The 126127-nt window shown below is 38.9% G+C and overlaps 3 protein-coding genes and 2 long non-coding RNA genes across 10 annotated transcripts; 4 read left to right on the top strand and 1 right to left on the bottom strand.

The window, feature by feature from the left end:
• The first annotated feature begins 17261 nt into the window (after positions 1–17261).
• On the top strand, positions 17262–19516 carry LOC109202820 (uncharacterized). Its single transcript, XR_002062782.2, has 2 exons — positions 17262–19111; positions 19162–19516. It is a non-coding gene; the product is annotated as an uncharacterized LOC109202820 (long non-coding RNA).
• Positions 19104–35110, bottom strand: dnajc24 (DnaJ (Hsp40) homolog, subfamily C, member 24). Its single transcript, XM_005454238.4, has 4 exons — positions 34467–35110; positions 33172–33307; positions 21902–21970; positions 19104–20557 (listed from the first exon to the last, which is right to left on the bottom strand). The coding sequence occupies exons 1-4, from the start codon at positions 34566–34568 to the stop codon at positions 20343–20345; spliced, it is 522 nt and encodes a 173-aa protein (XP_005454295.1). The 5' UTR covers positions 34569–35110; the 3' UTR covers positions 19104–20342.
• On the top strand, positions 20564–21551 carry LOC112847570 (uncharacterized). The gene is made up of 2 exons (XR_003221179.1): positions 20564–21156; positions 21248–21551. It is a non-coding gene; the product is annotated as an uncharacterized LOC112847570 (long non-coding RNA).
• Positions 35111–62715: 27605 nt separating the features above from the next.
• Positions 62716–107198, top strand: ripor1 (RHO family interacting cell polarization regulator 1). Of its 4 annotated transcripts, none has more exons than XM_005454241.4 (24): positions 62716–63007; positions 83876–83999; positions 84338–84490; positions 84692–84770; positions 84861–84884; positions 85024–85077; positions 85700–85849; positions 86056–86119; positions 86319–86362; positions 90515–90640; positions 92150–92298; positions 92474–92591; positions 94964–95068; positions 95509–95663; positions 95777–96398; positions 96797–96930; positions 98276–98396; positions 99102–99237; positions 99664–99813; positions 99890–100048; positions 100869–101065; positions 101634–101717; positions 101868–101958; positions 102503–107198. In XM_005454241.4, the coding sequence occupies exons 2-24, from the start codon at positions 83902–83904 to the stop codon at positions 102598–102600; spliced, it is 3111 nt and encodes a 1036-aa protein (XP_005454298.1). In that variant the 5' UTR covers positions 62716–63007; positions 83876–83901; the 3' UTR covers positions 102601–107198. The 4 variants fall into 4 exon arrangements, with proteins under 4 accessions (XP_005454298.1, XP_005454299.1, XP_019216746.1 ...); XM_005454242.4 differs by having other exon boundaries at positions 62720–62847; XM_019361201.2 differs by lacking the exon at positions 62716–63007 and adding an exon at positions 63781–63895.
• A 682-nt stretch (positions 107199–107880) lies between these two features.
• ctcf (CCCTC-binding factor (zinc finger protein)) lies at positions 107881–124898 on the top strand. Of its 3 annotated transcripts, XM_005454243.4 has the most exons (17): positions 107881–108101; positions 110159–110307; positions 111373–111553; positions 111697–111833; positions 112026–112145; positions 112527–112706; positions 114676–114891; positions 114978–115140; positions 119108–119278; positions 119410–119543; positions 119625–119745; positions 120016–120165; positions 120266–120426; positions 121092–121274; positions 121393–121528; positions 121619–121861; positions 122106–124898. In XM_005454243.4, exons 2-17 carry the CDS (start codon positions 110278–110280, stop codon positions 122348–122350), a joined length of 2571 nt encoding a protein of 856 aa, XP_005454300.1. In that variant the 5' UTR covers positions 107881–108101; positions 110159–110277; the 3' UTR covers positions 122351–124898. The 3 variants fall into 3 exon arrangements, with proteins under 3 accessions (XP_005454300.1, XP_019216748.1, XP_005454301.1); XM_005454244.4 differs by lacking the exon at positions 110159–110307 and having other exon boundaries at positions 107882–108101; XM_019361203.2 differs by lacking the exons at positions 110159–110307; positions 111373–111553.
• The last annotated feature ends 1229 nt before the right edge of the window (positions 124899–126127 follow it).

Below are 126127 nucleotides of genomic sequence, written 5' to 3'. Positions count from 1 at the left end.
GAGTGATGGTTTTGCAGAGACATTCAAAATAAATAACGTAGTGCTGACAAAAAAAGCAAGTGTAAAGGAATTATGCTCATTTCAAAACACTTCAGTTCAGTAGTTGCATTTTAACATATAAGAAAGGGGTTGTACAGGATGATGCACAAATGGCCACAGTGTGGATTTGTGCAAAATAAAACAAGCTGTTTTTCACTTATGGATCTCATTCTAAATCACTACTTAAAAAGCCGTCACTTGATCCTGCTGTCTTAGCTGAGTATAGGTCAGTCTCCAACCGTTCTTTTATCTCAACAATTCTTGAAAAAGTAGTTAGAAAACAGCAAACAGGTCGTCTGCAGAGGAATGGTTTATTTGAATAGTCAGGCTTCAGAGCTCATCACAGTACAGAAATTAATCTCTGTCCTTGACCTGCTAGACCTCAGTGCAGTGTTTGATACTGTTGACCGTAACATTTTATTACAGTGATTAGAGCATTGTGTTGGTATTAAAGGTACCTACATCAGGCATTGGTTTGAATCATATCTATCCAATAGCTTTCACTTTGTTCAAGTAAATAGAGAATCCTCTTCACACACTAAGGTTAATTATGGGGTTTCACAGGGTTCTGTGCTACTTTACTAATGTAAAAGGCTTCATTTGATCCAAAATGCAGCAGTGAGAGTACGGACAGGGAAAGAGAGAGCATATTTCTCTTATACTGCCATCTACATTAGGTCCCTGAGAAATCCAGAATCAAATTTAAAATCCTGATCCTAATGTACAAGCTCTTAAGTAATTGGTCTCCATCTTATCTTAACCTCCTAGGGCCTGGCTTCCACAAATGTGGACATCACATTTTGGGTTTTCTAGACCAAAATACACAATTTTGCTCTACAAGGGCCTGATAACCACTTACGAGGGCATTATATTGCCACTGTTCTATCAAAATTTAAAACAAATGTCCTCATATGTGGATCTAATTTTTCTCAAAACCAAATATCAGGTAAAAAAAAAAAAATCAGGTAATTCTTTGTTTTTACATTCATCAGGTCCCAATCAGCCCAAATAGCAAAGAGAAATTAAAAATGCATGCTATGAAAGAGTTTGGTTCTTATGAGGTTAATGACCTTTTAGTACCACACCCCATTAGAGCACTTCGCTCTCAGACTGCAGGCTAACATGTGGTTTCTAGAGTATTTAAAAGTAGAATGCGAGGCAGAGCCTTCAGCTTTCAGGCTCCTCTTCTGTGGAACCAGCTTCCAGTTTACATTTGGGAGACAGACACTATCTCTACTTTTAAAATTAGGCTTAAAACTTTCGTTTTTGCAAAAGCAAATAGTTGGGGCTGGATCAGGTGACCCTGAATCCTCCCTTAGTTGAGCTGCAATGGGCTGCTAGGGGATTCCTATGATGCACTGAGTGTTTGTTCTCCACTCACAATTGTTTTTTACTCGCACCTCTCTGTTTATACACCTCTCTGCATTTAATTATTAGTTATTATGAATCTCTGGCTCTCTTCCACAGCATGTCTTTGTCCTGTCTCCCTCCCTTCACTCCCAACGGGCTGCAGCAGATGGCCAAATCTCCCTGTGCCCGGTTCTGTCTGAGGTTTCTTCCTGTTAAAAGGGAGTATTTCTTTCACACTGTCGCCAAAGTGCCTGCTCATAGGAGGTCGTCTGATAGTTGGGGTTTCTCTGTTATTACGGTGTTTTTTTTAGGCTCATTATCTTACAATATAAAGTGCCTTGAAGCAACTGTTGTTGTGCTTTGGTGCTATATAAATAAAATTAATTTGAATGTAAAATTTCAACCAACAAAAAAACTGTTTCTCAGGTTATACATAAAAACCTTTACCACACATATAGAGAGCCACTGAAAAGTATTTAGTATCTTATTTTTTGGCATTATCGTCACACATTTTTCTCAAATGTGGCTGATTTAAATAGTTTTAAATCAGCCACATTTAAAGGTTTTGAAGGACGAGTGGCCTGTTCAAGGTAATGTCAAAATATCTCAATCTCATATCAAGTCCAAACTTTGTCTTCTTTGGGTTTTGGATCATTGTCCTGCTGCACATCCTAAGTGTGCTTGAGCTTCACCAATAATCAGATGACCCCTACAACCAAACACTTGGCAACAGTGGGAAGGAAAAACTTTAAACTTCAAACCTCCGGCAGAGCCAGTCTCAGGGAGGGGCAGCCATCTGCTGCGACTGGTTTGGAGTGAAGGGAGGAAGATATCTTTGTGTAATATTAAAATGCATTTAATTAACTGAAATGTAAGTTTTCAAAAAATAAAGAAAATCTAGTCTACCTAAAACTAATATTGATATTTGTCACTCCTTTTTATTTTTTAAACTCTCACTTTTTAAAGTTTTCAGCACCAAATCAAATGTTTTATTCCTCTCCAGTCTCTGCGGACATACAAAACTACCTGCATGGATAGAAACTGGATAAACTGAGTGATATGTCTTTTGGTAATTTCAGTAAACCCACCTGTTTGGAAAACATTAACTGTACACTGCATAATACTTATACAAACCACAGAGTTCTACACCTAAAGGGGGGTTGGACTACACAGTGTGAATATTAAGCAGTTTTCATGTGTCACACTAACTCCTGAGTGGAATCTTCTGAAGGCCTTTGCTCTCAGTATTAGAAGCTTTTCTTTAGGACAACAGAAGGGTCGGGGATTTCTGCACATCAAATGTGGAGGTCAAACTGATCCATGTATCAAATAGAGCAGTTGGCCTAGGCCACACACTGCACACATTTAATCTGAGCCTGGCTCTCCTATTGGGACAGATAGCTCAGACAGCCAACACACAGCTGAACAGACTTACACAGGAACAGTGTTCCTTCTCTTCATGGGCTTTCCCTTTTCTTGCCATCTGCTATGGACAATCTCCTTACGCCACAATAGCAAGGAGGATCCCTTTATACCACAATGCCTTGCTGCAGCAGCATGGACAATCCTGTCCAGCTACAAAGCACGACATTCTCTGCTGCTCAGCTTCAATTAGCTTTGCTCTGATACATCTCAATACACCTATAATATGGCTTCAGTACAATTTAAATATGGCTCAAAACATCTCAATTCAAGCTCAGTGCTCCTCAATGCAGCTTCAGTACTCCATCCCTACGTCTTAATACGGCTCAGTACATCTCAATATGGCTGCAGAAGATCTAAATACACCCTCGGTGCAGGTCTATGAGGCCATTGAGCTGCTGAGATTCACTACCTGAAACCCACATTTTGGGCTCAGTTTGTTGTTGCTGTGGATGAATTAATGATAGAATGGAAAGAATTCCAGTTGGGATGATCAGTCAAGAGTTCAGCTTGACCCATAATGATGGGAGCTTAACGCTGACTTAACAAACTGAATGGTTGTCAGTGCTGCTAACTGAAGTATTTTGGCTGGCTGTGGACATCCTAAGAATGCCTGACACCATCCGTGGATCAGCAGTTACCCCAAATAGAGTGTGCCAATGTTTACTGTCCTCTCACAGGGTTTGAATAGAAGAATAAACATTTTGACTAAGCTTGTAACTATGAGGTGAAACTCATTTAAAGCAAAAGTACTTGTTTACATTTTGCAATCCGTATAATACAAGTGGAAGAAAATGGATGGATGGATGGATGGATGGATGGATGGATGGATGGATGGATGGATGGATGGCAAGCTCTTTTACTAACAGAAAGATTTAAATTTAAACCCCAGTTACAGACTTATTATAAAATATCAAATGTTTAATCCACTGAAAAGTGAATACACTAAAAAAGTGTAATCTGAAAATCAAATCAATATATTTAAATTGAAATGAAGTCATCAGTGCATTTGTTGCAGAGAACATAAATCTCTTCTTGTGTTTTGAGTTCAATAGTAGTAAAATTTGGTAGCTGCAGTGATACAGACTGAATACCAGTTGGAAAAAAGACAGATATGTTATGCAGCAATGACCTGCAGCTAGATTTATGTGGAGCTCTGATATCCAAGGAAAACATAAATGGTAAAAATAAGAAGAATGTAAAGTATTTATGTTTATATTTAAGTAGCTCTTAGTTTTTATATTATTCCATAGTCATTTTACTTCAAATGGCCAGGCTATTGGTTTTGAGACAGTAAGAAATGGAGCTGTTAATAATGAAAAATTCAATAATTATACCCCCATTGTCATCAGATTAGTTGTGCTGACAAGCTGAGCTGTTTTTTCTACACACACATAAATTGAGCAGGTGGAATGAAACATAACTTAAAAGTGCAGCTAGTGTTCATGTTTTCATGATTAAAAAACTTTTTTCTCATGTGAAAATCTTTCTATATGTGGTAAACACTTTTCTGTTCACAAAGAGACAATGAACCAAGACAATGAATCCACATTATCTTGATCATTTATTTTTGACAATTCCATGGAAAGGAAACTGTAGTGGTCTGTGTGTGGAAGACTGACTGCTGTGTCTCATAACATTCAGACCAAACCAGTTCAAACCAAACAGCTGACACAGGTGCATGCAGATACATACCAACAACCAGGAGCTCGCTCAGTGAGATCTCCAGACTTGTGTCAATAAAGCACATAAAGGTATGCAATTGTACTAATAAGCAAACAGTCACTTTTTAACTTTGTTAATATATTTCTCACCTGAACAGAAAAATAAACTTGCATTTCATCAAGGCAAGTGCGTGCACACACACACACACACACACACACACACACACACACACACACACACACACTCATATACACACAGCCGCACACACTTACAATTACACTTACGGCTTCATTATTGTGATGGAGACTTTATTAACAAAATGGAGCGGATTTATCCTGGAGAAGAGGATATGCAATAAAGATTAAAAATTCAAAAATCAGCAAATCCTTGGAAATTTTGGAGGTGTAGGAACTATATGCAGGAAGAGAAAAACAGCCTGTAAAAGCTTAACAAAATGAACACTGGTGTTACACAGGGGATGTCTGATGACGTTTTCAGCAGGGATGAACTGAAAAGTGGGCCAAGGTCAGTGTGCGTATTAATCATCAGTAAAGTAAGCACACTGGTGTTGTCTTTAAAAAGGTTTTGTGAATATGAAATATTCACTGAGCGAGACTATTCTGGAGGTCTTTAGACCAGATCTAAGACACCTCAATGGCCAGAGAGGTTTTTTACAGTCCAGACAGTGAAAAACAAAAGAATCCACACACATCCTCCTTATCCTATGTTGCAGGTGCAGAGCTGCAAAAATGGGACAAAGAATTAATGATTCACATGATTCGTTTCTATATGGGCATTCGTTACACAGCTTTTAAAAAATGCCTTACTGTGTCTCAGATCCACTGCATATGGGGCTCTAATGGTGACTTTAAAGAGGAAACAGCAGATTTAGAACAAAGACTTATAAGGTTATATAGGTTATATAGGCCCCTGAAAACATAGGTGTGCTATTAGAAATCAGGATCAGAAAAGTCCAGTTACCAACCATTTTAAGCAAATGAATCACAATGTGCCTTGTCTTAGTTGATTTGGGATTGAGCATGTAAAGCTTCTATAAAGAGGAGGGGACATCAATACTCCATTTTTCCTTTTTGGAACTTTATTGGATTTTTTGCTCTGGACACTTTGGCCCCAAAAAGTCTTAATAAAAAATGAATATTTGTCCTTTTCTCTAACTCTTTCAATATAATACAAGTTTAAGCTTTTCTGTATATTTCCCATGGATTCATGAGTTTTCACTTGAGGGTTATATTGTGTTTACTGCATCTAATAATGTAGGCACCACTTTAAGGGTTTTTCTTACACTTGATTACAGAAATACCTGATGGCAGTGTAAGAGCTTTCAAAGGCTTTTGATATTGTACATTGTGTATATACATTTTAATATTTGCACCACTGACAGATTTTTTTTTTCACGTATCTGTCATTTGTCCTGTATAAGATCTGATTTTCGATTTGATGTAACTGGTCATGTGATTATTCACAGGTGACACTGATGACACTGCTTGGTGTTTCAGTGTCTGATGAAGAGCGTGTGTGCTGGAAATCACTAGATGGAATAAATGAGGAATCTGGAGTTTCTTTTCTTTGTCACAATCTAGACAGCTCCATGCTTGCCTGGGTTAACTAGTCTGTAACCTCACTCTTACTAAGTCTTTCAAAACTCCACTATCAGTTTGTTTTTTGCACTGTGAAAGCTGGAGAAACATCTCGCCATTATCATCATGGAACCCACGACCAGTCCAGTCTTGGTGGACTCGACATATTCATTTATGAAATTCTGCTGTTCAAGATTTCAAAGTACATCACAGCTCTTCTCTCAGTTAAATCTGGAAATAGTCCATAAGCCTGTAATTACTTATTTTCCCACATATGCAATAAACTTCAGTTCAAATGGAAAGAACTCAAAGGTCTTCTCAAATAAGAGTCACTACACTCTTTGGAAATAAAAATAAAAAAACGTTCATGCTTCATGCAGCTGCTTTTAATGACTCCTCATTAATTTTGGTCTTTTTGTTTCTGTCAAGAAGCCTGATGGATTTAAATAACTGTTGGTTATTATTATAGATCACTGGATGGACTGCATTTACAAGATTTGTGGTTAACAAGAGAGACTTTCAAACAAATCACACTTTACATAAACTGACACCGATACCAGTTTTACAGAAATGAACAAACAATTACTCAGTTAAGTTGAAGCTGAAGAGGAGCTTGATTAAGAGGCGTCAGTGGTGTGAGAGTCATGTGAAAAGAAGGCAGGTACCCATTACGTACTAGTACTTACTGGCTCCTTTGGCAATATAAGAGGCTTTGATTGCTCTCTAGCTGTATGGATGCCAAACAATAAACAACTCTAGAGAGCATAAAGCAGTCTAATACAAATGTTGCTATGACTGTGGCTTACCCTAACTGGCTAAAGCAAGGGAGGGAGGTCCAGTAAGAGGCTTACACTGAAGACCTCAGTTCAATAGACAAAGAGGTGATGAAGACATCTAGCCCACCCCGGTCACTTACGGCTGACAGACAAGAAGATGTGGTAGGGCTTCAGCTGATTCTCAATAAAGACTGATCACAGCAGCACTACCACTTTCAAATCATGTGTGATTGTTAGTTAATGAGATCTCAGTGTCTTGGAAATCTGACATTTTTATACAATTTAACAAATGAATAATAGATAACAAATTGTAAAACATTTGCTTTTTTAGGCAATGCAACAGTTCTCATTCATTTTTTTGTTTTTCTTTTTTGTGGGTTGAAGAAGAGGTCGAGCAAGCTGTCCATTGGTCACATAATCACTGGTTTGATCCACAGACACTCCAGTTTACATGTTAAATTGCCCTTGAGCAAGACAGCAAACTCAGAAATCTCATAGAAAGTATAGAAATCTAGAAATCTAAAGTACTGGTGCTGAATCAGTACGACAGAAATTTATTTGAACATCACAAATAAATGGTTCCATGGGGGGGGAAATAAAACATTAATGAGTTTATCTTTTAGAAGGAGGTGAAAAAAATGTCAGAAAATTAACAAAAATAAAATAAAATTTTGCTGTACACATATAAAACAAAGCATAATCAAGAGCAAAATGTGTTTTAAAGTAAATTAAACACAAAAGTAGTTCAGAATCAGCATTATCAATGCTTCAGCTTTACGCTGATAAATTACACATTAGTGATACAGTGTCAGTGAGAGACGCTAGAGTTATGTGTCTGTCCATGTGTCTGTCATTTTGATACATGTAGTGTTTTGTGAGTTTTTGAGACTTCTACATTATCAGTATGATTTTTTTTCCCTCTAAATAAATTGCACAACACATTTTTAAGCAATTGTTTTTTTTTTTAAAAAAAGCGAGATGTAGCACATGTAGCAAATTAAAAATGTATGGAATTAAAAAATTAGTATATTTTTTTCAACAAATTTGTCTGATGGTTTATTAAATTCTCCATTTTTAACAAATTGGTATTTCCTGGGAATAATTTCATATTTCGGGCTTTAAGGGGGTATATATAAGCAACTGGATAAAAACATGACATCAGGATCATTTGATATATATATATGTATATATAACAAAATGATAGAGGGAAAGAGAGAGAGAGATTTTTTTTTTTAAGTATTTCCTGCAAGGCACCCATCATTGATTCAGCTGTTCAGAGCTTTCTAAATTAGTAGTCATTTAATTTAAAGAAAGAAAGAAAGAAAGAAAAAGGAATGACAGCCTTGCAAGACTGAGGAAAAGTCAGTGGGTCACATCATTAAGATTGATACTGTAGGAATAGTCTATTAGGATACTGAATCAAACTTTTCAGTAAATATGAAATTCTGCAGGGTTAATGAAAACTTGATCTTTATGGTTCTGTATCTGTACTAAATTTCATGGTAATCTGTGGAATAACTTTTGAGCTTTTAACAAAAGCCGAGAGTCTCATTTTTCTGGTCTTACAGAAGGAAGAGTAACACCAGCAAGGTGTTACAATTTTATTCAAGCAATGCAAAGCAGTAGGAATATAACCACATTAAGTATAATTTAATTAAATTTAATTATTTAATTAATTATATTTAAGCTTAAAACATATAATTTAAATATTTTTTTCTTCTTTTAGCACAGCAGCTTTCACGTCTGGAATTTCCAGAAATTGTGATAATATCGATTTCTGTCCTCTACACATATACAGATACAGAACTCACACAATCAGTCTCCCAAACAGTGTTTGTCATCGTTTAGCTGGTGACTACAGTTGTTTTGCTTTAGGCCCTGGGGACTAAACTGACACACAAAGGGAACCTGAAAGTCTCTGCTGTGTTTCAGCCAGCCAAACATATGTGTGCATGTGCTCAAACACACAAACGTCTGTGCGCACGCGAACACACACACACACATACACACACACACACGCACACAGAGGAAAACAACACCGTTTATGTGTGCTCCTTAGGGAATAGACATGATTCTTGACAGATAGCCCCACCCAGAGGTTTCTATAGCAACGGGCATGTCATAACAGTTCCCTCATTGGTGTCACAAAGCTACACATACACATATGCACAGACATAAACACACACGCACACACACACACAGTCATCATTATCATTACCATTATCTTGTCAATGGAGGCTTGACCAGCTCTTGAATCAAATGTTACCATGGGATTTCATAAATTAGATTTTACCTGCTGCTTTCATTTCCTCATTTCCTTTGAATGCAGCTAAAATATGTTTAAAAACTCTCAAAGGCAGAATGATTTAAGTTAAAAAGTACAATCATTTGCAATAATTTAAATTCTATGATTGTAATAGTACAAAGACAATATAGGAAATATTGTAATTTTTTTAATATTTAAAGAATATATATTTTCACAATCGGGACATAATTACCACCTTTGTGCACTTTTGTACTATGTTCCATTTTAGAAACACTTGTTCGAGATTACATGCCATAAGAGGCAAGCAAGACAGTTGAATTCTACTCTTGCAGCATTCCTTTTTCAAAATACTTTTAAAAGGAAATGTCCTATTTCCACAAGCTAATGTCACTGTAGCTCTAAAGTATGCTCTCTCGCAGTTAGTATATACTGGTTTTGTTTTGGTTATCACACTTGATTTAAATAACCAATTGTGAAGGGCTTTTATTTTGAATCCAAAATCAAACTGAATTGATATAAACTAAAACTAATTTACTTTTAGCTGCATATGTAATTATATAAATATAAATTATAGTTTCACACAGTTTTTTAGTAAGTTTATCATATTTCAATATTTCAGTTTCTGTATTGTTGCATATTACATTATTTGTTTTGTTTAGTGTTAGTGAAAAATTTGTTTGTTAATGCTAAAATCACATTAACTTAAAGATTGTTTAAAAAAAGATCTTACTTCATCTTACTGTAATGCAGAGTATATATGCATAATGCAAAATAATGTGGAGGCTTGCTTGACTGCACCACAGGGTACAGGGTAAGGCTTCGCAGACAGGCTGTAGATTTGTCAAAAAATGTGAGGTTATATAACTGATATAAGAGATAAAATGTGATTATGGATTACAATAAAACCAAATACAGAGTGTTTACAACAAGTTGCAAATCTCTGGTCACACCTAAAAACAGGAAGGCCGATTAGACTTTGCCCAGTTGTGGAAAAAAAATATTGGGAACCGATATTTTCAACCACATTCAAGTCTGGGCTCGGGCTTGGTTTTCTGTAGGTTGTGGCAACTTCACATGTTCTGGTTTGAATTCATGATTTGTTTTGTTCATTATCAGGTTTTTTCATTCCCCTCTTTGATCCCTGCCTGTGCCCCTATGTCTGTCTGGTCTCTATGTGGCTTATCTACGTGGTACCTGTCTAATTAAGCTTCATATGCCTTAGTTTTGGTCTCTATATTAGTCACTTCCTTTTTTATTTTGTTCGTCCCTCATCTCGTGTGGTTTGTCTTTGGTTTTGCTTCCCTTGTCTTGTTTTTCCTGGCTTTGTTCAGCTGTGTTCCCTGGTGTTTTCATGTTTATTTAAACCTTCACTTTTCTATTCTTGTCGCAATTTTCCTCATGTTGTGTGCTTAGTGTGTTTTTTAGTTCCCCAGACATATTCCTGGATAATTTGTGTCTTTATTTCCCCCCCCCCAGTTTACAGCATTAAAGTTGTCTTCTTTAGTTCATTCTCCTGTCTCACAAGTCCTGCATTTTGGTCCACTACCTGCCTGTCACACAGCAACATGTGATAGAAGATTAATTCCAGTATAGACCCAGTGGACTCTGCTTCGAGTGACTGGCAAGAGGCAGTTCCTTCTTTCCTGTAAAAAATGTTGCGGTAGGAGTTTAGGTTTGCCTTTGAGTGCAAGTCGCTCTATTTTGGAGCCTAGTTTGAGGGGGGCTCAAAGACACTGAGTCTCATCTTTGACTGCTCTTCCTGTACCCAACTCTTTACATAAGAGTGGGCAGGTTCAGTCTATCACCTGCCACTCACTCTCCAGCTTCTCTCTACCACTGCCGCCATAGTATTGCCTGCAAATGAAGGCCTCCTGTCAGCGGAGGAAGAATTTTTTGGCTGAGTACTGTGGCTTTACACCAGAGCAATCGTTTTTCCAGTTTCTGGGACTGAGTGCTGGTCAGTACTTCCGCTCCGACAACTCCACATCGACAACACTTTGCTGTCCTGCCTCAACAATGCATTGTGCCTGGGCTCAGCTGGATTATCTTAACCTCCTAAGACCCGAACTCTTTCATAGCATGCCTTTTTAATTTCTCTTTGCTATTTGGGCTGATTGGGACCTGATGAATGTAAAAACAAAGAATTACCAGATTGTTTTTTTTAACCTGGTTTTTGTTTCTGAGAAAAATGAGATCCACACATGAGTACATTCATTTTAAATTTTGATAGTTCTGTTTTCATAGTTTTGTATTGTTTTTTGTACTTAAATAAATAAAAAAAAAATACCACCACTTCCCATTGTTAGATAAAAGTAAACGGTCAATGTTTTTCGGTAATAGATAAAAGACAGGCAGTACAATGTTGGGTGTTTTAGTCTGGTCCTGTTTTGTTAAATAGTGGAAGAAGTCATTTTTAAGTGTGTGTGTGGTGGTCGGAACATTGTTTTTGCCTTTCTGTAAAAGTCACTGCACACTAATTCACAAGTATTTATAAAAGTACATGATGGAAAATATGGAATGTGATGAACAAATTCCCAAATCACACTTTGTAAACATAAGTTTGCTAAAGTAAATTATAAAATTGAATTTGCAATTATGTTGAAATATTTTACTGTTTACTCATTTGTTTTGTTTTTTAAATACCTTCCAAATTACTATCATTAATTACAGTTGAACTATTGAACATTATGGAAGAAAACTAAAGACATTTCTTCTCTGACATTTCTTTGACTGCTCTGTTCAAAATCCTTTTTTGGCCTGCAGAGAAAGAGAAGGAGTGACAAGAAGTGACAGGTCTGCTGTCCTCTGCGCTTCACTTCATTTATCAGCACACGCAGAAGCGCTGTTAATAACAGGACATTTGCTCTCAGCAATCAGGTCACATTTGAAAGGCTGCTCCTGTCAACGCTTTTATACTGTTTGAATGTCAGAACAGAATTCAACTTATGCTGAAGCGAGGCTTCCAGCTGTCCACAGAGCTGCTCAGCATGTAATGATGGACTCTCTCCTCTGCACTTGTCTGTCTTCTTCCTTTTCTTTTAACACTGTACAGGTTTGAGCAGGGGAATGGAGTTTATGTAGAGTACTGTGAAAGACTCGAGCCATCCCTCCTTTATTTCTATATTGCAAAAATAGGAAATGGGTCCATTGATTTATTTAAAGATGTGCAAACATACAATTAAATACAGCATATAAGACAAAAACAGAGTTTGTACAATTCTAACATGCTTGAAAGTCAATATTCATTAGGACCACCTTTATTCATCAGCACAGTCTGACGAATAAAGGTCTCAGTCTCTTAGAATTGTGTTCGTCTGCCCACATATGCTTTTACTGCCAGTGCAGTGTGTGTGTGTGTGTGTGTGTGTGTGTGTGTGTGTGTGTGTGTGTGTGTGGATATCAGATGTAAGGGAATTAAGGGCAGGAGCATTAGAGGTGGATTCAAACTGTTGTACCATGATGCAGATAGGAAGAGATTAGGGGTATTCTTGAAGGAAGAGTATAGATTGCACATTAATGAGCAGAGTAAAATATAACTTATAATTAGATCATCAATATGATTTCGTTTTTTCTTTTATAAAATCTATATGTCCTTTTAAGCTACAATCATTACAGAATATTTGACACTGGGATCATTTCCTACTGAAATCCAAGTTTTTTTTATTGTTTTCATGTTATCAGTGATAAAACTAAGTAGACACCAAAAATATATTTTATTTAGTCAAAATCATGTACCAGAGATTTTAGCCAAATAAGACTGATTTTTTTTCCTGTACATTTTCCTAGTTCACATTCTGTGGAAGGATTTCAATTAAAACACTTAAAGCACACAGAAAAACTGTGTAATGAATAATGAACAAAGAGCCACCACATTTAGCTGTGCTTTTTAGAATGTTATTTTCTGTTAAATTAATAACTTTATATTAAATGTTTTATATTATATTATATCATAAACAGCATACAATTTGAAAGATTAATCTAAAAAAAAGAAAGTAATCTGTTAATAAAGTACAACTGATAATTACATTTTCACTTAATGAGCTGAGATTCTAACTGCATATCGACAGATCACACTGATAATAAAAAGACAGCAGCGTTGTGGGGGGTGAGTGTAGAGACACGGGGGCAGGGGGCAGGCAGAGAGGGCAGACTAAACAAAGAGCACAGTGAAGTGAGTGGTGGCCTGAGGCCTTTTGGGGCCCTGTGAGCCAACAGAGCTTACTCACGCTAAACCAAGAATGAAGCAGCTTAACTTCAGCCAGGACCACTGCCCTCTATTCTGTGTACCTCGATCCAGTAGGCAGCCCCCCCTCTATGTCCAGTCCAAAAATGCCAAAACAAAGAGGGGTCGGTTGTGTTTTTGCTATTGCTTGTGCCGTTTGTGACTTGCTTTGTCTTTCTGTTCAATAATTTGATCCACAATAACGTATGCTGAAATGTATACGTAATTCAGTTAAATTTACTGTTGATATTCTTGGTCATCAGAGATAATTACCTTTCCTAATTAAAAACAAAAAATCAAGAAGGGCTTGATGTAAATGATACAAAATTATCTCCAGAATCTCCAAAATTTTTGGCAGGTGGATAAGAATGTTAATCTAAGCGGCAACAAGAAATCTAAGTGCAAGGATTGCCCTGTTTGAACGGAAGTTGTAATCCCAAACACCTTACTGTGGAAGAATGTTTGTGTAAACCAGATGTTGGACTACAAGTCGTAGAACGTGTCCATATGACTTGCTGAAGAGTCCATTGTTGTACCTGTTTGAATTCCTCCATCAGCTGAAGCAGAGATAACATATGACACCACTCACTCCTCTGTAGCAAGCCTGTCAACCAGCAAATGGCAGTGGCTGTGGTGGATAGGAGGTCAGTGAAAGAATTGTACTCCATCATGGATAATCTGTACCAACTTTGCACCACTTGCAGGACCGGCAATGGTACATTCTCTATGGATATGATCCTTTACTATCCAAGACATTTCCAAAAAAACACAAGCCCTTCCTAAATGGTCATAGTCATATTGTTGTAATTGCCCTTTGTTAAAAAAAAAAAGTAGGCAAATTACAATACCAGCCAATTAATTAGGTATGTCACACAAGCAGCAATTTGGACCTTCTTTTGCTTTTCCTCAGCCTTAATTCTTCCTACTATAGATTCAACAAAGTCCTGGTAACCCAGAGATTTTGGTTCCTATTAACATCACTTACTGGCTGCACATCCATGATGTAAATCTTCTGTTCGAACACAGCCCAAAGCTGGATCCAGATCTGGTGACTGATGCCACTTGAGTACAGTGAACTCATGATCATGCATCATCATGCATTATTCTGCTGAAAACAGCCATCAAAAGATGGGTACAACGTGGTCCTTAAAGGATGGACATGTCATGGTTCCAAAACTCATGGATATGAATGACTTCAACTTTCCAAAATAAGATACTTAAATATACTGGATTCTACATATACAGTATACGTAGTCTTCTTTGGTAGTAGTGGGGTCATATGCAATGCAGCTTACCCAATTTTTTCCACTATAAATAAATACACAAAAGAAGGATTCAAGGATTTGCACATTCTCAAAGGAACAGCATTACTAACATTTGTATTAAAACCACTGTCATATTTAAATGTATTAGGCTTTCAATTAGATTGTAATGAATTTTTAGTTAGAAATAATTTACAAAGAAGTCACTTAAGCTAAAATAAATTTAAAAAAATATCATATTATTGTTTGATTCTATTCTGATTATGCTCCACGTTTTTCATGAATCATTCCTTCCATCAAAAAGGACTTTTATTAGAAATACTCATGCTCTCTTGACAGGTTGATTGGCTTGTGTGTGTTCCAGTTTACATGATTCAGAAGACTCATATCACTGTAGCAGCGATTTTACTTTCAGTGAGGCATGCTGACGTTTTTAACTAGCTTCCCTGCATCAGTTGTGACTGCAGAGCACACGTTCACTAAAAATATTCTGTAAAAGAACATATTTGAGTTATATGTCGAAAAGGCTTCTATTGTTCCTTTGGACATAGGAAGGCCAAGTTGTGACTGAATCGGTAAACTGATCTGAGGTCAGTTTTCTGTAAAATATTACTGACATGATTGGAGTAAAATTAATAATGAAACAGATCCAAAATCTGCTCTATATAATTTCACTCTGAATTATAGTCCAAAAAAGTCCAACTTTATTCTAACCCTATTTTTTTTTTTACCATACATGTTAAAAAAGATAAGTTGAATTACATTTGGTTTAATTAAATGGATTTTAAGATTTTACAGTGTGATCAGAAAAAGGGGTCCTAACGGGGTGGGGTGTAGGGAGTTTTTGTCCAGAAAATGGTTAGAAAGTGATCTAAAGGGGCCTAATTGTAGGTGGTGAGCAGGTGAAATGGATTTTGTGTCCCAGCACATCTCAGCATGTCTCTGTGTCTGTCACATCAATATTCTACCAACCCTCAATTACACATCAGCTGTCAACTCCTCCTCCTGCCCACTCCCTCAACACACACAGACATATACACACCACTTCCCCCACCCACATAATCTCCCCTGCACTCTTGACTGTTACTGCTAGAGAGGAAAATAATTAGTGAAAAATTTAGACAATATGTGCCACTCCTTCTCATCTTCTTTTCTGTCAAATCTCAACTATTTGCCCCTCACCCCTCATTTTGAACTCCTATTTTTGAAAAATGCAAAGATGGACGGATGGATGAAAGATGATCATCACTCAGATCTCCTGTTAGATGTGACCTTTGCAGGTTGAGTGACCAAAGATATGAGAGTCATTACCAGTCGTTATCCCTTTGTGTGTCTGTCGCAGCCCTGCTGAGGGGAGAATAGCTCTGTCATTTAGGGTACTGGGTTCAACTGGAGGGTTAGGACCTCTATGCAGTCACAGGATTTTTTTTTTTTCTGAGTCACAGCATGCTTGTGTGTGTTGTGCACATGTGTCTGTGTTTTCTTTTATAGTTTTTCATAACCATATTATCAGCGTTTTGGCAATACTTAAGGTTGTTTGAGTGTGTACTTATTTACTTAATTTAATATATTAAATCATAAATGTATATGTATGACATCGGAGTGCCATTTGGACTGAAGAAGTATAGTTGGATCGCAACAAAGAGACGAAGGTAGTCAGAACTGAGGGGATTTTACTCCAGAAGGCAATACTGCAGACACTGACAGCTACATGGGAATCCCACAGCCAAATGGGAACCATGAAGAGGCCGCTAGGAAAGCTGCTACCACCAAATAGCTGCAGAGAGTGAGGCAAGTGCTGAGGAGTAAGCTGAATGGGAAGAACAAGACCCGGGCAATCAACACCTACACCCTGCCAGTTGTCAAGACACCCTGCTGGGATAATGAACTGCCCAACGGAGGAGATACAAACCACTGACATCAAGACAAGGAAGCTCCTTACCATGCATGGAGGGTTTCACCCCAAATCCAACACCCTGAGACTGTACACTAAGAGGAAGGAAGGAGGCAGAGGACTTGTCAGTGTAAGAACCACTGTCCAGGATGAAACAACAAAGATCCCCAAGTACATGAGGAAACAGGAAAATGGCCACTACTGATAGTGTGCTTAGTGAATACCTCAGGCAGCAGAAATCAGAGAAAGAAGAGAAGCAAGAAAAAGAACCATCATGGATGGACGGGCTCGTGCATGGCTTGTCCCGCTGGCAGATAAAAGAAGTGGCAGATGCCAAGAAATCCTACCAGTGGCTGGACAGAGCTGGACTGAAAGACAGCACAGAGGCACTAATCATGGCAGTACAGGCAAAAGTTTTAAGCACAAGATCCATAGAGACAGGGGTCTACCACACCAGGCAAAATCCCAGTTACAGGCTGTGAAAAGATGCCGCTGAATGACTGGAGCAGATCTCAGGAAAAACATGTGAAATCACTGTACAGAAGACCACAATCCTAGGAACAGCAAAGATAGTGCGCAGGACCATCAAGCTCCCAGGCCTCTGGTAGAGGACCTGCGCTTAAAGGATAAAGAACACAGCCCAGAAGATCACTGGCTGCTCTCTGCCCAGCCTGGAGGTCACTGCAAACTCTCGGTACCTCAGCAGAGCTGGCAATATCATCAAGGACCATTCTCACCCCAGCAATCAAGTGTTTGAACTATTACCATCAGGCCGACGGTACAGGTCACATAAAACCAGGACAAACAGATTCAGGGATAGCTTCTTTCCCAGAGCTATCACCGTAGTAAATAAACACAAAAACAATTGAAACTGCTTAGCTACACGATACTGTCACCGTCATTTATTATGCTGCTATCCATACTGTCATTATATTAATGCTGCTATCCTGTATATATCGTACTTACTAGTGTTTGTTTTATTGTACCTTTTATATTTTACATTTATATTTATTATTGTATTTTTGCACCAAGGGAGTGGCACTCCAATTTCGTTGTACCCTGTACAATGACAATAAAGGCTATTCTATTCTATTCTATTCTATTCTATTCTATAAAGACCGCCATGCAGGGAGAGTGGGGAATTATTATATATGTGTAAGTAAGTATATGTATATACATATTGTATAGGATTCAAAAATACACTTTACTAACTGCAGCAGAACAGACTGCTGCATAGTGCAGTGGTTAGGTGTTGACAGCAGCAGGGATTCAGTAAAGTATAAGACTAATGGGCGGAGCCAAACGTAAATAAACATGGGACAAGATCATGGACCATACACTATGTTTTTCAACTGTATGCTTTCTTGTGAATACAGTTGAATCCTTAACCAAGTTACACTTTGGCAAAAGATATAGTTTTGAAAAACACGGTGAGCTCTAAACTGAAATTTAAGCAGGAGGCATGTTGCTGTTTACTGTGTGCAGCGCATAATTCTTCTGATCTAAAACAGACTGCTTAAATAGTCTATTTCAGATGTTGTTTTCCAGCGGTACCATAGCAACATCTTGTGATGGGACCACAAAAGAAGGTCTGTTAGTTTCTGTGCTGTCTGATGCACTTGAAAAGAATTGGTTATGCTCTGCACCATCATGCCAGCCAATAGGCACGTTCAGACATGTAGCAAGGGCCACAGCAAGTATACAGACTCACTTCATTGTGTCTATGTAAAACCTCACAGGTAAACTCCCGAGGGGTTGAGACCTCATCCTCTACTTCTTTTGAGTCACATTACCTCGGAACAATTCCCATGATTCCATTACCGAGCTTCCAAATAACATTAATCTACAACACCAGTAAAAGCAGCATCACCTTTGTGATTCAACAACTGAGCAGCCCTGCTGTCCAGCATGTCATTTTATCCACCAGAGCTGAACATGACTTTCGACAGCATGGATTTTAAACCACATATAAGAATAACAGGAGGAAGAATATGATTTATAAAGACAATCTGTTGGTCAGTACATTAATAATGTCAGCAGCTGACAGAAGCTGTCATTTCAGAAACCAATGGCAGGCAGACTGAGCACTGACTAGTGAGATATATATATATATTCACTTACATATTTAATAATTAGGAATCACCCATTTTCTTTACTGAAGAAGGGATCAATTAATAGCTTCCTTTTGAATTAAATGATGCATCAAATGGCTTCTTTATTGGAAGCGTGACAAAGCAGGACCAAGAAAGCCTGGATAACCAACAATAATATTACTGATAATCACACCAATTATCTCTCCCTAGGGTTTTAGGTTTTGTTGAACCCAATAACTCAAAGAAAGTCTGGCACATTTGTATAAAAAATTTTATTGTAGAAAATTTGAGAATTTATAATGATTGCTATGAAATTTTAGAATCATCTATCAAATACTTTAAGATATTTTTTTTTAAATAATGGCAGCCACAAGTGCTCCCCCTCAGCCTCCCAGCAGATGTACCTATGGCAGGGGTGTCGAACTCCAGGCCTCGAGGGCCGGTGCCCTGCAGGTTTTATATATCACCCTGGGTCAACACACCTGAATCAAATGATTAGTTCGTTAACAAGACATCTTGAGGAGGTCCATCCATCCATCCATCCATTCGCTTGAGGTGGAGGTAATTTGAGGAGGTAATTTAGCCATTTCAATCAGCTGTGTTGGATCAAGGACATCTAAAACCTGCGGGACCTATGGTGACTTACTTGAGTTAAAGCATTCACACAATCGTTAGAAAACCTCTGTCCTTGAGTTCGAGTTCACAAGTTTCAAACTCATCCAAGATTTTTAGTATGCACCTAATGGTACCAATTTCAAAAATCCTACATCATCTTGTTCTTAAGTTACTGCATTCACAAACTTGGTTGGCCATACCGCCCGCCTCGCCACCAGGGAAGGATGACAATGTCCCATCAGGGTTTTACAGCTGAAGGGTGAAAACGTTGCAGTGAAATGGCACAATTAAATAAAATACAACTGTATACTGCACATCCAAATACTGTTTAAGGCGATACATATATACATATAAACAACAACAAACAACAACAAAAAAACAAAACAAAAAACAGGGTTTTTTTCTTTAATTGCTTATCTGTTTCATAACTACTTTGTTGTAGCATGAATGGCTGTGAGAGAGGTTTTAATAAGCAGGAAAAGCTGGCTATCAAGAACACAGTGGAATTATACTTTCCATAGATTTTCAACTGTATGGAATTACAGTTAAATTTCAAAATCCATGCCCCCTTTCACATTTTCCAAAGCTTTCCAGTGCTCCAGATTGGAGTCTTTGCTGGGTCGATTCTGGATCCCGGGCCGCGTGTTTGACACCCTTGCTGTAGGAGGTAGGCATAGTTTTATCAAAGTCTACCCTGAAGAGAAAACTTTAAGAGAAAATATTTTCTCCACAAGGTTAAAACCACTGAGTTTTCTTATCTCGTCTCTTTATCACTCACGCTGAACCTGCTCTTGTCAGAGGTCTCTTCCTGTTAAAAGGGAGTTCTTTCTTCAAGATCTGCTTACAGGTGATCATCGGATTGTTGTGGTAGAAGTTGTGCTTGCTATAATATTGTAGTATTGTATAAAATTGTTTAGTGTCGATTTCTCCAATTACATTTGAGATACCGAAAATAGGGGATTCCAAAATAAAGGTTTGTGGATAATGCAATACATTTAAGAGCTGAGTCTCAGCTTTAAGCCAGTATTGATCATATAATTGACTGGTGCACACTTGAAAGGAAAATGTCAACACTAATGATTATAAGAAAGGCTCAGAGTCACAGTTGGAAATTATAAAAAAAAAAAAAAAGTATTAATATTACTGACATTTTTGAGCCTTTTCATCAGTTGACCACGTCACATGCACACTGAGAGAACATGTATCACAGCAAACAATTGCTCCTTTGTGCTGTCCTTCCTCCGTTTCCTTTTCACCTTCATCTTGCTGCTTCCTCTGTGGCTCCTCCTCTAGTTCCTCCTCAGTGACACTGAATTCTCCTCCACAGCGACAGGAGTGTGTATATAGACCCTGATCTGAAAGAACATGCATTCAAAATTAGAGATGGAAGAAATTTACCAGCTGTAACCAAGTACATCTGGGACAGTACTCGTGAAAATATACAGACAGAGCAAGAAATGCTAAATAAAAATCAAGAAAACCAAAATAGTGCTGAGCCACCCTCACTTCCACTAAGCCAGAGTTCTTGTGTTTTTTTAAAGTGGTCTTAAGTAAAAATTCTTTCTGTAGTTTATTCAAAGTTTTCATTTGGACATTTTTAGTCCACTTATTGTAGCTGATTATTTTCAGGGAATTTTGTTGTTGTTGTTGTTGTTGTTGTTGTTGTTACGGTCGCTGACCTCTAGGGGCGCTCCCCATGTGAGAGAGCTTTTTCTCCTCCTGTGCTCCAGGTCTGCCTCATAAGCCGCAGCTGAGATGTGTTGCAGCTCGTCAGCCACTGCGTCTCAAAGTGCCACGCCTTTTTTCCTTCCCTTTTCCCTGGGCTGTGAGCTGCAGTGGTTTGGGCAGCAGGTTGTAGCTGTGTCAATTTATGAAACTTGGTGTAACATTGGTTTTTAATATTTGTGAGTAAAGGTGTGCCTTTACAGAGACAATTGTGAAACAGTGAAAGCAGGTAGGGGTTTTCTGACATTTTGTTACCACCATTTTTCTCATGTTTTGTGGCGAGACGTGGACCTCAGCCATTGTATTTTGTTTTCTTATAGATAGAGTGGTCTTCGTTTGTTTTTTGGCTAGACTGGGCTGTTGTGTTTGTCGTTTTGGCCTTGGAGACCCTGACGCAGAGCTTCCCTGGGTCTTATTTTGGGCCTAATTGGTTCGTTCGGAATTGTGAAATAAACAGTGTTTTAACGACGTCAACTTTGTGGCAGTTAATAATTTTCTTTTCACTTTGTGTTTACCCCCCCCCATCCACCCCAGACAATACTTTGTTTTTAAGTGGGGTGTAACAGTTGTCATTTACCACTAATCTATGAATAAGTCAAAAAAAACCCCACCTAACTCAAGTGATGAGACCGCCTTGTGTCGACACAGACAACAGACAATTTAGCAAAAATTTAATCTTAAATTGTAGCTTTAGGCACTTTGTTATTAGCAACTTGTTAAAAAAAAAAAAATCTTTCCAGTTTCTTTAGTAGAATCTATTTTAAAAAGGCCAAAGATGACACAGTTTCACAGGCATAAGATAGTATTTTTGCACTATGGTGGTTCATAAAGGTAAACACATAATTTACTTTAAATGGACTGATTTTTGTATAGAGCATTTCTGCTCTATGTGAGCACTCAAAGCGCTTTACTTGCACCTGCCACTCTAAATATGGTTTCTGGGGGCATGTTTAGCGTACATAATGTGTCATTACCATCATCCCAGGTCATGTCATCCACATAGACTGTGGAATCTATTGGCCAATCCTGTTTCAGTGTCCATGCTGCAGAAGTGACAATGCATCATTATTAGTAGCTGCAGTTCTAGAAAAAAACAAGCAATATTATTCAACATTTGCTATTAAAGTTATGTCAGATTCTGCTCTCAAAATGTAAATCAAAATGTACTAAAAATGTAAATCATTCTGAACTTTACAGTCTTTTTTCCTACTTAAAAACCCCCCAGAAAAGTTGAATTCATTCAGATAACATCTTACATATAAGAATAGGGTTTTTACAAGTCGAGTGCATTGGGATAGACAGATAGTAAAGACCATAATAGTGCATGGAATATCTTGATCACGTGAATAACATGATCAAGATATTCCATGCAAAATGACTGTAGGGTGGATAAATGAACTGAGTGACATACTGATAATGGAAGGATGGACAGACGGGTGAAAAGATGGATGTTCACACTTACTTTTTCTTTGTTTTTACAATTCACTGAGAAAACAGTCATTATCAAGTTATGCAGTTTGACAGTGATAATGACTCTGAACCATGCATAATTAGTGCTAAACTTTGATTAGCTTTTAATTAGCGTTACACTGTGTGAAGAATAATTGCTGCTATACTAGTCCGAATTTAAAATAGGATAAAGGATGAAGGAGAGATCAGTGCTTTCAGGAACATACATATAAAACACACCAGAGGTAAACAAATATCTTATTTCTCACAGTTTTGAAACCATCTATGGATATTTTATTTTTAACAACCCTTTGCCACACAGTGACTGCAGATGGCAGTGAATCCATACTCACCACGTGAGTAAGTTAACACCCTGGCTAGGCTACAGCCACACTGATACGACTTATTTTAAAACAAAATCACTTAAGTGAAAATTACGTCTAATCATGGGTTCCCTATTTGAGTCGCTGCCAGGGCCCAGAGCAGAGGTGGAGAACTTGATGGAGCTGTGTGTTGTGAGCTTGTGTGTGGCATAGGGCTGGGCGATATGACCCAAAATTCATATCTCGATATTTTTTAGCTGGATGGCGATATAAGATATATATCTCGATATTTTTTAGCTGGATGGCGATATAAGATATATATCTCGATATTCTTTAGCTGGATGGCGATATAAGATATATATCTCGATATTTTTTTAAAGCCATAAAGTAAGAACAAAAAGAGAGTTCTTAGTCAAAGCTGTGTCCCAGATGTCACACGGGCACTTTTATTAACATACAGCATAGATGTACATGAAAAAAACTACTCAAAAATAAATTATGAGCATTTATTGTGTGGATGCTTTAAGCATCCACACTATTGAGTTCCTCTTGGGACTTCCGTACACTTTTCGCCGTGGATCTACTTCCACAATTTTCAGCCGATTTTCACCGTTCAAATTTTAAACTATTCTGCTATTTCTGCTAATGATGGCTATGTCTTTTGGTATTTTATACTATTATACTTTTTTAAATATTAAGCTTAATTTGTCCCATTGAAATGAATGGAAAACTTCTGCAATTCTGCTAAAATTTGCTTGTTTTTGAAACTTAACTACTTTTTCCTACTTTCACGTAGAACAACCATTCAAATTTTAAAATGTTCACAAATTATTGGGCTATTCAGGAATAAATCAGCTTTTTCAAATCTTTTACCATTTTACTTTTATGCCTCTTAAAGTTTTCAGTTGCAAAATTGTGATTTTTCACAAAATACATGCGTTGTTATGGTTGCTATGCACTTGGCTTCCAGTGTGCCACTGAAGGTTTTGCAGTCTTCTCTTCATGTCCGAACAACTTCTTGCTACTTGCTCAATTGTCACTCAACTTCCACAAATTATACATCAAAACGTAGGTATTTTTGCTGGCTTTCCGAAAATGTCACTATCATTGTTGTGGGATTTATAGAATTTTGGCAAATCTCCTCAGACCAACACAAAGTCTGAAAACTCTCCATAGAAAGTCAATGGAGAGTTTGTTCAAAATCACCGCTGGATTTCTGTAATGAGAGGCATTTTCGAATCGCCATATCTCCTTAACGAAGCAAAGTTAAGACATAAGGCTTGTCCCAGTATATCTTCAGACACTCCTGACGCTCACAATTCAAGAATTTCTTTCTCACCTATTACCGTTCTGAAATGAGTTACACTTGTTTGAGGGTAGGAAATTCGTCCTTCGCTCAGATTTCTTCAGATTTCAAACTCTGGAAATGAACCACTTTTTTCTCTCGTCATATCTTTTTGATAGATTTCCACAAAGACCTGAAAATTTCCATGACTGTTCACCAAAGCCTGCTGTCTCTTACGGTGAAAGAATTATATCGATACTCCAAATAGATTTAGAGTTAGAAAGCGTTGTTTGAGGGCAGGTCAAGGCAGTTTTTGCTTCGCCTCTACTCAGTTATGGTGCATTACAAGTCAAATATCTTTAATAATTCATATTTTAATGATAAATTGTTAACACCTGAAGATTCCCCCATCGCTTCTGAACAAAACGGTGTAAGAATGACCGTTCTAGCCCCTACGGTTAGGAAATTATGGCCATTTGTTTGAGAGGAATCCTCACTATGAGAAATACACTGCAGAAATCCTGTGTCTCTCTGTGCTGCGTGCACCTGTTTTGGCGGGAAAAAGTGCACAGGCTCTCTGATTGGTGGATTTAAATTCAGCAGCTCCCAGGCTGCTTGACTGAGCTAGACACTTACTTCTCTCTCCCTGTGTGTGTGTGTGTGACAGAGAGAGGGAGGGAGAGAGAGAGAGAGAGAGAGAGAGCCTTTTTATGGGATGATCTCTGATTGTCAGATTTAAATTCAATATATTTAGACTGGTTGACTGAATTGGATCTTGTGTGTGTGTGTGTGTGTGTGTGTGTGTGACAGAGAGAGAGAGAGAGAGAGAGAGAGCCTTTTTATGGGATGATCTCTGATTGTAAGATTTAAATTCAATATGTTTAGACTGGTTGACTGAATTGGATCTTGTGTGTGTGTGTGTGTGTGAGTGTGTGTGTGTGTGTGTGTGTGTGTGACAGAGAGAGAGAGAGGGAGAGAGAGAGAGAGAGAGAGAGAGAAAGAAAGCCTTTTTATGGGATGATCTCATTGTAAGATTCAAATTCAATATATTTAGACTGGTTGACTGAATTGGATCGTGTGTGTGTGTGACAGAGAGAGAGAGAGAGAGAGAGAGAGAGAGAGAGAGAGAGCCTTTTTATGGGATGATCTCATTGTAAGATTTAAATTCAATATATTTAGACTGGCTGACTGAATTGGATCTTGTGTGTGTGTGTGTGTGTGTGTGTGTGTGTGTGTGTGTGTGAGACGATCTCATTGTAAGATTTAAATTCAATATATTTAGACTGGTTGACTGATTTGGATCTTGTGTGTGTGTGTGTGTGTGAGTGTGTGTGTGTGTGTGTGTGTGTGTGTGTGTGTGACAGAGAGAGAGAGAGAGAGAGAGAGAGAGCCTTTTCATGGGATGATCTCATTGTAAGATTTAAATTCAATATATTTAGACTGGTTGACTGAATTGGATCGTGTGTGCGTGTGTGTGTGTGTGTGTGTGTTTCCGTATGTGTCCATATTTGTGATTGTGTGGCTGTTATATATTTTTTTGCCGATTTTTTTTCATTTAACAAGTATATTTGAAGGACCCTTAGCATGTTCAGCATTTTTTCAGCTGTCCATTTTGCTTTTCCAATTTTTCTGTTTAAGTTATTACTATTGTGCTAAATCATAGCATTTCTGCTGTTTTTTAAGATTTTTGCTAAATTTAGTATTTCTGATTAATTATAGTTTTTCTACCAAATCATAGTACAGTATTTTTGCTTTTTATAGGATTTTTATAGGATATTTATATTGCTTAATATAGTATTTCTGCTTATTATAGGATTTGTACTTAATATAGTATTTCTGCTAAATGTAGTATTTATGCTTAATCATAGTATTTCTATATATTTCTGCCAGGTCCCCAGGCAGCCAATCCTCTGTGAGGACTGAGGCATTCAAATTTACATATCAGGGCCTGCACGGCTTCCCAGCCAGCCAATCATATCTGAGGTCTGCCCTTTCTTCTCTCGTCATATCTCAGCGACAGATGTACAAAGAGCAATGCAAATCACAGTCACAGTACACCAAAGTCCGCTGATTCACCCAGTACAAGAATTATGCTTCTAGTCCACCTAGTTTTTGAGTTACACGACGTTTTATAACTCCAAAAAAACGGCGTTTTTCGCCTCTCACCGCAATCTAATTCTGACTGCTCATCACCCTGTTTTCCAGGCGCTCGCTCTCTTTCCCAATTCTGCAAACATTTATGATTTTAGCAGCTTTTCTAATATGGACCTCAGATTCTTGTTAACACTCCATGGCACAAATACTGTTCCCTTTAGGCTCTGTGTATGTGTGTGTATCAATATTTCTCCCATTTTAAAGTATTACTCCTCCATAATTGTATTTCTGTTAAATCAAAGTACTTTTACTACATCTTAGTACTTCTGCTCAATCATAGTATTTCTGCTAAATCATAGTATTTTGCCAAATTATGGTTTTTGTGCCAAATCATAACATTTGTTTTATGTTATAGTATTACTACTAAGTGGAGGAATTTCTGTCATGTTACAGTATATGTGCTGATTACAGTATTTCTGCTAAATCATAGTATTTCTACTATATTATATTTTTCTTTCTAAATATAGCATTTCTGCTATATAATTTTATTTCTGCTATGTTATAGAATAGAATAGAATAGAATAGAATTCAACTTTATTGTCATTGCACATGTCACAGGTACAGGGCAACGAAATGCAGTTTGCATCCATCCAGAAGTGCTTTAGCCGCGATATAGATATATTACAATATATATTAGCAATAATATAGATGTGTAAGTATATTACAGAAATGGGTCTATTATGGTATGTTATAATGTACACGGTGTGAAGTATGTTATGAATATTCTATAACTATAAGTATGTACAGGCTGTAGTGAGTACAAGCTATGTACAGGCTATGAACAGGATATAAATATGAAATAAAAACTATACAGAAATCTGAGATATACAGTTATACAGAAATGTGAACTATGCAAGTTATAAACAGTTGTAGGATTGAAAAATTATCATATGTACAGAATGATATTCACACAGAACTATACAGTAGTGCAGTTAGGATAATTGTGATAGTGATAAAGTGCTAGTGGTTGTGGGTGTGTGTGTGTGTATGTTCAGTCCATGAGTTTAACGTGGGTCAGATGTCAGGAGGCAGAGTTCAGGAGTCTGACAGCTGTGGGGAAGAAGCTGTTCCGGTACCTGGTGGTCTTAGTCCTTATAATATTTGTGCTAAACCAGAGTATTTCTGCTGAAACATAGTATTTCTACCAAATGATAGTATTTCTGTCAAATTACAGTGTTTGTGCTAAAACATAGTACTTTTTTTAAAATTTCAATATTAATAGTATATTACAGTGTCTCTGGTAAATCGCAGCATTTCTGCTATGTTGTACTGTTTTTCTAAATCATAGTATTTCTGTAATGTTTAAGAATGTTTGGCTAAATATATTCTTTCTGTTATCTTATACTATTTCTCCTAAATTCTTGTATTTTTGAGAAGTTATCGTGTTTCTGGTAAGTTACAATATTTCTGTTAAGTTCTGCTATGCTATTGTATTTCAGCCAAGTATTATGATATTACAGTTCTGCTAAGTTACTAGATTTTAGCAAAGTTCCTTTGCTTCTGCAAAGCTTTTACAAATTCTGCAACTTTTCAGCTTTTTCAGCTAGTTTCAGCAGACAGCTTCAGCATTAAAGCATCCACACTGCATTTTCGCAGGAAATGCAAATTTTTCTAGTTGTGTGGATGCTTTAAGCATCCACACTATTGAGTTCCTGTTTGTTCTTCAAGTTGCTTCCGTACGTTTTTCGCCGTGGATCTACTTCCACAATTTTCAGCCGATTTTCACCGTTCAAATTTTAAACTATTCTGCTATTTCTGCTAATGATGGCTATATCTTTTGGTATTTTATACTATTATACTTTTTAAAATATTACGTTTTTTTCCTTTAATTTGTCCCATTGAAATGAATGGGAAACTTCCGCAATTCTGCTAAAACTTGCTTGTTTTTGAAACTAAACTACTTCATCATATTTTCACGTAGAACAACCATTCAAACTTTAAAATGTTCACAAATTATTGGGCTATTCAGGAATAAATCAGCTTTTTCAAATCTTTTACCGTTTTATTTTTATCCCTCTTAAAGTTTTGAGTTGCAAAATTGTGATTTTTCAGAAAATACATGCGTTGTTATGGTTGCTATGCACTTGGCTTCCAGTGTGCCACTGTGGGTTTCGCAGTCTTCTCTTCATGTCCGAACAACTTCTTGCTACTTGCTCAATTTTCACTCAACTTCCACAAATTATACATCAAAACGTAGGTATTTTTGCTGGCTTTCAGAAAATGTCACCATCATTGTTGTGAGATTTATAGAATTATGGCAAATCTCCTCAGACCAACACAAAGTCGGAAAACTCTCCATAGAAAGTCAATGGAGAGTTTGTTCAAAATCATCGCTTGATTTCTGTAATGAGAGGCATATTCGAATCGTCATATCTCCTTAACGAAGCAAAGTTAAAACATGAGGCTTGTCCCCGTATATCTTCAGACACTCCTGACGCTCACAATTCAAGAATTTTTTTCTCACCTATTACCGTTCTGAAATGAGTTAGACTTGTTTGAGGGTAGGAAATTCGTCCTTCGCTCAGATTTCTTCAGATTTCAACCTCTGGAAATGAGGCAATTTTTTCTCTCGTCATATCTTTTTGATGGATTTCCACAGAGACCTGAAAATTTCCATGACTGTTCACCAAAGCCTGCTGTCTCTTACGGTGAAAGAATGATATCGATACTCCAAATAGATTTAGAGTTAGAAAGCGCTGTTTGAGGGCAAGTCAAGGCAGATTTCGCTTGCCTCTACTCAGTTATGGTGAATTAGAAGTCAAATATCTTCAATAATTCATATTTTAATGATAAATTGTCAACACTTTAAGATTCCCCCATCTCTTCTGAACAAAACGGTGTAAGAATGACTGTTCTAGCCCCTACGGTTAGGAAATTATGGCCATTTGTTTGAGAGGAATCCTCACTATGAGAAATTCACTGCAGAAATCCTGTCTCTGTGCTCTGTGTGTGTAAAAACGGCTGCACCTGTTTTGGCGGGAAAAAGTACACAGCCTCTCTGATTGGTGGATTCAAATTTAGCAGCTCCCAGGCTGCTTGACTGACCTAGAAACTTGATTTTCTCTCCCTGTGTGTGTGTGTGTGTGTGTGTGTGTGTGTGTGTGTGTGTGTGAGACAGAGAGAGAGAGAGAGAGAGAGAGGGCGAGAGAGAGTTTTTATGGGAGCATCTTATTGTATGATTTAAATTCAATATATTTAGACTGGTTGACTGAATTTGATCCTGTGTGTATCTCTCTGTGCTTGTGGGACTTTTTGCAGCTGTCCATTTTGCTTTTCCAATTTTTCTATTAAAGTTATCACTATTGTGCTAAGTCATAGCATTTGTGCTGCTTTTCAGTATTTGTGCTAAATACAGCATTTCTGCTAAGTCATCCTATTTCTGCTATTTTATAAGATTTGTGCTAAATACAGCATTTCTGCTAAATCATACTATTTCTGCTATTTTATAAGATTTGTGCTAAATACAGCATTTGTGCTAAATCATACTATTTCTGCCATTTTATACTATTTGTGCTAAAACATAGTATTTCTACTAAACGCAGTATTTCTGGGTAATCATAGTATTTCTATGTATTCCTGCCAGCTCCTCAGGAAGCCAATCCTCTGTGAAGACTGTAATTTTCAAATTGACATATCAAGTCATGCACGGCTTCCCAGCCAGCCAATCATATCTGAGTCCTGGCACATTTAAATTTGCATATTGGGGCATTCATGGCTTCCCAGCCAGCCAATCATATCTGAGTCCTGGCACATTCAAATTTGCATATTGTTGCCTTCATGGCTTCCCAGCCAGCCAATCATATCTGAGTCCTGGCACATTCAAATTTGCATATTGGGACCTTCATGGCTTCTCAGCCAGCCAATCATATCTGAGTCCTGGCACATTCAAATTTGCATATTGTTGCCTTCATGGCTTCCCAGCCAGCCAATCATATCTGAGTCCTGGCACATTCAAATTTGCATATTGGGACCTTCATGGCTTCCCAGCCAGCCAATCATATCTGAGTCCTGGCACATTTAAATTTGCATATTGGGACCTTCGTGGCTTCTAAGCCCACCAATCATCTATGTCATATATCTCTAATATTTCATATTTTTATTTTAAATGGTCAGCATTTCAAGATTCCCCTATGTCTTCTGAATAAAATGGTCTAAGAATGACTGTTTTAGCCCCTACGGTTAGAAATTTATGGCTGTTTGTTTGAGGGGAATTCTCACTATGAGAAATAGACTGCAAAAATCCTGTCTCTCTCTGTGCTGCATGTGTAAAAGCCTGCACTTGGTGCACCAGTTTTGGCGGGAAAAAGCACACAGCCTCTCTGATTGGTGGATTCAAATTGAGAAGGTCACAGCTGTTTGACTGACCTAGAAACATGCTGTTAACAGCCCCTGTTCACTTTCTGCTGCTGCTGCTGCTGCTGCTGCTGCTGCTGTTGTGTGTGTGTGTGTGTGTGTGTGTGTGTGTGTGTGTGTGTGTGTGTGTGTGAGACAGAGAGAGAGAGAAAGGGAGGGCGAGAGAGAGTTTTTATGGGAGCATCTTATTGTATGATTTTAATTCAATATATTTAGACTGGTTGACTGAATTTGGTCCTGTGTGTGTCTCTCTGTGCATGTGTGTTTCAATATGTGTCCATATTTGTGATTGTGTGACTGTTATACTTTTTTTTGCTGATTTTCTTTTCATTTAACAATTACATTTGAGGGACCCTTAGCATGTTCAGGATTTTTTCAGCTGTCCATTTTGCTTTTCCAATTTTTCTATTTAAGTTATTACTATTGTGCTAAGTCATAGCATTTCTGCTGCTTTTCAGTATTTGTGCTAAATACAGCATTTCTGCTATTTTATAAGATTTGTGCTAAATATAGTATTTCTGCCAAATATAGTATTTCTGTCAAATTACAGCATTTCTGCTATGTTGTACTGTTTCTCTAAATCATAGTATTTCTGTAATGTTTAAGAATGTTTGGCTAAATATATTCTTTCTGTTATCTTATACTATTTCTCCTAAATTCTTGTATTTTTGAGAAGTTATCGTGTTTCTGGTAAGTTACAATATTTCTGCTAAGTTCTGCTATGCTATTGTATTTCTGCCAAGTATTATGTTTCCTCTAAGATATTGCAGTTCTGCTAAGTCACTACATTTTAGCAAAGTTCCTTTGCTTCTGCAAAGATTTTACAATTTCTGCAGCTTTTCAGCTTTTTCAGCTAGTTTCAGCAGAAAGCTTCAGCTTTAAAGCATCCACACTGCATTTTCGCAGGAAATGCAAATTTTTCTAGTTAAATAATGATGCTCTATAAATAAAAGAAAACTATGTTGTTTTGTGCATAACAAAGAGCTCACAATTGTGCAGTCAAAACGTAAACTAAAAGACGCTGAGCATAATAACAAAGACAGATTTCACAGCTGCTCTGTTCCCAACTTCTACTGCGTGACTGACAGCCTGGAGTTTGAAATCCGCTTCGTAACCGTGTCTCTGAACAGGAGCCATTTATGGTCCTTATACACACACAATACGGTAATATTACGTTGAAGCACAGTACGTATTACTCCGCGAGGCTCCTCGGTAGCCGTAATGCTCCGACAATCCATCAAGCGGTGCAGCTCCGTAGCTTACTAAAGTCGTACTAAAACATTTTTTGACAGATTGCTGAGCGCTGTGTATCACATAAAATCGGTTTGCGGTCATCAAGCACAACCAGAATTCATACATAAGGCGCGCAGTCAACTTTTGAGAAAATGAAAGGATTTTAGGCCGTGCAGCCCCTGTGGGCTGCATAGCATTTGCGTGGTTAGCTCGTTAACGCCGTCCAGCCCCACGCACGGGGGGATGCGCGGTAACTCGTTAACGGAGATTTGCCGTGTCCATCTTGTCACTGCCTGCAGGTGAAGCGATGGGGGAGGAGGGAGAGTTGTGTTCAGTGAAGGAGAGGCGAGGTCGAGTAACGTTGCGTAAAGACAAAAATGGACGAAAGAGAGGCAAACTTGCGGCTCCGCAACTATAATTATAACGTAACATAGACTATATCGATATAAAGGATATTGTCACATCTTATATCTCGTATAAAAATATATCGATATTTTTAAAAAACTCGATATATCGCCCAGCTCTAGTGTGGCAGGTGAAAAGCTCCCCAGAGCTTCGTCCACAGCATCTTTATCCCGTCTTCCTTCTCTCACCCCAAACTGGTCGTGGCAGATGGCCCCGCCCCTCCCTGAGCCTGGTTCTGCTGGAGGTTTCTTCCTGTTAAAAGGGAGTTTTCCCTTCCCACTGTCTCCAAAGCGCTTGCTCATATGATTGGTCATATGATTGTTGGGGTTTTCTCTGACTTTTTGTATTATTGTAGGGTCTGTCCCCCTACAATACAAAGTGCCTTGAGGTGACTGTTGTTGTGATTTGGCACAATATAAATAAAACTGAATTGAATTTGTCAAAAGGACAAAAACTATTGTAAATAAACATTCAGGCATCCCATGTATCCCATGTGTATAAATAATGTATATTTTACTTTATTCCATCCATAATATTTGTCAAACATATTCAGCCTGCTGAAAGAGATTCCTTTTCTGCTGCAGGACTGAGGTTAGAGCAAATTTTGGTGGACTGTGCATTCACTGTACTCTGCTGCTGGTAAACAAACCTACGTTATCAATAATGTTTGGTGAGCTGTAGCATTTTGCTGATATACTGCATTCACGCTGATCATTTAGGTTCAAATAAAAAAAAAAGATGAATGCATTGGGAAAGTCGGGGCAAAAAGCAGAGAAAAAAAGTCTGAATTTTCAGGATTAAAGTTTTACATTTCTTAAAAAAAAAAAAAAAAAAAAAAAATCATAGGAATACTGTTTTTGGTCAAACAACCACACTAAATGTAAAGAGAACATATGCATTTTCACATTTTTTTGCCAGTCTTGGTCAGTGAAAAATAAAACTACATCAACATAAGTAATACTAAACATTTTTTCCCGTCAAAGAAAACCAACAATAACCTTAGCAGTAAATAAAGTAAATGAAGCACAATTTAAAGTCCCACCTCGTCTTTGCAAGTCATATTGTGTCCTAGTGGTTTGGTCACTAAGGACCCTCCATGCAGCATCAACTTCTAGAAACTTCTTCACACCAGACTCTGCTTCGGAAGAACAATCCCCTCCAAGACGGTCTGGGTGGTACTGCAGATATGTGCACACACAAACAAATGTATATTCAGACACCTCATCTTTTATGTATTAACTGATTGCAAATATTTGACATTTGGAGGGCTCAGAAGACCCAGACAGCTGTCCAAAATAAGAAAGGGATTGGCACTTACACACTTACACTTTTCTACTCTGAGCACTAAAAGCACTTATATTCCTGCCCAAGTGTCTTGTTTAACATTCACACACAGTCACACTCTCACTGATGCATTGGGTTATCTCTCCTGCATGTTGAAAGACACTCTGATATGCAAACTGGAGGGGCTGCGAATCAAACGACCTTGTGATAGGTCGATGTCTGCTCTACCACCTGAGCTACAGCTTATTATTGATACTAGATACATACTCACATTCTAATAGATGCATTAGAGAAATACACAGAAATTAGACAGCACAGTCTCATCTGGGCAACTTTTGGCACCTAAGGCAGTCAAATGTGGGTCAGCTGGCTAAAAAGTCTTGGCCAACAATTTTCTAATAGCTTTACACACTTGTCGCTTATAGCTATCCTCCAGCTAAATATCTATGCAGCATTTTATTGCTAGCTTCTCTTCATGCAAACAAAATCCTTCCATGCACAAAAGACAGTCATGGAGTTCCACATGTGCTGGGGCTGATTCCTTATCCACCTCCTCTTAGGATATGTTATTAGAGTAAAACTGCATACGCTTCCACTGCATTACTCATCAGGTGTAAATGCGGTGGTGAGAATGAATACAAACACCACATTTCATACAATCTTATCATGATGACAATGCAATGATCAGATGCTTTCCAAATGGTATGACGTGGTGGCTGTTTTCATACAAAACGAAGTGGCTGCTAGTAACAAAGTGTGTAAAGATAACATTTAAAGTGGATTCGTTCCCAAATTGTTTATGTATACACATAACACTGGTTCATCACTGAGTTAAGAGCCTTTTTATGCTTAAAAAATACACAGGTTAGCCTTAAGTTGCCTAGGCCAAAGAAAAAAAGAAAGAAAAAATATGGTCAGCCCCAGGGACTGAAATGAGGGAAAAGGCACACAATGTGGACAACAAAATATAAATAATTCAGGGTAGACCACTTTTGCATGCATATAGGTGGTATGGGTCTATAGACAGATGGAACAAATAGAGATTGGATTTACCTGTAAGGCCAGCTGCTGGTACCTGTGTCTGAGCTGCTGGACTGAGTCTGAGGGGTTTGCCCCCAGGACAGCATACAGGTCTTTCTCTATTGTTTGGTTCATTCTTGCGTATGTGCAACGGTGACATCAGACAATTGCATTCATCCTCATAAGGAAAGTCTTTTGCAAATATGTGAACTATTTTTTAGGACCTTCAGCAGTCGGCTCAGTAAAATGCGCTCACTTAGAAATGTCAAATCAAACTGCAACTTTTGAACGGGTTACAGTTATTCCACACTGCTGCCGCAGGACGAACTGCAACAAAACGAGAGCTCTTCGTTTGAAATTATTAGTGATTACTGCGGGTAATCTGGGTTAAATTGCACAAACACAGCGTGGTACAGACATGACAGACAGTTATTCGGTGTGAACCTGCGGGCTCAGAGGTGTGCCGGGGTCAGGAAAGACGCGAGTTTCACGACAAAGTAACGCTTAGAAAAGTCTAACAGACGAAATGTGGTCATCTCAGATAACAACGAATGCGCTTATGCTTTCATATTTTTTATATTTCCCAGAGACTTACATTTAAAGGACTAAACATACCTCGACTAAATCGTAACACACGAGACAACATAGCGTTCTACGCTGTTATGAGTCCCCTTAAAAACAGCTCGTGTATTTATGGTCCGCCTGCTTGAGTTCCGCTCAACACTACTGAACACTTCGAGTACTGTTTTGTACTAGGACTAGTACAAAACAATACTAGTGGAATCCATTAAAATAAAAAATACTTTGTACAAGATGTAATAAATATACAGAAGAAGATTAGGGCCACTGGGGGAAAAAAGTGGGCACCCAGTGGCTCTAATCGTCTTCCGTAAAAACGTATTTGATTAACTTACTTTATCAGGAAATAGAATTTTCATTCTACAGTCATTTTCATCCATCGATTTTTATTAATGTACACAATTAATTACACATAATAAATAATAATAAATTGTATTTAAAAGCGCCTTTCAAAACACCCAAGGACACTAACAATAGAATAAAACACATAATAGAACAATGACAACAATGACAAGCACAAGATAAAATAAACAAACAAATTTACGCTCACTCCTGATTTAGCACAACTTGAAATGAAAAAACTTAGAATAAGGGGTCCTAGATCATGTGCCAAAGCCCCTTAGGGAAAAGGCTCAGGTAAAAAAAACTAACACCTGTTATATATATATATATATATATATATATATATATATATATATATATATATATATATATATATATATATATATATACATATATAGATAGATAGATAGATAGATAGATAGATAGATAGATAGTCAGTCATATCATAGTTAATCCTGACTTTTAAGGATAAGGAAACCAACCAAATTTTGATTAACTTGGAGCATTTGGAGAATTTTCTTGGGAAAACAAGTGTGAACAGCAGCTAATTCCCTTTAGCCAGAGAACAACAGTAATTATTGCAGAATATGGTTGCAATATGGTTGCTATGTAAATAGAGAACGTTGTTGAATAGTTGAAGCCTGGAAATATCATGGAAGTGAAACAAGTGTTAGTGATTGTTTCAAACTGTGATGCAAATAGATAAGATATTTTACTTTATAGTATCACAACAACCAATATAAAGTGTTGAATTCCACTGCCAAATGTCTGAGCAAGCATCCAGCAAAGAGCAGCGCAGGACCACATGCTGGGAAATCTGTCCTGAAAATACAGACCAGAAGTGATCTGTTAATTGAAATGGGAACAGAAGTGATGAGGTGACATGATGACACCTTTATGATCTGATTTCCTGTCTGTCGCTCAGTCATGGCTCTTAACGAGACCACAGAGGGAATGGGCGAAGAAGAGAGATCCTGGGTGAATGACATTGTTGTACAGTTAATTATATCGTCATTTTGGGTGAATTAAGGCTCAATTAGGGAAGTGACAAAGTATTCATTGTCAAACTGGGGCTGCCATCGTCACTTTATTAAATACCAAGGTCTGTACAGCCTCCTGTAGTGTCATCCAGCTGTCCTGAAATACACCATGTCTTTGTGAACCTTTTGGTCACACTTTGGTCAAAGGTGTTGATAAAATTCTGCTCTTGGTGGAAGTTTTTGTATGAGACTTTGTTATTATGGAAAAATGGAAAATATTCTAACATGTATAAGCAGGCCGTGTATAATATTAGCCAGATGAAGCTGTTCAAAAATAGAAAAAAAATTTATATTCTCACCTATCATATAACACATTTTATACACAAAAAGACAAGTCGTGCATTATGGGCACAAACCGGAAGCTTTTTCTCTCTACAGCCTGTATCTGGACTCGGATACTCACCTATCACCTACCTGCCTGCCCTCCAGGAGTCCTTTGCTCTCTGGACTCAGTAACAGAAGTGGTTGGTTTTTCTGGCCCAAACACCCATAAAGCTTGCCTGGCTGCCTCCTCCTGGAATTTTCACTCCTCAACTCACAAGTACATAATCCTCATATCTACAACATTCATGGATCTCTGGAAGCTTGGAATTAACTCTGCTCTCCTCTAACGTAGTGGTATCCCTCCCATATACAGGTAACAATACCAGCAATGAAATTCTTAGGCCCCTCTATATTGTACAGAGAAAAGTAGAACTGCACATAAGTAACACTAAATAAAAATAAGATAAACTATATAAATAAAGAAAATATATCCTTCTCAATATTTCAGCAGCTCAGTTGGTTGATGGCTTGTGGGTAGAAACTGTCCCTGAAGAGTGTATGGCTGGGGTGGCTGGGATCAGACAGGGTCCTCTGGGCCTTCCTCCTACAGCGCTGTCTGTAAAGGTCCTGGATGGCTGGCAGTTCAGCCCTGGTGATTCATTGTGCTGATCTGACCAACCCCCAATGAGCTTTGTGGTCCAGTCAATAACATCATACAGCTCATTCAGTGCCTTCATGGCTTCGCCGTGGAGGGGAATATAAACAGCGGTACAGAACACAGTTATAAACTCTCTAGGCAGATAAAACGGTCTGCACTGGATCATGAGGTGTTCAAGATCAGGAGAGCAGCCTGATGAAACTGTTTGTACATCCACACACCACCACTTGTTAGTCATTATGCATACACCACCTCCCCTGCACTTACCAGAGACCTTTGTCCAGTCCTGGTGGTGAATGGAGAGACCTATAAGGACAATAGCTGAGTCAGGAATTGAGGAATCCAGCCACATCTCCGTAAAAATAAAGAAATTACTGTCTTTAATATCCCAGTGCAAAGTCATCCTGGCCCACAGTTCATCCAGTTTGTTTTCCAAAGTTTGAACATTAGCAAGAAGAATGCTGGTAATTGGGGAATGGTGTTGTCATTCTCTGGCTCATTTCCCCTTTTTCTCCAGGGTAGTTTCCACTCTGGTAGGCAAGGTAAGCCACCTCCATTCATTAAAAAGTATGTTGGTGTGGTCCCAGATTGTGGATGCTGTCAAATGTCTAAAAAGAGTTTGTCTGTCATAGATTATCAGTGCACTGCATGTTAGAAAAAAAACTAGAAAATAGTGTTAAAAACACACAAAACATGCAAAACTGAGGTGGATGCCGAGCAACAGCAGCCATCCTCACTGGCACAATCTTCTTTAGATCCTGAAATGTAACAAAATTTGGGAGAAATTGTAAAGTTTAAGAATTTCTTTAACATGGAAACAATGTTTTGCATAAAAAAAAGTTGATTTGTATATTTTTTAAAAATGGAGAGAAAATTGCAAACAGTCCATCTAAAGAAAATACAATGACAGAGACTCACAGATACAAACATGAAAAAAGGCTCATATTACCACATACATAGGCAGGATGTGGTACTCCATTAGTCAGTGATAAAGCAGCGACTGCAGGATTCTCAAAAACATTTTAATCTTTACCACACATAAATATCCAGCTTTCAATAGACAGATATTTTTGACAATTTTTTTTAAAATGTTTTCCAGGCTGTTACACATCTTTTTTTTTTTATACTAAAAAATAAATCAGCTCAGTGTTATTCAGGTTACTCATTAAAGCTTTACCAACTATAACTTATATGGGATTTATTTCAAACTTGTTCTTATTTAACTGTCTACTGTCTTGTAAAATGCACTGTATTTAATTTCTTCTATGATATGCAATATTCAGAGGCTGATTTCAGCAAGAAAGGCAATTAAATGTAATAAACGTCAAGACAATGAGAGAAATTAAGTCTGGAGGGTTGTGACATAGATGATATTCTAGATATGTTAAGTTTTATGTTGGTCATGGATTGCAGAACGATAGGGAGAAGACCCAGTTTCATGGAATATCTCTATTTGTTTGGAATGAATGGTATAAACGGAGGAATAAGAATAAAAATACACGTGGGTGTGTGCTGGCTAGCACTCTCAGACATAGCGCAGCTGTTCATTAGAAAAGTGTGAGCTTTTCTAATGAACAACACAGATGATTATAGCAGCCATCTCTGGCTCATTAAAGATGGAAAAGAACAGCCAGGCAAATATACCTGTCTACCTGTTTGTGATCATGAAGCTGTTGTTAATTATAAAAGACAATAAAAACATGATAAACAAGCAGAATAATACAAGCAGCTACAACATGTCAGTCAGAATCACTGACCCGTATGCCAGATCCCAGTCTAACTCTATATAGAAGAACTGAGTGATACACACACCCAGCAAATAGAGAACAGCTGTTCATTAGAAAGGTGTTAACTAAAATAATAATCAACACAAAAAATAACAACTACATAAACAGCCATCTCATTACCAGAATCCACTTCTGCCTGTTATTGTCTCTAACATTCAAATGCCTGCATCCAAAAAAAAATGTTATTGAGTTGGTCAATCCACCACTTCTACAACTACATTTTTTTTATGGAAGCAGAGGAAATAGATGAATGAATGAATAGATGAGTTAGGGTCCAACAAGGTGCATTTTTTTGTTTTTGTTTTTTGATCTTGGCAGCATTTGTGTGTATGCACATGTGTGTAATTACTTCTATCTTTAGACACAATAGTGTGAAAAGTTTTGAATGAATTCTGATAAAACTTTGTAGGAGTGTTGAGTGGGGTCATGTTAACAACAATAATGCTATATAGAGCTATTTAAAACTACGTTTCGGCCATGGTTTGTGTTGACAACATGTAGGCATATAAAGATCTCTACCTACTTACAAGGACAACTATTCCTCAATGAATTTAATGTGAACTGAGTCACCTACACCTGCCTCACACAGCCCACCTTATACACTGTGCCTCAAACTCAACCACACATATGCTCTAAATACAATCAACTGCAAACTACTAGTGCATAAAAACACAGTGAAGAGGAAAAAGACATCTCATCCTCACTTCAGCTGTGTGACATACACACAGATATGGTCACAGTCTGCTCAGCACCTGCTTCCCTCTCGTGGCCTGGTGGCACACTCGGCTATGTGTGTGTGTCAGTGCTTGTGTGTGATTGATGATGGGTTGCATCTTGCTGTGCTCTGAAGCACTTCGTTGATTTAAACTGCTGAACCAGCAAGATCCTCTGTGTGTGTGTGTGTGTGTGTGTGTGTGTGTGTGTGTGAGAGAGAGAGAGAGAGAGACAGACATAGTGAATCTAAGCCAAAGAAACACAGCTGGTTAACAGAAGTTCACTGGCAGATGTTTCCTAAATAAAGCTTGGTGTAATTCAAAAGCCATCCAGTCAGCCAATCTTTTAGCAGGTTCTGACACATTTTCAGGCCACAGTACATGTTTCAAACCGCACAGTTTAGTTAAGCTGTAACTAAATTCGTATCAGTATCAAATCTAATTAAACATTAAAGGATAATTTTGCTACATTTCATTCTACAAAGCCAATTATCAAGACCATCACAGATTGCTCCTGTAGCTGCTCTGTCACACCTCCATCACAGCTGCTTTGATCACACAACCAGGGATTGTTTGGCCTAGATGAGCAGGAGGTATACACAGAAACTATGCTTTTTTACATGCAAAACTGTGCTACTATGATACGAAGAGCATATTCTGACCTTTCCCCATTAAAATTCAACACACTACACCACAAAACCAACAACACTGTCTTCAGGTCAGCTGATGTAGACACAAGAGTGAAAGTTGACTGGAAGAGAGGAAAAAGGGTCCTAAAAGAACAAGACTGATGGATTGGGCTACAGCAATAACCAATAATAAAGGCAGCACCAACAACACTGTAAACAGTGACATGGAGGAACTAAATAATTTATTTGCATGAAGCTAATTTGAAGCTAATGAAGTCACTGGCTCCAGTATGTGACATGTGTGCTAAGGTTAGTCAATCCTAGGAAGGCAGCTGGACCCAACAGAGTTCCAAGTAAAGTACTCCAAGCATGTGCTAACTACCTTATTCACAAAAACCTTCAACATATTCCTGCCACTAGTCATTGTACCATTGTACCTTAAGTCATCCACCCCTGCAACCACTGCTCCAAAAAAACCAATGCATCTGAACAATTGTAAAACCATTGCACTTACACCGGTGATCACGAAGTGCTTTGAGAAACTGGTCTTGCATCACAGCTGCTTTAAAACTACATTGCCTCCCACATTTGACTCACATCAGTTTGTTTACAAAGGTAACAGATACACAGAAAATGCCATTGCTATAGCATATCACATGATACTAAAGCACATAGAACACAGGGGAAGCTCTGAGAAGATGCTTTTCATTCATTATAGTTCTGCATTCAGTACTGCAGTCCCCTACATCCTCATTGGCAGACTACAAGACATAGGCCTCTCCATGTCCATTTACATTTGCTTGATTAAAAACTTTCTCAGGAACTGTCCACAGAAAGTCAAAATAGAACCTCATGTCGTGGTCCTGGGTCTTTGAACCAGCATACTGAGTTTTGGGATGTTTTGTGTTTGTGTGAGCTCATGATTTGTATATTTCATAGTCCTGGTCTCAGTGTTTGTTACTTCCTGTTTTATACTCATTGTCCCTCAACTCCTGTTTGTTGTGTCGAGTTTTGCTTCCTCTGTCCAATTTGTTAGATTCTGTTCACCTTTGTCTTGTTTTCCCCAGCTGTTTGCTCTCTGTTTGTAAGTCCTCAGTTTCCCTCTGCTCTTTTTTGTTTCCCTCTTTTAGTTGTGTGTCCTCTAGTCATGTTTTAATGTAAATAGTTATTGTTTAAGATTTTTGCTCCTGACCAGCTTATCTTTGTATTTTTGTTTAAGTTTAGCAATAAAGCATTTTTTTGAGTTTTACACCTTCCAAGTCCTGCATTTGGGTCCTACTCAGCTCAACTTGACCTCTCCTCTCCCACTAAGGACTGGCAAACACCAAAGCTGTCTGGGGAGTCCAGCCCTCTACTCCTTTACACTCATGACTGCATACCAGTCCCCTTCTCTAACTCCATATTTAAATTTGCTGACAACACACCCACCACTGAGCTCATCACAGGTGAAGGTGAGTCTGCATACCGGAATGAGATAAAAAAAAAAAAAAAGACTGCCAGGATCATGCTCATCAAATAACCTGGCACTAAACACTACAAAAACAATAATTAGTACTGGACATCAGGTGGAAATCACACACTAATCTGGCCATTCTGTGCATGAATATGGGATCATTCTGGGGCTATCATATATGAAAATCTCACCAGGTTGGCCAATACTACCCCAACTGTAAGAGGCCACAGCAACGACTGTGAGTTCCTGTAAGTGTCCAAGAGACAGAGCACAGAGAGGAAATTTCTGGTAGCCCTCTGCCAGGCAACCATCAAAAGCCTGCTTACACACTGCATGTCGGGGTGGTATACAGGCTGCTTTGTTGCAGATAAAAAGTTCTCCAGACTGAAGCCTGCTGAGAAAATCACTAGATGCCCACTGTGTCAGCAGGGCTACCAATGTCACCAAGGACTTTACTCTTTGACCTGTTGCCCTCTGTCAGTAAATGAACTGCAAAAATTGTTGTCATTGACAAATACTTATTGAAAGCTTGTTTGTCAGCTTCACTTCCATTATATTACATTAACTTCAAATCTATTGTTGTGGTCTGCAGAGGACACAGCCAAGATAAAAAAAGAAGCGGCTTTTGGGCCAGTCAGAGCCCAGACTTGAACATCTCCGGAGAGATATCCACTGACGCCGTATCCAATGTGATGGGGCCTGTACACTGTGCACTGTAACACTGTATGAACACTAGCTCTTAATTAACAGGTGGGCCAGTCTCAACAAAACTTTGCATGAGCATCATCACACATACAGCAATCATTACCCTCATGTTTTTTAAAGAAACCATTTATGACAAATCCCAGTTCTTTGGATTCATATTCATCACCCTGCAAACGAGAAGTTATGTCCTCCTTTTGCATTTGTTTCACGTGTCACATTCAACATGTGTCGCCCTTTATAACTTAACAGTCACAAAAATTTGAATGAGTAATGTAAATTTGCTTGACACACCACTAAATATAAGAAGAACAATAAGAACAGCAGCAATAATAATAATAATAATAATAATAATAATAATAATAATAATAACAAGGGAACAGGGAAAAACATGTATCTTTCAGTTTAACTTTTATTTTGTGTAGAGGACATAAATGAATAGGCTGGGTGTGAGAATCAGTGGGACGCACATCGTGACTAGCAGAGTGAGGACCCAAGTGCAGATGACACAGGTAGATCAGAATCAACTAACAGAAAGTGAGACATTTATTGAGGCTGACTGATATCCTGACAAGAGCAATGCAAAAGGGAGCTAAAACCTCAATTAACAAACAGAAACTGGGAAAAACACTGAGACCATACAAACTGAGAGACATGAGAGAAAGCAAACAGACATTCCGACAAGGGACAAGAGGGGAGCACAGCAGGAACAAATGAGACATAACAAGACAGGAGAAGCAAAACTGACTGTCAAAATAAGGCAGGAAACATGCAAACACAGAGGCAGAGACCAAAGATAACAGACACATGATAGACAGAGATGACAGAGCTAAGAGAAAGGAAGTGATGAACAGAGAGAAAGACAGATACAGAAAGACATGATGGGGTGGGGAGACCAAAAGGAACAAATATGAAGACATGACAAACTTAACATAGAAGATAATATGGACGCTAAAGAAAGACAGGAGGGGGACGCTATAGGAAATGAATAAACCTAAGACAATTAACTAACTTAAGAGATGCATAAGGAGAACAATATGGGATGAAAGAAACTCATGAAGGACACAAAGTATATAGAACCTAGGATCACAAACCATTTCTCAACAACTCAAAAATGAAGAATTAACAAGATTCACAACCTTAAGCACAAAACATGAGGTCAAAGACCCAGAGCCTTGTGTCAGGAGGATAAGAAGATTTATTACTAGTAGTAGTAATAATAGTATTATTATTATAACTTTATATAGCACCTCAGCAGAATACTAAATTAAACCGGAAACCCAGAAGTGAAACTCAATTTTAAAACTGATACATAGGAAAACAGTGAATAGGAAAAACAAAACTAATCAGCAAATATAAGTGAATATAATCCTCAAGAAAGTAACATTTTACACAAGCGGCAACAAAATAAAAGATTATAAAAGGACATCAAGAAAAGGATGAGCGAGGACGTGACATAAAGTCTTAGAAAGTTTAGTAAAATTCATTTTTAGAAGTATATTGAAGGAATTCACAGATTTTGTAAGCCTCATGCAGCTCATTGTAAAGCTTACAAAAGTATGGCCACCTTTAGATTGAAACCTTGGTTTTGGAATGGCCGGGGGTTCGCCAGATGAGCATTTAAGGGTGCAAGCTAATTCATTTGGGTCAGCATTTTTTTTTACACAGCACCTGACCACAAGGGCCTTTAAAGATGAAGGAATAAAAGTAAAGATTGAAATAAAAAACATGCTGGGACCCAGTGAAGAAAAGCCAGAGTAGGGTGTGTGTGATGTCATCTGTTAATACCAATAAGAACAAGACCTGCTTGTAATTTTGATTTAATTTTGTCGATGGATCTTATTTAGAAAAAATAAGACTGAACAACTGTTGTGTACTGAAAAGTTTAGGGCTGTATACTGCTTAGGTTTCTGGCAGCTGGTTCAACATTTGCAAATAAGGGGCCGATGACACTTTCAAAATGATGATGATGTGGTTTTGATGATTGAACTATGAGATTTCTGATTGAGGTATTTCACAGAAGAAGATTTGTGATAAATATATTTCCACGTTTAATATGGAGATTAGCTGGATTGAAAAGATAATCTCTGTGAATACAACCAAACATTATGATTTGAACTCTTGCTCACTTACTCTGCAAATAACGCTTTGCTTATTTTTTTCCTTGTAACATCACAAAGTATATTTCTGTAAGGTCACTGTACACGGAAGTGTGCATATACTGTCTCTCTATGTCTGTTTATCTCTTTGTGTGTGCTGGGAGGAGTGTGTTAGCAGCAGACTGGGTGTCATGAAGGTGCCAGCGTGTGTGCTGAAGCGTAAGTGTGGGGCATGTGTATGTATTCATGCATGCAGTGAGTTAATTCCAAGTGTGTGTGTTGAAGCATGCATTGTATTAATTGTAAGTGTGTGTGAAATCAAGTGGAGCTGAAGTTCATACAAACTCAGATAAGAAGGAACAGCTTAAAGTCTCAACTCCTCGTATGTGACTGCTACATGAAAACCCAGATCCATATTTACATTTTAAATGGAAATTGTATTGATTTCCAGTCCATATCTATGAAATTAGATCCAAGAATTCATAATTCCACAGATGTTATGATTTGGAATACTTTCTCTTGTCTGGATCCATTAAAAAGTTTGATGACAGTATTTTGGCACAAACCAAGAAGTCTTCACATCTACTGGATATTTATTCATGTTCTGTACAGAAAGCTCCCTGATGATTTTGGCAAATCCTTAGAAAACATATTTTACACACAAGAAATGTTTATTATCTACGTCTGTCCATGACCTTCATCTTCTTTTGTGGGACATAGAATACTTTTTCTTTTCTTTTCTTTTCTTTTTAGCAAAAATCACAATAAAGCAAAACATTTTCAGAATGCATTGTGAATGTATTAGCAATAAAAACTAAAATATATGCAGAAGGGTGTTCCTTATATTTATATATGCTAAGTTGTGCATTTGAGATGTTTTTGGAATCATATACTTCACAAGTGTTTTCGGCAATAACTCCAAATCAGATGTAACGTGAACACAAAGACTATAGTGCAGCTTTAGTGTGAGAGACAAAGGAAAAGAGATCTGTGCTTGTTGCAAACCTATGAAATTGTGGATTTCTGAGTCTTAATGCTTCACTCAGCTCATTCCTGATCCTGTGGATTTACCTAAGAGCAACATGTCATTATTGTATATATCTGCTCCAGATTTCCATATTGTTTTCCTCCATATCATAAAATCAGTCCCATTTTTCACATCTGATGGAAACGGCAGCTGCATCATCATTTAAGAGAAGGAAGAAGCAACAGAAGCAAGTAAACAAGTGAGACTGACAACTTCCAAGAAATATAATAGGAGGGCACAAAGATTTGGTGTCACCAACTCAGCTTGCTGCTCTGTTCCTGGGTTTTGGATTTAAGTTTCAAATATGTTTTTGGCCATGATGTTATTGTGAAACAGGACTTCTTTGAGTTGTGATCAATATTTTGCTAGAGCACCATGCCCTTTAATATCTGATCACTCACCAACAAATTCTAATGTATTCATTCTTGAGTCCAAGTAAATGTTGCATTGAAGCAAAATTTAATAGCTTCCATAAGAATGAGAGAGACTCTGGCCAAAGCTGTCACTGGCACATGATAAAATCATTTAAAGGTCCATCAACACTTTGGTAGTTTTTCTCTCCACCTCACATCTTCATCCTCATCAGTAGCAATTACCTTCATATAACAAGAAGCAAAAAATTGTGTCTGAATATAGAAGTAGAAAATTGCGGGTCATCCAGGCCTTGAAGTCATGTTTGAAGTGTGACTAACTAGATTAACTATCGTCAGCAGCTTATTAACAGGATTTATTGCTTTCATGGATCATCGGAAGTATTACAGTGGGGCCTTCCTACATAGTGGGGTCCAAGTACGAGACTTTATGTCATGAGGAGTCACACTTACCATGTACCAATTAACAACTGAACCCTAACACCATAAAGACAGGGACCCCCTGAGGTGGGGGCACAGTCTTAACATTTCATGCAGAAGGCAGCTCAGCAAAAGTGAACAACCTGATCTCCACAAAAGTTGGAACGCTTCATAAGATGCAAACACAGAGTAATGTTATACAAATAACTTGAACCCAATATTTATTTGGAAACAGCTAAAATTAAGAAAAATGAAAAACGAATGTTCAGTTTAAAGTTGATGTTTGTGTGGACAGTAACACACTCAGCATCTTGTTGCATCACTTTTAACAACATTTTATAAGCACATGTAAACTGAGGGGAACAAATGCTGTGGCTTTGGTCCATAAATGGTATTTTGTTTTGTTTTTTTATTATATCTTTCACTAAGTCCGGGATTTTTAATGCAGAAATAAGTCTGTCTAGTCTTAATAACCACACTGACATTAGATATGTCAATACAGAAAATAAGGTTATAATATAAACTTTACATGACCTGCAATTTACAATATTCTGATTTTATTTGTATGAGCTTTTTGTGGGAAACTAAACACGTACAGACACACAGAGATGATTTTTTTGCGCCCGGCCCAAGTGTTTGTAATGTAGCAGCCCTCTAAAATGACCACTGGACTACAAATCAACTAATTAAGCACTTGTCAACCAGCAGATTATTGTATCATGCCCTGCAACTGGCAATTTTCTGCTTGGTTGTCTCATCACTGTGTTCACTGAGGTGGCTTCAAAGTGCCTCTGTGTAATTACTAATCTTTCTCTGATGGGAGCTGCAGTAAATAAAAGTTTGTGTCTAACTTTCTAATTATTTATCTGACTTCAATATTATTAGTTTGAGGGAATGACCTGTCTTCACATCATGATTACACAGAGAACCGAGCTGTGGAAAACGTCAATTCACGTCTAATCACTTTGTGCTGTGAAATGGATCAAATATCATTCAGCGTCCACAGTAGTTCTATTTTAAGTTGACTGCTTTTTCTGATAAAGCAGTTACACAGGATGGGATACTGAATCTGTAAACAATAATTCAGTAATATTAACTTCAATTTTGCAATATTTCAAGTACTTAACTAGATATCCTGCAATCTTTGCAAGCTTGCATTTCAAAACTGTTTGAGGGTTTGGAGTTTTGGGGATGTTGACAGTCACAGTTTGTATTATGTGGAGCATGAATGCCAATAAATCCTAAATCACAGAGTGTTTTTGCCTTTCAAGTGTTTAACTTTAAATAAGTCAAAGACAGCACTGATTATTAACAGTGGTATAATAATTATATATAGGCACATTCTTTCATTGTCTCATCCCAGAAAGAAAAGAACATAAATTGCTTCAGTTTATTTTGTATTTGTGATCTCCCTTTAGGCACTCACTTTATATGGTGACGCTTTGCAGTATATAAAGTCTGCTTCCTCCCTCACGCTCTCGCTCTGCCCTGAGTGTGTGTGCACGGCAGGTTTTACAGTACTGTCCTTCATCTGCCCACTGCACACTTGCTTCATGTCACTAATCAGACCTCCATGTATTTGAGGACCAATTCTCCAGCTACCTATGCGCTAACAGTTTAAGGTCAGTTGTCTAGTGTGTCTTGTCTGCTTGCTGTCTGCTCTTCTTTGGTGTTCACAGCCAGAGTTTTTAATTCACAGAGGTTAACTATCCTGAGCTCACTCACCTGCCTGAGTGCTCTCCACCTCTCCACTCCTGTGTTTATCCCTCCACTGGATTGAATTCCTGGAATTGCAATTGCCGCGCTCTCTCACCTCCTCAGCAGCAGTATTTCCCTGGCTCAATCGGGAATTCCCACAATACTTTACTTTGTGTGTTTAACAATAAAAGCAGGAAACCTTTCCCCTGACTCTGTCTCCACTTAGGTCCACAGTTCTGATAAAAATATAGTATATTTTCTCACTTGAATAAAACTTGAGACAAGTGTTTTGTATACTCTATATGCTTTATTAGTATGTAAGAGTAATATTTAATATAATTAAAAACCAAATTTTCTTGTAATTGTTTTTTAAATTCTATTATTGAGCTACATGTATGTTTTTAACCCTTTTTCACTCTGAAGGTCACTGTACCTACCAGGCTGTGCAAATACAGCAGTAACAGTAACATCACCCACTTACTGTTAAGGCTGTGATTTTATTTTCTTTCATCACATTTGCAGCTTTTATTGGGTACAAGACTTATGGACTTTTTAAGTTGTCATACTTGTGGCGCTGTCTGACAGTAATGATAGGAATTGGTGCTGGGGGGGGTTTTTTTGGTGCAGCTTAAGGGAAACAGTTGGTAAAGATGCCATTCAACGTCATGCCGACACACTTGTCTCACATGTGCTTCTTAGTTTTTGCAGTTAAGTTAGCAAAGACAAATGCAGCAAGATTTTCTTGACAACTAGCAGTGTTTTCAGTCATATGCACAAACTTTCTGACATCCTAAGTGCTCTGACACACAAACAACACACAACACACACACACAGATTGATAGGTATTCTTTCTGCTTTCTTTCGCTCTCTGTCCACACACCCAGCTCCATACCCAGCTAATGAACTGTAAAAGATATTTTCTCCAGACCATTGCTACAAAAATGGAATTTGCACTTTATGAAACAAGTGACGCACACATGCACACACACGCGCGTCGCATCTTTAAAAGGTGTCATTTGTCCGCTTCAGTAACCAAGGTGAATATTCACCCTGACAGCTCCCAGAAAAGAGACAGAGCAAAGTCAAGAGGAACCGTCGTCAAAGAAAGAAAGAAAGACAAAATAAGAGTTGCAGAGAAAAAGGAAACGGAGAGAGATTATTGCTGGACTCATACTATCCCCTCCTGGACCATCAAGAAACAGCAGGCTTGCTTTGCATGTGTGTGTGTGCTATGTTTTTATATCTTTGTGGGGACCAAAAATTGGAAGTTTACTATACTTGTGGGGACCAAGAGCCCTATGGGGCCAACATCCCCATCCCCATGAGTTTGGAGGTATTTTTGAGACTCAAAATGTGGTTTCAGTGTCAGGGTTACAGTTATGGTTAGGTTTAGGATTAGGCATTAATTTTTTGACGGTAGAGAAAGCATTATGTCAATTAGATGTTCTCACAAAGATATGAAAACACGAATGTGTGTGTGTGTGTGGGAGAGAAAGAGAAAGGTACCAGATGCTCTCATTTTCACTTCCAAAGCTGTGAGTATACTGTCAGCATGGCAGGTGTGTGTGTGTGTGTGTGTGTGTGTGTGTGTGGTAGCCTACTATTTCCTGCTCTTTCCAGATATATGTATGTATAAAAATGTATTAAAGTGAACATTTTCATAATTGACAACAAAAATATCTACAATTTTATAACTAAAAGTTTTCATATTTTTATTTTCAATTAAAGATTTTCGAAGTTGTAAGGTAAGTTTTCACCATTACACCGGAGGAAAAAGAATTTCAGACTTTATTTCACAGCTGAAATTCATGCACAACATTACAGTATGACCAACAATTTATTTTGTTTGTATTCTGCCCTAATTTCAGTCAGTATTTCATGTACCATTATTGTGCATGCTGATTTCGATATCAATATGTAGGATGAGACATCTCCCGACCTTTCAAGTGACTGACTAACAAAATGCAATAGGTATCTACACTATAAAAGTATTCACTCACCCACCCAAATCATTGAATTCAGGTCTTCCAATCACTTCCATGGCCACAGGTGTATAAAATCAAGCACCTAGGCATGCAGACTGCTTCTACAAACATTTGTGAAAGAAAGGTTCGCTCCCAGGAGCTCAGTGAATTTCAGCGTGGTACTGTGATAGGATGCCACCAATCTCTATCTATCTATCTATCTATCTATCTATCTATCTATCTATCTATCTATCTATCTGTTTGTCATTCTTTCTGTTTCTGTTTCACACAACATAATCATCACTGGACAGCCTAATACCATCTAAAGTTAAATGGCTTGGAAACAGCACCAGTGCCCTCAAACAATACACATGTACAAACATATAGTGCAGCTGGTGTGTGTGTGTGTGTGTGTGTGTGTGTGTGTGTGTGTGTGTGTGTGTGTGTGTGTGTGTGTGTGTGTGTGTGTGTGATAGGGATGTGAGCGGGTGCTTGTGACCTGTGCTGTTTGCTTGACTGACTGCATGTTGACTTGACAAGTCTCTTTGTCCTTTTGAATGAAAGCCTGTGGAGCCACACGTGTACAGAAACACAAACACACACATCCACATGTCACAGCAGGAGGTGTGAGGAGGTGAGAGAGGAGCTTTTAGCTAATGAGCTTTTTTCATCCCTCATTTACTATCACACCCTGCACTTCAACAGTTACTTTGACCACTTCCCCATCTATCTCTGTCAGTTTTTGGTTGTGTCTCAAATTCTCCATTTTAGCGTATTTGTATTTATCGGGTTTTATTTAATTTATTTTTTGTAACAGTGGATGCAGTGATAACTGCTGAGTGGAATACAAATGGGAGCACATGGTTGTTAATAAATTAACTCTTGGCCAGACATATCACAGGACTTTTAGCTCTAAAACAATGATATATGTAAAGAATAGCATAATAAATGGAACGATGCTTCTTCTGAATGGCAGAGCAACCAGAACAACACCTCAAATCTGCAGTCAGATGCTGATGTTTTAATTTTTTTAATCAAACTGATGCGAGAAATAAAGATCATTTTAATTGAAGTATTTGGTTTTAAGATATTCAGGTTTTGATTCATTTGGCTTAATTTTAAAGGTTTCTGATGTTCATTTGGTCTGTTTCAGTACCTATAATAGAGTCTAATCATGGGTGGTTTGAGCCCCTTTGGAAAGGGGCTCTGAATCAGTACAGATGTGCTCTGAGTAAACTGTTCTAACATTCTTATTACATTATACACACATACTGTACAACAAAATTCAGATGTAGTTCAGATGTTTTACCTGCAAAAAATAAATGTAAACTTGCCAAGAAAATGATTAAGTTATAAAAATGAAAGTTTCTGTTTTTTCCTGAGAGAAAAATTGAATAAACTGATCTCTCTGCCTTTGAAAAGAAACTACTTTGAAGCTCTGTGGTTTGTGAGGTTTATAGTTAGGACGCTTTGATTTGCTCCTCTCTAAAATACAACAATAACTTGGCACTGAAACATCAGAATGTCATTCCTGAGCTTTCCTAAGCGTGGAGACAACCATGACAGACAGCCTGTGATATGCGCAGGTGCGTCCTCCCCTGTTACAGCTGTGAGATCAATGAGAATGAGAGAGGATGCCCAGTGATCTGCAGTTTTGTTTGTATTGTTACACATCCCAGGTGTATTTTTGGTTTCTACTGTACTGCTAATTTTTGGGTTTTACTTTGTGTACTTTATTTTATTATGTAACTAATGTGGTTTTGAACCGCCATTAAATGCAAATGTGAAAACATATAACATAGGTTGAAACATGTAGACATATGGTATATAACAAAACAACCGAGTCTGTTACCAATCAGTCACTTTCTAGGTTGCACGGTGGATCAAATTCTGACGGTACTTCTAACAGTACGATGTCCATCACCACTGGTATAAATACAGCCCAAACCATGACAGAGCCTCCACCGTGTTTTACAGAAGGCTGCAGAATAACTGTTGCACCTTTAACCTTTTCAATACATAATGACAAATTTCAAGACTGAGTTCATTACTCCATCAGAGCTGCCACTAATTTTCAGTCCAGTTCTTGTGTAATTTGGCAGACCTCAGGGTTTTTCCCTGTTTCCCTTACTTAAGAATGTTTTTTTTTTTCAGCTGTCCCACTACTACTTTGTGATGAGGCTTCAGTGAACAGAAGATGGATCAACTGATGCCACTTGTCCAGTTTTCTCAGAATGTTTAAGGAAGCACTGCACACCATGCTGTGACATGCCAAGAAGAAAGTATTTCAAAAGTGTTACAAGAATAATTTCCCAAATCAAGTAAAAAAATATTCCTGCCACCAATTTCTATCAGTCATATTCAAACAACAGGGAAAAACAGCCTTTCAGGTTGGAAGAGTTCTAGAGACAATGTCTTTTAGTAGTTAGGTTAGTAAAGAAAATGGACAACAGCAGCTGAATTTTTGTTTTCTTCCAGAGAAATTTTATATGCTGCCATAAATGCTGAGGCTATGCTATTATACACCCACCTTGTGGTTATTAAATTGCATACATACTGTACATTTTGTGTCAAAAATGCTTTAGTATATTCTTAGTATATTAAGTATTCTAAACTTTGTTTTTTATTATGGCCAGCATCTCTGTACACCTGTGCATATTACTGGGACTAATGGGAAACAAAGGCAATGGGGCAGGAGGCAAAAACTTAAGTGAAAGTAATATGTTTTAAAATAAGGAGAAATAGCAATAGAAAAGTGAAGAATTGAGACAAATGGGAAAGAGTGGTAGATAGAGTGATGGTGGGGCTGATAATTGTGTTTCTGGCAGAGGGACAGAGACAGAGAAAGAAGAAGCATTGTTGCTAATAGTGTGTGTGATGGTATTGATCAGTCTCACAGACAGAGAGGTGGGACGTGACACCATGACCTGACACTGTGGCTAATCGAAAACTAATTCCCTGTCTCTATCATCATCATCATCATCATCATCACCATTGTCCTGTCACACTCTCACGTTAACATGTGAGAGTCAAATAGCTATCATCTTTGCTGGAATTTAGGTTTAAGGAAAACTTTAAGAAAATATGTATAATTCTGAGATTTTTTTTTAAAAAATAATTGTAACTATCAACAGTAATGTTTGTTATAAACAACTGTGGAAAAACAGTTAATCAAACTAGAGTTCTTCATCCTAATTCCCCAGGAGAAAATGCCATGTTAGTTGCCTGTGTAGTTAAATATGGGTAATTTAAGGTGTACGTAAGGTGTACATTTGTGACATACCCTTCTTCAGTCATATAAATTAGACTACACACATTTGATCTAAAAGATGTGTGTTTCATATCCACGGTCAAATCTAGTAACATAAAACCTGAGCTCTCTAAAAAAGACTGAACATGTCCTTGTATGAATATGTTATATTACTGGGCTGGCTCACAGGGGACAAACCAGGACAATGTTGTCAGATTTCAGCGCATGCATATGCTGCCAGTCACTGGTGGGTGAAAAATTAAGTCAACTTAGAAGTGCGTGAAATGGCAGCTCTTCGACTGGCCACTTGATGTTGTGTTAGAGGTGGGAAGTCCTCCGCTATCCTGTATAACTCAACAGCACACAATTGCACATTTACAGACTTAAAATTAAAAGAATATGGCTGCTTTGAGTGATGGATGGATGCAATTTTGTTTTGTCTTTCTCACCAGCCAAAGTTAATATTCAGTTTACATTGAATCTTACGTATGTGCATGTGTGTTACTGCAAAATCAGTTAGTCCTGAGGGAACATAATGTGAAGTTGTGGGTTTTGATTTGTGCAGTACTGTCCTTTTTCTTTGTTACTGTAACTGTACTTTATTTTATTATGTAACTAATGCTCCTCAGGTCTCTGATACATTATTTATACAGCAAAAACCATGCAGCGTTTTCAGGGCCTCTTGCTCAAAAATTCTAAATAAACTTTCAAACGAGGAAACTTCAAAGAAGCTTCCAGTCTTTAACAGCCTTACTCCCAGAAGGCATTTCAAAGCCTGAAACACAGTGATACCTTTAAAGTAGCATGTGTAAAGAATGTGTGAACAATCCCATCATATACAGAGTGCACATGATGTTCACAGGTCTAATTTCATTCTCTCCTCTATGCTTTTTAGTTGTCTGCTCCCTTCTCTCTGCAGTATGTCTGTCTCCATCTCGCCGCTGTCTGCCACACTGTTTCCATCGCTCTGCTGCCCATTAGTGAAGGTGTCTCCTTAGGTCGATATTTAGCGGAGTGACAAACGGTGACGCCCACTTCTGTGTGAACACCCAATCATGGACCTTATGACTCCCTACTGCCCTATGACCCTCTCTCTCTTTCTCTCTCTTTCTTTGTGTGTGTGTGTGCATGTGTGTGTGTGTGTGTCCGCTCATGGCAGACTGAGAACAAGAGAACACTGAGTGATTACGTTGTCAATAAATGTGTTTATTTGCCGGGACAGACTGGAGCTTTTCTTGGAGTTGAAAAAGTGTTTTGAAGCACTTTGTTGCGAGGCAGAGCAACAAACACTGTAATCAGATCACTTTCTGGAGAACAATGTGTGTTCAATATAATCAAAAGAAATTACAGGCCAACAATTGTCAGCACACAATCAATAAAAGTGATGGCTGAGACAGTGAGAAAAGCAGAGAGGCCAGTTATTAGGACTTCAACAGCCTGTGAGACACTGGGAGAGAGTGAGTCTTTAAAGCCTTTCATTTACATCTGGTTCACAACAAGCATCAAGAAAAACTCTCCTTTCTTTTTTTCAGTGGATTTTAAATCAAAAAAGCAAAAAGCGCAAACTTTCAACTTCAAGTGCAGTGGGTCAACAAAAATTTACCATTAACACTTTTTTAATTGCAGCCATTTTTTACAGGCTTAAAACTTCTTGAACAAATTAACATGACTTTAAACATGAGGGTTGCTTTTAATATAGGATGAAAATCTTCTGAGGTCAATGAGTGCCTGAACCCATGAACTTCACCAGATGCTGTGTTTTCTTTGAGATGCTCTGGAAGACTTTCACTACAGCTCTGTGTGGGTTTATAGTTGGGGTGGCTGTGGCTCAGCAGATTTAACAGGTCACCTGCTAATCGGAAGGTTGTTGGTCCGATCCCCGTCTGCTCCAGTCTGCAACCAAATACCATTGGGCAAGATATAAACCCCAAGTTACTCTCCTATGCATCCAGCGGAGAGTGTGAGTGTTAGATAGAAAGCACTAAGAAAAAAAGCATAGAAAGAGAAATAGAACATGCTTGTGTTAATGAAGCAAGTTTAAAAAAAAGCGCTTTGAGTGCAGAGTAGAAAAGCGCTATTTAAGAACCAGTCCATTTACCATTTATAGCTACCTTCCCTTGTTGCTTGTTTGTGGGTCTGTGGTAGCAGTAACTCTGATTTTTCTTGACTATCACAGAGACACGGATAAGCTATGATTTATTCAATGATTTAGCCAAAATGAGAATGTTGACAATTTGAGGGAGCTCTAACATTAGATAATATACCCTCAGGGCACTGCAGTAAAGAGGAGAACATCAAATTTTGATTTAAGGTAGACAGCTTAGAGCACATGATGTCAGATTGTAGACTGGCTGTTAGTCTTATTGCTTCTGAAGATGTCTGGCCCTTTCATTTCATGACAGAGGCAACCCTTCAGTTTGAGATGATAACGAGAAAATTATTTTAATTGAAGGAGTCGCCAGTCTTGAATGAGGGGAAGCTTTTTTTCTTTGTGATGTCAGAGTGATTCATTCAGCAGCTTTATTAAGCACATATAGGCTCTCAGGGGTTCTCATTTTAAAATGAGTGAGACAGTGTCCATTGAGATCATATTAGAAAAAATACTGACTCTAAAAGTAACACATAAACATTTGTATATCAACTGTAAACAAGAAGGGGAAATTAATATAATAAAGAGGAAATAAAGAAGAAATAAAGAAGGAATAAAGAGTAGAGCCAGACAAAAACATGATATTCATAAACATTATAACATCAGCAGGATGACAGGATATTGTGGCCCATTCAATTGCTTTGCACAGTTTAAAAATATTACAGAGAACAGGACTTAATTTTTGGCTATACCCCTGTATGTTGTACCAGAAACTTTAGATTGCACATCATTATCAATCACCTGTGGCCAGTGGCCTGCCACACTGCACCAGTTAAGAATTTTCAAGCAAGCCCCATGCATGTCTTTGACATATTGTGGAAACCATACTTATTTTTCTTAAGATATCTGTGTTAGATATCTATAACGTGTTGAGCTATAACACTAATAAAATAATGATGTTTGCATTAGACAACTCAGTGAAGCGCTGAGGTGTTTAATTATTCTCATATTATGGCAGGTAAGAGAAGAATCTCTCTCTCCTTTCTTATTTCTCGCATTCCCAATTCCTCCTCCCAATCCCCCTCCTCATGTTGAGGAGTTGAGGTAAAGGGCATTTAACAAAATCTGATCCTTCCTGTGGAGCGTCATTGTAAGGTGACATTTTGCAAACAGCATCATAAATTGTTTCTCCTGATTTGTATTTTCCAGCTGTGTGTCATTCCTTGTATATACACTGAATATAAAACCAGTCCCCCAAAGGATACACCAGTGCAAGACTCCACTGTCCTATATCTTCCAGATGCACTCTCTGTATGCCATGTTGAAGAATCCATCCAACTATGCATTATCCAGGGGAACAACAAGGCTTTTTGAAGCCACTCCAGAAACATAATCTCTCCGGCATATGCTGGGTCTACTCTGAGCACCTCTCAAATGACTTAACTCCTCTACCCACCAGCAGCCAGCAACGCTTCAGAGAACTCTCATTTCCACCTCTTGTATCTGCAATCTCATTCTTTCAGTCACTGCCCAAAGCTCATGACCATAGGTGGGGGTAGACTTTGCTTTTATGCTCAGCTCTCTCTTTACCAAACCCGATCCATGCATCATCCAAAGCCTCTGACATTGTCCATACATTGTACCCAACCCCTACGGTGCCTCCTGGAAGTGGTGGGCCTACAAGAGTGTGGGCCCATGTCTTCTCTTTGGTCTGCACAAGGCCAGGGGCTGCTGGATTAAGGCCTAGCCACCAGGCTCCTCTGAGCTCCTTCCCAGGTTTGGTTCCACAGTCTCAGATTCCTAAAATTGAGACATTCTTCAACATGGCATACTGAGACTTATTACCTGGTCACAGGCGGAGGCTGGAGCCACAAATCAGAGAAATGAGAAAAGCCTCATTTGTGAGTAGAGCATGCCCAGTCTTCCTGGAGATGTGAGGCACACCTATGTTTTCAGTAGTGTGTGACGTTCACGCCATTATTGCCCCCGCCACGACTTGAGCACCCAGCCCTCTGCAGTTCTGGATGAAGCTCCAGAAGCTGCTGCTTCCCACCCGGGCCCACCTCCCTCCACAGCCAGCAATTTTTTGTTTGTTGTTTGTTTTTATCAAAACTTATAAACTAAATCATTAAACTTCATTTAAGTTTTATTCTTTTCTTTAAAAAAATATGTATTAAAAAAATTCATGTTCCATTTACACAAATAGTCTGACTGTTGGCTTAAAGGAGATGCGGGGATATAATCGTCTTTAATGCTTCTAGGGTTAAATATTCACTTGCCTCTCCAAGACCCCCATCCTTACTCTTTCTTGAAAAGGTTGATTTGCCTAGCTATCCAGTAATTACAGGCGGACAGTTCTATCTATATGAGGATATTAATTACACACTGGCCTGCATCCATACACACATATAACAGTGTAGAGACTTAATTACATACAGTTAACAGAGTGGGATAATTGACATCTCAACATAACTATAAGGACATCATTTGAAATGTCTTTTGTCTGTGTATCCAACAATACACAGAACAGAAGAGTTCAGAGGTGGGGTCTTTAGCTGGGTCTTTAGCTGATTTAGAAATAAAAATAAAACCCAAATCTAGTTTGTTTCCTTGAAACTTCTCCTTTGTGTGAGGGGGCATGTCAAAGGAAAATCGTGTATTTTGTGATCAGCTAACATGAAATGTATTCTTTTATTGATCACTCAGCAAACCACATGTCTACGTGACTTTTCACCTAATAACTTTTGACATGAACTCTTTTGTGATAAACAACTTACAGCTTCCTCTTAATGTTCTGGAGCATACAGACTTAGAAAAGGGGAACCTCAGCTCTGAGTTCTGAGAATAACTCTGTTATCTTTGCGCACACACACACACACACACACACACAGATACAGACACACAGAAAAGTATAAATAAAGCACGCAGACAGTGATGAGACGCAGATCCTGCGTTCCATGGCTGCCCTCACGAGTTAAAGAAAATCTGCAGTGTTTGTGTTTTCTAACTCAGGTGTCTCAGCTGAAGAAAGAACGGCAGGGTGATTTAAAGAAATCCCCTGTCAGGGCATCATAGTGTTTTAAAATAGTATTATATAATCAAAAATTATGACAAGGCTATAGATGTGGTTGTTTGTCACTGTATAATATCATATCCATTTCTGCTTCAAGCTTGTTTGTGGCAAATATAGTTTAAGATTAAACGAGTGATTTTTTTTTTTGTTTGGTTTTGGTTTGGTTTGGTTTGGTTTGGTGCCACTAAACAGACACATTTCAAAGATCTCCACAAAGAAAAGTAAAACCTGTCTCTGTCATGGTATCTGGATGTTTTGTCTTAATATGAAAAAGGTGTGGCTGTCCAAAAATCGGGCACTGCGCGATGTAAATTAGAAGAGGGTTTGAATTGTTTTTTTTAGTTTTTCAGTCTTATTTATGAACCCATCTATCAACAGGATTATTAGAAAATCACAAAATCACATTTAAAAGTTTGCAGTAAGTGTTTTATATTCATATAAAACTTCACAGCTTCGGTCTCTCTTTAAATGTACATTTAAAATAATCTGAAAAAAGATTGTGGTTTAATGACATCAGATGGATTCATATCGCTAATGCTAATATATTGCCAGTGTATGATACACACGCTTTAGAGGCGTGACCTCCCAATCTTTGTAATGAGGAGCAGCAAAGGGCCTTTCAAAACAAACATGGTGCTACAAGATCTCAAGATTTGATGCTTTACTGTATATCCAGTGGTGAAGTACTTTGTGCATATTTATATGTACTTGTGTATCCAAAGCTTTCACAGAAGTGTAAGCAGCCTATTAAAAACTAACTCCACTCATACTGCTTCCATAGGAATGAAGAGGCTAAGTAGCAGCCAGGTGCTGCTAATGCAGTAGATGAATTGTATTACTGTAATATGTAATTACAATAGTGAAGAATTAAAGCTGCAAGCAGCGATATGAGGGCCCTCGCACCCCCAGCGCGTCGAGCCAAGCCCAACACCTAAAACCAGCGCTTCCGATCTGATGTCACATTGATGGAATTCATGCATTTAACCACCAGCTAAAATTTCATCTCATTCAACCATTATTATAGTCGTCCCACTAGGTGGCGCTCTAACCATTACTGACAAATGGCATAACAAACATTTCCGAGCTCGAGTCTCATCACGCCTGCGACCTTTGGGAGAGATTGGACATTGTGTTTTTGAGCGACAGCAGGTTACTGCTTTTTGGCGAGTGATTGAAACTCCACGTGCCGCCATGACCACCCCGTTTCCCTGAACGTAAAAAGCTTCGCAATTTAACATCACCAAGGTCTTTAGATTCCACACACAGGAGATCGCGTAAATCTAATGAAATCCCTTGGAGGAGTTCGTCAAAGTATGAGGCCTGAAAAGAGGGGAAAATGTCGCCAAATTTACACATTGATTTTAAAATGGCTGACTTCCTGTTGGATTTGGGATATTGCTCCAAGAGACTTTTTTGTACATCTTGATATCTCCAATAAGCTTGCCAGGTTTCAAACTCATACATAAAACACAGAGCAGGGGCTGTTGTTTTGAAATTTTGTAGGGGGCGCTGTGGAGCTATTTTGCGCTGTTCAAGGAAAATGAACATATAAAAAGAAATCCCTCATCACATTAGAGGTGTGCGCCAATTTTCAAGACTTTTTAAACTTTCCAAGCCCCTCAAAAGCCACTTCATCTTTCATGGTGAACCGCGATGCCACCAGGGTGCGCCGTTCAGTTTAAAGTCACAATTTTCTCACTGAAGCATCACGAGGGACTGATGTTAATATTCACCGCTTTTGAGGTGGCCACGATGAACCTGTGAAAATCAGTACAACAAAATGAAAGACATGACATTTCCTGGTGCCACTAGGTGGCGCTCTACGTATTCCTGACAATGGGCATATCAATCTGTTCAGGGCGGGTCTGACATCATCCCTGTAAAATCTGGTACTGATCAGATTGGATTTCATTGAATTACACTAATTTGTTTCTTCATGGCGAGACCTCAATGTTCGCCATGCTGCTGGGGTCACACCCTTCAGCGAAAACTCACAGTTTTCTCTGTAACCCAAGACCAACTCCTTAAGGCTTTCCTGGAGAAATTTGAGGCTGCAGATGTCACCCATTACAATACTGTACCCCAAAGTGTAAAACATGACATTTCCTGTTCCCACTAGGTGGCGCTGTCCCTGATGTCAAATATGGCAGTTGAAATATGTTCAGGGGTGGAGCCTTATCATATGTGTCCACTTTGGTCAAGGTCGGACAATGTATGACAGAACGAGAGGCAATAAGATTTTCATGGCGAGTCATCGAAATTCGCCGTGGCGCCACGGCCTCACAGTAACCCGAAAACTCAAAAGCTCCGCAATTTAACATGGCCCAGGTGTGTAGTTGAGACTGACCAAATATGAAGCTTGTACGATGAAATTCCAATGAGGAGTTCGCAAAAGTTCGAGGCATGGAAATGGCAAAATTAGAGCCAAAATGTCACCTTCACTTCCAAATGGCGGACTTCCTGTTGGGTTTAGGACATGGCCATAATAGACTTTTATGTGCGTCTCCGAACGTTAGATATGTGTTCCGAGTTTTATACATGTAGGTCATACCCATCTCGGGGGCTCGCGTTTCTCATTTTTCTAGGTGGCGCTACTGAGCCAATTTTCCCTGGACATGTCTACGGACATTAAAATACGTAAATTTTCACCAGACCTGACGAGTCTGCAAAATTTCATGAGTTTTCGAGCATGTTTAGGCCCTCAAAAGGCCGATTCATTTGCCGAAATAATAATAATAATAATAAGAAGAAGAAGAAGAAGAAGAAACAGAGCAGATACAATAGGGCCTTCGCACTTTTGTGCTCGGGCCCTAATTACTGTAATGAGCCAATATTTTCCCACAATTCCTTGCCATTTACAGTAAATTAAAGTACACGTGTTATAGTATCTTACTGTAGATATCACAGTATACTGTTCAAATTACAGAAATCAGTTACAGTTTGTATGCACTACTACGAGATACATGGTAAAATATGTGTTATTATTTTGTGTGTTTACAAAATAACAACAGATAGTAAATAGAAGACAGCAGCACAAAAAACTACTGACAGTAAAGTGCAAGTAGTACTTCACAGTCCTCTGCATTTAATGTAGAGTTTTATGTCTGAAAAAATACATTTTAAACAAAACAAAAATAAAAAACAGTGTCGACTGTGCCTCAATTATGATTTTCGTGATCCTTGGCTGCCATCTTCTGGCAGCTTTGCATACAGCCTAAAAACATTGTATCAGCTGTAGTGTGAAAGTGTGTTTACGCAGCCACCGAGTATATCTGCAATTTAGACGAATACTTAGATGGTGATATTATTCTGTATTATTAGCCTTTTGTTTTGTTTTTTTTAAATAAAAAGCACAGTTTTTTCTTGTGTTCAGGCCATCATTGTTACAGTGATTTCATGTATTCAGTCTTTATATTAAAAAAGCAATGAAACAGTACTGGCTGAGCTTTGAGTGTCTTTGTGTGAATATGATACTTACAGTCCGACATACCTTAAGTAGTTGTTGGGTATTTGAAGGCGGAATATGAATCGTGACATGGACGCTGCTGTAATAAATACCTGTTTAATTTTTGTGTGCATTTAGACAGAGCAGTATGCTACATGCAAGGAGAGGGTAGTATGCAGCAACTTACTTACTGATCCCACACGTCTTTTGAAATTTGGAACGTCTAGCATTCAAAGGAATATGGTATATTATATGGTATATTTTGGTATACCCTGGTATATCATGGTATATCATCAATTTCAAGAAAAAAATCGTTTCACAATATGGTCTTGTTTAGCTCAGCATGTCACTTACATCAAACCACTCTGAGTCTCATAGTTTTTAGTATAAGTGAATTATGTCAAAACACAAGTATCGTCTGTGCCATATTTTAGGGATCTGATTTTTTTTTTTTTTTTTTTTTTACAAATTTTGCTAAGCAAAGAACTGGACAAAGGGAAGACTGCCAAAGATCTCACAGGTATCAAGTATGTCCCACCTAGACGCCCTTAGAAGTTAGAAGCCCTATCAAGATATTTAAAAAAAAAAAATATTATCCCAAACCACAGCCGAGCAGTCGGACGCGGGTTGGCATTGTTTTGCACTAGTAGCACGAGGACAGGCACGAGCGCATGAACCAATTAGCTGTAGTGATTAGGCGTTAATTTGAAAGCGTTTAGCTTACAGGAAGTGCTCGCGCTATACGCGGAGCGTTGACGCTGTTAAGTACTGACTGACTGACTGCTTGAGGAATGCTGTTCACTGAACCAGGGTAGTTTTTTCCTTCTTTCTTTTCTAACTAGGAGGTCAGTGTTAACAAGACTGGTGAACTGTGACAACAAGTGCGCTCGGAATAGTCGACCCGTTTTCTTTTCTGAATAAAGAAGATTTGCGTCAGCTGTACAAGGAGAGGAAGACACCACGGTCAATATGTACGGTTTTTTTTTGTTACTAAATTGTACATTTTCAAGTTTATCTAGCCTTTTCCCCATGCTGTTTATCTTCTCTAGGCTTGTTGTAGAGAGCCTACCTTAGCAAAGTAGCTCTTCTGTTGTAACCGCCTCTCCTGCTGCATTACTGTGCTGTCACTCCGCTGTGCAGAAGCCGGTGTGCCAAACCGTGTCGAAATATCTATCAAATCTTCAGTATTTCTACTTTGAGTGCCAAGCAGCTTCAAAACAAATATAGCCGCGTTTGGTTGCTTGTAGCAGCACATTATGCGAAACGAAAATGTATTATTGACGTTAATAATGGCTAAATTCCGTCTAAATTGAAATGTATGGCACATTTTTTAAATATCCTAATGCCAGTATTTTATCGCAAAAGAGCTAAAAGACTGTAAATGGGAAAACGTGGGAACTGAGCACAGTGGTTTTCTTTGAAAACAGATTCACATATCCAAATAATGGGGGGGAGATGGGGACAGAGTACCCAGGGCCCCAAAGGCGGAAGGGGCCCTCACAAACCTAGAATGAAAAGTTTTTTGTTTTAGTTTTTAACTTCTAAGTAAATGTTGCCTTAAATAAATTTCTTGAATAAATTGGTTGGGCAATTGAACTTTGATACCAAAAAATACTGGAGAATATCTGATGCCCCCTTCACCCCTTACAAATCAAGTAACATGGTTTCGTCCAGCATTGGGGTGGCCTTTACAGCACAGTCAATTTACTGTATTCTACTGTATCTAGAGTACTGCTCATATGCCCTGTAAGTCACGTCTTTCTACAAGAAGGCAAATTCAAAGAATAAGAAGAAAGGACAGTGAGAGAAGAAAGCAACTGGGGGAAGTCAGTTTTCAGGAAGATTCTATCAGAACAGAGGTGAGCTGTGCACAGCCAACAGGTGTATCTATAAGCAGCTGTTAAATACTAATGTTTAGATGCAAAGCTACCATAATTAGCTCGCACAAGTTAACACCATGAAATTAACTTAATTTTCGGCACAAGGTGAGCTCATATAGTGGCAACTAAAAGTTACTCCAAGCAGTCATTTGTTTTGATAGAAATTTCAGCATAAAGCTCAGCAGCACTAACATCAAGTAGCATTAAGCTTTATTGTATGTTGGATCACATGATGTAAACAGGGCATTTAAAATGCCACGGCCTTTTAATTAAAAAAAAAAACAAAAATGTAATTTTTCTACGAGCATGTGCGCCAGTATACCCGTGGACATGCTCAGAAATGTTTTCATGTGTTAATAAATCACACCATCACCACAAGATGATTAGACTTCCTTACATGACTCTGATCTGTAACGTGTTTGAAAACATCAAAGGAGTACTAATGGTAAAGGGCTCTTAGTCTCACTTCATTGCACATATTAAAAACTCACTTTAGTATTTGAGCTTTAATTCAGCCTACTCAGCATAGGTACTGTCATTTTAGTGTTAGTTTCATAAGTGCAAGTTTTGAAACTTATTTAAACTTTAACAAATATCAAGATAATTATTTACAGTTATTGTGCTGTGCCTTGATGAGGCGCTTCAGCGTCTCAAAGGTTGAATGCAGTGTGAGACTGTTAGCAGGTTAAAGAGGTCGGTCTGTGATGGAGGGAAGTGAGGTGAAGAGAGCATGGTTGCTGTAAGGGAGACTGTGGGAAGAATGAGAAGAGGACAGATTTCTTACATTTTAATTTGCTTCTTTTTTTTTGACTTCATACCTGTGAATCATTGCACTGTAGGTGAGGAAAGCTGATTCTTTCTGTCTGTTTCTGCTAACAAAATATGTATCTAGTGGTAGTTTGTCTGGATGTAACTAATAACTGGATGTACTTAGCCTAAGCATTTTCTTAGAAAAGTGAAATTGCTGTTTTAAGCTCTTTTTTTTTTTTTTTTTTTTTTTTTTTTTTTTGTCGAAAGTACTTAAATAAAAACAAAGAATCAAACTCTTGAAATTGGAAGTAAGCAAAACTCATTTAATTATTAAGTAATTGTGGACTTCAGTATGCTGAGATTCTGCACACTCCAGCCACTTTTACAATTGTACAGCTGTCAGATCAATTATTTATTAAAAAAACGAGATATGTGAAAGATGTAAATCAAAAAAAGAAGGGGGTCCAAGTTCTGTGGGTATGTCCCCAGTGTGTTAGCCCAGACACAAATTCTTCAGTGTGTGAAACTCAAGGAATGTACTCTTTGTGACTTCAGTCACCTTTGAAGTGCTGGAATAAGTAACTTCTAATTTTATGTAACTTATTTTAGATAGACTTATTTAGATGGGACAAGCTGCAAGTCTCATTCAGCCTGAAAAACATCTAATTAATTCTTGTTTTTAGTATCAACAACCACCAGTGATAGGGTAATTTCTTGCTTTTATCCCTACATCGTAACCTTCCACACCATTCAGGTCACTGTGGTACGCATCGACCCGACATGTAGTGGAGGAGGAGGTGCACGTCAGGTTTCATAGAAGATTGCAGTGTAGAGTTAAAATGGGGTTCAGGTTATGGTGTAAGTTATGACATAGATCTGATGCAGTGGTATAATTCATGTGTTAGTGGAGTTAGGTTAACTGGCCGTAGTGTAAATGTGAGTGCGAATAGTTGTCTGTTTCTCTGTTAGCCTTGTGACTGATTAGCGACCTGACCAGGATGTATCCCATCTCTTGCCCTTTGGATGGTGGGATAGGCTCAAGCCCCCCTCCCCCTCCTCTGCAACCCTGAAGTGGATAAGCAGAAGGAAATGTCTGGGTGGATGGAGCGTGTTGGACATCAACAGTGTAAACCAGACAGTAGTGCTATGCTGGTTTAGTGTGCTGTGCTTTTGTGAGATCTGGAAGGTTCAGTGTTGGCCTGGTGTTATGACATGTGACTCTAGTTGCAATGACAGCATTCCTGGCATAACTGTGAAATGCATCCCATAACTGCAGTAGGATGCTGCCTGCCAAAACAAACACACTGTTTGATTCCAAGGCAGAAGGTCATGGACCCCATATTGTAGTAATAGGAAAAACAGACTTGTTCAGGCTGACTGTGGGAATGCTACAGTGAAACCACAAACACACTGTGCCTGTGTTGCTCTCACAGGGTGCATTGAACAGTAAGTCCATTGTGCAGTTGCTGGACTGTCACTATGTGAAGACCTAATTTAGCTAATATGCAGGCCTAAGCTAGCAAGGTGCATGAAACGGATACAGTGCAGTGTGTGGTCATGGCACTACCTGAGCTCATTCTCCTTTCATTTAACATGTATTCATTATCACTAACTTTCAACATTGTGACTGTACTTTCGGTGTGATGTCACTTGTGAGAATCTCTGCACTAATTATAGGTCAATATAGCAAAACCTACATTTAAAATGAGTTTGACTGACAGCCAGTTCGGAAAAGACCAAAATGTGTTTAGCTCTTGTGTTAAAGCACTCACTGGTATTAGGTTTATAAGTAGGGGGATTTTTTTTTTTTTAATAAACTTACTGCTCATCTTTGTGTCATGATAGTTTGCTCCGTTAGAGGCTTGTTGAATGTTAATTGTTCATTATACCTAGAACCAAAAATAAGAAGAGTGTTCAGTTAATAGGGCTTTAGTCTCAAAGTAGGAACTCAGAGTAAGATATGTACCTTGAATTATACCCAAAGAAGGGGTTTCCGACTGTGCAGCCTTACCAGGCCTTTACTGCAGCTTGTGCAGTTGTTTGCAGGTCTTCCTGTATTTAGTTTTGTCTCCAGTAAGTGAACTGCACCTATCTAGTGTGTTTAATGTTGGAACAAATTGGTGAGTAGTGAGTGAGCCTTTCCAAACATGTTTAATTATGGGGCACTGAGGCTGTGACAAGCCTCCACGTGTTTTACAAATGGCTGTAGACACTCTGCCTAACACTGCTGCTCAGCTTCTTTATCTTGATACAAATGTAACCCAGAAATATGTCTTGTGTAACAGAGAGGCAGGCCCCCACACTGAGAGTGTATGTTTCTGCATGTATACATTACACATGCTGTGGAGACTTAAACACATAAACGAATATGTGCACACAAACACATACACAAGTCTTTGAAGTTAATGACTTCCTGTGGTAGAGAAACAACCAAACAACCAATTAACTTAAACTCTCGAACACGCGCTCATACAAATTACACTATAGAACCCCACATACACTGAAAGGACAGCTAAAATTGTACTGAAAGTTAATGACTTTGATTCTTGAGATGTTCTAAAGTTAGGAACAGTCTAATTTGTTATGCTCCTGAAAGTTATGTTTGGAAATAAAGTTATAGCTCACAATGGAAAATATCAAAATCAAACTGAGGCTTGTCTTTGGTCGCATTAGTGACCAATTTTACACACTAGAATAGAACTGATGTGTCAGATGGGTTACTACCCATTATTTTAAAGAATGGTGGCTTTCCTTTGTGTATGACTATGACATATTCTGTGCATGATAAAATTGAGGATTCGACACTCAAAGTGACCACACCATCGAAGATCACGAAATTAACTGTTGAGTCCATTGAAGAGAATAAATCTAGTACCGTCTTTCTTTCAGAGGAGGGAAGATAAAATTTGGTGGTATTGTGTGTTAATGTGCTGAAGCATGTAAACAAAGTAATGTTTGCAACTGAGAAATTTCAACTGAGCATCGCCCCTGTTGGAAGAGCGAACTGTTGCTGTGTGTGTGCGCTGTATGTTGCACATTACAGGTCTTTCATTGTAAACAATAGAGCTTGTTGGAAAAGTTAGTGTTGCTTTGGTACTGATATCATGACTGCTATCAGTATTACAGAACACAGTCCATAGGAACATGTGAGCAGTTATTGTAAATCACCTAGGAAGCGTTTGGCCAGTCTTGGGTGCACATGTGAGTGATTGGTAATAACTTCTTGTACTTAAAGTTTAAGTATGGGTGAGACTAAAGATGCTTGGAAGATAGAAAAGCAGTTAACTTAACAGTAGTAATGCAGAAAATACCTGAGTGTCAATGGACCATGATGGCAAATTTGATCCTCTGATGATTAGGGCTGTGCAATATGACCAAAATCAGTTGTGAGTCATAAGTCATTTCTTATCCAGATACCTTTATATATCAAATATAGTGCAATTTCTGCAAAGTCAGTGAATAGTTTATATAATCACCACATCAAAAGTGCTATTCTTATTTATATTTAAATTAAATAATCAAAAATGAACTAAATATGCGCCTTACCTAGCATTACCCCATAGTAACACACAGTAGATGACCCAGCTCAGTCATGCACGCGTTTCCCTGAGGCCTCCGCCTATCATTACTGCTCCTTTGTGGTTGTCAGGAAACTAGCCTGTCTGCAAGCATCGACTGCAGAGCGTCCAGTCTCTGTAGTGCACAGTTAAGCTCATACAGGGATGTTGTTCAGCTCGTCCACAGATCTGTTGTTACAGCGTGTTATGCTACGCTGCGGATTTCTCATAACATAAACAAGGCAAATCAACTAGTGTGAAGTGTTTTTGGCTAGGTCACTGTAATGGAGTGTTTTAAACGATCCACAAAACCATATATTTATAGATAGAAGTTGTAATGGCTGCTGTTATCAAACCATGTCCATGCTACAGAGGGAGCCCCTCGTTTAGGAAGAGGCTCCTCGATTAGTTTTGGCTGGTCCTTCTGTTGTTCTGTGGTGACCATTACTGTTATCTAAAACACTGCTTACTGCAATGAAAATATCGTGTTTTGCAACAACATGAAATAAATACTAGAGCATAATATGAAACAATAGATGTTTAAATATTGTCATGTGATATATTTCATCATATCCCACAGCCCTGTTTACACTGCTGGGTTGTGTAACGACTACTTTGTATCCATGCATTTATAACATTCTAGCAAATTTGCAGCCTTTTGTTGACATTTAGCTTTGTCTTAAATGATACTTTCACATTTTATCAGCATGTAAGTCACCAAAACTGCTCTTCTAAGTCATTATACTTCTGTTTGTGGAAAAAGGATGTAAGCTAAATCCAACTTTCCTTTAAAAAAAACAAAACAAAAAAGGGCCTGGAAACAGAAATTTGCAGGTGTCCTACCAATGTAAAAAAACCAAAACGCATCAGCCACATGAAAACACTGGTGGAATTGTTGCCCACTGTTGCCAGAATGGAGTCACTCTCATTATTAAACCTAAGAAATCCTATTACATGACCTCTGACTGTTACAGTGTGTCTGAGTTTTTTAGACTGTGACTCACGCGTTAAGCGAGCTTGTGCTATACTCATTCATTACACTGTCTGGCACAGCTGTTTATGCCTTTGCTGACCCACTGTCTTCTTCCAGAATTAGGTGGGTGGGAGTGTTTGGTTGTTACTATTTTCAGGACTTTTCTTGTTCCTATTGAAATCCTACAGAAAGGATTTTGCTCTGAAGAGTATTTACAGGAAGTGTTGAGTTAAAGTACAAATTTGGTTGTTGTAAGGTCTTTCCCCCTTCATTCATGCTAATCATCATTTTATAATATTGCTCATGCTCTGTGATGCTTATCTTTTTCCCTGCATGTATTTTTACCCTGAAGCGAACTGTGTGGAATTCACGGTGAAAACATGCAAAGCCCTGCTCATCTCGTCTTGCAGTCTTTCCTGTCCATCATACCTGCCATGCTAATTCCTGTTAACATACAGTTTCCTCATTCACATTACGCAATTGAGAATTTTATTTTGACTTGTAGTCAAAGGGATCGCCTACTATGCCTCTTGGCTTCAACACTGAAGCGTAGGGGCTAATTTGGAGATAAATGCAGTATGTACAGTATTCACTGTGTATGCATCCCTAAGTGGAATGTGCTTTTGTACCTTTTTGAAAGCAATTTAATATTTTAGTGTTGGAACATAGTACAATGTATTCTCATTTGTGTGGGTGTGTGTGAGTTGACTTTGTGTAGTTTGTAGAGCAAAGCTTTTAAAATAATTTGGTCCCTAGCTGTGTTATCTTACTCTAAGATAAGGCAAATAAAAGACAGGCTTTGGTTAAAAACTTTGTATACTTACAGTAGAGCTATACATAGGGCTGGCCCATAAAATGATGAGCATTATCACAAAATAACTTAATAGAAATATGAAACATGGTCAGTATAAAGTCAGTAGAACTCATTCCATCCATATTTTGATAGGCTTCACAAAAGGCTACTGATACTGAAAGCATGTTAGCATGTTATGCTAATCTTTGGGCTACTGTAGCCATACACACCAATGCATTAGAAGTTTGATCAAGATCAAAGACAAAATGGCCACAGATAAAACTCATAAATAAAACTTCATTTGTCAATATTTTTCCCTTTGTCATTTCTCATTATTGCACATAATTTAAGTTATGGGCATCTATGGTTTGATTTCTCTGCACATGTAGACTGGATGGGTTGTTACCAACATGGGTATAGGTAGCCTAGTAACTTCCTTGATTGGAAAAACTGTCATTCCTGATCAGCAGAAGTCTTCATAAATTAGCTTCTAAAAATTGTCGTCAACAAAATGGACACCTGATTTAAGTTGGTAATTGTTAATGAATTATTTAAGATATCTGGGGGATACAGGCCTGCAGAGGGGACCTTTTTTCCTCAAAGGCATTGTTTATCTATCAAGCACCAAACTGGCTGCCAAAAGGGTCCTAAAATAAAAAGGTGATGTAGTATTAGCATTACATGTTGCTACTCTTATTGAGCTCTCAAAAGTCTTGCACTACAAGCATGTATCTATCCAAACTGCACTAATTAGGATTCAGTATAATGACTATTTTAGTGAGTTACTCTGCAAGGTATACAGCACCATGGTGTGGGGGGGTGGGAGGTGCACTTGCTCACTTGAGTTCTCTCTTGGTCTGAGGTATTATGACCAGGTTGTTGTCACAGATTAAACTATCTGCTCAGCATCAGCTGTGTCGTGTATCTCTACCTGCCCGTGCAGCAGCTTAACCTTCAGAGTTTTACACAAAGGGTTAACCCAGTGACACAGTTTCTCTGCATGCACAGCCTGTTCACTGGCCCAACCAAGTAGTGTCACACACCTATCTACAGTTACTGTCAGTTTATGTACAGTTAATTTACAGTTTATGATCAGTCTTGTGGGATGCTGAACGATATTAGACTGGTTACAAGCTAGTCATTAGCTTGAAGCACTCCAGTGATAGTTAAGCTGCTTATTTGCCAGCTGGGGATTAACCAGAAAGTCCCCACTTCACAGGGGTCCACACACACACACACACACACACACACACACACACACACACACACACACACACACACACACACACACACACACACACACACACTGCTTAGTGAAGTAGGAACAGTCTGTCAGCTCAGTACCAAGCTCATTCTGGTTCACTAGACTGGTTACATTTATTTGTTCTATTGAGCAGTGCAGCACAGTATATTACAGGGTTTGGACTTGTGTGAGTAAATCTAAACTGTGCATGATAGTCGCACAAGATAATATGTTTGGACTGAGGCGAGGAGAGCATCTGTATTAAAGCAGTTACTGATAAAGTGTTACTTTCCCCTGAAACTGAACTAATATCTAAAGACTTGCGGACTGTCATTTACATGCTGCACTTGCTTACTGTCACCAGGTGGAAGTATCAGCAACATGTAAGCTAGTCTTGGTGGTGATGGTGTTTGTTTTCACCCTGCTGCAGAGAGGAGTCATTACATGGAAAGAGCTTTTTTGTAGTGAAGTGAAACAAAATATTTAAAGACTATGAGAATTCGTCACTCCTGCCACTTTCTGTGCTTCTCGTGCTACTTCATGGTGTTGTGTTCATGCATTTTGTGGTGAACTGTTGCTTCCACAGTTAAGTAGGGTATGGAAATATTTGACTTATGTTTCGAAGCCTGTGGTAGACTTGGCTTTCAGCTTGATGTATGTATGCTTTTAAGTAATTAAGATAAAATCCTGTTGGGTCTGACATTATTAGAACACACTGAAATCTGTGTTTTTAGAAGATTTAAACCAGCCATTCCAGTCATTTACCGTTAGTTAAAGTTGATTTGATATTTGGAGATTACACGATTAGAAGCAGCAGACTTGTTTTAATAACAATGTTGTTTGTAACAATTTACCATCATCTCAGAATTCCTGTGTGATTCACAGCTCATAGAGGCAGATTGCAGAAAACTGTGGAAGAACAACAAAGAGCAGTGTACTTCCGTCCATCAATAATCCATCCATGTAGCTCTGTTCTGGTTCCCAGCAGCTACACATAGTTTGCATGCTTGGCTGATTGACTGCATTGTCTAGTGTGTCATGCATAACCACTACTTTAGATGCCATGAAAAGTATCTCTTATAGCTGCAGGGAAAAACAAACATAAGACATCATCAAAATAAATAACATACAAGCAGGACTACACATGATCCAAATGCAGTGGAGGAAAAACTAGTGAGTTTGGCTGGAGAGTTCTAGTTTTCATTAAAGAATGCTTGTATAGTAAATTAGCAGTGAGTGTTATTAACTAAGCAGAGACTTCCTGTTTTTTGGAGCTTGACTCATGCTAACTTAGTAATACATATTTGTTTGTGTATTCATGTCAAACTATGTATTTCATTTTAGGTTACATTCAGGAAGAGAACCTGTTTCATTGACAATTAGGTGTTCATATGATGGCCATTCTACACAAAATAAGTAGATAAGCAAAAAAAGAGATGATATGGCTTGCAACAACACTAGGACCTGAAATGTGCAGATTACAGTAGTATCTGTCTTTACCATTAGACTAGCAAGTTTTAAAACAGGAAAGACTAATTTGGTGTCTGAAATGTTATTTCCTAAAGTTGTTTAAACTCTGGATAATCTTAGAAGTACAAGAACAGGGCCAAGTGTCTTTACAACAGGCCTATTTCTCACCCATATCACACAACAAGAGAGAGTCCATTTTGGATGTTCTCACTATGCAAACATTCTGTTTGGTTTAGCTGAGGAAGCTGCTAGATAGAGTGCACAGGAGGCAGGGCACATGACACTCACCTGCTCAGTGTGATTTAACCATACATTATCTGCACTGTTCTCACATGGGTGTAGTCTGGCATCACACAGGCTTTCTACTAGGGAGCTGGGACATTAAAGACAGGTTAATATCAAATTTGCATTCTGACAGCAACCTTAATTGGGTAATATGTAGAAAAGTTCACGGTAGCGTCCCAATTTGCAGACTGTTCTGTTTCAGTGACTGTCAGTTCAGCCTTGAGATCGTCTTTCGGTCTCCTGATTCAAATCACATTGTTCAATTCAACTCGGTGTTAATCAGTATTTTAAATCCTGTTTTAGAACATTGATATATGTATGAACAGATTACTTGTTAGGTGTGGTGTTTGGTACTGCTTCATGCAGTCTTTAGTTGAGTAAAACATTCATTCTCTTGTTAAAGCTGTTAATACCAATTCAATGCAAAAATAGTCTTTCTGAACATTTGATATTAGCTTAGTGGCTAACAGAAAAGAATTGCCTAGAGGCTTTATTAATTTAAATGAGATTTTTACCAAGAAATCAATCTACAGTAAAATCCAGCTGACCTGATGCTCTCTCATCATTGCTAAAACCTGCTGCTTCAGTGAGTGCTTCAGATTGACACTTAGTTGTAATGTGTAATTATTTGAAGTATTAATTCATCTGTTAATACTTTCAGCACTTCTAATTTTCGCCTACAGGATATATTACCAGACACATGTCAAATTATGGAAACGCTGCTGCTCATGGTTTGATGGTGTGGGGAATCCTTTATTGGCAAACCTGTTCCATTAGCAACAACAGACGGGGTTTAAATGCCACAGCAAACCTGAGTATTGCTGCTGACCATGTACATCCCTGTATGACCTCAATGTACCCATCTTGTGATTGCTGATTCCACAAAATAATGTGCCATGTCTCAAAGCTCAGATCATCTCACTTTTCAGCTCACAGCTCAAAATACTTTTATTCTGAAGGATTTTATCACTTTCTCTTGACAGTGGCTACTCTATCACTGAATTAAGTGACTTCCTGATGTAGACAATAATACATTGGGCACTCTTTGTGTTATGGACACAGTAGTAACTTGTTAAACCTATGATATCAGTGGCATGGTCTCTTGGAGGAATAAATGTTTTTTTTATTTCTGATTAATCTTGTAATACTTGGCAGTGTGGTGTTTATTTTCAGGGTGTGAATTTATTGTAGTCACTGGTGGAAATATCTGCAAATAAAAGATCAGATCTTACATTTACAATATATCAGTGGTAAATACAATCAGCAGTTTATGGTGGATTGACTACCAAAGCCTCTACTGCCATCTAGTGGTAACCTCTAATATCACTATATAGCTCGGTTACTTTAAGTGAAAGCAGATAATATTCTAAGTTGAAAAATAAAAGGCTAATGCAGTAAAAAAAAAAAAAAAAAAATTGTTACCATCTAAAATTTGGAAGTAAATTCTATAACACCAGCTGTTTATTGTTTGGTAAGTTTATTCTTGTTAAAGTATTGTCTTCTTGTTAATCATTATATAATGACAGCTAACTATGAAGTGGAAGGCCACCTAAACTCAGAGTGCGGTCAGTGGATGCTGAGACGCATTGTGCACAGAGGTTTCCAACTTTCTGTAGAGTCGGTGGCTACAGACCTGCATATTTCATGTGGCATTCAGTGGGTTTCCATGGCCGAGCAGCTGTACCCAAACCTTACATCACCAAGTGCAATGTAAAGACGTGTTCTCTGGACAACCCCCAAAGGTTGATTGTGTTCATCTCTATGTAGCGTTTTCAGTGTAGCGTTTTCGTCACTGATCCAAGTGACTTTTTCAGTCTCAGCTGACTGCAGGTTTCATCAATCTTATAAACAGTACAATGTACAATACAGTTTGCACAATGACTGAAACCAGCCCACTGAATGAACAATGGGCTGTGAGGTCAGTTCCTTGATCATTAATATGCAAATTGTCATGACCATTGATCAACAACGATTGATCAAAGCCCATTGATTAAAGACCCTTGATCAATGGCCATTAATACCATTCAGAGAGTTGGGGAATGGCTGCAATCACAGCATTGTAAGATGGTGAAAGATGTAAAATTAGGCCCCCTCCTCTATTCAGAGATGGTCTTTTCCTTTTTCCTCCCTGTCCAGGATGTGTATATCCTCATCATTGAAAGAGTGGCCACTGGCCTGTAGGTGTAAATGGACTGTGGAGTCCTGGCTTGACGAGTTAGCTCTTCTGTGTTGTGCCATCCGCTTTGCCAGGGGTCGTTTGGTTTCCCCGATGTATAAATCATGGCAATCCTCCTGGCACTTAACAGCGTACACTACATGGATGAGTGATGAAATGTTTCTACCACTGAAAGTGCTACGTCCAGATGAACAGGATCAACCTTTGGGGATTTACTTACCTGGATGATTGAGCATGCAAGTTTGGCATTGACGGTCGCCATGAGAACTATACTTGTCTGACTGGATCATGCTAAGTGTAAAGTTTGGTGTAGGGGGGATTATGGTGTAGGGCTGTTTTGGAACTCTTAATGCTTCAGCATACCAAGACATTTTGCACAGTTTCATGCTCCCAACTTTGTGGGAATAGTTTGGGGATAGCCCCTTCCTGTTCCAACATGACTGTGCACCAGTGCACAGTCCATAAAGACATGAATGAGAGAGTCTGTGCAGGCCAGTCCAGTTCTTCCACACCAGAGTCCTGACCTCAACCCTACAGAACACCTTTGGGATTGATTAATTAGAGCAGAGACTATGAGCCAGGCCTTCTTGTCCAACATCAGTGTCTGACCTCACAGATGTGTTTATGGAAGAATGGCCATAAATTCCCATAAAGACACTCCTAAACTGTGGAAAGCTTTCCAAGAAGAGTTGAGGCTGTTATAGCTGCAAAAAGTGGGCCGACAAAACTAACTGAAATAAAACTGAAAGTGATTTAAAAACAAATCTAATGTAAAATAAAAAGTTACACCAACTCTGCTGACCAGCTTTTTGAAGCACACAAGATTAAAAATGAGACTTTCTCATTTTAATCAACTTGAGGAAGAAGATATTATTTTAAGCAACAATTTCACTATGAATGGCAAAAGTGAATATGTTGACACATTCATCATGCAACATAGTATTTTGCCAATGAAGTTCAAAAGGTCTCAGGCTGAAGTAACAGGTTTTTACTTTGTTTCTAGAATATTTTCAAATATTTGAAATGCAATTTATTAAAAGGGCAAAAATGTGCTGACTATTGAAGTCTGAGAAACATGTCCAGCAGGGAGAAGGAGGGGCAGGAAACACTGATGTCAGCACGGATGAAGAGAAGGGAGGACTGCTTTGCTTTTTCCTGTTTTGTCCCCACTTCTCCTCCCCCTCCTCTTATCACTGAAGTGGAGATGGAAAGAACGGTGATCAGTCAGAGCGCGGACGAAGGATTAACGACTGAGTGAAAATGGGGAAAGATAAAGGCAAACAGACTGACACAGTGTGAACAAGAAAGTGAGGGGAAACGGATACCAAAACGAGTGAAGGAGTTGAATAGAAAAGCAAGCGATTAAAAAGTATACCACAGAAGAGGCCACAAAGATAGAGGACTGAATAGCTGTTTCTGGAGTTGGGTGGACCCTTTACGAGAAAGTGTCGACATCAACCACCACAGCTACCATGTACAGTGGATATGGAGGTATGGACAAGTGTAATGCTCTCACAGAGACTAGCTTATCTCTCTAATCATTAACTGCTTATGTTTGTCAGAATGAATTCCCAGTTGCACGTTAACAGGCCTGTAACTTATTATTAGGTGATGGCCAGAGAGTTTGACCCCAAAATACCAAATTTAAGTTATTTTTATAAATCATATTTTTCAAGTCTGTCTGCTAACAGTGCTTGCAGTTATGTATGTGCAAAACAATGAAACTTGTGATTTCCCTCCTCAGTTACAGAGGACAAATTCCACAGTACTCATTAAAAATTTCCACTAAAGTTAAATAGACTTCGTCAGAGTTTATCGATTCAGGTGTGGCTACAAGGGAGTCGAATACAAACTTTTCTGTGTGTTGATGTGTCTCTGCCAATGACGAGGTCGGTGTAGTTCGGAAGATCATTATTGGATTTGTTTAACACAGGCTGATCCTCAGTTGAGCTTCAGATACACTTTTTAAAGATATTTTTGTACATGAGGGCCCGCTCTCCTGTTTGAATAACTGATGGAGACATCGGCATTGCTTTTAAACATATTTAAAACATACAAGAGCACATCTGACCTCTTTTACATATCGTCAATTTACAACTTTTCATTTTAAAGTTTGTTTTTATTGTTATTTTTCATAATGTCTCCTTTTCTCATCAGTGATGAGACTTGATAGAATGTAACAATGATAAGACTGTTACTCAAGTTTGTTGGGAGGTGTGTTTTGTTTCTGCTATCAGATTTTCATAGTGACTCACGGAACATAGTTATGTTATGTTCCTGGTATGTTGTGGGTAGTACATATTTAAAAATAGTTTAAGGTAGGACGAGAACTTTGCCTCTGATATGATGTTTTTTTTTTTGTTTGTTTGTTTTTAAGGAAATTATTAACTGGTTTGTTTGTTTATTTATTTTCTATTTAATAGTCCCCTCTACTTAGATGTATCATCTTATATCCTAAGTGTCCTGCCTTTATTAATAAACAGAGTTCTGTCTTAATTTTTATGTGACTTATTTCAGACCTGTTTGAAACTAGATTCCAGGTAAAAGTGTTGTCATATTAATTTAAGACTGATATTTATTTTCAGACTTTCTGTTTGGATTGGGGTAAAATGATGGTCTGGGTTTAATCCTTTCACAAAGTGAACCACATGTCTTTAATCTGCAACAAGTTTCTGCTCAGTTTTGTTGGTCACCATGGTGGCAAGTCACATGACAATTGTCTAGTCTTAATGGGTGCCTAAGTTGTTTAATGCTAAAGGGGTTTCTGATCTTTGCTAACCTTGGTTTTAAACCATTTTTGCAATGCATGAAAAGTAAATTCAGAAGAAATTCCATTTAAGGAATATGTGTGTATTAGTAGCACTGGTTTGGTGAAAATCCTACTTGTAAAGAGGCATTGACTGTGGAAGGTATAGGTAGTGTTTGAATGCTTCTTTATGAGGTTCCTATGTTTATCTTCAGGATAAACATCAGTCACTACTTTTAACATGGTTGATATCCACTTCTGTTTGAGCTATGACCACATCTGTTTTAATGAGATTGTGTACCTTTCTAAATTTCCTTGAAGAATATGTCGAAGGACTGTTATTTCAAAGAGAAACAAAACAAAAAGGATCAAAGTAAGATTTGTTTCAACTGAGAAGTCTCACTATATGAATGAGAAGCATAAAAATCTTATGCTTTTTCTTCCTTTTTCACTTTGTCGTTTTTGTTATCATGCCTTCAGTTCATTGTCTTAAACGGGTTCTTTTTCTTTCCTGGAAACAAGCGAACATGGCTGCACTGTAAATTTTGTTGGGTTATTCCTGTGACTCAGTAAATCCAGAAACTGCACTAGTCTTTTCCTGACCCTGCCCTTGCAGGATGTACAACCCCTCCACCCCCTCCAGTTTCCTTCTCATACAGACAGTAATGTGAGGAAGGAATAGATTTAGCAATGAAAGTAAAATATATGAACAGTGCACAGGGTGTGGGAGAAGAAACTATGAAATAATAGTGTTGCAAATAGAAGAAACTAGATTACAATATAAGGCATTGCTGGGAATGGAGAGCAATGCTTTCCTCATCTCATACTCAAGCAAAACTTTTTTTGTAACAGAACCCGGTATAATCATCTGTTTCCACCCTGTTAACGTTAACCATTACTTCATGAATTTCTCTGTTAAATCCTATAGCTATCTATTATTGTAGTTTAGTTAACTGTTGCAGTGAACAGTTTGTTTGCCTTTCCCATTATTTTTAATGGTATCTACTGAGCTAAACCTGAGGAATATGTTTCACTATTTATTTTCTGTTTGTCTGTCCATTCTTTTAGAAATTTTATTTTACTCTTAGATTTCTATTTGTCCATCTGCTTAGGACAAACAGAGAAACTATTTTGGATTTGCAAAACTGATTTGAGTATATTCATAAAAACATGTCAGTTTATTTCTTGTTTATCTAATCATTAGGAATTTTCAAAGTTATAGTTCTTTCTTTCAGGTGTTCGTTTTGCTTGATAACTGGCAGAGTCTGGGGGCAGAGGCAGAGGAGCAAGCTTGACACGAGTGTTTTTCCTCTTCCCGTGTGTGTGTGTTCTGGATCTGACAGTCTGTCTAGATTTGACATTCCTTTCATGATGGAGATGCATGAAAGGAATGACATGACAAAGGGACCACTTTGAATAAACACAGCAATTTTCATATGTAGTGAGTCAAGAAATTTTATTCAGCAGGAAGTAAATGATGATCAGTCAGTGGAAACTTTAAAGAGAGCACTGCTTAAGTATCCTAAATACTGTGAAAATAACATCTATCGACCTTGATATCAGGATCACCTGCCTAATATTGTGTTGGTCCCCTTTTGCTGCAGTATGAGCAACGCTAGCTCGTCCATTGGATCGGACCATTCTTTGCTGCTGATGTGCGTCAGTAAGCCTTGATCACCCATGACCCAGTTGCTGGTTCACCACCATTCCTTCCTTAGATCATGTTTAATAGATAGGCAACTTATTAAAACATGTAGTTACTACATGTGTTTCGTTGACTAGAAGCACCTCAACGTGTGAAGCCACAGTTGTCACTCAGAAAAAGGTGGATTGCCTATTTCAGTTTGGGAACTGGTGCCCCAGGTGGAGGAATCCAAGTATTGGGGGGTTTTGTTTAAGAGTAAGGGGAGAGAGGAGATGGTCACTGACAATGACAGTGATGTGAATGTTGTACCAGTCTACAAGACAGAGCTGAGCTGTAATGATATCGTGCTCAATATAAAGATCACTACACTGGGACTGTATGATTATGGCCAAAATAATTATGATTATTTTGAACAGGATTGAAATCATGATTACTTTTTATGATTACTCTTTTTATTTTTATTTCTTTTTAAGTGTCAAAAATGGTTTTGTTGGCTGATCCCCTATGACAGACAAGTTGTTCACCTTCAGCTGTGCCAGACATCTGAATTGTGTTCGGTATCTGTCCTTTAACATGGTGTTACACGTCCAGACTAGTCCAGGAAACTTAAAGCTGCACAGTACGGGGAAGAGCAGTGATCGGCAGATACAGTCATGTGGTCAGACACTGACTTGGTGAACGTTTGATTTGCATTTGGTTTTACTTTGCATTCTAATGGCAGAGCATGCATTTTCAATATAATCTCAAATTATGACTCACCATTATGTAGCAGGATTGGGGACTGGTCCAGATATTACTCACTCTGTGTTCATGCTTTCATTATCAGAATTTTTTTGTTTTTAAATCTACATAATAAAAAGCTCAGGGTTAGATAAGTCCCAGTTTTGGTTTAGCTTGAAATAAGTTTCCAAGCAGTGAATAATAGTGCCCACTTAGGGAGGGGTGTGTGTGTGTGTGTGTGTGTGTGTGTGTGTGTGTGTGTGTGTGTGTGTGTGTGTGTGTGTGTGTGTGTGTGTGTGTGTGTGTGTGTGTGTGTGTGTGTGTGTGTGTGTGTGTGTGTGTGTGTGTGTGTGTGTGTGTGTGTGTGTGTGTGTGTGTGTGTGTGTCAGGAACATTTTTCTAGAATGGTCTGGGAGGGAGAGGTCAGAAAGCATCAGACAATAGGTGTGGTGTGACACCCTTCCATTCGTGTCTGTGGTAATTGAGTTTGAGTTTGTGGCGCAGGGCCATAGTGCTAGTGTAGATTTGAAACCATGAAAGGCAGAGGAGATGGTGTGACTGGAATCTTTTGTTATTATTGGCCAGGACTGCACCACTGTTTGGATCAGGTAGGGAACAAACACAGTGTCAAAGACACCCTGTTTGTTAGGTGGATCTGACCAATGTCTGAATGAGCTAGTTGTTCAACTAAAGCTGATGATTTACTGCAGTGATTTGCTCGTGTCACTCTAATAATAAAGCTAGAGATTACTTATTACACAAGATAGGATGTGACACAGCGAGAAATGTGCCGATTACCACTGACTTGTTTGAACCTGAAATCTGACTTGGAGTACCATCAAGGTTGGTTTTTCTATTTAGATTTACTGGTGTACCATTTGTTTATATAGTGATAGTTCATATGCATTTAATTTACAGAGTCTGTGGTTCTCAGGACTTTGAGTTTTCATTCCAGACATTTTTAGATTTAAAATATAAAGTAATTCCCAAATCTCAACAATGTAAATATGATGAGATGACGTGGAAAGAGCACACTGCTGTTGCTTTAGATTCATGTCTTGACTCTGATTCAATCTGCATAACTTTTTAAATCAAGTAAAAATGATCCAGTGCTTGAATAAGGATTCAGTCCCTTTTAGTGCATATACTATGTACATGTTGCATGGTAACATTAACCCAACTAGGCTGTTGTTAACTTGTGGTTGTTTCACTTATTTTGGTTCTCAGTCTGATGCGCATGCAAATTAGAACAATGTGTGTGATAGCGCTGCACAAACAAAATGAAACCTCTTTAACCTGTCCCAGCTGTCACAGGGCTGAAGGCAGGGTGCAACCTAGACCGAGGCCAGTCCATCACAGGGTTGCTAACCAGTGCACTACTGTGCCACCTCAGTGTAGTGGGGTCCCGAGATATGCTGGGAAAACATAGAGGGGTTATTAAACCATTAACCAGGTCCATTTATCCTGGTTTCACTGTCCATTTATCCTGGTTTCACTGTTCAGCTGACTTTTAGTTAGCATTACATGATGTACTCGCATACTGAAAGTGTGTGTGCGCATGTGCCTTTGCGTGTGTGTGTAAACAGCATGAAAGGCCCAGCACTTTTCCAGAAAGGGGCGTGGACAGCAGCACCTCATTACATTTTAAAGGAGATTCTCATTAGATAAATACACATGTAATCTAACAATGTTTCACTGACTCCTTACAGAGCATTGTAACCACTTTTCACTGCTGTCAAAGCGTAATGTTATTACTTATCAGACGAAAAAAAGGAAATGCCTGAATGTGACGGACCTGGTATCACTCAGCTTTTCCACTTGGTCTGTTGGTGTGCTGTGAACCTCTGAAAGGCTCAGTTTGTCTATGCCTTTATCTCTCACTCCCCCTCAGCACTCGTGTTTTTTGTCAGTACTTAAACTAGGTTAAGTCAACAAAAAGTTGACCATAATGTGTGCATAAATGTGCACTTGCACATTCTCTTTCTCTCTCTCTCTCTCTCTCTCTCTCTCGCTCTCTCTCTCTCTCTCGCTCTCTCTCTCTCTCACTCCCCCTCGCTGTGTGAGTGTATAAAAATCAGCTTGAAAATGTTCTTTTTAACCAGAAAAAATATGTTCATGTTTACGGGAAATGATATTATCATTTCCCGTAAACATGAACATATTTTGGAGACCATTAGATCATTAAGGTATTCTTTTTAGTCTCAGTGATGTGGTTAAAATGGACCTTTTCTCCTCAGCCATAAGCCTGCGCCCTTTGGACCTGTCTTCCTTTGTTAAATTTCCTGTCAAGAGAAGGAGTTCCATCTGACTTCCTGTTGGATTGTGACATTTCCTGTGATGTGGAAGGAGGGGGTTGGTACTTGCCTTGCAAAGGCCTTTCAGCTGTTTTAAGAAACAGGATGCAGGACACTGCATAGGCCACGCTAGGAAAAACTCTGCTGAAAAATTTATCAGCTGACTTTAGCCTCAGTAACACAGCACAGACTTCAAATATTGGTTCAAATGTTGTAGCAACAAAATGGATTTACCTAAAGATAAGAAGGAAGTTAGAAACCTTTAAAAGATTAAAGATTTATTTGTTCCCGCAGCACAAAATACACAAAGATACAAAAAACTATAATTGCATTTCCCTTAACTTTTACCCACGCTGATAAATTGTGTTATTTCACGGCATTCCAATGGTAAAGTCGGAAAAGCCTAAAAAAATCGGGTTTGTTTTGCTTTTTAGGAAGGCAAAACCATTCATGCATCACTAGCAACACAAGCAAGCAAGCAATTTATTTATATAGGACTTTCAGACAACTCCCAGCTGAAAACAAAGTGTTGTACACTTGACATGACAAACGAAAAATCATTAACTAAATTAAGTTAAAAAAAAATAAAGTAAAAATCAGCACATTAGATAAAAGGAAAGAAGTAAAATCATAAATACAGCACAATACTTTGTTTGTAGTTTGTATTTAAAAACACTGCTGCAGCCTGGTCAGTGTTCTGTTTGTGACTTATTTAGTAGGGCACAAATACACAATACTGGCAGCAAAGTTTGTGTTTTACACTTTTCCTACAGTTTAGATTCAGTTTAGATGCCTGCAGTTTATAGTTTAGATTCCTACATCTTGATTGTTAACCTTGGGTTGGTGGGGCTGCTCTGACTTCCTGGGTCGGAAATCCTAGTTGTGGTAGTGTCACAGATGAAGATTCCAACTTGATCTGGAACACACCTTAGGTTGTGGGCCTGAGTCGAGACCTATGAATCATGTTGCTCATCTGGGTTGATTGATGATAAGTTTATATTTTAAAAGGGAAAATATGAGTGTTTGGTTTTTGTTTTGGTTTTTTTTTTTAACTGAGCTTACAAAAAAATACTTCTATGATCGTTAAACATGTTTTCAGTCAGCACATCTTAGATGGCTGCTGCGCAAAGCAAAGAGCACACATTTGGACAAAATGTTTTACTGTTCTTGATTCGAGAAATACATTTTGCATGCTGTGACAGTTTGAACTCACTATTTGCTGTTTGTTTTGGTTTTCATTTTTAAAAATAGCGGTTTAGTTGTGCTGTGTTGTCAGCAGTGTGCTTTTCTTCCTCTGCTCTAAACAGGGACTCCGTCCCGAACTCTGTCGACGATGTCTCTGTCCATTCGCCCAGTCAGACGCCTCACTTCCAGATCCATCACTAGGAGCCAGAGCTTTACTGGAGTCAATACCCACGACAAACCTTACCGGTATACACATGCATACTTACACACACAAATCCCTCTTTACCATGTGTTTTTTCTAGTGTAAAATGGCTTGTTTATGTACTATCTTGTACTTATGTGTAATAACTTGTCATAAGGACAAGTGTCTCTTTAATGTGATATATTGATGATCTGTGACATGTTGAAATTTCAATCATCAAATTCAACACACTCACAAATGGGCTGTTTGGCTAGACACATGTATGTTTCTATATGAGCCGTGAGCTGTACAACGCCCAGGTCTGGTCTTGAGGGAAGTAATGACGATCTCATAACTTTAGGTCAGGACTTCTAATAATGACTTGGTGTTTGTGGTGCTGCAGAAACCTTGTGGTGTTCAGCACTCCTGGTCTCAGCAGGAAGCCCAGCAGAGCAAGCAGATTGTTTACTATGTCGATCAAGGCCAACCCCCCACCAAAGGTTCCTCAACCAGAGCGACTGGATGAAGTGTATGAAGCACTGAAGAAAGGCCTTCAGTGAGTATACACTCAACAAATGCATTTCATAGAAAGAGAGAGAGAGAGAGATTACGAGTGTGTGTGTGTGTGTGTGTGTGTGTGTGTGTGTGTGTGTGTGTGTGTGTGTGTGTGTGTGTGTGTGTGTGTGTGTGTGTGTGTGTGTGTGTGTGTGTGTGTGTGTGTGTGTGTGTGTGTGTGTGTGTGTGTGTGTGTTCTTAGGTCTTACTTGCAGGTTCATCAGATGGATTTGGAGACACTTACCAGACAGATAAAAGAATCAAAGAGGAACTCTAGACTGGTACGTTGTTACTTTTGGCCCAGCGTAAGAATAGATAAATAAAGTGATATAGTTTCAGTTGCTGATGACTTGATATTTTCTGCCTTGCAGGGTTTCCTATATGAGCTGGACAAGGTGAGCTTCATATTAGAAATAAGTCCATTTTAATATTACCATTCTTGTTACCATTCTGTTCTTAAAATCCTATGAAAGCTTAGTTATAAATGGAACAAATGCAAAGAATAAATGTGACTTTCTAATTTCCTTTAATCAGCAAGTAAAGGTGACTGAGAGGTACATTAGAAAACTGGAGTTTCACCTCAGCAAGGTAAGACCAGCGTGATTTCCTGACATGTAAGAGTATAGTTGTGAGATGACTTCTTGTATGACTTGCTAATTATATTGCTCTTTGTGCACAGGATGAGCAGATCATAAAAACTGTTTGATAGAACATATTTTCTACAACTATCGTTGCTGTGTTTCTGTTATGATCCTGCATTTGTCATTTTTAAATTGGCGTTGTTGATTAATGTATACTTGATATTGTAACAAACTAGTGATCAGTATACATGCATCAATATATTTTTACTTTGTTATTATGGAGTACTGTTTTTGGAATTTCGCGTGAAAAATGAATTGAAGCCATTTTGGACTAAGGCTGTAACATGTCAAAATGTAGAACAACTAGAGCGCTGTGACTGCTTTTGGGATGCTGTAGGGTGGTGGTAACGCACTTTCTACTGGCCACTGTCTGGTTTACTAGTTGGATGATGAGGTTTGTTTTTAATGGTGCTTCACCTGTTGCTTCACCTATTTTACAGGTGAAGCACCATCCAAAATAATAGAAAGTGGACTAAAATGACCAGCTGCAATGTTAGTACATGTACTGGCTTTGGCTTAAATTCTACTCTCAAGTGAAGTTGCTCTGAGCTTTTCCCCTCTACTCCCAGATTGAGGAGTTTTATGAGTCTTACTGCATGCAGAGGAGACTCAGGGATGGAGCCAACAAGATGGTGAAAGCATACACGGCTTCTTCAGGAAGTAAGGAGGCCAAGGAGAGTTTAGCAGAAGCCAGTAAAGGATACAAGGAGTACACAGAGGTAAAAAAAAAAAAAAAAAAAAAAAAAGTACAAAGGCATGTAGTGGAAAAATGTTTTGGATTAAACTGATAAAATTGCTAAATGTCTAATTATTCTTGTAGAAGAAAGTAGCCATTGCATGAGCATGTAGTAATAGGGAGTAGCGCTGTAGGTAAGACTGTACAGAAAAGACTGCCTGAAGGTCTCCATCTTTTTATTCTCTTTAGAACATGTGTGTGTTGGAGAATGACTTTGAGAACCAGCTGGGGAAGTTCCACATAAAGATGAAGGGTAAGAAGTAGAGATCATGTGGTGATATGATTACACAAAATCTTAAATAGAGGTAGCAACTCAATTATGACATACTTTATACTTTGTGTGTCTTCCTTCTGATATGACCCTTAATGAATTGCAATGTTTTGGGGTTTTTTTCGCAGTTTGACAAAATGCTAAGTCTGTTTCCACTTGTTTTGTTTTTTTGTTTTTTTAGGTCTGGCAGGATTTGCTAGATTGTGTGCTGGTGACCAATATGAGGTTTGTCTCACCCACCAAACCCTCCATTTTTCACTCTGAATTCATGGCAACAACAATATAAATAAAACACTAAGAAATATGGATGTCATGTTACCAGATATTTAGCCTGTGGTACTAGCTTGTGATGACACCAGAATGTATGTTGAGTTGAAACTCACTCACTTTGAATTCTTTGAACAGATTTGGATGTTGCTCTTTTATGCATTTTGCTAAATAGGACAGGATTTCCTCCCTTGTTCTGAAAAGCACAAGGCATCGTTTGTGTATTACATTTTGTGAATCTATTATCTACCATTGGTCATCCAGAAGAGACTTGAAGAGATTTTGGCAAACTGTCAGGTGACTCAGGAGGGGAAAGCAGTGCGCTACTTGGGTGGAGTGCTGCTGACCACGAGGATATTGTAGGGAGGTGGAAGGAATACTTCAAGGACCTTCTTAATCCTACTCACGTCTTCCATAGAGGAAGCAGAGTCTGGGGACGACAAGGATGACTCATCCATCTCTTTGGGTGAGGTCACTGAGGTATTTAAACAACTCCTTGGTGGAAGGGCCCCTGGGGTGGATTAGGTTTGCACTAAGTTCATGAAAGCTCTGGATGTCGTAGGGCTCTCTTGGTTGACATGCTTCTCCAATGTTGCGTTGAGATCAAGGCCAGTACCTCTGGATTGGCAGACCAGGATTGTGGTTCCCATCTTCAAGAAGGGGGACCGGAGGTTGTGCTTAAACTATTGGGGATCACACATAGCCGGCAATAAGTTGGACTCGTTCACGGTGAGCGGTGGACTCCGCCAGGGCTGCCCTTTGTCACCAATTCTGTGCAGAATTTTTATGGACAGAAGGCATAGCCAAGTGCCGGATGGCATCTACTTGAGTGATCTTAGAATCTCATCTCTGCTTTTTGCAGATGATGTGGTTCTGTTGGCCTCATCATCACACTGGAGCGATTCGCAGCCGAGTGTGAAGCGGTGGAAATGAGAACCAGCACCTCCAAATCTGAGCCCATGATCCTCAGCCGGAAAAGGGTGAAGTGCCCACTCCTGGTCAGGGACGAGTTACTGCTTCACTTAGGGTAGTATCTCAGGGTTTTGTTCAGAGTGAGGGCAGGGTTGAGATCAACAGACGGATTGGTTCTGTGGATGCAGTGATGCAGTCGCTGTACCAGTCTGTCGGGGTGAAGAGAGAGCTAAGTGCAAAAGTGACACTCTTGATTTACCGGTTGATCTGCGTTCCTACCCTCCTCACCCATGGTCATGAACTTTGGGCAGTGACTGAAAGAACAGGATCGGCTTCTTCGGGCAGCAGAAAAAGCCTTTCTCTGAAGGGTGGCTGGCTGGCCTCTCCTTTGGAGATGGGAGTTCGGCCATCCAGGAGGGGCTCAGAGTAGAGCTGCTGCTACTCCACATCAAAATGGACAGCTGGTCATCCACCTCAGATTATCAACTTTCTTATCAAGGGGCAATGCTGTTGTAGCAGCTACACTAGTCGCCATCTTCCACCTGTGGTTTTTCTTCTGCTTGTGGCGTCCTTCTCCTTCATCATGATGTAATGATTAGAGCCCAACCAGCATACAGTGCTTGGAAAAAGTATTTGCCCCCTTTTTTTCCCTCATATTTGTGACTTTTCACACTAACTGTTTCAAATTATAAATGGACAGGTTCTTCCAAAGCCTCATTCATCCATTCACATCCATCCATAGAAACAGTTGAAAAATAAAAAAGTGTAATGTTAGACAAAGGTAATCTGAAATAATACAAAATGGAGTTTTTAAATGTTCATTTCATTTAATAAAGGAAATAATCTAAGTCTACCTGCCCTGTGTGAAAAAGTTAAAGCCCCCTCATTAAATCATGAATTAACTGTGATTAACCACATTATTTGGAAAGCTGAGTTCAATTTCACTAGCCACACCCAGGCCTTACTGCTGCCAGACCCGATAAATCAAGAAATCACTTAAATAGAACCTGTTTGACAAAGTGAAGTAGGCTAGAGATCTCAAAAAGCAACAAATCATGCCATATTCTAAAGAAACGCCAGAGAAACAAAATCACTGACATCTATTAGTCTGGAAATGGTTGCAGAGCCATTTCCAAAGGCTTTAGTAACCATAGTGAGACCAATTAACCACACATGGAGGAAACTTGGAACACTAGTGGACCGTTCCAGGAGCATCCAAGACCACATTAATGACTCATCCGGGAGGTCACAAAAGAACAAAGGGAAACATCTGAAAAACTGCAGGCCTCACTTGTCTCTGTTAAAGTCAGAGTTCATGATGCAACAGTAAGAAAGAGACTGGGGGAAATGGCATCCATGGGAGAAATCCAAGGAGAAAACTACTGCTAACCAAAAAATACACAAAGGCTTGTTTGCTCATTTGCCAAAACACAACTTAATGATTGACTTGTGGGAAAATATTCCGTGGACTGGTGAGACAAAATGGTTTGACTCTGTTACATTTGACATAAAATTAACACATCTTTTCATGAAAAGAACACCATACCAACAGTTAAACATGCTGGTGGTGTTTAACTGTTGGTGGTCTGGGGCTGCTTTGCTGCTTCAGGACCTGGATTACTTGTAATTGATGAACTATAAATTCTGCTCTCTAATAACAAATCCTGAAGGAGAATGTCTGGCTTATCAGTTCATGCCCTGAACCAAGTGGCCTAAAAGTCTGGACCGATTGAGATGCTTTGACATGACCCTTAAACAAGTCATTCATACTCAGAAGCCCTCCACTGTGGCTGAGTCAAAACAGTTCTGCAAAGAAGAGTGGGTCAAAGTTCCTCCATGGTGATGTGAAAGACTCACTGCCAGTTACAAACACTTGTCTGTAACACATGTTATATGTAGTTACTTTCTCGTTACTAAGTTTTTGAGTCCTTTTTAAAATAACATCGCTACTTATGGTTGCCACCCTGCTGGGCAGGCGATGTCCTCTGGTGCATCAGCATGATAGACTGCATAGAGTGCACAAATGACATAGAATGAAAACTGCTGTGTGAATGGGTCATTGTGGCTTGTATTGTAAAGGTGTGTTAAGTATTCACTAAGCATTATTAGTATTTATACAGCAAATTGCTATATAAATAGTAAACCATTTAGACTTATCGCGGTTTTGAGAAGGGTTTGTCCAGTGCCTGTGTGAAAACACTGCTTTAGTTGTTCCCTGTGGAGTTATCTCTAAGTGTACCCAACAACAAGCAGCAGGTCCTGTGTGATTGTGTGTATGATCAGTTATGAAATTAGAGGGACACTTACTAAGTAACTTAACCTAGTGAGAAAAATTCTCACCAGTGGTGAATGTTTGAAGGCATTTTGTTTTCTGTACTGCCCACAAGTCTGTCTGTCCCATTCTCGTAATCATGATATCCAAGGAGCACAATGGGTGAATTTATTAAAATGTAGTTTGAATCAAGTGATTAGAATATTTTGGTGAAGCCTTACAGTGACCTTTACAAATGAGTTTGTATCTCGCCTCTGTCAGTGCGCCCCAGGGTGGCTGTGGCTACAACGTAGCTTGCCATCACCAGTGTGTGAATGTGTGCGTGAATGGGTGAATGACTGGATATGTAAAGCGCTTTGGGGTCCTTAGGGACTAGTAAAGCGCTATACAAATACAGGCCATTTACCATTTACCATTTGTCCACAATTCGTTGCAATTAATGTCAAAATTTGTACAAATGATGAAAAATAAAATTTTATATTCAAAAGGATAAGAGTCTAAATACACTGCAAGTTGTCTGGTTGGTGGAGGCATACAGTTGTGACGTGACAATTCTAACTTTACAGTGTTCATCATATTTTGTTAACATTAGTTAAATTTCATTAACTGTGTAGTGGGCTTAAAAAAAAGTGGCCTTATCACTTGCACATTGATACACTAGCCATTGTTTGGCTTTGTCTATGTTTATAGCCATGTGAGTAGTTAAGGTGTCGAATCTTTTAAAACCCTGTCAGATTCATCTGAGCTCTATGAAAATCATCACATTATAATATGTATATAAATGTGAAATAAACTGCTCAAACGATCAATAATTTTGAAGTAGCCAACCGGATTTTCTGTATTTAAAAAATTAATTTAGTATTCATCTACTTGTATAACCCTGCGTTTGTGTGTTTGTTTGTTTTTTGCGTGTGTGTATGTTTCAGATCTTTATGAAGTATGGTCGGCAGCGATGGAAGCTCCGGGGGAGAATAGAGATAAATGCTAAACAAGTGTGGGACAGTGAAGAGATTGTATTTCAGCCACTCATCAATGAGTTCCTGTCTGTGAAGGTCTGTCACTCAGTCTTTGTTTTTCCTTCTTATTTTTTTTTTCTTTAAATTTATAATTTTATTAATACTCAGTTCTGGTTTGGGTCATTGACTGCTTCATCTTATGTAATGAATCATCAAATCACTTATTACATAAATAAAATTTTACTTTTTTGTATTTGTTACATGTAAAACAAAACATTTTAGGCCTTTTTGTTTACATGTTGACCAATCATAGTTGTAGTTAATGAAAATCAAAAATGCAACATCTAAAATTTTTAGATTATTTCCTAAGACCAATCAAAAAGTACTGAAAAGATGTTAATTCATACACTCAATACTTGGGTCACCATTACCACAAATTACTGCATCTGTGCTCTGTGGCATGGAGGCAGTCGACTTGTGGCACTGGTGAGATGTTCTTGAAGTCCGGGGGGGGGCAGCTGTGGGGTTTAGGTCATGTGAGGTGGCTGGCCAATCAAGTGCATTAACAACATGGTCACCAAACCATTTGAAAGTAGTTTTGGCACTGTGGGTGCCTGCAGAGGTCTAAGGAACTTGGAAAGAAAAGCGTCTGGACTTTAAGTTGCTTGAAGACGTTTCACCTCTCACCCGAGCAGCTTCTTCAGTTCTAAGGTCAAATGGTGGAGAGTCTCAGACTTGAGCCCTATGGGAGTGTCCCCCAAGAGACACAATGACCTGGATGACTGAGAACCTTCACAGACATTTCACACTAGAGTTTAATCACCTTGCTCCGTTCACGTGCTAGGACCTTAATTTCCAAATGAAATGCAAAATTTACTTCTCCTGAAACTTTGGACCACTGAGTGAGAGTCCAGTTTTTCCCCTTAGCCCAGGTGACAATGCTTTTGATGTTGCCTGTCTTCTGGTATTGTCCAAGTGTGGCTTGGTGTTAGGTTTTGGACAAGTGTTGCTCCTTTCCTGGAAACATCGTTGTGCGGAGGTTCTTGATGCTTTGACACCAGCCTCAGTCTACTCTTTATAGTCATTAATTAATATACATCATCCATTAATATACATCGCTGCAGTGGCCTTTTTAACCAACAGCAAGTCTTTTTTTTTCTTCTTTTTTTTATCATCATTTGATCATTTCAAAATGAAATGTACTAATTTCAGAAACTGGATCTTTAATTTTCATGAGCTTTAAGTCATAGTTATCAAAATGTAAACACAAAAGGCTTGAAATATTTCACTTTACATGTAATGAATATACATTGTATGAAAGTTTACCTTTTTGAATTCAGTTATCAAAGAATAATTCTTTAATATCCTCTGGAACTTCATATTGTCCATTATTATTGGTGAATGTGAGTTTTTTACCCCTCAGCCTTTAAAGACACCGTGTGATCCTATTGTGTTATTAATAATAATAATATCTTTTCCCAATGACATCAGCACCTTGACAAACTTGACAGTGTACTAGTTTCAGCCTGGATGATTGAAACTGACTTGTTGAAGGCAGAAAAAAGATGGTACCATCATCAGACAATATTTCCTCTGGTTTCCTAGGTGACAGAGCTAAAGAGTTTAGCCAATCACGTGGTGGTAGGAAGTGTTTCCTGTGAAACAAAGGACCTGTTTGCTGCGCTGCCCCAGATGGTTGCTGTGGATATTAATGACCTTGGGACTATTAAGCTAAGCCTTGAGGTGACCTGGAAGTAAGTTTTGTCAGTCATCTTGTGAGTGTACTAAATCATACTGAGCTTCATGAGTCCTGTAGTGTTTGTTCATTTAAAGGTATCATTAACAGAGCATAATGTAAATATTATTTGATGTTTATTGAATTTATCTTTTGTCTCTTTCCCGTCCTTTATTCCTTTTCACCTCTCTCAGTCCCTTTGATAAAGATGACCAGGGATCGGTTGCAAGCACTGTCAACAAACCACCAAGCATTAATAAGCGAATCTCAGCCATTTTTGACCAGACTCCACCCGACACACCACCTTTACGTGTGAGTTTAGCATTCGCTTTAGAATATTAGTTCTTTGAAAAGCTTGAGTCTAACCCTAGAACAATTTGTGTAAAGTTGCTGATTGCTCGTACTTACTACCCATATATTGATGTGTATTATCTTGGCATTCATATACAGATAGTTAGAAAACTAACAAAGACTGTTGGTTTTAGCAAGAGGAATAGGCCCACTCACAAGAGAAAATAGCTGAAAGGGAAGCTTTACTCTCTGAAAAGTGCTAGAAAACAAAACACAGGAAGTCAAACAAGGCAGAAATTCATTCACGGAGAAAACCAACAAGGAAGAGCCAATAGGAAAATTATTTTTAAACAGGAAGTAAGTGAAGGGTTGACATTTCATTTGTAAAACAACTCACAGGGAAGAATGGGAAATATTCAGTCTGTAAACACAGATATGTGTGTGATGAGCTATGTAAACACAAGACTGACAGAAAATTGAAGGAAAAGAGAACTAAATGTGGAAGCAGCACTAACAGGAGAAAGACAGATTGATGAAATGGAAAATGACAAAAACTATAAACATATAATCTAAATTCTAAAGGATAATACCTTAGCAATAAGGAAAAAAAACTCCCAGACACATGCTAAGCAAAAACACTTATCAGTGAGGAGTGCTCAGGCCTCTACACTGAGGAAACCAAACTGCCACTCCTTTCAAAGCATGGCACAACATAGAAGAGCCACCTCAACAAGACGAGACTCAGCTGTGCATCTTTATCAATGTCCACTGTGAACAACCATGAGGGGGTGGTGTACAACACCAACTGTCAGTCACCTACAACATCATTTTGAGATCCCTTCCCAGTCCTTCAACCCCCACTTGCGTCTTACGTCTGGTGACCTCAATCGGTCACATGATAGCATGGGACAAGGTCTCACCCAAAACCTCTGGTGGTCATGATCCACGCTTTTTTTTTTTTTTTTTTTTTTTTTTTTTTTTTTTTAAACCACATCTTGCATCATGTGATGAGGCACATGATTAAACACCCACTAGGTTTTAAATTCCTGGGATTCTCCACCTCCACCAATCAGATAAAAAACAGCCTTTTCCGGAGAGGGGGAGAGAGAGAAGTTAAACACAGCTTTAAAAAAAACGATGAGAAAAACAATGTTTTTCAAAAAAAAAAAAACAGATTAAATCTATTCCACCCAAATAAAATTGGGAATCTGTAAATGAGAACATTGAGAGTTTTAAAGGACATTCGAGTTTAGCCAGCAGCCCTCAGTATCTAACTGCTCCAATGCCCTTTGTTCCACCTGCTGCCACTTTGATGTCCAGTCTCTGCCTCGGAATCTGACACGGCGGCAGCACTGGCCACTGCTGGACATCTTCAGAGGCACTCTTAGCCAGAGCTGCTCCTGTAGTGACAACTCGCCAACAAGGCAGTCCACTGCAGTAAGTCGTGATGAAGTAGACCTCGCGGTGTAGAAACACAGGACCTTCTGGTATATTGATACTTTGGTGTAGAGTAAGCTCTAGAATCATAGTCTCCATTTGTGTGCTTATGGCTTCATGGAGCCATGAGAGATGTATGCAAGGTTTCCTCATGCATCTCCATGGCTCTCTAATTATAGTATTTAGACCCCCACCCCCACCCTCTGACAGAGCTGACTACTGTTAGCCATCATCAGTGCCAGTTTATGATGATGATCTTTAGACTTATAACTACTTCTAGCCATTTCACACATGCACTGAAGCCTTTAGCTTTTTACCTCATCAGTATATTCGTCACCCTGCCAGGTGAAGGTCAGAGGTCAACTTTTCTAAAAATCTTGCAATAACTTGAGAATGAAGTCGCCTTATATTTTGAAATCGATACCATAGATATATCCACTAAAAGCAGACTCATCTCAGATGAGTTCGAATCTCATTGTCTTTGACCTCAAGGTCAGAAGTTAGACAACAAGTTGACATAGGCTTTTGAAATTGTAACTAAGGGTGTATCTACTAGGAGGCTGAGGAGTAGCACTGGCAAGTATTTTTTTGAATATTACACGATAGAGTTGCATAACTCAAAGTTATTCTCTTTATAAATAAATGCTACAGTGTTACAGAGCTGGACTTGGAAGTTGTACTATACTGAGATTAAAAACGGCAAGCAAATAGAAAAAGTTACCATACAGTCACCTCTGAATCTTTGGTTAACGGGATAACGCGCTGAATCTCATGTCTTGCCTTCACCTCACTTTTGGCTTTTAATATGTGAGTAAAGGAGGTGTGTCGCCTTTGCTCAAATCATGTACAACCAGGTGCAGTGACTGTTCAGTTTCCTGCCAGCTTGTTGTAAAAGGTCTCCATTTTTTCCCCCTTTTTTGGAGTCAAGTCTTTTAAAATGTGCTGATCTCTTTTAGAACATGATCCGCCTACAGGGAGAGTTGGAGAATGGACCAGCATGGTCTAATTCTTCAGAATCTTCTGATGACTCAACCAGCCCACAGCTGCCTGCACATCCAAAGGTAACACACAACAGATATGTAACTGTCATCTATGACATGATAATATTAAGGATTCAGTCTGTATCTCTGTTCCTCAGATTCAGAGGGGCTACAGCTGTTTGAACATTACACAGTAACAAAAGTATTATGAATACAAGATAAACTTTGATATGTATTATATGTTTATAGTATGTACAGGAGATCATGTGCATGTGTACAGTCTTGTAAAAACTAAGTACATCCCATGATTCAGTAGCTTGTAGAGCCACCGGTGCCTTGCACTAATGGTTTCTGTAATGAGCTCATCAATCAAGTTTGAGGGCTTTGACTTATTTTCTGTTGTAAACTGGAGTTCTCACTCGGTCTACTCTATATCCTGGTCGGTTTGCATACTTCTCTGTTCATTTGATGCTGACAGGCAATCTCTTTAACTCTGTGACTCAGCCTGTCTCTCTTTCTAGGCAGTGGTGGTGACACCAGACATCCAGCCAGTTGGACAAAGGAGTTCCCTCCTTCAGCCTGATGTTTCTTCTTGCTCCGGAAACTGGCCTTCCTCAGCTCAAACTGCCAGTCAGGAAGGTATCGACCTACCTAAACAGCCAGCGGAGAGCAACAGGTAGATTAAAAAAAATATATATATGTTTTGTTTGCACACGAGAACAAAGATGAAATAACATTCTTGTTCTATGGTGAGCTCTATCAACATCTGATATATGAACTGTTTTGCAGGCATGAGGAAAAGGGGACAGTCACTGTGATAACAAAGCCTGCCGGTGAGGAAGAAGCTGCAGGGAAACACTCCTCTATGGCACCAGTGGATGTGCCGATAATTACCAGCAGTTACTCTACACTGTACTTACGCTCTCTGAGTCACATTAGTGAAAACAGTGCTGATGGGGTTGTGGTGCCTGTCAGTGAATCAGGGGACGTGATGTCTCTGGTCTCTGGAATCTCAATCAATGACATTGAAATGGAGGTGGCCAGCAGAACTCCTGAGTCACTCAGTTCTGCTGACACTGACACGGCTGTTGATGTCACTGATCCCCACCCAATCAGGAAGCAACACAATACATCCACATCTGTGGATACATCGGCCCCTCTCAGAGCAGGAGCAGACTCTAATGCTGTAGAAAGTGGGGATGTGACATATCTAGCTCTGCGGGTGCCAGTGGAGGAGGATATCCCAGCTGCAAGTTCCAATTGCCTGTCTGCTAAGGCCGATGCTCCAGTGGACAGTGGACTAGAGGATGCCTTGGTAGCTGTACTTTCCTCTATAGATGATTATAGAGGACCGTTTTCTGAGCTACAACTACTGGAACAAGAGCTGAAACTGCTGCAGGTTACACTGAAGGTGAGAGTAAAGCATAGTGAGAAACAAGAAAACAGGTTAGTAAAGTACAAAAAACTGCCTTAAGCTAAAAGTACTTTTAACAAGTCCCCAAGTTTAATTTTCCCTTTTTGAACATTAAGTGGCAATGATTGTATGCATTTATAAATGTTATCACAGCTTTCCCGTGTCATTGATATAGAAATATTATTACTCAAAATATTAGTTTTGCAATTACTATATAAGTTTCAGTGGTTACACTATCTGGTATGCCTCCCTTGTCTTTACAGACAGCATACATTTGAGCTGAATGATTACATGCTATCCCAACATTATGTGACTATGATTCAAAGAACTCCTGAAAAAACAAAAAACTGAAGTGACTGCGTACAGCCTAACTACGGCTTTGTTTGTGAGTGCAGGGTGGGAGGCACAGCCGGTCACCCAGCGTAGTCAGCCTCACAGTGGAAACGGCTCTTGGCAGCTTTGACTTCCTGAATGGATCAGACTGGGAGGAGGAAGAAGGGGATGGTGATAAGAGGAGTCGAAATAGCAGGTCAGTGCTGACAAATGAACTGAAAACAAACCATCCAAGCCTTTGCACACTTCAGTGTAATGACACAGTGAGACATACGGCCTTCATCAGTAAGCAAAGAAAGTATGATCTAAAGGTCATTAAACCTGAATCACAGTAATACCAGACACTGTAAATATGCCTACTTCATTTAACATCTACTCACTCCAGTGTATTGGTGTCCTCTGGGCCATTGTATGATCACTGTAGCACAGCTGTAAGCAGGGTCAAACTAACACATAACCTGACTGAAATAATAATAACATGCTTAAAAATCATATTTTATTTTCTTTGCCAAAGGTCATTAGCTGAATGGCCTTATCCCACAGTTGTGCCTGTATATGACTTAATTAGCTTAATTTAAAGCTAATCTGCAATCCTAAAACAAAAAACCAACTTGGTGGAAATTCTCACAATCAGTTGGGTTAATCACTGGCAAAAATGAGTTTAAAACAACAATATAAAAGGTGTTTTTTAAATTTATGGAGCTCATAATGTATTGTACAAAATATAAATGGTTAAGAAAATCCAGAGCAATCTCTGTACCCAAGAGACGAGGCTGGAACAGTACTGAATAGCTCTGACTGTCAGCCAATCAGCAGAGCTTATTTACCACTCACTGAAGGAAAGTGGAAAACTAATCAAAAAATTCTTCTTGGGAAATTATAAACAGTGTGTCCTCTGCACTGTACATCAATAACTTGTCAGCGCACAGTTCAAAAGCCAGTGAACTTTTGTACCATAGATGATAACTCCATTATATTGCAGGAACTGAACTAGCAACAGTGTCACAGTAGTAGCCTTCCATTATTTTTTTATTTTTTTTTTTTAAATATAGCAAGACGATGCCAAAGTGCGTTCAACACAGATTTATTCTCTGCAGTCCAGACACATCTCCCAGTGAAAACCTGAAGTGAACTAAAAATTATAAGAAAGAAGGCCTGATGACGTGTTACCTCCACAAGTACAGCAAGTGGTATCCTCAGTTCCCAGATGCTCAGTGTCCATAAAAGGAGAGTTGATGCATGACGATGGTAGACTTCTTTTTGAAATGTTGCCATATCAAATTCAATATAATCGTATTTGATATGTTATCCTTCAAAACCATCAACACTGTATTATACAGTAACAGTGTATTATGCTGTCTGTCATACAGCTTTTTTTTTTTTTTTTTTTTGACTTCCCTGTTGTATTTGACCAAGTCTGGGTTTTAATGTTGAGAGCCTATTTTCCATGGACAGTACATTTAAACCATATTGAACTTTATATGGATAAAACGGCGTTAATGGAAATGTTATGTAACACTGGATGTTCTGTGTGTGTGGAGGTCTCTGCTGGACAGAGGCTGGGACAGCCCTTCCTCCTCCAACGTACCCCTAACCACAGGCTGCACCACTCTAGACTGCTGCCTGGTGGTCCATTTGAAGAACTGCAATGCACAGTTGTTGGTAAGAGATCTGCAACGCTATCCTCATGTTATTAGCCAAACTCATATGTAGCTACCTCACATTCTCATGGCACATCGTTACTTTAAGTTCACTCTGCTCTCATCTATGGCTGTGGGTAGTGGATAATTAAAAATTTCACAGATGCAAGTCATGGGAATTGACTTCCTTTGAAAGGTGTCTATGCTCAGCCTTAGAGATGGGCTGAGGAGCTCAGTCTGCATCATAAGGAGTCAGTTGAGGTAATTCAGGCATCTGACTAGGATGCTTGCTGAACATCTCCTCAGAAAGATGTTTTGGGCATGTCCGACCAGGGGGAACTCCAATGAAAACCCAGGCGAGATTATGTTTGCATACAGTCAATACCATCATTTTCTTTTTAAAAATCCATTCAACTGGCATAGTGTTTGATAGTTATGTAATCATAGTTTCAGTATGCCATTGAAAAGTATTATTTGCTCACTGATAAGATAAAGCAGTAGTAGCTGTGAGGGCTGTTGTGTTGCTAATTGTAATATTGGTCAGTTCTTTTACAAATATATAATTTAATCTAAAAGCTGTTATTAACAGCGCATCATGGTGGAGAAAACAAGATTCACTCTTGTGTCAAAGCTGTTCAAATGATGCCTGACCTGACTTTCATGAAGTGACACATGGCACTTTTTTTTTTTTCTTGTTGTTGTTGTTTTGTTTGTTTTTTTTTTTAAGCGTCTGGGCAAGTTTGGTCCTCTGAGGTGTGGAGAGATGTATGCCTTGGACAGACTGCTGAGAGAGGCTCGTGTCCTCGAAATCATCCGACGTGTCACCAAAGAAAACCCACAGAAAATCAGACCAGCTACTGAAGGTAATTTGTGCTGTTTATGTTCATTTCATGTGCATTTGTCTAAACATCCATGAAGGCATCAATTCAGAAGAACTGTATAGACAAGAAAAAGAAGTTGAAGATGAATTTTCATTAGTGGGAGCATTCCTTCTGGAGAAGAAGAGTGAAAATGTCTGCTTTTGGCTTGGAAGGCAACTAGTGTCATCAGAAACATTTCATGGGTATATGGAAGTAGAGATTCCACTAAATAATAACTAATTATGGATTTGTGTCATGCAGCCTGTCAAGAAGGTGAAAGTAGAATAAAACAGAATTTACAAGGCACTGATTCAAAGCAAGCTGCAACCTTATACTATTCATAAATTGCCTGTGTTATGTATGGCACTAACCCCCAGTATCTTGCTTTCCTCCCTTCCTTGTAACAGTCTCCTGTTTTCTGTTTGTCAGTTATCCCAGAGCTAGGTCTGTGTCTGGGTGCTGTGTCACTATGGCAAGAATGTGTGGGACAGGGTAGCGTGTACAGTGTCTCTGCTGAAAGTTTCCTGAATACGCTGTTGACAATCTACGCTGGTTTACTGCCTGAAAGGGCCGAAGAAGGTAAATCATCATCAGTGGGTATACTGCACACGCTGGTATGTGGGGCATATTAACATCTGTGTTTGTGTGTATGCAGTGTTCTTGTGCCTGGTTGAGCGTGTGCTGGATCAGAGGTTACCACGACGAGGAAGCAGCAGGGACAACATGATGGTGACGTTGTTCCAGCTGTGGAGCTACTTGGATTCGAATGCCGTCAGTGACATGGACACACACATCGTTGAACTGGCAAAAGAGGGTAAGTACGTACACACACACACACACACACACACACACACACACACACACACAGATTGGATGTGTCAGATACATACTCGTCAACGTGTAAAACTAGATTTACTAATTATCAGTGACAGTTCAAAACCTTCTTTTCATTTTAAAAAGCATTTACACATGTGGTACAGAACCTGATCCTGTGCCACAGTATCAGGGGGTGTGTGTGTGTGTGTGTGTGTGTGTGTGTGTGTGTGTGTGTGTGTGTGTCAGGATCTGAACATAAATAATGTTTTGTGTTCTTCTGCACACCCTGCAGGTCAGCTATTACAAACTGAGTTCTGGTTTGTTCCACAGAAGAGATTATAATATCTTAGCCCTCTGAAACCTGTTGCTTTATCAGCTACCTCTCTGAATTCCCATGCTGCTTCCAAAGAGAATCACATGTGTAAAAACCTGCATTTGTAATGTTATTTTTGTCATTACATTACTTGATCCATCTTGAAGAATTTTCCACTCGTTTCAGCAACAATCTGCAGTTGTGGCTTGAAGCTCGTTAGCTCTGTTTATTAGATCAGGCCCATGGAGTGTGCTGGAAGCAACAATCCAGCCAGGCAATTGCCTGATTTGTTCCCGCATTAGTTAAATTCAATGTACTAGGGCAGTTAGCAGGAGAAAGACTATGTTATGGTCCAAAAGATTTGGATATATTTCTCATTATAGCTCAGCTGTGTGATGTGTACAAAGTTTCAGGGCTGTAGTGTAAAAATGGCTTAAAGGGGGGGGGGGGGGGGGAGGAAAATCAAAAAGTAAAACTTGTGCTATTAATAACCTTCCTTCAACAGTATGGTTGGTACAGAACCTGGTGTCATCTGACCAGGATGTGATTGTCAGTGCTCTACGCCGCCCTGCAGAGTGCAGTCTGAGGAGAGAAGGAATTCACGCCGTGGCCAAATTACTAAAAGATCCTCGGGGCAAAGTGTCTGCCTCTGCCAGCTCTGTACTGAGAAGCCTCGCTGCTCAGCCCAGACAGAGAAAACAGGTGTGTGTGTGTGTGTGTGTGTGTTCTTGTCTAGCTATCTTTGTGAGGACCGAAATCTGCATTCTACTATACTTGTGAGAACCAGCAGTCACTTGTGAGGACACACAACCCGGTCCTCACATTTTTGAAGGCATTTAAAGCCATTTTTGAGGCTCAAAACGTGGTTTTAGTGTCAGGGTTACGGTTAGGTTATGGTTAGGTTTAGGGTAAGGGTTAGGGTTAGGCATTCATTTTTAAGGGTTAGGGTAAGGGGCTAGGGAAACCATTATGTCAATGAGGGTCCTCACTAAGATAGCTGAACGGGGTTGTGTGTGTGTGTGTGTGTGTGTGTGTGTGTGTGTGTGTGTGTGTGTGTGTGTGTGTGTGTAAGATTTTCACTGTTTTGTTTGTTTGTTTGTTTGTTGTTGTTTTTTGTTTTGTTTACTTCTGTAAAATGATTACCTGCTAAATTGTCCTAATTGTTTTCTTCCTGAATAGCAAAAGGATCTTTTGATACTGCTGTATATAGTAGACTTAGTGTCTACTATATCAAAGCCTGGAAACATTTTGTGCATCTTGTCCTTCTCAGGCTTTGGTCAGCTGTCTGGAGCTGCTGGAAGACGAGAATGTGGACAATAGAGTGTGTGGATGCAAAGCGTTAGCTTGTCTCAAGGTACAAACAGGCGCAGAATTTATGCTATTATCCAAAGCTGCTGTTCTGATTTGATAAAGGTGACATTTAAACACCTGTCTGTATGCACTCTGTTTGGGGTGTATTATACAAAATGCGTTTGTCACTGTATTCATTCTGCTCTTATTCCAGGCCAAAGAAAGCATTGATCAGTTGGTGTATCTCTGCCGGGCAGACAAGGAAGAAGTACGAGATGCTGCCAAACAAACACTGCTAGTGCTCGGTAATGATAACCTTCATATTATATACAATAGAACAACAAGACTAACTCTTTTCATACTGTAGTTTGGATTATCAGGTTATACTCCATTTCTATTATGTTCATTTTACTCTGACATATTCTAAAATGTAATGATGCGCTTCTGTGCAGACTGTCGAGGTTTTGGAGTTTCTAATTGGATCCCAACTTATCTGTCTCAGTATTAATAGTATTTGACATAATGGTCACTTAACTGGGAGTAATATTGACCTACACCATAAAATGAGAACCTTTTTAATATGCCTTGATGTAAATGTTGAGAATACTGCACAAGCAACAGTAACGTAACTGTAAGTGTTCTGATCCATTTATTTTATTCCATTCATTCATCTATTTGTGGCATTCATCTACAAGTTGATAATTAAGGCAGATATAATAAAATCTATATTTTTTCTTCCATTTGTCTTTGTTCAGATGTCTTTGGAGAAAATTAACATCCATCCAGTCTTTTCCTCCTTTAATTTATTTCTTACATTTTCTTTGCTCTTCCATTCATGTTGTGGAGCAGGTGAGGAAGGGAAGATGGCCCACAGACACGTGGAGACCTCTCAGGACAGCATCTCAAGACTTTTTGCACCAGGCAGCATGGCCAGCACAGCTTTTTAACACAACACACATACAGACGGCTACTACGGCGGCTGAAAACAAAAATTCAGCGACAGCACTGGAGAGTATAGTGTCATTTTTGCAATGCTTTGACATGGTGTTACAGGAATATACGGTATACTTTCCTCTTCAGCTACGACTGTAGCTAAAACATAAAGAAAAAGATTGTGTTAAATGCAGTATATATCCTGTCAGAATAAAACTCAAAGGGACAGAAACTCCAACACTGGCTGCAAACAAGAAATGCATCAGACGTGTTAATAATGTAAAATATTCATCTACATCATAAGTCAAAGCTTTTCAGAGTCACCTTGTTTATAATTATTTTCCTGGGTCCACAAATGCGCAAAATGTTAAATCTTTATACTGTTTACTTACTACTAATACTATTTCTTTGGATGCTCTAGAAAACTGTGGTTTTTACCAATGATATTACAGTCACTACACTAAGAGTTATATCCCAGTGGGAGTTAGACGTCTCCTGCTATTACATGAAAATGTGTTTTCTTAATGGGTGCTGCTGTCTCTAGCCTAGCTTAAAGGCTGCTTTGACGATCTCCACACATGTCACTGTCAAAGTAACTATTTACTGTACTTCTGCTTGCTTACTACTGAATAGATCTGAAGCCAAATCCAAATGAAATTTAAAAAAAAAAAAAAAAAAAAATAGGACCACATTATAGACTGCATATGAAAGCTGGACATGTTGATGTCAGACTCCACATTATGAAGTGTCAACTTTAGCATTCTTGCCACTGCCATGTTAGCTTTTTGGAGCAGAAAGTTGCTAACTTTTTACTACTAAACTCTAAGCTAACAACTAAGCTTGTTTAGCTAGCTGGATTTCTAAACTGCAATGCACAGACAAGTCTGGTAAATAGTGATAAGTAACAGAATAAGAACATACTAAAATTACATTGACCAACACTGCCACACAGATTTTTCAATGGTGTGTAGCACATAGCATACTTTATTAGCTCAAATATGGCAGGTCCAGTTTAGTAACTCTACTTGGTGGACGTGGAACTTTAGCAGACATTGATTAGGTATAGCTCCCTGTGCCAAGATAAAGTGTCAAAGTGTAATGAACATGTCATGGAGGATGAATGACAACCAGCCCCTCTCCCACTTATAGTTATTGAAAACCTGTTTATTTCTGCTCTGAACTTGGACATTTTAACAGGGGAGTCTGTGGGTGGACTCGCCTTTAGAGCAAGCCTCGAGTGAAGATTAGACAAACTACAGCTTGTGGAACGTCTGCAGTGATGGTTACCATTCAGCCCACGTTCTTTAAAAAAAAAAAAAAAAGCACATACACAGTGCCCATCAGACACTTTGTTATGGTGTTGCTTGTAAATCTGCCTTAATGTTGCATTATTTGCTTACCAGAATTTGACATTTTTACAGATGAAATGCTATTGGAAGCATATTTTTTGCAAAGTGTTCTTAGCTAACTGTGAAGCTATTAAAGTATATCTACACGTAAAAGCATGAATTAACATGTCTAAACTGAGGATACTGCTTTTTATGACACGATATTGAAAATGAGCTCTGTCAGTGTCGACGAAGCAAACACAAGGAACACAGACTGACTGAAGAGGTGTAGGATGACTTTACACCTAAACTTTTTTTGAAACGCTAATGAACAGAACATACTACAGTTTAAAAAGTAGTGTGTCTGTGGAGTTGGTAGATTAACTACAGACATCAGCCTTCTGTGAGGCAAGAGTTCATTGTATGAGCCAAAACACCAAAGTCCAAGAGCAAACCTTTTTGCAAATACTTCAGCTGTGATTTTGCAGCACAGTGCATTGCACTTATAAAGGGGAAGTCAACATGCCTTCACTGAAGTGGAAATTCAGACTAACTTAAATATGGAAAAAACTTTGGTTTGTTCTTAAAATACACATATTCTTGTTTTTAATAATATGATTTTTTAAATGTATTTTATCACAGAAATGACTAGAAGATTATGAATGTAAGGTTATTAAGGGATAGAAAATGGTGTACAAAAATGCTTCAAAGACCATTTAATTGATTAGCAAAGACAGAGTTATGGAATATATCTTAAGATTTTTATGTTTGAGTGCAAAGGAGTACTTTCTGTCACCGTAAGTAATGCTGCATCACTGTGCATTACAAAAAAAGATTTTCAGAGGTTAACGCTGGAGGGCCCTTGTGTGTCTCAGGACATGTTGGATGAGAGCAGCACTTTAGAAAGCAAAGTATGTGATAGTATTATTGGGTTTTTATTATTATTATTATTATTATTATTGTTGTTAATGTCATGGGAACTAGTTGGTTGGCTCTTTCAACAGAGCTGAAATAAATAAGCTGCTCAGAATTACGTAATAAGGCTGATGTAGAGAGGGGCAATCTTGGGTAGGGCAGAGAAAGCAGTTAAATCAGAAGCGGACTATTACAAAAATGAAGTGACATCTAAATGTCCACTGTGCCTGTGGAACGCGTGGATCCTGCTATTTATTTTTGACATGTACACCTCACCTAAACATTACTGCAAACCAAATACACCAACTTGTAGCAGCGACATTCCTTAACATCGGCAGACTTTCTTAGCAAGAAACTGAGCCCTACCACCCAAACAACTGCTCAGGAATAGAAAACAAAGATCCCACCTTTGAACCTGATCCGTATACTCTAGATCGCAATCAAATCTGCTGGGTGTCACGGGATCCCTACAGAGACTCTGTCCACACCTTAATTAGTTGGAGCTGTTTTGGCAGCTTGAGAAAATGCTACACAATATTAGGCAGACCACCTTAATTGTGGCTGATGGATATATATTAAAATGTATATTTTATATCATAATATATATTATATTAATATTGAGTTTTTAAAAATGACCTTTATTTTTAAAGCACATTAGTTTTTCAACAAACAACAAGGGGAAAAAGTGTTTTGTATTTGTGGATCATGCAGGTAATAATAGTCTTTGTTTAAATACAGCATGATTCGGTCACTGTACTAGAACACAGAGTCTAAACAAACGTGTTGTGTAATGTACAGATGACACACATGACTGAAAATGCCAAAGTGTCGAAGTGACTTCAGTTCCTCATTTTAATGCATTCTTATAATAGTTTTACAGTGACACTGCTGATGCTAATGTTGCTATACTGCCTTTTCTCATTTGCTAAGTACCATTACTGGAATTTAACTTGGGGCCTACAGCTGTATATCCCAATCTCATACTGTATAACACTAGTACTGTGGTAAAGACCAGTTGGATTAACATTTACATAGTAAAAAAAGAAAACTGGACTTGCAGGAACAGATGAGCAGTTATAGCCGTGCTATCAGATGGAAGGTCTTGAATTAGACCATCTTTGATCAGAATGTTGCAAGGAAGAGGACTTTTCCTCTACTGCCATCATGGGGTCATACTTGAGTATGTCTACCTGGTTTTGCAAAATTAGATTCCCATCAGCCTCAGCTGTACTCTATACTAAGCAAATTGTAGCATACAGTTACATTAAACCAATTCTGTTAACATTATACAGAATCAAAATGTTGACTTTGTAATTGTGAACGTTTTTGTTAGCAGTTGTGTTTACCTCACAATGCTGCTGTGCCTTTTGTATTGCCTCACTGAACCACTAACTTGGCTATAGTGTCTGCAGGCCTGGTATTTTACTTTTTTTACTTTGAGCTTTCATGACAATGTCTGATTTTTCAGCGTTATATCAAACTCAGCAGTTTTAGTCTCACTGATGCTTAATGGCAGTTTTTAAGAAGAATACTTTTTTTCTTCTTCTGTCTGAATGTGTTTCTAGGTTCCTAATGTACTACCTAATGGATTAAGTCCACTTAATCAAATTAATCCAAAATTGTGAGTCATCACAATGCATTCAGTGAGCTTTTCTCTCCTGATGGGAGTGGTCCCTTCCAAAATTAGACACAAGTGCCAGATCTTAACCCAACTGAACGGCTGTTAGAAATATTGAACCAAAATGTAGAGATCCAGATGCTCATCAAATCGATTTAACGGAGTATTGAAGCTGTTCTAGTGAGATGTACTGATCATGCATGTTACTATTGTTTTCCTTTAATTTGTCACCCATCTGAGGTGAGTTGTGAGGAAAAGAAAACTAAAAATGGATTTAAATTGTAGGGATTTGGGCAAACAGATTTAAAACAACAACAACAAAAGATTTAAACTGTGGGACTTTGGTCTATTTTACTTTATGAAATATGAGCTGGATGTCACATTTTAGTACTTAGATTCAGAAAAGAGAGTGTTTTACAGCTGTAGTTATCATACGCACATCACACATGCTGAAGGGAGGAAAAAAAAGAAAAAAAATTGAAACAACTTGGAATTTCCTTTAAAGCATCAAAAAAGATCTTTGGTTTAAATATTAATTTAAGAAGAGCACCAGAATGCACGGTCACTGGAATCCTGTTATAGAGCTGATGTCATGCAGGGAATCACTGTATATATCAATGCTACCACTGTATTTAATATTCTTACTACACTGACTTCTATAGGACAACAGAAATCTACAGGTGTCCCTTTTCCAATCAAGGCATCTCAGTTTTTAAGTGCCTCAATTTTTTTTATAAGAGATATGCAATAAGACAGAAATGAGATACTTTAAGAATGAAGAGAATGTGAAGTGGTGAAATACCACTGCAGGACACATATATGCAATTGTTTTTATCAAGCTTGGGGAATTGTGAAACATTGTAAACAAATGTTTTTATTTCTAGTGTTCTGAGATGTATTTTCAAACATTCTTGTGTCAATTATATTAAAAAAAAACAACTATTAAAATATTGTAAGATTGCTTCCTGTGCCATCGATCATCTTTAGATGAAGAGCTCTGTGTATCTGAGTGTTAACCCCTCCCCCCCAACACACGCACACACAGACACAGACGAACACTTAATTTTGGAAGGTGTATATATAAAGCAGGAAACGGCAGTTACAGCTCAGATGTGGGTGTATATCCAAGTCATTTCATGTAATAAATGTAAAGCTAAAAGCTTTGCATATCTTTATTTCAGTGTCAGACACAAATTAGAAAAACAGTTAATATTTCCTATAATATTAAACAGACTAAAAATATTTCAGTTAAATAACTTTTTCTTTGGTTCTAAATGAGCGTGTTTTCATTTGTATGTTTAATTTTATTGAGAATTTTAACGCCTCGGGGTTATTGTGAATGTCGCATTTCCGAGGGTTGTGAAAGCGTCCGTTTTCCTAACGTTGTGATAAATAGGCTTCACTGTATTCCAACGGGGCGCCCCTCCTGGCCAATCAGTGTGTCTGCAGCAGCTTCGACACCACCCCCCAGCGGCCGCACAGGCGCACTGAGCTTCCAACTGCCATTTTGTGGCAGAAGCTACTCTGCTAAAGCAGGAGAAGGATTAAAACAAACTGCGAAGAAGCCCGCATTTTTTCCTAGTCGGCTAAACTTTGTAGCACAGACTCTGTGCTTTCCGCCGAGTTAAGCGGGAGGAGAAACAGACTAAAAGAGGTAAAGTATCACTACTTTTCACATAAGGGGGGAGTTTGCAGGATCTTTAATCGGCCTCTAGGTGTCACGATGGGGCTCTGGGTCCGGGCAGCTCGTCGGAGAGTGTTTGTCTCCCTCTATCGTTATTGAAAACCCTGTCAAAATATGCTTAAAAACACAAGTTACAATAAATGTGTATACATCCAGTTGTATTTCGTACGTATTTGTTAAAATATAGTCGAAGATATGTTGTGAATACTCCGTCGATTTGGTTGGAGAGTTTAGGCCAAGGCGTCCATTTTCTCGCTTCTTTGTTTCCCATTTTTGCTACCTTGACGACATCGAGCTGGCGGGTTTAAGTTAGTTAACGTTAGCTTGTTTGCATTAATATAAAGTGTAAACCAGACAATCTTACAAGCACGAAAGAATGTTTGAGAAAACGGCATCGTTTTGGGTGATCATGTTCACGTTACTTTGAGCTTTAGCGTGTTGCATAACGTTTAATCAAATCTATATTTGGGGGGAAAAGCAGCGAGGTAGCTACTGGCGTTGGCTAGCAGTCACTGTTAGCAAAGCTAACAGGATCACGTCGACCTGACAGGCTTGAGGCCCTCTCTACCCAACGCCCTTAATACGTCTGAATGTTTAGAAGCAGCGGAGTCTCGAAACGTGACCCTAACCAACGTTTTACTCAGCACTTTCCTGACGCATCTGCAATACTGGAACCAAACTCTGATTATTGAGGCCCCTCGTTGCAAAGTACACACACGGAAACGGCAAGTGCGGGAGAGTGACGAGGCATTCACAGCAGAACGATCTTCGGCGATCTCGAAGACCAGATGAGCATTTAGCGTTCTCCCAGCCGTCTTCCATTATTGAATGTTGCACCTCTCTCATTTTTAGCCCATCACGACGTGCTCTGAATTGTCGGGTGTTGTTACACCCGTTGCCAGTTCGTCGCTTATTCTAAGCCCACCTAGAGCCTCCTAGCCACAGATATATATTACAGCAGAGAGCTCCCTCTACGACTCGGCTTGGAGAGCTACAAAAATACAGCTATATAAATGCATTGAAAGGGGACGACAACTGACTGCCCCGCTCCGAGTGATTGCTGTTTTGTGGTAAATTTGTTCTGCTGTAAATGGAAGGATGTATGAAGGCCTTTGCCAGAGCCTTTCCAGTTTCCCATATTTAGCAAATAAAGACAAATGTGTCGAATCTCACAAACACATTTCAGGGATTGCCAGTATTCTAAAATCACAATGCAGTTATAGTGTTTGTAAGAGTAGTCACACAGCCACTACTTCATCTCAAGTGTGTATGTATATATATATATATATATATATATATATATACACACACACACACACACATCTCCACATGTGTGGTGTTTTAAGGGTGAAAAAGGTGAATTTTTAGCACAGTATTCAGATCTAAGCACATATCATTTCTTGAGCTACCAATGCAATTTTCTCTGGACTGTGGTGTGTAAAATGTCAACATATTTCAAAGCTGATTGTTAGATCTCACCCTTTGTGTACAGTTAAGGGTTTTGCTCAAATTAAACAATTAGCAGTGATGGTGTCAGTTTCGTTTTGCTTCATTGTTAATAAAGTCTTGTCATATAGAAGAATGGGGGGGGGGGCTAGTGCAGATTTAATGAGTCTGTTAGTACAAATTCAACCTACCCTGAAACACACTGATTTATTCAGGCTAGTACTGGTAAATAAAAGATTGCGGGGGGGGCGACAAGCAAATAAGGTCATGGCAGTAGTAATGTATCACTGATCCTTCGTTCTGAGATATTTTTTTAAATGTCTTTATATCAGATTCACCATGATGTGTAACACTACATAGTTTTAACGTTGTAGTGTGATCTTGCAGCAGCAGAGAGAAAAATACATGTTGAATTTAGACACTTTTAGTGGGAAACTTTTTTTTTTCATTCATAGGACCCTTTCAGGTCCACAACCATTTTCCCTGCTTTATGATGCAGTTAAAGTCACTGCTTGTGAATGTGCACGAAATGCATAAGCATATAGTGCTGCTGTGTAATATATCTCTCTCCTGTCCTTCAGGTTGGCAGGGACAGTCAGGTAGCAGGCATTTGATCGAGCAAAGCTCAGGGCTTTCAGCAGCAAAAAAGGGAGATCTCTGGTACCAGAACCCTGCAGACTGCAGCCTAGTCAGCAAAGTCATGTTTAAGTCATTATCCTTGCTATTCCAGGTAACAGCTGTAGTGTTAAGAAAAAGTTGAGCCTTATAAGTTTCACTTTGTTCCCATTCTGAAAGTACAGCTTGATAGTGGCAGCATGGTGTTTGTTTTACATTTTAATATTATCCAGAATCTTAATATTGTATGTGTCCAGTTCACTAGTTAATGATATGGAATATTTGGGTAATCTGTTTTTTATATTTTCAAAAGTTCTGACAGTAGGTGCTGTGCATATAGAAATCATGTTTTTATGTGCAATAATCCTCAGTATCAATAGAAATGGGAGAACTTTAAATCAGAAAAATGTCATGTTTGGAGATGGAAGTTTAGCATGCTGGTGAACAGATACATGATAGAGCTGTAACTGGCTAGTGATTACCGTAAATCCCAGACTACAGAGCGCACCTGATTAAAAGCCGCATGCTCTAATTGTAGAAAGAAAATCAATTTTGTACTTGTACAGGCCGCACCGGATTTTAAGCCGTATGCGTTTCACTTGTAATATGAGATATTTACACAGAAATATTACACGTGAGGATTTTTAACGTTTAATTTAATCCGTAAGGTAACATAAACATGGTAACATAAACGTTATGGTAACATACAAAAATACATACTGCAAATGCTTTTTTTCCCCGAACAGCGCCTGTAACACGGCTACCTTTAAGTATACGTACGTATCGGTAACACACACATTACGTTGCTTATGGTTTTTTTACAGAACAGTGCACAAACAACATTACAACGTCTCCTAACAACCGGTAAAAATATATACCGTATATATACTACTTATCAATTTTACTGGTCTATTGTTACCAGGCAAAATGTTTTTGGCCGCATGACAAAAAATATGCATTAGCCGCACGTCCGTATAAGCCGCAGTGTTCACAGTAGGGGGGAAAAAGTAGCGGCTTATGACCCGTAAACTACGGTAGTTTCTTCTCCCTTGTTTTTTTTTATATGGTCATAGTTTAGTCGACTTCTTGTGTTCAGTTGTGAGACTGTATACTGCTGTCCTAGACGAAATATGGCCACACACTGCTAGAAAATGTTTGTTTCCACAACACAATATTTCAGTTCCTACCCAGCATGGACGGGAGGCCAACAGATGGTGTAGGGGTTGTGGATGTCCCCACCAAAGAGTTTCCGTCCATCCAAGCTGTTCACAGCCAGGATGCCATGGTGGCGGATCTCCTTCAGCAAGCAGCCGAGGCTGGGGGTGTGGTGGAGGGACAAGCTGGAGTTGTCGTAGAACAAGGTTCACACTCATTTCATATGGAATTTTACCGTTTAGCTGTAAAAAAAACAAAAAAAAAAATAGTATTGATTTGTAATGTAAACAGGGAAATTTTGACATTAAAAGAGTCAAAGGTTTTATCCAACTGGTCTGTTGTGTTTCAGGTCACGGGGAAGGAATGGCAGCAGCCACTCAATCCCAGCAACAGCTAATGGAAGGAGTTGGTGTGGAAGGTGGCACAGGAGTTGAAATGATGGTTATGGACTCATTGGATCCCACCCTGTTGCAGATGAAGACTGAGGTGAGTTAGTTACATTATTTTATTTTATTTTTGAGGATTTAATAGTTGTTTAAACTTGGAAAAAAAATAACAAATATTGTGTTTTGATGTCACTTTAGTTTTAGATATGACATTTATTGAATTTAGAGCACCAAGCATGCCTTCCTGAATATGCATCTTTACCACAGTGCTCATTATTATGAACAATTGTAGGTAATAGATGCTGCAGTGGGAGGGTCATCAGCTGCGGTGGGTGTGGTCGGAGGGGTACCAGGTAGTGCCCACCAAGCTACTGTGACAACTGTGGATCAGACGCAGATAATCACCCTACAGGTACTTTTCTCCATTTCATATTTGTATTTGTATTTTTTTTTTTATTTGACTTTTATCCATTTGTGGTGTCAACAAAGTCAGTAGACTTTTAATATAGTTTTAATGAAGTTTATATTTTATATTTGTTAATGTTTTCTATTAGTTTCAGTAGAGTGCTGGTTACACAGTTGAGCAGGCGACACATATTCCTAAAGCTAATGCAGGCCTGTTTATCCCAAGGCCATTTACTCTTAGCACTTCTCTCAACATTCCCGCCTCTCTCCACTGTTCTATCAAATAAGGCAAGCCCCCTTATTAGATTGATTATAAATATGTATATATACACATAACCTCCCTACTCTGTAAAATCAGAAGACATGATTTCTGTTGTCCTGTCCTCAGGTGGTGAACATGGAGGAGCAAGCCGCCTTGGGCTTGGGGGAGCTACAGCTGGTTCAGGTGCCTGTTTCAGCCACTACTGTGGAGGCGCTTCAACAGGGCAATTTTGTAGACACTACTGCAATGCCTAAAGATGGAGACCCAGTTATCTGTCACACCCTTCCACTGCCTGAAGGCTTTCAGGTACACAGATGCACAGCTGTAAACTCATGCATGACATTTGAAAAATTATACGTGGACTTCAGTCAAAGGTTTAAGTTATTTAGTCGTTTAATGTTAAAAATGATTAGTGTATTTTCTTTAGGTCAGGCTCAGAAGCCTTTCTGTACGAGCTGCTGCAAAGCTTTGGTCTAAATTGAATGTCACATTAATGTAAAGGCCACAACAGGAGGTCAAACACACCTTGTAACACTTATTTATCACTTGATGTGTCATTTATACAAGGAAGAAGTGGGCGAAAGTTTATTTTTTTAATTTATTTTTTCAAACTAGCCAACTATTGTGACCTCTCTTCACATTCCAAAAATTCAGTTTGTATCTATTTGGTTAGATCATCCGTGCCCATAGGTGATCATTAGCTAGGCTGCAGTTTATAAGTTGCTGAGAACAGTCTGCCAGCAACTAGACAAGAACACTGGAAGCGTACCTTACCAACTCAGGAAAACATGGTGCAGAGTCAGCAGAAGTACAACACGGTCTCAGATAACCTAAAAATATTGTATCTAATAGTAGTGTTGCAAGAAATGATACTAATCAATATTAAAAATTACTATTGAATCAGATACTTTTTTTTACCACAGTATCAGTACCAACAGTGTTGTTGCTTACTTGACCCGACAAACAATTGTTCTGATATTTTAATCTTTTATTGTGACAACCTTAACTATGTGAGATATTTTAAAAGCGTCTAACACAAGAGAAAAGATGAATTTAAAAGGGCAAGGTTAATATTCTCTGATGGGTTTTTTTTAGGGCATTTGATTGCTCGCTATTAAAGATATATAAGAAAACGTGCTGACATATAAATGTACTTTGTACAGTTTCACTGGGGAGACAATTATGGTTTTGCAGTAGTCCTAAATATAGCCTACAGACAGCCTTACAGAGCATTGTGTGTACATGCTATAGCTGTTTAATGCTGCTGTGGGCAGTGTCACAAACAGCCAGTCTGTGTGTTTTACGTGCTTGTGGTGTTGGCCCTTCAGTTGGATGTAGAAAGTTCTAACATATAAAGAACTGAAGTGATCAGTGTCTTTAAAAACAATCAAGTGTCCTCTTTGGGTCTGGGTGTCATTAAACTTCCAGTTTGGGTGATATGACAGTAGGAGCATAAAGTTTGAGCTCCTGATCCTGTAGGAAAAAATAGGTCATAAATGTAAACCTACTTTAACTAGTTGACCACTGAACTCAAGAGATGGTATCACTATGCCGAAAGGAAGGCATACAAGAGCATCCCACTTCAAGATAAAGGCCCTATTTGTGGGAAAAGAAGACCCTGATGAGAACCATTTGGGGATGGAGGAACAGGAGACTCTGTGAACTCTGTGAAATTAAGGGCAAAATAGTAAAAATGAGCAAGGGAATGGACCGCACTGAAAAAAGAATTACAGAGGCAGAAGGAAGAATGTTGACACCCATGCTAACCGGCTAGAAGCCAGGCTAATGACCAAGAAGGAAGGTCGAGATATAAAATAAAAATAAAATAAAAGAATAAAAGAAAACTTGCCCAGTGTAGCTGCCTTTGTAGAAAATGCATTGACGGAGAAGTTGGCTATTTCACATGCTACGGAGCTGGAGATAGAGAGAGCTCATCACTCTGTCGCTCCGAAGCTGCCACGTGCTGCCCCTCGGTGCTCCATAGTGCCAAGTTTGGCAGCTTCAAGGTAAAGGAAGAAGTTTCAAAAATGGCCTGGCAGAAAAAGGGGGTTTGTTCCAGGTTTTCCTGGAACATGATCATGCACTGGAAGTGCTTTTTTTTTTTTGTTTTGTTTTGTTTTGTTTTGTTTTGTTTTGCTTTCATTCTCTGTTTTGTTACTCTTGGCGATAATTTTGCACCAAAAGTGCATTTAACTCAATTGTAGTGGCTGTATGTTCTGAATACAAACTTGAATAACACCCCCTAACTGAGCAGTTTGTGCCTTTTCATGTTTAGGTAGTTAAGGTTGGTGCTAATGGTGAGGTGGAGACTGTGGAACAGGAGGAGGAAGGAGCAGAAACGCAACCTGATGAGGAGGAAGATGAAGAGGTGGGTAACCAGCTGCTGGAAGAGGGGGAAGAGGAGCCTGTTCAGCCTCCAAATGACGACCCAAACTGGGCTAAGGACCCAGACTATCAGCCACCATCTGGAGTTGTTAAGAAGATCAAAAAGGTAAGAAAGGTGGTGGGATTGTTATTTTTGTAAATGCAGATTTAAAAGACTTTGCTGTAACAGAACTGAACTTGCTGTTTGTCCAGGGTAAAAAGAGTCGTCTGCGTTATGCTGAGGGAGACAAGGATATGGATGTCAGTGTCTATGACTTTGAGGAAGAACAGCAGGAGGGCCTTCTGTCTGAAGTCAATGCTGAGAAAGTGGTTGGCAACATGAAACCACCTAAACCTACCAAGATAAAGAAGAAGGGTAAGTAAAGGGCTTTTCCATTAGTACCTACTCAGATCGGTTTGACACAACTTGAGGCGGTACAACTCTGCTTGAGTTGTACATTAGTGTGCCTGGGGTTGTTTTATCTTTGCAGCCCTAAAGATTGTATAATTTTTAAATCCCTTAATGGGTCGGCGCCATCTTATTTTTCTGATCTCATAACACCTTATGTTATTTCAAGGTCACTGAGATCTGCTGACCAGCTATCCCTCCATGCTCCAAAGACTAGACTTAAGAACAGAAGGGACTGAGCTTTCTGTGTCATAGCTCCTAAACTGTGGAATGAGTTACTTCCCCATGTTAGGCTGGCCCCCACCTTGCACATTTTTAAAGTATGGCTTAAATCTCAATTTTATTCTGTGGTTTGTATGTGTGGTGTATCTCTTAATTTATTGTGTAAACCTTTGTTTCATTTGCTTTCTAAATAAATTTAAATGGGTTTGGAGAATAGCACTGCACCAACCCAATGTAGCTGCAAAATACTTATAGCCACAGAAAGTTAGGTTGAAATACACAGCGTAGGAGGATCAGCTGGCTGTTTAGGCTACTGCAGCCATACACACCAGTACGTTAGTGTGTGAATGAGATAAGATAAAATGACAACAGAAACCGTTAATGAAAACTCAAGTGGCAATGTTACCAAACATATCAACCCAGCAGATACAGCCTAAGGCTAAAAAACGCCCATTAATATCTAGGTTCCTGTACACTACTGTACCTTACAGTAATGTACAGGAACATGTGACAGAAAACAATTATTAAATCAAAACTAGCTTTACTTAGCAAACCTACCCTACAGCCATGTGTTTTTATTTTTTTGTTTTTTGCTGTAGCAATTGTTCACTTCGCTCATGTATTAAACACAGACATGTATGACAACAGGCGTTAAACAAGTGGACAATTCACTGTTCATTTTGTGATTAGCCACTACTCGTGATATATATAATTTCTATAGAAATGATTCCCAAAATCTATATATGTAAATGTGTTGATAATCCTGGTACTCTAGGCAATTGATATAGTAAGTTGGTTGCAAGGATCCATCTTTGTTATGCCAAATAAACTTAAACCTAGTCCAGATTATGCACATTGACTTAATGTGTTTAGACAGGCTACCAAGAAGCTTGGACTGTCTTGTTAATTTGTCTTCTCTGATATAAATCAGCTCTGAATGATCAAAACAAAAGTGATCACACAACAAGAATATGAAAAGAGATGTACAGTCAGTCCTAACCAACTGGTTCATCTCCTGTATTTAACAGTTGAAACTTAATATTGTAAGTTAAAACTAGGCCTGCACAATAAATCGAAAATTTATTCTCATTGCGATATCAGCCTGTGTGATGGGCCCATCGCAAAAGACTGCGTAAACTGCGATAATTGGGTACCTTAAAATGTTTACACACGTGCTTTAAAGAATTTACCAATCAAAGAAACCCCCTTACACATTTGACCAGTCGAATAGAGCCCTTCACGGCATTAACCAATCAAATGGATTAGAGGCCCGCGAGCGAACAACGCTGCAGCAACGAGTCAGAGTTGTAATGGCTGAGAGCGAGACACATGACAAGAATGCTACTGACTATGAGCTCGTGGCTAAAAAACAGCAGTCCAACAGCCGTCTCTGTATCCGAGTTTTTCAAGTGGAACTCCTTATGAGAAAACGTCGAAGCGGTACAAAGAAATAACAGAGTCCATTACACGTTTTTTGGCTAAAGACATGATGCCTATAAATACAGTTAGCAGAGAGGGCTTCACCAGTCTGATACATAAAGTGGACTGGAGATACCGCATCCCCTCACGAAACTACTTTTCCCATGTCGCCATTCCACAAATGTACGAAACATGTCGCAAGACCGTCATGTTTGAACTGAGCCAAGCTGAAAACTACACAAGCACTACAGTAAAGTTTCCTCTCCAGTTTTGACTTACATCCAGCGTTCGTACGGGTGCTTGAAATCCTTGAAAATGTTTTAATTCTAATGTCGTCTTTTCAAGGTTTGAAAAGTGCTTGAATTTCAGATGTGGTGCTTAAAAGTGCTTGAAAATGTAACTGTATTTCATTCACAATAAATAGCTATCTGATTGAATTGTTTTCTTATCAGATAGAGAAATAAAATGAGTTGCAAAAAGCAAAAGCAAAATTTCCCCGCCTGGGCTGCCTTGCATCTATTTCAATATGTGACCCCGCCCCTCCCTCCGACAGTCGGGGATGAGTGCGCTAACATACCTGTAGGTTGCTGTTTTAATGAGTGTTTGATGGAAAACGACAATGGCGGAGTTTGCGTTCTCCAGTCGCATGATAGGTGAGTCCTAGTAAATAATTTTCCAGTACGCGTACGTTACACATGCTATTTTTTAAAAAAAAAATTATGATTATTATTTTGCTAGCTATCAAACTCGCTGGAGAAATGATTGAAATGCACTGAGTGTGATGCAGTATGGCAGCGCTATTACGGAATATGCTGTGAACTTAGCTAACATTACTTAGCAGTAATATGAGTTAATTTACTCAAGTGAAAGCTTTAAACATTAGCCTGATACATAACTAGCTAACATAAGGCTTTCTGATTAACTCTCTGGGGTCGACGGACCCAGAGTCTCCATTTCAACTTGGGTCGAAAGTGCGGACTTCAAGCTATATACCAGTTTTTAAATTGTGTTGATAGGCCACGTAAAACCGATGTTTTTTGGGGGGGTTTCTGAATAAAACAGTGGCTTATACTCTGGGAAGAAACGGTGAAAACGGCGTTTTTTATGGAGAGCGCTAGCAAACACGCTTTGCTTGTGAGTGAAAAAAGAAAAAACACTCCTTCCCTATTGGTGGAAAAATGTACCATGTCGACCAATCAAAAAATGATACGGCAACATGTGGTATTTGGTTGTTGGGAAGAGAGGGAAGAGCGAGTGAGCGAAAAAGAGAGAGAGAGTTTTGATACCTGAGAGATTTGTGATGTTTATCATGTTTGGAGTCTCAAGTTAGTGTGTTTTCTTGTGTAGTTAGTGTGTAGTGTAGTCGTTTTGTTTTGTTTTGTGTGTCAGTTCTACTAGTGAACGTCACAGTTGCTGCAAAAAAGCCACCAAAGGCAGATTGCAGTGTAAACGCTGAGTGACACACCTGCAGTCAGACCTGCAGATTTATCCCTGTGCTGTTCTCATCTGTGTACCATGTAACTTTGTTGTTTGCAAAACTTGTTCATATTTTTTAAAAATGTGCAATTTCTATTTGCATTTCAAGTTATGAAAATGATTTGTTAAACATGCTTGTGGTTTTTACAGTCAAAAATATCACTTTCTACTTGTATTTTAAATTTTGTCTGAATTTAGATAAATTGTACTGAGGTGATGCAAATTGAAACGTGCATTCTTTTTTGGGGGGGGGGTTGCTGGAAAAGCTTAAAAGGGGACCTTGAACGTGCTTAAAAAGTGCTTGAATTTGACCCTGAAAAAAGCGTACGAACCCTGTACATCATAACTACTTGGTGAGTGGTAAAATGATTAACAACTGCATTGAGGTAATTTGCAGTATAATTTAAGCTATGTTTATTTAAAACTAATTATAGAGACCGGGAAGGATGTCTTTCAGAATTCAAGCCTCAGAAATTTTTTTTATGGGGGCAATGTTTCAATGTTAAAGTGCACTTTGTTGTTACACTGCTAATACAGCAGCTTTCTTTAAATAAAACTGTTGCAGTAAAACGGAAATTATGTATTCGTTTTGGGTTTTTTTTGCTATTTATTTTATCGCAAGTCATATCGTTATCGCAATATTGATCAGTTATCGCACATTGCAGGTTTTCCTAATATCGTGCAGCCCTAGTTAAGACTGTTTTAGTAAAAGGCGTGTGCCCCATAGATGCAGCTAGCCCCAAATGCATTGCATTGTTTTGCTATACAAAGACTGTTACTGAATATAAAATCTTTCGATGTCTTTGTTGTTTGTTAGGAGTGAAGAAGACATTTCAGTGTGAGCTGTGTAGCTACACGTGCCCTCGACGCTCCAACTTGGACAGGCACATGAAGAGCCACACAGATGAGAGACCTCACAAATGTCATTTGTGTGGAAGAGCTTTCAGGACAGTCACTTTGCTAAGAAACCATCTCAACACTCACACCGGTAAGCATGAATCTGTGGTGTCATTAAAATGTACAACGTTAACGAGACCAAAAGAGTGCTGATGGTTCAATATTTTTTTTCACACGCGTATGCAAGGATTGCTTCCACATATCTTACATTTATTTATGCAGGAACTCGTCCACACAAGTGCACAGACTGTGATATGGCTTTCGTGACTAGTGGAGAGCTGGTTCGCCATCGTCGCTACAAGCACACACACGAGAAACCCTTCAAATGCTCCATGTGTGACTATGCCAGTGTGGAGGCAAGTTTATCTATTGTCTGCTTTGTATTCTTAGTGTTTAAGTGTTTACCAAATGTGACTTTGTGTGTGACTGTTGTGTAGGTGAGCAAATTAAAGCGTCACATTCGTTCCCACACCGGCGAGCGTCCCTTCCAGTGCAGTCTTTGCAGTTACGCTAGCAGAGACACTTACAAGCTGAAGAGACACATGAGGACACACTCAGGTAAAACCGACACCTTAACTGCTCCTCTCCTGTGTGTTTAAAGAACTGAAGGACAATGAAGTGTTTTCTTTGGTGCACAGCTTTATTGATTGTTTTCATGCGAAAGAATAATAAATTGCTTCCCAAAGTAAATTACTTAAGTTAGAAATGGTACGGACTGCTAGTACCCAGTTACTCCAATATTGGCATATAGGCCTCTTTGAGAAATGAGAAAGTTGAGCAAAAACATGAAACTTTAAAATATTGTATGTGCTCAATTATCATTCTTAGGAGAGAAACCCTATGAGTGCTACATCTGCCATGCCCGATTCACCCAGAGTGGAACCATGAAGATGCACATTCTACAGAAGCACACTGAAAATGTGGCCAAATTCCACTGTCCACACTGTGACACTGTCATTGCACGCAAGAGTGACTTGGGTAAAACACATTGTGTAAACACAAATACACATGGTACTTTACTTTAACCTGCTGTTTCTGCCACCTAATTTACTGTCCTGTCATCTGTGTGCTATCTTAGGTGTCCATCTTCGTAAGCAACACTCATTCATTGAGACTGGAAAGAAATGTCGTTACTGTGACGCAGTTTTTCATGAGCGCTACGCTCTGATCCAGCACCAGAAGTCACATAAGAATGAGAAGAGGTTCAAATGTGACATGTGTGACTACTGCTGTCGCCAGGTCTGTAATACAACAAATATTGTGTGACAACCAGGTTTTTCCACATTTGTAGTAATATTATTGTTTCAGTTTGGTATCAAGTGTGAATCATCCACTCATGTTTAAAAGTCTGAGAGTGAGTCTGGAAGCTGAAGGCTTTGCAGTTTGATAGTAGTAAAGTGTATTGGGACAGTATGGTGTTATGATGGATAACCACTAAAACTGTTTTTTAGGCATCACTCCAGCAGGTCAGGCAGCATGGACACCAAGAATGAGATGATGTAGGATTTCATTTTCAGGATTTTCATTATAGGATTTTTTTCAGTTCATACCATAGGTGCATGTACGAGGAGGCTGAGGGATCTGGCACCAGCAGCCACCAGTATTCTTGACTTCTCCAGTCATGGTGGACAAAGCTAAGAATCTTAGCACAATGACAATACTAATTTAATACATCAATTAGGATATGAATTATTTTGATCAGTGCACTATCGCTATTAACTTTGACCGTTATCGATCCCTGATGTCATCAGCACAACTCTAATACACAGTTTAAATGGGACCATATGACCATACATTCAGCAGTCTGTCAACTATCTAACTGCTGGCCCTTATTCCGTGCATAATATATGAAATTATATTTGCTGCTAAAAGTGAAAACTGTGGTTTCATGTTGCTGTGTCCAGGAGCGTCACATGGTCATGCATCGCCGAACGCACACCGGAGAGAAACCATATGCCTGCAGCCAGTGTGAAAAGACCTTCAGACAGAAGCAGCTCCTGGACATGCACTTCAAACGCTACCATGACCCCAACTTTATCCCTGCCACCTTTGTTTGTCCCAAGTGTAACAAGACCTTCACCCGAAGGGTAAGGATACATGTGTTTTTAGCTGTCACACATGAAGTGAAAGTTTAGGGTCAAGTCCTAGGCCAGCAAGTTACCTGCAAGTCACAACACAGACTGTTTACGGGTGTGTTTCTTTTAGAACACCATGGCTCGCCATGCTGAGAACTGCAGCGGTGAGGTGGAGGATGCCGAGAATGGAGCTACAATCCCAAAGAAAGGACGAAGAGGAAGAAAGAGGAAGATGAGGAGCAGGAGGGATGATGATGATGACAGTGGTGAGACGTGGACGCTGTTTTGGGGTTTATACATGGCTGTGTTTTTCTGTAACTATGTTCAACTAGATTGTTTTGTGTGTGTTCATTCAGATGAGGATCATGCTGAGCAGGATGATGATGAGGAAGAGGGTGAGGGTGAGGAAGAGTCATCACTTCTACAGGAAGAGGAGGACCCAGAAAGCATGGAACTGGACCAGGCTCCAGCCGCCATTCCTGTACCAGCCCCCGATGAGCCACCAGTCAAGAGGAAACGAGGCCGGCCCCCCAAAAATGCCCCCAAGCCTCCAACACCCAGCAAGTCCGTTAGAGTTGCTACCAAAACAACTGCTTCTGGTGAGCATTAAAATACAAATGTAAAAAAAGGAGTAATCTAAAAAGAGTAACCTCTATGAATAGTAAAGTGTCCTGCTCTACAGGCTTTCTTTTTTAACTGTAGTGTCTGTGACAGATTAGAAATGAATGTATGCCATATGTTGGTGATTAATAACCGTAGAAGACGAGCTGTAATCTAGTAAACGAACCTGTCATTTTTGATAATGTTACGGATAGTAAGTCATATGCCTGTTGTGCTTTTTAGCTGCTGCCATCATTCAGGTGGAGGATGAGAGCACTGGGGCAGTGGAGAACATCATAGTGAAGAAGGAGGAAGGCGATGCCTCTGCAGCGACTCCTCTGGATCAGGGAGTGGCCCTCACTGTGGAGGGGGTGGGGCTTGATGAAGGGGTAGAGACTGTTGAGCTTCCTGTGAACGAAGAAACAGCGGCAGCTTCAGCCAACGGAGATTTGACACCAGAGATGATCCTTAGCATGATGGACCGGTGAACGTAACACAGCAACGCACATGTAGCCGGACTATGACTAAAATTACTGCATACTTCCCCATGGCCTTCATTTTGTGCTTCATCCAATGGCAGCCGTTCTGCTTAAATGGCTTCCGAATGCGACAGCAGGAGCAGTCGTGCACTAAGAGTAGAAGCTGCATGTATGTGTTTAAACACAATGTCTTCACATCCCTGTGTGTCAGCCTGTATGCTCATGTTTCAGGTCTCTGTCACACACACATCCTTCCATGACCCTTGCTCTACACAGATAATGTCAAAGCTAAGACTGCTCTCTGCTCTTAAATGCTTTTCTTCCAGTTTGAATGTCTTTTCAATGGCTCTAAGTGGATTTTGCTAATTATTATTACCCAAAGCCACATCCTGTGCCAGTCTACCCACGCACCCTACCCTCTCCATGTCTTTAATATGAGAACATTATTTGATGGAACTTTACATTCGAGTATTTTTGTTTGTTTTTTAGAAGAACTGTGAGATGTCCTGCTTGCAGTTCTTTACAACTATGCTGATTTTGCAAATTCCAAGCCTTTGTGTGTGTGTGTGTGTGTGTGTGTGTGTGTGGGTATAAATGTAGCTTTTCCTAACAATGACATTATATGGTACTTTCAGATGCCATTTTTGCTTAGTTTTGTGATTTTTAATTTTCTTTCCTAAAGTCTAATTTCCCTCTTTTTCCTGTGGAAACACATGGTCACCATAGTGGTGTTATTAGTCAGCTGTTTGTACACTGAGTCAGCAGAATGAGTCTTCCTGTGAGTAGGCATGGGGTAAGTGTTGCCATCAATAGAAGTGAGTGATGATAGTTTTTCAGCCTTCTTGTTAAACCTTGTTGTGAACTGAAACTAGCCCCCAGTCAACTTATGTGAACTAAAAACAGAGGAGACTGCTCATAAATGAGTTTGCCCGTATCACACATGCAGCCGAAACTTCAACTGTTTCACACATGGGAGATATTTGTCATTCATATGTCACTGAATGTTTCTCCTCCTGTTCACATTTTTGAAGGAAAGGGCAGTACACGTCTCATGAAACCCTGCTGGTTGGAGAAAATGTGGATAATCCTACTTATTACAATATCGTATTATAGCAGTGGTTTTTGAACACCCCAAGCACTTCAGCTAATCCCAGTTCTTACTGTAACAGCCATTATGCATTTTGTAAATCAGTGTGTCACTCAAACACCTTCTTCACCTACAATAATCAGTGAAAACTAGCTGTGGCGGATGGAGTGCATGTACACACACATTATAACACCTTTGAATGTTTTTATTATCTGAACATGTGTTGGGAAAGAGACAGCAAGGTTTGCATGTATTTTTTTTAAACCTGAGTGTCCTGAGCGAAGGGACCTCACCATCATGCTTTCATTCTACAGATTAGCATATATACCCAAACCAACTGAATTGATTTCTGCCACCCCCGGCTGTCTCTCTGTTAGCTTGTGTCTGCTGTGATGCATTACAGTTTAATTTTTTATCTTTTTGTAGTTGTCACTGTTTCTCTGCAGTTGGTTGAGTTCAATGTGTAGTGGGGCCAGTTTGACTTCTAGTGGACTGTAAGTTGTTGCTTGACGACTGGCTCGTATCTAAAAACGGAAGTGACTTGGAACTTGTTTGTGGGGACAGAGTGACCCTCGTGCAATGCACTGTTCAACATACTGGATCTTATCTGGCCAAGTTGGTCCCCTGCCTTTGTCATCTCTGAGGGAAAGCTGCATTTAAGCCTCCGCGTTCAGTTCTTCATACATTTCAGTTTCTTCGTGTCTGCACACTCACACATTAGCCTTATTTTTGCAGTACGTCAGTGGCTTTCAGCTATATGAGGACTGTAAAAAGTAACTGCTAATGTAAACTGACTGTTTTCTGCCATTGCTGCACCATCCTAAACGTTTTCCAGCTGGTGGTGCAGTGTGCATATCATATTTTAGGTTTTAGCTAAACTGCTTTACACTAAGACTGAACCAACCGAGGTATTGGAAAAGCCCCATTGAGAGAGCTGTTTGGCAAATTGCTACTTCTTGTATTTCCATGTTGTCGTTCGCACTTCCACTCAGTTTCCAGGATTCCTCAAAATCCAAGTGTCAACAGATAATATGATTTGATTTTTCTGAAGACAGTTGAATTATGGATTATTACAGCCATAAGGTGACTTTAGCTCTTCTGTAATGTAAATGCCCAGTTGTGTAAAAAATGAATCCGATTTGTACTGTACAGCTGTGGTCAGGCATCTTCCTGTGTAACAAGGCAAATGTTCAGTTACCTGATCTGTCATACTCATGTCCTGATAGAATGATTTGAGGTTATATGACTGTTCTGAAATCAGTGCGGGGTTTTTTTGTTGTTGTTTGCTTGTTTGGGGGTTTTTTGTTTTGTTTTTTAAATTCCATATTGTTTGTTTTTGCAGAAAAATTAAGAAAATTGTTTTAAGATTAAGTGTCCCCATTTTAAGACCAAGAAAACAAATGTTTGTGATGTCATTTTTGAAAATGAGAAATTGTACAGCTGATGAAAATTAAAATCATCTTAATGGGCTTATGACTGCTACATCAATCTGTTGAACATGTAGTTATTCAAAAAGGTGGGATTATAAAATACATTTGTGATCAGTTTACAAACACTGGTGGGCATGAATGCCATAGTAATTTGGGACTTTTATTGATTTCTTTGAACTTTTTGGTTTGTTTTTTGTTTTTTTTTTACATGGGTAGAATGATTACATATCATACATCAATAATGACTTCAGAAAATGAGTGCGCACAAGTGAAAAATTTAGTATTTTATCTGTACATGGTCAAAATTTGCACATCGTCTTCTTTCGGCTGCTTCCTTTAGCGGTCACCACAGCAGCTCATCTGCCTCCATCTCACACTATCCCTAACATCTTTGCTCTGTCACACCAGCCCTGTGCATGTCCTCCTTCACTACACCCATGAACCTTATCTGTGGTCTTGCTTTTTTCCCTCCTGCCTACACTGTTTACAGCCAGTGTCTTCACCATCTCTTCACTGCTCATGTCAAAATTGTCTCAACCTTGCAGCTCTTACTTTGTCTCCAAAGCACTCAACGTTAGCTTTCCGTCCGATGTACTTGTATATCATGTCCATTGTGGTCACACATTCAGCACCCCGAGTCCAGCCTGTTATTTGTTTGGTTTTTGTTTTCCAAACTATAGATCACAGTGTCACCTGCAAACATCTCAGCAGACAGAAACTGCCAAATGTCATCTGTCAACCTGTCCATCATCATCTTTTTCCTGTCGTATTTCCTTCCTCACCCTCAACCGGTTACACTAGATAGCCGCAGCTTCCTCAGCCTGGTTTTACTGGAGGCTTCTTCCTGTTAAAAGGGAGTTTTTCCTTCTCACTGTTGCCACAGCACTTTCTCATAGGCAGTGGTCTGATTGTTGGGGTTTCTCTGTATCATTGTACGGTCTGTAGCCTACAATATAAAGTGCTTTGAGGCAACTGTTTTTATTTTGTTTTTTTTTTATTTCAATAAAATTGAATTGAACACTAGGCAGTACACCTTTACTGCTCCATAGGTATTAGGAGAATAAATGGTAGCTGGTGCTGCTAATCGAATGCACTTGATTAACTGATCATCAGCAAGTGGAAAAAATAAAAGCAGAAGTTTTGGCCATTTGCTGCTCTGGTGCATTCAGTTGTCCCAGTAAATTCACCCCAAGGTTATACCATACATACTTGTTTTGCAGCCACCTGGCTTGTGCAGCTTGCAGTCATTCAGTTGACCTCCTCTATATG

The sequence above is a fragment of the Oreochromis niloticus genome, linkage group LG7 (genome assembly GCF_001858045.2).
Source record: "Oreochromis niloticus isolate F11D_XX linkage group LG7, O_niloticus_UMD_NMBU, whole genome shotgun sequence".
In the NCBI taxonomy this organism is placed as follows: domain Eukaryota; kingdom Metazoa; phylum Chordata; class Actinopteri; order Cichliformes; family Cichlidae; genus Oreochromis; species Oreochromis niloticus.
The sequence above is the reverse complement of the archived record's forward strand: the minus strand, read 5'-3'. Positions and strand labels throughout refer to the sequence as shown.

Coding starts and splice junctions, on each gene's coding strand:
- dnajc24 (XM_005454238.4), bottom strand. CDS start 34,568: ATGAACCAAACAATAGAGAAAGACCTGTATGCTGTCCTGGGGGCAAAC. Junction 33,308..34,466: donor ACCAGCAGCTGGCCTTACAG/GTAAATCCAATC, acceptor ACATATCTGCAG/TACCACCCAGACCGTCTTGG. Junction 20,558..21,901: donor TGACATGACCTGGGATGATG/GTAATGACACAT, acceptor ATGTTCTTTCAG/ATCAGGGTCTATATACACAC.
- ripor1 (XM_005454239.4), top strand. Junction 92,299..92,473: donor AGCCTTGAGGTGACCTGGAA/GTAAGTTTTGTC, acceptor CACCTCTCTCAG/TCCCTTTGATAAAGATGACC. Junction 96,931..98,275: donor AAGAGGAGTCGAAATAGCAG/GTCAGTGCTGAC, acceptor GTGTGTGTGGAG/GTCTCTGCTGGACAGAGGCT.
- ctcf (XM_005454243.4), top strand. CDS start 110,278: ATGTTTAAGTCATTATCCTTGCTATTCCAG. Junction 119,544..119,624: donor GTGACTATGCCAGTGTGGAG/GCAAGTTTATCT, acceptor ACTGTTGTGTAG/GTGAGCAAATTAAAGCGTCA. Junction 121,529..121,618: donor GGATGATGATGATGACAGTG/GTGAGACGTGGA, acceptor GTGTTCATTCAG/ATGAGGATCATGCTGAGCAG.